The sequence below is a fragment of the Sminthopsis crassicaudata genome, chromosome 4 (assembly GCF_048593235.1).
Source record: "Sminthopsis crassicaudata isolate SCR6 chromosome 4, ASM4859323v1, whole genome shotgun sequence".
Classification (NCBI taxonomy): domain Eukaryota; kingdom Metazoa; phylum Chordata; class Mammalia; order Dasyuromorphia; family Dasyuridae; genus Sminthopsis; species Sminthopsis crassicaudata.
The window spans coordinates 299,545,334-299,689,512 of record NC_133620.1 but is presented as its reverse complement, the minus strand read 5'-3'; the positions used below and the strand labels follow the sequence as shown (position 1 = coordinate 299,689,512).

The following is a 144,179-nucleotide window of genomic DNA, read 5'->3' as shown; positions in this document are numbered from 1 at the left end:
AGGAGATAAAAGAGCAGAGGAGAGAGAGTAGAGAGGAGCAGGGAGAGGAGCAAAAGAGGAGAGAGTAAGAGTGGAAGAGACCCCTTTATAAGCTGCACATTGACACATAAGGTGAGGTCTTGTTTCCTGTTCCTCAGGAGGTAAGAGGCTTTATGGTAACTTTTTGGTGGGAGTGGGGATACCAGAAAATGTGTAGAAGGAGGAATGGGGGAGTTTGTATCTCTGGGGAGGCGTCTGTTTTTCTGGAAGTACATTCTCTCTAGAGATCAATGTGAGAGACACTTGTTATGCCCGCACTAGGAGATGGAAAGGCTCCTTCTCTTTTCCCTCCTCAATGGGAAAAGAGCTGAGATACCATTCATATCTCCTCTCCTCTAGACTTTGGGGAGATTAACACAAAGCCCCAAGACAAAATGGATTTTTCTTTTATCCCTCATCAGCTCCTATATTCTCTTATATCCAAGTAAATCCTGTACAGCCTTTGGAGAAATGCATCTGCAAGTTAGGATGATCTGAAGTTCAATGAGTGTCCCTGAGACAAAGTCACTTCACCTGTTTGCTCCCAGGATTGTTATGAGGATTAAATGACAGGTGTCCTTAAAGGCCATTTAGCACGGTGCAGAGTTCAAAGTTGGTATTTCTTCTCATTTTCTCCTTCTTGATGCCAATCTGAGGCTGCCTCCAGGTCCTAATGGCACAGAATGAGCTTCCAAGCAACACCCCAGGCCCAGCCCACCCAGTTTGTGGATCAAGCTGAACCCCAGGACACTTGTGGAAACAGTTCTGATCTTTTTTCTGACAAGTGACCTTCTGACAACTGGGGGAGCCTATCTGACCTTTCTTCAAACCATATTTTTAATTCATCACAAATAATTCTCCGCAATCTCAACATTTTCATATATTTCATTGCTTTCTTAAATTGGACGGGTGGGCACAGTTGTTCATCCTATGAGTAGATATGAAATGTAGGCATGAAAAATCTGTTTCTCACAGCAATGGGGTCCCCCAGGAGTCATTTCTTCTTCAGAGAGCTGGTTTGCTTCAAGGCACTGAAAGAGTTAAGGCAGGCTTATTCAGGGCACAACTATAGGTTAGCACTTTCAAGTCCCTCCTTCTGGCCCTTCTGACCCACACTCTCCCCACTACTAGGATCCAGTCTCTTGTGGATTTGAGAATACAAGTAGGAGAGAATTCTTTGTGCAGGATGGGAACCAATGAGCTAATGAACTCAACAGGTCCATCGGTGGTTGTGAAATCAAAGACTATTGGAACTACCCCCAAAATTTTGTGATTTGAGAAGTCTGGAAAGAGCTGCCCACTTTCCATTAGCAAAATGCCACCTGAAATCACAGCCAAGAAATGAACTTGACCTTGAGAGATTCATCCTTTTTTTGACTAACAGACACTTGGCTATAATGTTTCATCCTTTTAGTTTTCCTGTGGTCATACAAGGGAGTCTCTCAGTTGCCTCACTTCCGGATCCTTTAATGATGAGGAGAGAGGCAAAATGGATTGGAGAAGGGGGGAAATCAGGAAAGGAACCTGAAAGAATTGATCACTTTCATGCATCGTGTTAAGGCTGCCTTACTTACTGCCCAAGCAGAGTAAACACAGCAAAGCAAGCTCTGGGCTGTGCTACCTTAGCTATCAGGGCCTTGAGGGCCTGCTCCTCCTTTAGTTGGGTGGATGGGGTAGTGGTGGCAATAAAAGTTTGTAGGACTTATTTCTTGACTCTTTTTTCCCCCAGGAAACATCTGAAGCGGTATGGGGAAAAGATATAGAATCGTCCCTATTGGTGAGAATCAGTCAACCAGCAATTAGCAATACTTGTTCAAGATACAAAAGCTTCACAAATACAAAAAACCTAAACTAGAACATACCAGATCAATACAGAGTACAGAGACAGTCACATGAGAATGCATAATCCTAATAGAACAGCTGGAGTCCTGTAGGAAAGAGGTGTACAGGGTCATGAGGTTGATGGCAAGGAGACTAAAGGAAAGCAAGCCTCTGGGGTTGGAGAGTTGTAGAGGAAGGGCTTAGAACCTGCAGAACCTAATGGATGAAATGTGGGCAAAGTAAGAGAAAAGGGTAGGGGATGACTGATCCTGCAAAGCTGGGTGCCCGGAGTAGAGAATTTCAGACAAGGGGAGAGTTTGGGGGACCAAGATTATGCAATGTGCTTTGGACACATGGATTTTCAGCTGCAAATTGGCTCAGATTCAACATGGGCAACAGAATTATATGGGAATTGGGGAGCACAGCTGAGGAGGTAGACTCCAGCCCCATCAACATAGCTGGGAGTGTTTTGCTTAGAGATGACAATTGGGCCTCATCAGTTTCCAGGACATAGATGACTGGTGACACAGGCATAAAGGGGTCCTCCCCAGGGTCCATGACATGAATAAAGATCCAGTCAAAGAGCCAAGCAGGACACACAAGTCAGTAAAAAACCCAGAGATGGCAGAATCGGGAAAACTCTGAAAAGAGAGGGAGAAGAAAAGGCAGTCACTCCCAAAAATGCTGCCAGAGAGATGCTGAAGGAGGAGAATTAGACAGGGCTCTTTCAGCTTTTGCACTACAGAAGTTATCAGTCACTGCATTTCAATGAGTAAAACTCATCTGAATGAGGAGGAGAGAAGCCAGAGTGCACAGAGTTTAGGAGAAAGAATAACAAAAAACATTGATTTTCTACTGTGGTGAGATACAAAAGCCTGGGGTACCTCCCAGTCTCCATGGAAATAAATCTGCACCAATCAGTGGTTGACTAGGAAAACTGAAAGTGTGAGGAGTAAGATATGGTGAAGAAGTTACAGACTAAGCACATATTGATCAGAGACTGCTAGCTAATGTAAACCAGACCTATAGGCCCCATTCACATGAAGGCCTAGGCTGCATTCCATTGTCCAAAGAAGAAGAGACTGGAAATAACCTCCTTGGCTGCATTCCACTGACCAATTGGGGGGGGGGGGGAAGGAGCATATTTGCATGACCAATCACAACCTGTGGAGGGTGGGATTTTGGAGGTTCTTTGTCTGAAATGTATAAAGGTTGTGAACATTTTCAAGGGAGCAGCTCTGTCCTGTTCTAAATCTGGCTCACACACCAGGATGGGGTCCGCTTCTCCAGATTCTAATAATTGTGCTTTTCTATGAGGGATCTCAGAGTAGTCATTTTTGGAAAGGATTTTCTACCCCTGACAAAAGTAAGGAAGTTGTCCCTTGGGCTTCCCTAAGTGAGAAAGGTGGGACAGCACAAGCAACAGCCAGTTGGAGAAGGGTCCAGCTGAAAGCCAAAGGCCAGGTATCTGTGTCCATCTCTGCTCCCTGTACTGCTGCTGTCTTTGCCAGCCTCCCTCTTGTCTTCTGATTCCTTCCCCTTTGCTCATATTTTGCCTTTTTCATCCACAGACTTGGCCCCACCATCAGATGGCCGAAGCCCCTCCCCACAGGGACCCTTATGCCCTAGGGGAATGCCCCCTATGGTGGAACGGGATCCACCAAACACTAGGGAAAACAGTCCTACCCAAGAGTTAACGTCCCTCAATAACAACTGCTTCTGCCAAGGGGCGAAGTCTGCCATGGGCATCCCATCAAACCAGATTGTGCCCATATGGGAGCAGGACGCAACAAAATCCAGGGCAGCCAGTCCGGGAAAGAGAGCCCCCTTGAAGCATCTGGCTCCTCTGGAGAGAAGAAGTTTCTGCAAAAGGGCCAAGACACACTTCTTAAGCAGGCCTTCTGGCAAAATCTTGCCACTGGACAAAGACAAACATCTTGGCTCCATAGAGAGCCAGGATCCAAATTCATTGTCTGCCCTGCAATGCCAGGGGAAACAGGGAGCCCCCCCTCCTCTCTCTAGCTTCCTTTACCCTCCCCTGCCTGCTATTCCCACAAAAAATCCAACAAAGGCCTCAGAGCCAAGACACTCACCCTGCCCATCTCCCAATTGAAGAAACCACAGTTTGTGGGGCAGAGCCAAGATGGAAGAGAAGACACAGGTTTCCTGGAAGCCCAGTACTTCAGAAGAGAAGTCAAAAAACAAGTCCTCCCCAAAGGTAAATAGTGAATCCCCAAATGACAGAATCTCATGCCACCAGGCCATGCCCACACAGTACCCAGCAGTTAGGAAATACTGATCCTGTGCAGCTGCTGACACTTGCAGAGGAAGTTTGGACAAACCCCCCCTTACTGGTTAAACAGATCTCAACTTTCTTTTTTTTTTAAATTTTATTTATAATTTTTTGACAGTATATATGCATGAGTAATTTTTTTAAAACATTATCCCTTGTATTCATTTTTCCAAATTATCCCCTCCCTCCCTCTACTCCTTCCCCTTGATGACAGGCAATCCCATACATTTTACATATGTTATAGTATAACCTAGATGCAATATATTTGTGTAAATACCATTTTCTTGTTGCACATTAAGTATTAGATTCCGAAGGTATAAGTAACCAGGGTACATAGACAGTAGTGCTAACAGTTTACATACAATTCCCAGTGTTCCTTCTCTGGGTGTAGTTGTTTCTGTCCATCATTGCAGATCTCAACTTTCAAAAACAAAATGAATAAAAAAACAGTAAGAACTTTGACTTGGAATAGCTTTTCTGGAAAAAAAGAACAGATTTCAAACATTTTTTACTAATTGTCAAAGTAATTGACCTGGAAAAATAAATCTTGGAGAGAGAGTCTAAGATTATTGGACTTTCTGAAAACCATGATAGATAAAGAGCCCAGACACTATTTTTCAGGAAATCAGAATCAGAAGGTAAAATGAAAGAATTCACCAAACATCTCCTGAAACAGACCCCCAAAGGAAAACTCCAAGGAATCTCCTGGCTACATTTTAGAACGATCAGGAAAAAATAACACAAACAGCCGGGGAAAAAAAAAAACAAAATTAAAATACCAAAGAACCACAATAAGGATTATACCCAGGACCTCAAAGCTTCCCCCTTAAAGGATAGAAGGACCTGGAATCTGATATTCTGAAAGGTAAAGGAACTTGGAATGCAGCCAAGAATAAATTACTCCTCTAAACTGAACATTTTCTTTCAGGGAAGAAGATGCAAATTCAGTGAAATAGGTGACTTACTTTCATTGCGGATGAAAAGATCAAAGCTAAACAAGAAATTTGAACTCCAAATATTGAAATCAGGAGAAGCATAAAAAGGTAAACAGCACTTGAGAAGTATAATTCTGTTATGTGTATACATAGAGAGTGCATGTATAATTTCATATTAGTGTTCCAATATTAAAAAAAAAAAAAACTAGAGGTGGGAAGGGCATTATACTGGAAAAAGAGGAAAGTGGAGGGAAAATGAGGGAAATTACATTTCAAGAAGAGGCAAGAAAACCTATTATAATTGAGGGAAAGCCGGGGAGGGGATGAATATTGTGTGAATCTTACTCTGGTCAGATTTGGCTCAAAGAGAAAATATTAGAAATATTTGGTTTCCCTGAGAAACTTCTCTCACCTTACAGCAAAGTGGGGTAGGGGAAAAGCAAAAAGGGAAAGGGGGAAACTAAATAGAAAGGGAAACAGAAATACTAAGGGAAAGGTAGAAGACAGGGGGAGGGACTCTAAAGGAAGAGGGCTGGCTGAGGCAAGTGGTGCTCATAAGAAAAATACTGGGGAAGGAGGGAAAGGGGAAAAGGAAAGAGAAAAGTATAATTTGGGGAATAAGATGGCAAGGAAATAGTTTTAACCATAAATGTGAATGGGGCGAACTCTCTCAATAAAAGGTAAGTGGCTAGCAGACTGGATCCTACAATACATTGTTTAAAAGAAACACATTTAAAGCAGAATGATACATACAGAGGAACAGTAAAAGGCTAGAGCAGAATCTATTATGCTTCAGGTGAAGTACAAAAAAGCAGGGGTAACCATGCTGACTTCATATCAAGCAAAAGGAAAAATATATCTAATTAAAAGGAATAAGGAAGGGCACTATATCTTGCTAAAGGGTACCATAGATGATGAAGCAATACCAATACTAAACATATATGTATATATATATATATATATATATATATATATATATATATATATATATATATACACATATATATATATATATATATATATATATATATATGTATGTATATACCAAGCGGTATACCATTTAAATTCCTATAAGAGAAATTAAGAGAACTGCAAGAAGAAATAGACAGCAAAACTATAATGTGGGAAATCTCAACCTTGCTCTCTCAGAACTAGATAAATCAACCACAAAATAAGAAGTTAAAGAGATAAATAGAATACTAGAAAAGTTAGGTACGATAGATCTTTTGAGAAAATTGAATGGAGACAAAATGAGTGCATGTATAATTCCATATTACTACTCTTCCAATATAAAAAGAAAACAAAATAAAACAAAACAAAACAAATCTAGAGGTGGGAAGGGGATTTTACTGGAAAAAGAGGAAACTTTTCTGCCTTTCTTCTCTGCAGTTTATGAAACCTAAACTAAAATTCATTATATATTAGGACATTAAAAACATCAAAACGAACACAGAAAGGCAGAAAGAGTAAATGCAAATTTCTTTTCAGATCATGATGCCATAAAAATTTTATTCAATAAAAGGCCAGGAGAAAGGCAAACAAATTATAGCAAATGAAATAATCTCATCCTATCAAGTGAATGGATGAAAAAGCAAATCTTAGACGCAATCAACAATTTCACCCAAGAGAATGACAACAGTGAGACAACATACCAAAATTTGTGGGATACAGACAAAGCAGTAATAAAAAGGAAATTTGTCTCTCTAGATGCTTGCTTGTATAAAATAGAGAAAGAGATGTTTAGTGAATTGGGCTTGCAACTAAAAACTAGAAAAAGAACAAATTGAAAACTCCATCATTGATCAATTGGAATTCGATTAGCTCTTCTCTATGTTGAAGGATATCCACTTCCATCAAAATACATCTTGATACAGTATCATTGTTGAAGTGTATAATGATCTCCTCATTCTGCTCGTTTCACTCAGCATCAGTTGATGTAATCTCTCCAAGCCTCTCTGTATTCCTCCTTTTTGGTCATTTCTTATAGAACAATAAGATTCCATAACATTCATATACCATAATTTACCCAACCATTCTCCAATTGATGGGCATCCATTCATTTTCCAATTTCTAGCCTCTACAAAAAGGGCTGCCACAAACATTTTGGCACATCCAGGTCCCTTTCCCTTCTTTAGTATTTCTTTGGGATATAAGCCCAGTAGTAGCACTGCCGGGTCAAAGGATATGCACATTTTGATAACTTTTTGGACATAATTCCAGATTGCTCTCCAGAATAGTTGGATTCTTTCACAACTCCACCAACAATGCATCAGAGTCCCAGTTTTCCCACAGCCCCTCCAACATTCATCATTATTTGTTCCTGTCATCTTAGCCAATCTGACAGGTGTGTAGTGGTATCTCAGAGTTGTCTTAATTTGCATTTCCTCATCAATAGTGATTTGGAACACTCTTTCATATGAGTAGAAATAGTTTTAATTTCATCATCTGAAACTTGTCTGTTCATATCCTTTGACCATTTATCAATTGGAGAATGGCTTGATTTCTTATAAATTAAAGTCAATTCTCTGTCTGTTTTGGAGATGAGGCCTTTATCAGAACCTTTAACTGTAAAAATTTTTTTCCCAATTTGTTACTTCTCTTCTAATCTAATCTAATACATTTAATAAAAAGCCAGGGGAAAATAGACCAAAACTTAATTGGAAACGAAATAATTTCATACTAAAGAATGACTGGGTAAAAGAGCAAATCATAGACATAATTCATAACTTCCCCCAAGAAAATGACAATAATGAGACATCATACCAAAATATGTGGGATACAGCCAATGAGGGTAAGTTTTATATCTCTAGAGGCCTACTTGCATAAAATAGAGAAAGAGAGGGTCAACGAATTGGGCTTACAACTAAAATTGCTAGCAAAGGAACAAATTAAAATCCCCCCCACACGAAACTTGAAATTCTAAAAAGAAAAGGTGAGATTAATAAAATTGAAAGTAAAAAAAACGATTGAATTAATTAAAATAAAACTAAGAGTAGGTTCGTTGAAAAAACCAACAAAATAGACAAACCCTTAGTAAATCTGATTCAAAAAAAGGAAAGAGTAAAAGTAAATTGTTAGTCTTGAAAATGAAAAGGGAGAACTCACCACTATTGAAGAGGAAATTAGAACTTTGCTCAACTTTATGAACCAATAAATTCGATAACTTAAACGAAATGGAAGAATACCTTCAAAAATATAGCTTGCCCAGATTAACTGAGGAAGAAGGATGTAGTCTAAATAGTCCCATTTCAGAAAAAGAAATAGAACAAGCTATTAAGCAACTCCCTAAGAAAAAATCCCCAGGACCAGATGGATTTACATGTGAATTCTACCAAACATTTAAAGAACACCTAACTCCAATGCTATATAAACTATTGGAAAAAATAGGGATGGAAGGAGTCCTACCAAATTCCTTTTATGACACAGGCATGGTACTGATACCTAAACCAGGTAGATTGAAAACTGAGAAAGAAAACTATAGACCAATCTCCTTAATGAATATTGAAAATCATCCCCAGGATAATACACTATGATCAAGTAGGATTTATTCCAGGAATGCAGGGCTGGTTTAACATTAGGAAAACTATTGGTATAATTGACCATATTAATAATCAAATTAATAAAAAACCATATGATCATCTCAACAGATGCAGAAACAGCATTTGATAAAATCCAACTTCCATTCCTATTAAAAACACTTGAGAGTATAGGAATAAATGGACTATTCCTTAAAATAATAAGGAGCATATATTTACAACCGTCAGTAACCATCATATGCAATGGCGATAAACTGGAACCTTTCCCTGTAAGATCAGGAGTGAAACAAGGTTGCCCACTATCCCCATTCCTATTCAATATAGTACTAGAAACGCTAGCCTCAGCAATAAGAGCCAAGAAAGAGATTCAAGGAATTAGAGTAGGACGTGAGAAAATCAAATTATCACTCTTTGCAGATGACATGATGGTATACTTAGAGAACCCCAAAGACTCTGCTAAAAAGGTATTACAAATAATTCCGAACTTTAGCAAAGTTGCAGTATACAAAATAAATCCACATAAATCCTCAGCATTTTTATATACCACCAACAAAATGCAACAGCAAGAAATACACAGAGAAATTCCATTTCAAACAAATGTTGAGTGTATAAAATATTTGGGAATGCATCTACCAAAGAATAGTCAGGAATTATATGAGAAAAATTACAAAACACTTGCCACAAAAATAAAGTCATATTTAAATAATTGGAAAGACATTCAGTGCTCTTTGATAGGCCGAGCGGATATCATAAAGATGACAATACTCCCCAAACTAATCTATTTATTTAGTGCTATACCAATCAGATTCACAAGAAACTATTTCAATGACCTAGAAAAAGAAAAAAATAACAACAAAATTCATATGGAAGAATAAAAGGTCGAGAATTGCAAGGGAACTAATGAAAAAAAACTCAGAGGAAGGTGGTCTAAGTGTACCTGATCTAAAGCTATATTATATAGCAGCAGTCACCAAAACCATTTGGTATTGGCTAAGAAATAGACCGGTAGATCAGTGGAACAGATTAGATACAAAGGACAAAGAAGGGGACATCTATAGCAATCTAATCTTTGACAAACCCAAAGATACCAACATTAGGGATAAAAATTCATTATTTGGAAAAAAACTGTTGGGAAAACTGGAAATTAATATGGCAGAAATTAGATATGGATTCACACTTAACACCATATACCAAATCATAGATCAAAGATCAAAATGGGTCCATGATTTAGGCATAAAGAATGAGATAATAAATAGATTAGAGGAACAGAGGATAGTCTACCTCTCAGACTTGTGGAGGAGGAAGGAATTTATGACCAGAGGAGAACTAGAGATCATTATTGATCACAAAATAGAAGATTTTGATTACATCAATCTAAAAAGTTTTCTGTATAAACAATACTAATGCAAACAAGATTAGAGGGGAAGTAACAAATTGGGAAAATATTTTTAAAAGCAAAGGTTCTGACAAAGTTCTCATTTCCAAAATATATAGAGAACTGAACCTAATTTATAAGAAAATGAACCATTCTCCAATTGATCAATGGTCAAAGGATATGAACAGACAATTCTCAGATGAAGAAATTGAAACTATATGCACTCATATGAAAGAGTGTTCCAAATCACTACTGATCAGGGAAATGCAAATGAAGACAAATCTGAGATACCACTACACACCTGTCAGATTAGCTAAGATGACAGGAACAAATAATGATGAATGTTGGAGGGGACGTGGGAAAACTGGGACACTAATACATTGCTGGTGGAGTTGTGAAAGAATCCAGCCATTCTGGAGAGCAATTTGGAACTATGCCCCAAAAGTTATCAAACTGTGCATACCCTTTGACCCAGCAGTGCTACTACTGGGCTTATATCCCAAAGAAATACTAAAGAGCGGAAAGAGACCTATATGTGCCAAAATGTTTGTGGCAGCTCTTTTTGTTGTAGATAGAAACTGGAAGATGAATGGATGTCCATCAGTTGGAGAATGGTTGGGCAAATTATGGTATAGGAAGGTTATGGAATATTATTGCTCTGTAAGAAATGACCAGCAGGAGGAATACAGAGAGGCTTGGAGAGACTTACATCAACTGATGCTGAGTGAAATGAGCAGAACCAGAAGATCACTATACACTTCAACAACAATACTGTATGAGGATGTATTCTGATGGAAGTGGAAATCTTCAACATAAAGAAGAGCCAACTCAATTCCAGTTGATCAATGATGGACAGGGGTAGCTACACCCAGAGAAGAAACACTGGGAAATGAATGTAAATTGTTAGCACTAATATCTGTCTGCCCAGGTTACATGTACCTTCAGAATCTAATGCTTATTGTGCAACAAGAAAATGGTATTTACACACATGTATTGTATCTAGGTTATATTGTAACACATGTAAAATGTATGGGATTGTCTGTCATCGGGGGGAGAGACTAGAGGGAGGGGGGATAATTTGGAAAAATGAATACAAGGGATAATATTACAAAAATATATAAAAAAAAAGTTTAAAAAAAAAAAAACAAAATCAGATTTAAATAATTGGACAGAATCAGCTACACCCTGAAAAGGAACATTGGGAAATGAGTGTAAACTATAAGCATTTTTGTTGTTGTTGTTGTTGTTGTTGTTGTTTTTCTTCTCAGATTATTTTTACCTTCTGAATACAATTCTTCCTTTGCAACAACAACAACAACGACAACAAAATTCGGTTCTGCACATATATATTGTACCTGGGATATACTATAAGATATTTAATATGTATGGGACTGCCTGAGATGTAAGGGAGGGGATGGAGGGAAGGAGGGGGAAAAATTCTGAATAGAGGGAGTACAAGGAATAATGTAGTAAAAAAAATTACCTATGCATATGTACTGCCAAAAAAAACCCTTAATTATAAAATTAATTCAAAAAAGAAAACTCCAAATACCAAATTTGAAAGTGTAAAAAATAAAAGAGATAAATAAAACTAAGAGTTGGTTTTATGAAAAAAAATCGACCTTTAGTTACTTTGATTATTTTTAGTGTCAAAGATGAAAAGAACTTTCCACCAATGAAGAGACAATTAGAGTGATAATTAGTAGTTATTTTGCCCAAAAGCGCAAAGGAGGAATATGTCCAAAAATATAGAATGCCCAGATTAACAGAAGAGTAAATAAGTTACTTAAATAATGGCATTTTAGAAAGAGAAATAGAACAAGCTGTTAATCAACTCTCTATGCAAAATCCCAGGACCAGATGGATTTTCAAGAATACAACTCCAATACTAAAGTATTTGAAAACTAGGCAATGAAGGACTCCTACCAAAATTCTTTGATGACACAGCCATAGTACTGATACCTCAACTAGGGAGGACGAAAACAGAAAAAAAAATATAGACCACTCTATATAATGAATATTGATGCAAAAATCTTAAGTTAAATATGAGACATTAATTCCCAGGATAATATACTATGACCAAGTAGGATTTTATACCTGAATATAGGTCTGGTTCAATATTAGGAACCATGATTGACAATAGCAATAACCAAATTAAAACCATATGATTATCGCAACAGATAATAAAATCTAACATCCATTCCTCATAAAAACACTTGAGAGCACAGGAATAATTGGACATTTCCTAAAAATAGTCAGTAGCATCTATTTAAAACCATCAGCAAGCCTCATATGTAATGAGGATAAACTGGTACCATTCCCAGTAACATCAGGGGTGAAACAAGTTTTCCCCCTCTATCACCATTACTATTTAATATTGTATTCAAAATGCTAGCTTTGGCAATAAGAGAGGACAGAGGTTATTTAATGAGGAAACCAAATGATCACTCTTTGCAGATGATATGATGATATAGAGAACTCTAGAGAATCTAGTCTAAAGCTATTAGAAATATTCCACCACTATAGCAATGTTGCAGGATACAAAATAAATCCACATAAATCATCAGCATTTTTATACATCACTGATAAAATCCAACAATAGGAGATACAAAGATAAATTCCATTTATCTGAAAATCTTATCTGCCAAAAGAGAGTCAGGAACTATATGAACAGTACTACAAAACTGATCTAACCAATTGGAAAAATATAAAATGCTATTGGATAGGGGCAGCAAAAATAATAAAGATGACAAAACTACCCAAGACTGGGTCCCCAAATACACCTATTTTATTTAGCGCCATACCAAACTCTCAAACTATTTTACTGACCCCCCCCCAAAAAAAAATTAACAAAATTCATCTGTAAGAGCAAAAGGTCAAGAATTTTAAGGGAATTTATTTAAAAAAAATGAAGGTGACCGCTGCTTTATAATGTAGCTTTAGATGTCATACAGCTAGGCCATCCAAACCATTTGGTGCTAGATAGGAAAAAGAGCAGTGATCAATGGAATAGGTAAAGTTTATAGGACAAAATAGTTAATGACTATAGCAATGTAGTGTTTGACAGAGATCTGGTATAGCTAGACCATCAAAACTATTTGGTACTAGATTGGAAAAAGATCCATTGATCAGTGGAATAAGTTAGATTCACAGAACAAAATAGTCAATTACTATAGCAATCTAGTGTTTGACCCCAGCATTTGGGATAAGAATTCACTATTTGACAAAAACTGCTAGGAAAATGGAAAACGAGGATGGCAGAAACTCTTCATTGACCCACACCTAACACCATATACCAAGTTAAGGTCCAAATGGGTTCATGATCTGGAAATAAGAATGTTATAATAAACAAATTTGGAAGAGCATAGGAGAATTTACCTCTCAGTACTGTGCACGAGGAAGGAATTTATGACCAAAGAAGAACTAGAAATCATTATTGATCACAAAATAATTTTCATTAGATTAAGTTAAAAAGTTTTTGTACAAACAAAACAAATGTGGACAAGATTAGAAAAGAAGCAATAAATGGGGAAAACATTTTTACGTTCAAAGGATCTGATAAACGCCTCATTTCTCAAATATATAGAGAATGGATTCAACTTCATAAGAAGTTAAGCCATTCTCCAATTGATAAATGTGAAAGGATATGGACAGACATTTTTCAGATGAAGATATTGAAACGATTTGTAGTCATATGAAAAGATGCTCCAAATCACTTGGAACAGAGAAATGCAAATAAAGAGAAATTCTGAGCTACCCCTATACAGCTGTCAGATTGACAAGAAACGATAATGATGAATGTTGGAGGGGATGTGGGAAAACTGGGATGCGGATGCATTGCTGGTGGAATAGTGAACACATCCAAATATTCTGAAGAACACTTTGGAACTATGCTCAAAAAGTTATCAAACTGCATACCCTTTGACCTAGCAGTGTTTCTACTGTGTTTATATCCCAAAGAGATCTCAGCAGAGGAAAAGAGACCCCACATGTGCAAAAATGTTTGTGGCAGCCCTTTTTGTAGTGGCAAGAAACTGGAAACTGAATGGATGCCAATGATTTGGAGAGTGGCTGAATAATTTATTTCAGAGAGGCCTGGAGAGACTAAGCTAAGTGAAAAGATCAGAACCAGGAGATCATTATAACATGCCACAGGACTAGAGGATGATCAATTCTGTTGGATAGAATCTCTCTTCAACAATGATTATGATTCAAACCAATTAAAATTTTTCAGTGATGTAGAGAGCCATCTACCCTCACAGAGAGGACCATGGGAACTGAGTGTGGACCATAACATAGCATTCTTACTCTTTCTGTTTGCTTGCATTTTGTTGTCTTTCGGGTTTTTCTCCTTCTGAGTCTGATTTTTTCTTGTACAACAAGCTAACTGTTTAACTATATATATTTTAAGCTTTTCAACATGTATTAGAGTACCTGCCACCTAAGGGAAGGAGTGGGGGGGGGAAAGGGGATAATTTGGTACATAACACTTTGTTGAAAAATTACCCAAGCATATGTTTAATAAACAGAAAGTTTTAATTATTTTTTAAAGATAAAGCCAGATAAAGCCAGCCTTGGTCCCTGAGTCTCTGGTTCTCTGACCCTCTGGCTCTCTGGTTGATTGGTTGCCAAGGGTATTGGCGGCCAAAAGTATTGGCCTTGCGATTGTTGGGTAATTTCTTTACAACATTATTCCTTGCACTCACTTCTGTTCTGACTTTTGCCTTCCCTCTCTCCACCCCCTCCCCTACAAGGCAGGCAGGTTTATACAGGTTTACTATGTTATAGTATATTGCAGAACCGTACAGTTCTCTTGTTGCACAAGAAGAATTGGATTCAGAAGGTAAAAATAACCTGGGAAGAAAAACAAGAAATGAAAATAGGTCACACTCATTTCCCCGTGTTCCTTCTCTGGGTATAGCCGATTCTGTCCATCATGGATGAAGTGGAACTGAATGAGATCTTCTCTTTGTCAAGATATCCACTTCCATCAGAATACATCCTCCTAAGTATTGTTGTTGAAGTATATAATGAGCTAGTGGTTGTGCTCATTTCACTTAGCATCAGTTCCTGTAAGTCTTTCCAAGCCTCTCTGTATTCTTCCTGCTGGTCATTTCTTACAGAATCATAATATTCCATAATATTCACAAACCATAATTTACCCAACCATTCTCCGAATCTTGGACATCCATTCCATTTCCAGTCTCTGGCCACTAGAAAAAGGGCTGCCACAAACATTTTGGCACAAATATGACCTTCCTGTTGTTGTCGTATATTGTCCTATATTGTTCTCCTACCTTGAAAGTCCTATTATTTGGACAATAAAATAGAATTTTCATTTGATGGGGGGGGTTAATAAATGTATTAATTTAGAATACATTTTGCTTTATGAATCGTGTTTGGAGAGAAAAAAACAAAGCAAATGTAATAACCATGGAAGAGAGAGGGAGAGAGAAAAAGTGAACAAAGTACATGGTGTGTTACATTTTCTTCTCATTTTTTTTTTAATTCAGAGGGCATTTTCTGTCAAGTCTTATTAGGATTGCTTTGGATCACTAAAGCGCTAAGAAGAACCAATTCTCTCCTATCTGTCACAAATTCTTGCTGTTATTTCCTACAAAGTATTCTTCCTATTTTTGCCACCCACATCCTTCTCTGTTTCTTAATTCCTTCCCCTTTGCTCATATGTTGCCTCCTTCATCCACAGACTTGGACGTACCACTTGGCAGAAGGCTCTGCCAACGGGCCCTGGAGGACCTCACCCCGAGTTGACCTCCCCACATAGCCCATGGTGTGGAAAAGAAAACTAAATTAACTCAACCACCAGTCTAAATATCTACCCTCCACAGAATCGGTCCCACTGCCTGGCAGAAGCTTCCACCAGTGGGTCAAAGGCGTTCCTCTTCAATCGACTTCAACTCATCATCACATATTGGGTAAAACAAAACAAAAACAAAAACAACAAAAACAAAAACAAAAACAAAAACAAAAACCAGACAAGCTGACCCACCTTAACCCGTCCTAGGATGAATGTGTGCCCTCCAGAGACTTCACCCCAACACCTAGAAGAATACCAACAGGGCGAATGGAAGGCATTGTGCTATCTTTGCAAAGAGACGCTCCCCCCCCAAAAGACACCAATCACCCTCAACATCCAGTCTGAATGTGTGACCTCTGCAGATGTGGTTCCACCACCTGGCAATAATGCTCCACAGATGGGTCAGGGCACTCCTCTTCCCCAATTGATCTCCCCCCATTTCCCTTGAAAACCTGAGGGAACAGATGCCCAACATAAACCTCCAGGATTCACTGTGATGCCAGCAGCTAGGCCGGCCTTGGCAATCCCGACCCCTGGAAGAAGCCGGTCTCTGGGCTGACCAATGACCACCCCACCCCTCCTAGCCCCCTCTTCCCTCAGGCTGCAGCACCTGCCTGCCACAGGCTTTAGGCACTCCAGCCAAAGGTCCCAGGAAAAGGCTCAGCCAACTATAAAGGAAAATTGCGAACACCAGTCCAGGGTCCTGTTCACAAAGATGATATATTGAGAATCAATAATTACTAATTGTACATGTAGTTTCAGTCAGACTTGGTCCCCAGGTCTCTGGCTCATTGGATGCCCTAAACAGCATAGTTATTGGCTGTCCTGTATTATACATTAAATATTGAATAAAATTTTAATTTTAAATTTTTGTAGTGTTTAGTAAATTTACTTTTAATAAGCATTGCTTTTATGAATCATGTTGGGAAAGACAAATCAGAGCAAAAGGGAATAATCATGAGAGAGAGAGAGAGAGTGAAAGAAAAACATAGCATATGGTGTTTTACATTCTTTTTCTGTAGTTCTTTTTGTGAATGCGGATGGCATTTGCAGTTCAAAGTCTATTGGGATTCCTTGGATCACCAAAGCACTGAGAAGAAGCAATTTTTTCCTAGCTGATCAATACAAATTCTTGCTGTTATTTTGTACAAAGTATTCTTCCTTCTGATTGTTCCACACAGCATCAGTTTGTGTGAGTCTTTCCAGGCCTTTCTAAAATGAGCTTGTTCATGATTTCTTATATAATGCTAACATTCATATACCGTCATTCATATAATGATAACCTTCATATACCGTCACATCTTGTTCAGCCATTCTCCAATTGATGGGCATCTACCAAATTTCCAGTTTCTATCATAAAAAGAACAATTACAAACAACTTGGCACAGGGTCCTTTTCCCTCCCCTATAATTTTTTTGGAATACAGACCCTGTAAGGCAATTGCCATTTCTATAGGTATGTGCAGTTTGATAGCCTTTTCTGCAAGGATCCAAATTGCTCTCCAGAATGGTTGAATCGAATGCTAAAAAATGAGTGGATGAAACAACAAATTACAGAAACATTCCATAATTCCACCAAGAGAATGACAATCATGAAACAATGTATGAAAACCTATGAGATAATGCTGCCAAAATAGTGAATTCTTAAAGCAAATTTTTTTCTCTTCAAATAAGTATGTGAAAAAATTAAAGAGGACATCAATGACATGGACATGCAACTAGGCAAGCGAGGAAAAAAAAAAAGAAAAGAAATTAAAAGTCCCAATTAAATATCAAATTAGAAATCCCAAGGAGAGATTAATAAATGTGAAAATAAGAAAACTAATGAACTAATGAGTAAAGCTAAGTAAATGAGTAATTAACCAAAATAAGTAAATGAACTAATGAGTAAAGCTAAGAGGGAAAAAGCGACAAAACAGATAAAACTTTGGTTAATTTGACAAGAAAAAGCAAAGAAAAAGCAAATCACCAACATTGAAAATAAAAGGGCATAGAGAGCAATTGGGAGTGATGCCCAAAGGGCTGTCAAATTGTGCATACCCTTTGATTCAGCCTGGTTTGTTCTGGGCTTCTATGTCCTAGAGATCCTAAAAGAGGGAAAGGGACCCATATGTGCAACAATGTTTGGTATTTGCAAGAAACTGGACACTGAGTGGCTGCCCCTTCGTTACAGAACGCCCAGATATGTTACGGTATATGAATTGTATGGAATATTAATGTTCCATAAGAAGCCATCAGCAGGATGATTTCAGAGAAGCCTGGAGAGAGTCACATGAACTGATGCTAAGTGAAATGAATAGAACCAGGAGATCATTGTACATGGCAACAGCAAGACTATACAATGATCAATTCTGATGGACATGGCACTTCACAATAAGATGATTCAGAGGATTTCCAGTGACTTTGTGTTGAAGAGAACCATCTATGCCCAGAGAGAGCATTGTGGAAACTGAGTGCAGATCACAACATAGCATTCTCGCTCTCCTTGTTGTTTGCATTTTATTTCTCATTTGTTTCTTTTTGATTTCATTTTGCTTGTGCAGCAAGATAATTGCATGATATGTATGCCTATATTGGATTTAATGTATATTGGATTATTATCTACAGGAAGAGGTGGGGACAAGGGGGAATAATTGGAACACAGGCTTTTGCAAGGGTTAATGCTGAAAAATTATCAATGTATATCTTTTGAAAATTAAAAAGCTTTAATAAAAAATAATGAAAGGGGGGAATTCACCACCCATGACAAAGAAACTAAAGCAATGATTAGGAGCTATTTACCCAACCTTCTGGCAGGAAGTCTGGTGATGTAAGCGAGATGGAGGAATATTGAGAAAATTGTAATTTTATCTTTTTTCCCCCTTTCTTCCCCTATATATCTGCCATGCAGGTTTTCAGTTCAGCACATATATTTTTATGTACACACAATATGTTTCTGGATATAACACATTCATGAACCCATGTATGTATATAGAAAATGATCATATGCATATTATATATACATACATATGTACACATGTGTTCATATAGACATTCACAACAATGACATCTAAAACAATTTTATATACCCAAGTATAATGTAGATTTCTCTCTTACTTGAATCATTTCAACTTAGATGACTTTACTTCTCACTTACCTAAGCAACCAAATTCTGCTGAATCCTTTCTTTTTTCATTAATTTTATAATTATTATATATTTGACAGTATTATATGCATGGGTCATTTTTTACACCATTTTCACTTGCACTCCCTTCTGTTTCGAATTTTCCCCTCCTTCCCTCCAGCACCTCCCCTAGATGGCAGGCATTCCCATACATATTACATATGTTATAGTATATCCTAGATACAATATATGTGTGCAGAACCGAATTTTTTGTTGTTGTTGCAAAGAAAGAATTGGATTCAGAAGGTAAAAGTAACCTGGGGGAAAAAAATGCAAACACTTTACACTCATTTCCCAGTGTTCCTTCTCCGTGTGTCGCGGATTCTCTCCATCATTGGTCAATTGGATCTGAGTTAGATCTTCTCTTTGTCGAGGATATCCACTTCCATCAGAACACATCCTCCTACAGTATTGCTGTTAAAGTGTATAATGATCTCCCAGTTTTGCTCATTTCACTCAGCATCAGTTGATGTAAGTCTCTCCAAGGCTCTCTGTATTCATCCTGCTGGTCATTTCTTACACAACAATAATATTCCATAACATTCATGAATCATAATTCACCCAACCAATCTCCAATTGATGGGCATCTATTCATTTTCCACTTTCTAGTCACTACCAAAAAAGCCGCCACAAACATTTTGGCACATCCAGGTCCCTTTTCCTTCTTTAGTATTTCCTTGGGATATAAGCCCAGTAGTAGCACTGCTGGGTCAACTGGTATGCACATTTTGATAACTTTTTGGGTATAATTCCAGATTGCTCTCCAGAATGGCTGGATGTATTCACAACTCCACCAACAAGGCATCAGTGACGCCGTTTTCCCACATCCTCTCCAACATTGGGCATTATCTCTCCCTGTCATTCTCGCCAATCTGAGAGGTATATAGTGGTATCTCAGAATTGTCTTCATTTGCATTTCTGTGATGAATAATAACTTGGAGCATCTTTTCATATTGCTAGAAATAGATTCAATTTCTTCATCTGAGAGTTGTCTATTCATATCTGACCATTTATCGATTGGAGAATGGCTTGATTTCTTGTAAACTAGAGTCCATTCTCTCTACATTTTAGAGATGAGGCCTTTATCAGAACTTTTGACTGTAAAAATGTTTTCCCGGTTCCTTGCTTCCCTTATAATCTTGTTTGCATTAGTTTTGTTTGTACAAAGACTTTTTTAGTTGGATGTCATCAACATTTTCTATTTTGTGTTCAATAATGATCTCTCCTTCTCGTTTGGTCACAAATTCCTTCCTCCTCCACAAGTCTGAGAGTTAAATTATACTATGTTCCTCTAATTTATTGATGATCTCATTCTTTCTGCCTAAATCATGGACCCATTTTGATCTTCTCTTAGTATGTGGTGTTAAGTGTGGGTCCATGCCTAGTTTCTGCAGTATGGCAGAATGGAAAGTTATGGAAGTATGGAAATTAGTATGAATTTCCACTCAAATCACTCAAGGTCAAGCACAGTTATTAAGCCATAAGGCGGGGAACAATGGGGAACAAGGAGGAAGGTTAGACCTTTTATGGAAAAGGTGTCCTAACTATGCTAATTGGGAATGTCATAAGTCAACTGGTCTTCAAGGCTTTCTGCTTCCCATAAGATAGCCTCGGGAAGTCAATGTCTGTAGCTGAACCCTCAGATTGTATAAGGTAGCAGTAGAATTCAGTACAGGATAGCTCTGTCTCTACAAGATCATTCTGCAGGGTCAGCTTGCTCCTCACTGGGGTGCATACTGATACTGGGTTGCTGCCAGGGACATTTTTTTCACTTCCTCCATTCACTCCATCTCTTAATGTTTTGTTCCTAGGATAGCTAACATTGGGGAAGAACTATACTCATTTGCCTCTTTGCAGTTTCCATTTCTTCATGCACAAATGAGGAGGAAACATCGAACGTTGAGTTGCAAAATTATTTGTCTTTATCTTTCCAAAGTTTGGGAAATTTCAATCTCTAACCATTTTCCTTCTCAGACTAATCTACTCTGATCTGGCACTTTACAAAGAGCTAAATGTTAGTGGCAAAATCAGAGTAGATTCTTGGAGAGAGCCACATGGGCAAAGAGCCACGCCCCCAATATCCTGGCTAGACTTACCAGAATCATAAAAGAAATCTAGATTAAGCCTTGAAGTCCTAATCAAATACAGCAAACTCAGAAAATAAGACAAAAGGAATTTATTAATACTTCAAGATAATATACACTGAATTCAATCTGTGCTCTGCTTTTTAGGGAAAGGCTGAGCAATGTCCACCTAAAAGACCACTTTGTATACTTCACATTTCAAATGAGGAGATGGGGGGTTAGTCCTGCTTCATTTATTGATTAATTCAGATTTTCAATGAAGAAAGCCAATTAGTGAGCATGTGCCATCACCATCTGATATAGGCTACCTGGCTCATATTCAAAGTTAAAAGCAAAGTTTTTAAAAAGGAGTCTCCCCTGTTTGACTCAGCACAAATAGCTGACTTTGGATGATAGTTTCATGGCTTTTTGTTTTTGTGTATATCAATCCATCCATATGTCTATCTACATGCGTGTATGTATGTATACCCACACACACACACAGATATACATATTAATGGATATTGAAATTTAGAATGGAACTGGGAAAGAAAAAGGAGAACAAGTGGGAAAAACCATGGGAGGGAAAAGAAACAGAAAAAAGAAGTGAACTTTCTATCCCAAGTTTATTGAGATTGCTTTGAAAGATAGAAAGTTTTGTTTTGGAAGGCATGACTTGATGATAGAAGAGATTCTAAGCCAATGCAAAGCAGATGTTACAGTTCCTATGTGAGAACAAAAAGGACAGTTTGACAATCATAGAGTACAGAATGGAATGGAAAAGTTTGGAAAAGGAGGTTAGGGACCTGTTGTGAAGGACCAAGAATATGAAGATAATCTGAGTTTCCTTATTGGTCAAAAGAGATAATTCTAAGAACTCATAAAAGAAACCCGATTTTAAATGTCCATTGTCCAAACTACAATATTTAGTTGAATGAACTGTCATTCATTAATACCTAAGAAAGGCTCTACAATAATAAGATAATGACTTAGTCTCTAAATCAGGGAAACACCCACAATGTGTATGGTTCTAGTCTGAGGGGCCTGGAGCTTTGGTATGATGCAATAAATCGTAGATGGACAGACCCCATGACAGTGGCGGAGCGATAGGGTGCTGCATTAGTCAGAAAGAGAGAGAACTTCTGTGTTTTCTCCTTCATCCTTCAAAGCTCTGCCATAAGTAATGAGTAAGTCTATCTCTGGACTTCCTATGAGAAATGCTATTTTTAATACCAGTCTCCTGAAAGTATGTAAAAGTTGTTATGGGAAAAATGATTACAAGGGAAAATGATATAAAAATAAATTATTCATGCATGTATACTGTCAAAAAATTTCTAATTATAAAATAACAAATAAAAGTTGTTATGGGTTATTTTTGCTTATGGTTTTTTTTTTGGCTTTTAACAGGTTTTTGTGTGCAAGGAATTAGTCGACACTTGAAAATTTTTCTCTGTCTTCTCTTTGGGAGAACACAACCATAAGCCAGACTTAATTTTTACATGATTCTCTCTGGGACTCTGGAACAAAGATGGGAAGTTAAAGTTAATTCATAAAAAAGAATCTAATCTCTCTTTTCAGAAGCCAGACTCCCCTATTACTGCACCTACTTGATGGGTTTCTGGATCTAGAGGAGAGAGAGGCCTTAGCAGAAAAGACAGAGAATCATTACACTACAGCTGACCTGGGCCCTGGAGCAATTTTGAGTATATTGTTACACAATGATGACCTAAATATAAAAAGTAAGATAAGAGATGTCATAGAGAGAGTTTATGATTTGGAGGAGTGGTAGTCAAATCATGTCATTAGGGCTGCAATGAAATTCAAAAAACCTGATTTTTGTTTTGTATTATTGCTTTCCACTCGATCTAATATCCCTATTGTAGTTACGTAAGAGACGGTGAAAAAAATTAGGACACAAGGATTGTGGCGGTGAATGTCAAGAATTGGTACTCCCATAAAGGTATACAGAGTCAGCCAATTTGTTTGGGCAAGCCTTGCAAAGGATATTGGAGGGACTTTGAATATTCTTAGCAGGGAATTAAAATATTACAGTATGTGGATGATTTGTTCATAACTGGGAGAAAGAGAGACACAAACGACCATTGACCTGCTTAATTTTCTGGACCAGAAGGGGTTGAGAGTATCCCAAGAAAAATTCCAATATGTAGAACGGGAACTTTAGTATTTAGGACACTGATGATAAGTGAGCTACAGAAGAGATTGGATACGATCCAGATTGAGGGAATGCTGCAGATGACCAGACCCAGGATGAAAAAGGAATTTAGGAAATTCCTGGGATTGGTAGGATGTTGTAGGATTTGGATTAATGAATATGCATTGTTATCTAAATCTTTATATTTATAAGAAAAAACCTCATCAAATAGAATGGAATCTTACAGGAAACACAGGAAAGGTTTGGGAGTTTGAGGAAGGCTTTACTATCAGCCCCTGTGTTAATATTGCCATCTCTAAAGAAACGCTTCCATCTATTAATACTGAACAAGGAGTGGCCTTAGGAGTTTTAGCACAAATAAGGGGGGCAGAGATATCCTGCAGCTTTTCTGTCAAATTGTTAGATCCTGTGGCAAGAGGTTGGCGCACATGCCTACAGGCAGTAGCTGAACAGTTGTACTAGTGGAAGAGAACAGAAAACTGACCTTTGGGGAAAGTCTTATAGTGAATTTTCCTCATCAGGTTCAATCCATTTTAAATCAGAGGGCAGGAAGATGGTTAACTGATTCGAGAATACTAAAATATGAAGCAATCTTATTAGAAAAAAGATGATTTAGTATTATCGCAATATTTGAATCCAAACCCAGCTAGTTTCCTTTCTGCCTCCCCCAGAGAGGATATGCAGTTAGAGCCCGATTGTCTTAATGTGGTGGACTTACAAACAAAAGTCAGGGAGCACTGCTAACAGGAGCCTGATGGTTCATAGATGGATCCTCCAGAGTGGTGGAGGGAAGAAGACACAATGTTTGGGCTATTGTTGATGGGGATGGGTTATGGGTCATTAAATCAGGGGTCTTACCTAATAACTTGTCAGCCCAGACTTGTGAATTGTTTATTCTCCATCATGCATTAAAGAATCGGGTGAAAGGAGTCGAACTAACTACACTGACTCCAAGTATGCCTGGGGAACGGTACACATTTTTGGAAGCACCTGGGAAGAACAAGGCATGGTCAAGAGCAAAGATAAGGGACTGGCACATGAAGCCTTGGTGACTGAGGTACTGACTAATCTGATGACACCTAAATTTTTAGCTGTTGTTCAAGTGATAAAACACTGAGCAGGAAATTCCTTCAAAGCCAAGGGAAACGGTTTGGTGATGGAAGAAGCCAAGTTAGCTGGGGAAGGAGATTCTGTTACTCCTGAGGAAATGATGGTGTTAATACCGGCCCTGCCTCAACATTTACCTCCACCATCCTATACCCCGGAGGAGAAACAGAGACTCCAGGCTTCAGGGACCCAGGAGGTTCAAAGGGACGTTGGTTTCTCCCCAGTGGAAGAGAGGTACTGACCAAAGCAGTCATGAGACAGGTGATCCAATACCTGCACCTAGGCAGTCCAGAATAAGTGTGATACTATATGCACTATGTTTGTCGACCCTGGATTATACACATTGGCTCTTCAGGTAACGGATGGCTGCATTGTCTGTCGAAGGACAAACAGAGCGGCCCTTCAGTGAGCCCCATTGAGCGGAAGAAGCCCTGGCATTAGACCTTTTCAGAGTATACAAATGGACTTCACCGAACTGCCCCCTGTGGGACGTCTCAGATGTCTGCTGGTCATAGCGGACCATCTGACCTCTTGGGTGGAGGCTTTTCCCCTCTGTCAGGCTACGGCCCCTACTGTAGTGAAGGTCCTCCTTGAACAAATAATTTCAAGATATGAGATGGTGGAAAGCACTGATTCAGACCGGGGTACACACTTTACAGCCAAACTGCTACAAGCTTTAGTTAAGGCCTTAAAATATCTTGGCAGTTTCATACTCCATGACACTATCCTTCCTAAGGAAAAGTGGAAAGGATGAATCAGGAAATAAAAAAAAAAAAAAAAAAAAAAAACAACTTACAGGGTTAACATTAGAAACTCAGTTACCTTGGACTAAGTGCCTTCCTCTTGCTTTGCTGAGAATTAGGACAAAGCCTCATAAGACATTGGTCTGTGCCCTTATGAATTATTGTTTGGCCATGCTTACCCTGGGCTAATGACCCCAGAGCAATCAGACCCAATTTTTGAGACTAAAGAGCTATTCCTTAGGAAATATGTTAAGATCTGACAGAACTTCTCAAAGCATTGCAATTGAAGGTCTCATTAGTCGGGCTCCCCCCTTAAGATTTGTGATGCACCCATTTAAAGCAGGAGATTGGGTCCTGATTGGCTCCTGGAAAGGGGACAAGCTGATTCCAAGTGGGGACGGGCCTTTCCAGATCCTCTTGACTTCAGCTATGGTGATACGCACCAAAGAGCAATGTTGGGCACATCACACTTGAGTCAAAGGTCCCGTGGAGGCGCCAAAGAAGTGTGCAGTAGAGACTGATCCAGGAACGCCGAAAGTGTGGCTGAAATTACAGCTTAGCAAAGACTGATGAATTGTGCATGTAAAATTTTTCTGACTTGTCTCATTTGGGGAACTCTTTTGGGACTTTTCTTGTTTGTATTAGATATTATATTTTGTTGGACTGTATTGTTAGGGATTAGGGATATTATATACTATCAGGAAGAATGGGGTGTGAACCAAACCCAAAGGCTTGGAGACTGTGCCTTGTATATGCATGTGTAATTTTATGTGGGTACACCCTTTGTACTGGTACCTCGGGACCATTAGGGCATGAAAATACCTTTCAAACCCTGATCCAAACAATAGCCACTAGCTTTAGATTGACTGGCTGTTGGATATGTGGGGGACGTGATCAACTTACACGGTGACCCTGGCTTCCTGTTCCCCTGTCTCCGGCCTGGGATCTTGAACAACAGGTCAGTAATATACAATGGAACAGGTTTCTGGTCAGGAGAAGAAAAGCATCACTGGACCCTGTGGGAATATTGCTCAAATCAGAGTGGTACAGGGCCATGGATGGGAGAAAGTGAATGCCCATGGACATTTACCCACAGGCTGGAGAAGGGAGCTATCACAGATTGCATAGCTATGTGAATAGATGGAACTTGTTATGACGGATCAGTAGTTCGTGCTCTGTATCCAATGTTCTGATAGTAGTGAAGGATGTGTGAGGAAAATGGCACCTGCCTGTTCAATCCCTGACCCAGAGGGGCCCCAGATATGGATATGTATAACCTTCAATAGCATAGCAGCTGGTTCAACTCACACTTCAATGGAATGGCAGTGGGAGAATAGAGAAACACTGTTAGGAAAAGGTTTAATAATTTCTGGAGCCATCAGGATCTAACTGCGGAAAATGGTTGCATCTGCCAATGGGGAGTTGAAAGTCATCTTTGGATAGGCCCTTAGGTCACTGGCATGTCAGGTATTTTCCAGGTTCAAGCAGACCTTTTATATTTTGTAATGAAGATAATCCTGCCCTGAAGGGGCATTACTGGATGTGTGGGCAGACAGCTTATACTCATTTTTCCAAAAATGGCACTGGGGCTGGTTATGTAGGTGTAATTAGACCTCATTTTCCTTTCTCTCATCAAGCGTTGGCAGGCAATGGGAGATATGGTTATGTGAAAATTTGGAAAGGGAAAAACGAAGTGCGGACTGCTCCCTAACCCACATTCACACTTCTTTGACCCAGACAAATGATGCCAACGGGTGGGGAGATGCCTGGCCTCCAGAGAGAAATTATAAAAGCATATTGACCGGCAACATGGGCCCAGGATGGTAGTTGGGGGTACCAAATGCTGACCTATGTGTTAAATTGGTTGATGAGACTACATCCAGTGCTAGAGGTAATAGCTAACTAAACTGCTCAAGCCTTAGACTCACTGGCTGATCAGGCAACTCAGACTAGGGAAGCAGTGTTACAACATTGGCTAGTCTTAGACGATTTACTAGCCCAGGAAGGTGGGGTCTGTGGGAAACTGAATTTGTCCACCTGCTGTATGCAGATTGATGATAATGGGCAAATCTATCTATCAGTCCTGAGCTAATTTTGAGACTTAATTTATCTAATTGGTTGTGAGGGAGTGAGGATGTTCACTGAGTCGTGTGTTTCTTCTCCGCCATCTTGGCTCCGCCCAGCTTCCTGAGATTCTAATAAATTCTTTCTCTATATCATTTGGAGCAACTCCTGAAAAGTCAATTTTTGTAGGTGTAATAATCCCAAATACGCTGATTAAGAATGCTATTGTTTTGTCAATGATTGTAAAAGTCTTCTGGCCTGCAAAGATAATAATATTTCTTAACTAAACTTTAGGGAAGATATATTAGTGATCCTGAGACTCTGTAACTATTGTTCTGACCATCTCGTATGCCCGCTACAGACTTATTGCCACTGACCAGCAGAAGCCTCTGCCAGTGGGCCAAGGCAGCCTCTTCCCCAGTTAAAATCACTGCATGGTACCATTTTTGGATAAAGCTCCCGGAAACACCCTGACCCACCTCCACCACGAGGCTGAATGTCTGCCCTGCACAGACTTGGCTCCCACCTGGCAGAACTCTGCACTAAGGGCCAGGGCGCTCCTCTTCACCAGTCGATCTCTCATCATTTCCCCTGAAAACTTGGGGGAACAGATGCCTCTCAAAAATCTCCAGCTTTGACCATGGTGCCAGCAGCTGTTCCGGACTGGGTCCTCCCTACCCTTGGAAGAGGCCAGTCCTGGGCTGACGAATGACCTCCCCCCTTACTGCCATGAGAGGTCAAAGAAGAAGCCACCACATCCCTGTCAGTCTCTTCTCCCCTCAGGCTGCAGCGCCTGTCTGCCACAGGCTTTAGGGACTCCTGCCAAAGGCCCCAGGAAGAAGTGCCTCAGCCACTCATACAGAGGAAAATTGTGAACAATAATCCACCCTGTTTACCAGGTAGATGAAGATTGCAAATTGAGAAGCAAGAATGGCCAATTGAACGTGAAGTTCCAGCCAACCTTGGTCCTCAGGTCTCTGGATCACTGGATGCCCTAAATAGAAAATGTATTGGCTGTCCTGGTTGGACTGTGTCTTAAAAATTAAAAATTGAATTAAATTTAAATTATTTTCAATGTTTCATAAATTATTTAATAAGCATTGCTTTATGAATCATGTTGAGACAAGAAAATCAGAGCAAAAGGGAATAACCATGGGACAGAGAAAAAAAAAAAAAGAACAAGTGCACATGGCATATGTTGCTTTACATTCTTTTTCCTTTGTTCTTTTTTTGAATGCAGATGGCATTTTCTGTCCAAAGTCTATCTGGACTGCTGTTGATCACTAAAGGACTGAGACAAACCAATTTTTTCCTAGCTGATCATCACAAATTCTTGCTGTTATTTTGTGTACACTATTCTTCCTTCTGCTTGTTCCACTCAGCATCAGTTTGTGTAAATCTTTCCAGGCTTTTCTAAAATCAGCTTGTTCACCAATTTTGTCTAATCCTAATATTCTCTCACCTTCATAGACCACCACATCTTTTTCAATCATTCCCCATCTAATGCACATCTACTGATTTTCCAGTTCTTTGCTACCACAAAAAGGAGCTGCTATAAACAATTTTGCACGTGTGGGTCCTTTAGCCTCCTCTCTGATTACCTTGGGGTACAGAACAGTTGGGTCAAAGGGTATGTAAAGTTTTAGAGCCTTTCTGCCTAGTTCCAAATTGCTCTCCAGAATCTTTAAATCCAATTCTAAAAAATGGGTGGGTCAAACAACAAATCAGAGTAATGTGGATTTCATCCAAGAGAATTACCATAATGAAACAACATCCTAAAACCTGTGAAACATGCATCCAAAGCTGGGAGTTCTTAGGCCATACTTTATGTCTCTAAATAGCTGTGTGAATCAAATAAAGAGGAGATCAATGACTTGGGTATACAACTAAAGAAGCTAGGAAGAGAACAAGAAAAGAAGAAATTAAAACCCACAATTCAATGTCAAATTAGACATTCTGAAACTCCAGGGAGAGATTAATAAAAATGAAACTCAGGAAGCTATTGAACTAATAAAACTAAGAGTTAATTTTATGAAAAAACCTAATGAATTAGATACACCTTTGTGTAAGGGTCCTTTAAATGGGCCAGCATGGCGCAACAGGAGGTTTGAGTGGTCCAGAAGCAATTTTCTGTGGCTAGGAGCTGTCCCATGGGTAGGCTTCCTAACAGCAGATGGCTCCCTCTCTGATTGGCTGTGTTGGAGACGGCACAGAACCTTTTTAAGACCATTCTAGCAATGGGTCAATCTCTTCAGTCTCTTTATTCTGGGGGTAGTTGAGCCAAGCTGATGAATAGGCAAGAGAGGTAAGGAGCTTGACAGTGAACACGTGGTTCACTCACAGACCACACATTCACTTGGGAGTTAACAGGTCAGGGCATTATGTGAGCAAGGATAATAAAGACTTTGAGTTTGCACATGGCTGTTCCTTGAGCAAGCTACCGGATATTAAACTAGGATTCAAAAAATTGTACCTAGAGATCTCTGAAAGCCGCAGAGGAGGCAGCCAGGTAATTAGTGGTTACTGCAAAGGTCTGTGGCCTGAGGCTTTCTGACGTCCTGGGAATTAGGAGAGACTGGCGATGTGAAATATTGAGTAACGCTAGAGCAGGCCAGAAGCAGCCCCCTGAGGACATTTATGCTGCCCACGGGGTTATGGCAACTGGGCTGAGGGGCGGAGACAGAGTGTGAACTTTTGATTTTACTATAGTCCGGCCCTCCCACAGTCTCAGGGACAGTGAACTGGCCCCCCTCAGTTTGAGGACCACTGTCCTAGAATGTTCTGAAACCCATGGGCAGTTTTCCAAATGGTTTATAACTGTTGGTCAGTAACTGTTTCTAACTACTGTCCAAAACTGTCCAAGCTTTCCCCACAGCGAGGTCTGGGGAATTTGTGGCCCTGTGGCTACCTTGTGCAGCTTCTGGAGCAGCCTAAGTAATTACACTCATGTTGAGGACAGTGGTCCCTTCAGGAGGAGAGGTGTCCAGGTAGGTGTATTTCTTTTCAATTCATTAACTTCACTTCCAAATTAAAAACAAAACAAACAAACAAACAAAAAAAAACTTAACTGGAAAGCAGAAAAACCATTGAAATAACAAAAAATATTGTCAAATCCCACCAGAATAACAGGGAGAATTCAAAAGACATAACAATTAATTTCCTTTTCAAGAAAATATTTAATAACAGAATTTTGCTTTTTGTTCTTTGTTTTCACAACATCCTGTGCATCTCTCAGGCTCATTAGTGCATCAGTTCTCATCCCAGCCTTGAGAATAATCTCTTTTATTCTCTAATCCTTGTTGCAGTATTAAAGTATACATGTTATTGCCTGTTGTAAGTCAAAGAATATCTCAACTACATTCACATTTTGTGATTGAAGCTATGTGAGAGAAACTACCCATCCTATATTTTAAAAATGCCACCTGAAATCACAGCCAATAAGTGGATTTTACCTTTGGAGATAAATTCTTTTGACATACAGACACTTTGCCATAATCATTCATCCTCTGTAATTATTCCTGTGGTTACACAAGGAGTCTCTCAGTTGCCTTCCTTCCATTTATTTTAATGATGAGTATGGAGGCAAAATGAAAAGGAGAAAGGAGGAAATTGGGAAACAATCTGAAAGAATTGATCACTATCATCCATTGTGTTGGAGAGGGTTCTGCTTACTGCTTGAAAAGCAGTGCCTGGGCTGTGCTATGTTAGGGACTTATGGGACAGCTACTTCTTTAGTTGGGTGGATGGGATAGTTGTTGTAATAAGGAATTATAGCAGTTTGGTTGACATCTTTTCCCTCAATGAAATCTGCAACTGAACAGGGAAAGAAACAGGACAATTCCCAAGGCTGAGAATCAATCAACAAAGATTTAGCAATACTTGTTTAAGATGCACAAATTCCATTTTAAATGGGAGGAACATAAACTAGAATCCACCAAAAAAATACAGAGTACAGAGACAGTCACATGAGAATGCATAATCCTAATAGAACAGCTGGAGTCCTGTAGGAAAGAGGTGTACAGGGTCATGAGGTTGATGGCAAGGAGACTAAAGGAAAGCAAGCCTCTGGGGGAGGAGAGTCGTAGAGGAAGGGCCTAGAACCTGCAGAACCTAATGGATGAAATGTGGGCAAAGTAAGAGAAAAGGGTAGGGGATGACTGATCCTGCAAAGCTGGGTGCCCGGAGTAGAGAATTTCAGACAAGGGGAGAGTTTGGGTGACCAAGATTATGCAATGTGCTTTGGACACATGGATTTTCAGCTGCAAATTGGCTCAGATTCAACATGGGCAACAGAAATATATGGGAATTGGGGAGCACAGCTGAGGAGGTAGACTCCAGCCTCATCAACATACCTGGGAGTGTTTTGCTTAGAGATGACAATTGGGCCTCATCAGTTTCCAGGACATAGATGACTGGTGACACAGGCATAAGGGGGTCCTCCCCAGGGTCCATGACATAAATAAAGATCCAGTCAAAGAGCCAAGCAGGACACACAAGTCAGTAAAAAACCCAGAGATGGCAGAATCTGGAAAACTCTGAAAAGAGAGGGAGAAGAAAAGGCAGTCACTCCCAAAAATGCTGCCAGAGAGATGCTGAAGGAGGAGAATTAGACAGGGCTCTTTCAGCTTTTGCACTACAGAGGTTATCAGTCACTGCATTTCAATGAGTAAAACTCATCTGAATGAGGAGGAGAGAAGCCAGAGTGCACAGAGTTTAGGAGAAAGAATAACAAAAAACATTGATTTTCTACTGTGGTGAGATACAAAAGCCTGGGGTACCTCCCAGTCTCCATGGAAATAAATCTGCACCAATCAGTGGTTGACTAGGAAAACTGAAAGTGTGAGGAGTAAGATATGGTGAAGAAGTTACAGACTAAGCACATATTGATCAGAGACTGCTAGCTAATGTAAACCAGACCTATAGGCCCCATTCACATGAAGGCCTAGGCTGCATTCCATTGTCCAAAGAAGAAGAGACTGGAAATCACCTCCTTGGCTGCATTCCACTGACCAATTGGGGGGGGGGGGAAGGAGCATATTTGCATGACCAATCACAACCTGTGGAGGGTGGGATTTTGGAGGTTCTTTGTCTGAAATGTATAAAGGTTGTGAACATTTTCAAGGGAGCAGCTCTGTCCTGTTCTAAATCTGGCTCACACACCAGGATGGGGTCCGCTTCTCCAGATTCTAATAATTGTGCTTTTCTATGAGGGATCTCAGAGTAGTCATTTTTGGAAAGGATTTTCTACCCCTGACAAAAGTAAGGAAGTTGTCCCTTGGGCTTCCCTAAGTGAGAAAGGTGGGACAGCACAAGCAACAGCCAGTTGGAGAAGGGTCCAGCTGAAAGCCAAAGGCCAGGTATCTGTGTCCATCTCTGCTCCCTGTACTGCTGCTGTCTTTGCCAGCCTCCCTCTTGTCTTCTGATTCCTTCCCCTTTGCTCATATTTTGCCTTTTTCATCCACAGACTTGGCCCCACCATCAGATGGCCGAAGCCCCTCCCCACAGGGACCCTTATGCCCTAGGGGAATGCCCCCTATGGTGGAACGGGATCCACCAAACACTAGGGAAAACAGTCCTACCCAAGAGTTAACGTCCCTCAATAACAACTGCTTCTGCCAAGGGGCGAAGTCTGCCATGGGCATCCCATCAAACCAGATTGTGCCCATATGGGAGCAGGACGCAACAAAATCCAGGGCAGCCAGTCCGGGAAAGAGAGCCCCCTTGAAGCATCTGGCTCCTCTGGAGAGAAGAAGTTTCTGCAAAAGGGCCAAGACACACTTCTTAAGCAGGCCTTCTGGCAAAATCTTGCCACTGGACAAAGACAAACATCTTGGCTCCATAGAGAGCCAGGATCCAAATTCATTGTCTGCCCTGCAATGCCAGGGGAAACAGGGAGCCCCCCCTCCTCTCTCTAGCTTCCTTTACCCTCCCCTGCCTGCTATTCCCACAAAAAATCCAACAAAGGCCTCAGAGCCAAGACACTCACCCTGCCCATCTCCCAATTGAAGAAACCACAGTTTGTGGGGCAGAGCCAAGATGGAAGAGAAGACACAGGTTTCCTGGAAGCCCAGTACTTCAGAAGAGAAGTCAAAAAACAAGTCCTCCCCAAAGGTAAATAGTGAATCCCCAAATGACAGAATCTCATGCCACCAGGCCATGCCCACACAGTACCCAGCAGTTAGGAAATACTGATCCTGTGCAGCTGCTGACACTTGCAGAGGAAGTTTGGACAAACCCCCCCTTACTGGTTAAACAGATCTCAACTTTCTTTTTTTTTTAAATTTTATTTATAATTTTTTGACAGTATATATGCATGAGTAATTTTTTTAAAACATTATCCCTTGTATTCATTTTTCCAAATTATCCCCTCCCTCCCTCTACTCCTTCCCCTTGATGACAGGCAATCCCATACATTTTACATATGTTATAGTATAACCTAGATGCAATATATTTGTGTAAATACCATTTTCTTGTTGCACATTAAGTATTAGATTCCGAAGGTATAAGTAACCAGGGTACATAGACAGTAGTGCTAACAGTTTACATACAATTCCCAGTGTTCCTTCTCTGGGTGTAGTTGTTTCTGTCCATCATTGCAGATCTCAACTTTCAAAAACAAAATGAATAAAAAAACAGTAAGAACTTTGACTTGGAATAGCTTTTCTGGAAAAAAAGAACAGATTTCAAACATTTTTTACTAATTGTCAAAGTAATTGACCTGGAAAAATAAATCTTGGAGAGAGAGTCTAAGATTATTGGACTTTCTGAAAACCATGATAGATAAAGAGCCCAGACACTATTTTTCAGGAAATCAGAATCAGAAGGTAAAATGAAAGAATTCACCAAACATCTCCTGAAACAGACCCCCAAAGGAAAACTCCAAGGAATCTCCTGGCTACATTTTAGAATGATCAGGAAAAAATAACACAAGCAGCCGGGGAAAAAAAAAACCAAAATTAAAATACCAAAGAACCACAATAAGGATTATACCCAGGACCTCAAAGCTTCCCCCTTAAAGGATAGAAGGACCTGGAATCTGATATTCTGAAAGGTAAAGGAACTTGGAATGCAGCCAAGAATAAATTACTCCTCTAAACTGAACATTTTCTTTCAGGGAAGAAGATGCAAATTCAGTGAAATAGGTGACTTACTTTCATTGCGGATGAAAAGATCAAAGCTAAACAAGAAATTTGAACTCCAAATATTGAAATCAGGAGAAGCATAAAAAGGTAAACAGCACTTGAGAAGTATAATTCTGTTATGTGTATACATAGAGAGTGCATGTATAATTTCATATTAGTGTTCCAATATTAAAAAAAAAAAAAAACTAGAGGTGGGAAGGGCATTATACTGGAAAAAGAGGAAAGTGGAGGGAAAATGAGGGAAATTACATTTCAAGAAGAGGCAAGAAAACCTATTATAATTGAGGGAAAGCCGGGGAGGGGATGAATATTGTGTGAATCTTACTCTGGTCAGATTTGGCTCAAAGAGAAAATATTAGAAATATTTGGTTTCCCTGAGAAACTTCTCTCACCTTACAGCAAAGTGGGGTAGGGGAAAAGCAAAAAGGGAAAGGGGGAAACTAAATAGAAAGGGAAACAGAAATACTAAGGGAAAGGTAGAAGACAGGGGGAGGGACTCTAAAGGAAGAGGGCTGGCTGAGGCAAGTGGTGCTCATAAGAAAAATACTGGGGAAGGAGGGAAAGGGGAAAAGGAAAGAGAAAAGTATAATTTGGGGAATAAGATGGCAAGGAAATAGTTTTAACCATAAATGTGAATGGGGCGAACTCTCTCAATAAAAGGTAAGTGGCTAGCAGACTGGATCCTACAATACATTGTTTAAAAGAAACACATTTAAAGCAGAATGATACATACAGAGGAACAGTAAAAGGCTAGAGCAGAATCTATTATGCTTCAGGTGAAGTACAAAAAAGCAGGGGTAACCATGCTGACTTCATATCAAGCAAAAGGAAAAATATATCTAATTAAAAGGAATAAGGAAGGGCACTATATCTTGCTAAAGGGTACCATAGATGATGAAGCAATACCAATACTAAACATATATGTATATATATATATATATATATATATATATATACATATATATATATATATATATATATATATATATACACATATATATATATATATATGTATGTATATACCAAGCGGTATACCATTTAAATTCCTATAAGAGAAATTAAGAGAACTGCAAGAAGAAATAGACAGCAAAACTATAATGTGGGAAATCTCAACCTTGCTCTCTCAGAACTACATAAATCAACCACAAAATAAGAAGTTAAAGAGATAAATAGAATACTAGAAAAGTTAGGTACGATAGATCTTTTGAGAAAATTGAATGGAGACAAAATGAGTGCATGTATAATTCCATATTACTACTCTTCCAATATAAAAAGAAAACAAAATAAAACAAAACAAAACAAATCTAGAGGTGGGAAGGGGATTTTACTGGAAAAAGAGGAAACTTTTCTGCCTTTCTTCTCTGCAGTTTATGAAACCTAAACTAAAATTCATTATATATTAGGACATTAAAAACATCAAAACGAACACAGAAAGGCAGAAAGAGTAAATGCAAATTTCTTTTCAGATCATGATGCCATAAAAATTTTATTCAATAAAAGGCCAGGAGAAAGGCAAACAAATTATAGCAAATGAAATAATCTCATCCTATCAAGTGAATGGATGAAAAAGCAAATCTTAGACGCAATCAACAATTTCACCCAAGAGAATGACAACAGTGAGACAACATACCAAAATTTGTGGGATACAGACAAAGCAGTAATAAAAAGGAAATTTGTCTCTCTAGATGCTTGCTTGTATAAAATAGAGAAAGAGATGTTTAGTGAATTGGGCTTGCAACTAAAAACTAGAAAAAGAACAAATTGAAAACTCCATCATTGATCAATTGGAATTCGATTAGCTCTTCTCTATGTTGAAGGATATCCACTTCCATCAAAATACATCTTGATACAGTATCATTGTTGAAGTGTATAATGATCTCCTCATTCTGCTCGTTTCACTCAGCATCAGTTGATGTAATCTCTCCAAGCCTCTCTGTATTCCTCCTTTTTGGTCATTTCTTATAGAACAATAAGATTCCATAACATTCATATACCATAATTTACCCAACCATTCTCCAATTGATGGGCATCCATTCATTTTCCAATTTCTAGCCTCTACAAAAAGGGCTGCCACAAACATTTTGGCACATCCAGGTCCCTTTCCCTTCTTTAGTATTTCTTTGGGATATAAGCCCAGTAGTAGCACTGCCGGGTCAAAGGATATGCACATTTTGATAACTTTTTGGACATAATTCCAGATTGCTCTCCAGAATAGTTGGATTCTTTCACAACTCCACCAACAATGCATCAGAGTCCCAGTTTTCCCACAGCCCCTCCAACATTCATCATTATTTGTTCCTGTCATCTTAGCCAATCTGACAGGTGTGTAGTGGTATCTCAGAGTTGTCTTAATTTGCATTTCCTCATCAATAGTGATTTGGAACACTCTTTCATATGAGTAGAAATAGTTTTAATTTCATCATCTGAAACTTGTCTGTTCATATCCTTTGACCATTTATCAATTGGAGAATGGCTTGATTTCTTATAAATTAAAGTCAATTCTCTGTCTGTTTTGGAGATGAGGCCTTTATCAGAACCTTTAACTGTAAAAATTTTTTTCCCAATTTGTTACTTCTCTTCTAATCTAATCTAATACATTTAATAAAAAGCCAGGGGAAAATAGACCAAAACTTAATTGGAAACGAAATAATCTCATACTAAAGAATGACTGGGTAAAAGAGCAAATCATAGACATAATTTATAACTTCCCCCAAGAAAATGACAATAATGAGACATCATACCAAAATATGTGGGATACAGCCAATGAGGGTAAGTTTTATATCTCTAGAGGCCTACTTGCATAAAATAGAGAAAGAGAGGGTCAACGAATTGGGCTTACAACTAAAATTGCTAGCAAAGGAACAAATTAAAATCCCCCACACACGAAACTTGAAAATCTAAAAAGAAAAGGTGAGATTAATAAAATTGAAAGTAAAAAAACGATTGAATTAATTAAAATAAAACTAAGAGTAGGTTCGTTGAAAAAACCAACAAAATAGACAAACCCTTAGTAAATCTGATTCAAAAAAAGGAAAGAGTAAAAGTAAATTGTTAGTCTTGAAAATGAAAAGGGAGAACTCACCACTATTGAAGAGGAAATTAGAACTTTGCTCAACTTTATGAACCAATAAATTCGATAACTTAAACGAAATGGAAGAATACCTTCAAAAATATAGCTTGCCCAGATTAACTGAGGAAGAAGGATGTAGTCTAAATAGTCCCATTTCAGAAAAAGAAATAGAACAAGCTATTAAGCAACTCCCTAAGAAAAAATCCCCAGGACCAGATGGATTTACATGTGAATTCTACCAAACATTTAAAGAACACCTAACTCCAATGCTATATAAACTATTGGAAAAAATAGGGATGGAAGGAGTCCTACCAAATTCCTTTTATGACACAGGCACGGTACTGATACCTAAACCAGGTAGATTGAAAACTGAGAAAGAAAACTATAGACCAATCTCCTTAATGAATATTGAAAATCATCCCCAGGATAATACACTATGATCAAGTAGGATTTATTCCAGGAATGCAGGGCTGGTTTAATATTAGGAAAACTATTGGTATAATTGACCATATTAATAATCAAATTAATAAAAAACCATATGATCATCTCAACAGATGCAGAAACAGCATTTGATAAAATCCAACTTCCATTCCTATTAAAAACACTTGAGAGTATAGGAATAAATGGACTATTCCTTAAAATAATAAGGAGCATATATTTACAACCGTCAGTAACCATCATATGCAATGGCGATAAACTGGAACCTTTCCCTGTAAGATCAGGAGTGAAACAAGGTTGCCCACTATCCCCATTCCTATTCAATATAGTACTAGAAACGCTAGCCTCAGCAATAAGAGCCAAGAAAGAGATTCAAGGAATTAGAATAGGACGTGAGAAAATCAAATTATCACTCTTTGCAGATGACATGATGGTATACTTAGAGAACCCCAAAGACTCTGCTAAAAAGGTATTACAAATAATTCCGAACTTTAGCAAAGTTGCAGTATACAAAATAAATCCACATAAATCCTCAGCATTTTTATATACCACCAACAAAATGCAACAGCAAGAAATACACAGAGAAATTCCATTTCAAACAAATGTTGAGTGTATAAAATATTTGGGAATGCATCTACCAAAGAATAGTCAGGAATTATATGAGAAAAATTACAAAACACTTGCCACAAAAATAAAGTCATATTTAAATAATTGGAAAGACATTCAGTGCTCTTTGATAGGCCGAGCGGATATCATAAAGATGACAATACTCCCCAAACTAATCTATTTATTTAGTGCTATACCAATCAGATTCACAAGAAACTATTTCAATGACCTAGAAAAAGAAAAAAATAACAACAAAATTCATATGGAAGAATAAAAGGTCGAGAATTGCAAGGGAACTAATGAAAAAAAACTCAGAGGAAGGTGGTCTAAGTGTACCTGATCTAAAGCTATATTATATAGCAGCAGTCACCAAAACCATTTGGTATTGGCTAAGAAATAGACCGGTAGATCAGTGGAACAGATTAGATACAAAGGACAAAGAAGGGGACATCTATAGCAATCTAATCTTTGACAAACCCAAAGATACCAACATTAGGGATAAAAATTCATTATTTGGAAAAAACTGTTGGGAAAACTGGAAATTAATATGGCAGAAATTAGATATGGATTCACACTTAACACCATATACCAAATCATAGATCAAAGATCAAAATGGGTCCATGATTTAGGCATAAAGAATGAGATAATAAATAGATTAGAGGAACAGAGGATAGTCTACCTCTCAGACTTGTGGAGGAGGAAGGAATTTATGACCAGAGGAGAACTAGAGATCATTATTGATCACAAAATAGAAGATTTTGATTACATCAATCTAAAAAGTTTTCTGTATAAACAATACTAATGCAAACAAGATTAGAGGGGAAGTAACAAATTGGGAAAATATTTTTAAAAGCAAAGGTTCTGACAAAGGTCTCATTTCCAAAATATATAGAGAACTGAACCTAATTTATAAGAAAATGAACCATTCTCCAATTGATCAATGGTCAAAGGATATGAACAGACAATTCTCAGATGAAGAAATTGAAACTATATGCACTCATATGAAAGAGTGTTCCAAATCACTACTGATCAGGGAAATGCAAATGAAGACAAATCTGAGATACCACTACACACCTGTCAGATTAGCTAAGATGACAGGAACAAATAATGATGAATGTTGGAGGGGACGTGGGAAAACTGGGACACTAATACATTGCTGGTGGAGTTGTGAAAGAATCCAGCCATTCTGGAGAGCAATTTGGAACTATGCCCCAAAAGTTATCAAACTGTGCATACCCTTTGACCCAGCAGTGCTACTACTGGGCTTATATCCCAAAGAAATACTAAAGAGCGGAAAGAGACCTATATGTGCCAAAATGTTTGTGGCAGCTCTTTTTGTTGTAGATAGAAACTGGAAGATGAATGGATGTCCATCAGTTGGAGAATGGTTGGGCAAATTATGGTATAGGAAGGTTATGGAATATTATTGCTCTGTAAGAAATGACCAGCAGGAGGAATACAGAGAGGCTTGGAGAGACTTACATCAACTGATGCTGAGTGAAATGAGCAGAACCAGAAGATCACTATACACTTCAACAACAATACTGTATGAGGATGTATTCTGATGGAAGTGGAAATCTTCAACATAAAGAAGAGCCAACTCAATTCCAGTTGATCAATGATGGACAGGGGTAGCTACACCCAGAGAAGAAACACTGGGAAATGAATGTAAATTGTTAGCACTAATATCTGTCTGCCCAGGTTACATGTACCTTCAGAATCTAATGCTTATTGTGCAACAAGAAAATGGTATTTACACACATGTATTGTATCTAGGTTATATTGTAACACATGTAAAATGTATGGGATTGTCTGTCATCGGGGGGAGAGACTAGAGGGAGGGGGGATAATTTGGAAAAATGAATACAAGGGATAATATTACAAAAATATATAAAAAAAAAGTTTAAAAAAAAAAAAACAAAATCAGATTTAAATAATTGGACAGAATCAGCTACACCCTGAAAAGGAACATTGGGAAATGAGTGTAAACTATAAGCATTTTTGTTGTTGTTGTTGTTGTTGTTGTTGTTTTTCTTCTCAGATTATTTTTACCTTCTGAATACAATTCTTCCTTTGCAACAACAACAACAACGACAACAAAATTCGGTTCTGCACATATATATTGTACCTGGGATATACTATAAGATATTTAATATGTATGGGACTGCCTGAGATGTAAGGGAGGGGATGGAGGGAAGGAGGGGGAAAAATTCTGAATAGAGGGAGTACAAGGAATAATGTAGTAAAAAAAATTACCTATGCATATGTACTGCCAAAAAAAACCCTTAATTATAAAATTAATTCAAAAAAGAAAACTCCAAATACCAAATTTGAAAGTGTAAAAAATAAAAGAGATAAATAAAACTAAGAGTTGGTTTTATGAAAAAAAATCGACCTTTAGTTACTTTGATTATTTTTAGTGTCAAAGATGAAAAGAACTTTCCACCAATGAAGAGACAATTAGAGTGATAATTAGTAGTTATTTTGCCCAAAAGCGCAAAGGAGGAATATGTCCAAAAATATAGAATGCCCAGATTAACAGAAGAGTAAATAAGTTACTTAAATAATGGCATTTTAGAAAGAGAAATAGAACAAGCTGTTAATCAACTCTCTATGCAAAATCCCAGGACCAGATGGATTTTCAAGAATACAACTCCAATACTAAAGTATTTGAAAACTAGGCAATGAAGGACTCCTACCAAAATTCTTTGATGACACAGCCATAGTACTGATACCTCAACTAGGGAGGACGAAAACAGAAAAAAAAAATATAGACCACTCTATCTAATGAATATTGATGCAAAAATCTTAAGTTAAATATGAGACATTAATTCCCAGGATAATATACTATGACCAAGTAGGATTTTATACCTGAATATAGGTCTGGTTCAATATTAGGAACCATGATTGACAATAGCAATAACCAAATTAAAACCATATGATTATCGCAACAGATAATAAAATCTAACATCCATTCCTCATAAAAACACTTGAGAGCACAGGAATAATTGGACATTTCCTAAAAATAGTCAGTAGCATCTATTTAAAACCATCAGCAAGCCTCATATGTAATGAGGATAAACTGGTACCATTCCCAGTAACATCAGGGGTGAAACAAGTTTTCCCCCTCTATCACCATTACTATTTAATATTGTATTCAAAATGCTAGCTTTGGCAATAAGAGAGGACAGAGGTTATTTAATGAGGAAACCAAATGATCACTCTTTGCAGATGATATGATGATATAGAGAACTCTAGAGAATCTAGTCTAAAGCTATTAGAAATATTCCACCACTATAGCAATGTTGCAGGATACAAAATAAATCCACATAAATCATCAGCATTTTTATACATCACTGATAAAATCCAACAATAGGAGATACAAAGATAAATTCCATTTATCTGAAAATCTTATCTGCCAAAAGAGAGTCAGGAACTATATGAACAGTACTACAAAACTGATCTAACCAATTGGAAAAATATAAAATGCTATTGGATAGGGGCAGCAAAAATAATAAAGATGACAAAACTACCCAAGACTGGGTCCCCAAATACACCTATTTTATTTAGCGCCATACCAAACTCTCAAACTATTTTACTGACCCCCCCCAAAAAAAAAATTAACAAAATTCATCTGTAAGAGCAAAAGGTCAAGAATTTTAAGGGAATCTATTTAAAAAAAATGAAGGTGACCGCTGCTTTATAATGTAGCTTTAGATGTCATACAGCTAGGCCATCCAAACCATTTGGTGCTAGATAGGAAAAAGAGCAGTGATCAATGGAATAGGTAAAGTTTATAGGACAAAATAGTTAATGACTATAGCAATGTAGTGTTTGACAGAGATCTGGTATAGCTAGACCATCAAAACTATTTGGTACTAGATTGGAAAAAGATCCATTGATCAGTGGAATAAGTTAGATTCACAGAACAAAATAGTCAATTACTATAGCAATCTAGTGTTTGACCCCAGCATTTGGGATAAGAATTCACTATTTGACAAAAACTGCTAGGAAAATGGAAAACGAGGATGGCAGAAACTCTTCATTGACCCACACCTAACACCATATACCAAGTTAAGGTCCAAATGGGTTCATGATCTGGAAATAAGAATGTTATAATAAACAAATTTGGAAGAGCATAGGAGAATTTACCTCTCAGTACTGTGCACGAGGAAGGAATTTATGACCAAAGAAGAACTAGAAATCATTATTGATCACAAAATAAATAATTTTCATTAGATTAAGTTAAAAAGTTTTTGTACAAACAAAACAAATGTGGACAAGATTAGAAAAGAAGCAATAAATGGGGAAAACATTTTTACGTTCAAAGGATCTGATAAACGCCTCATTTCTCAAATATATAGAGAATGGATTCAACTTCATAAGAAGTTAAGCCATTCTCCAATTGATAAATGTGAAAGGATATGGACAGACATTTTTCAGATGAAGATATTGAAACGATTTGTAGTCATATGAAAAGATGCTCCAAATCACTTGGAACAGAGAAATGCAAATAAAGAGAAATTCTGAGCTACCCGTATACAGCTGTCAGATTGACAAGAAACGATAATGATGAATGTTGGAGGGGATGTGGGAAAACTGGGATGCGGATGCATTGCTGGTGGAATAGTGAACACATCCAAATATTCTGAAGAACACTTTGGAACTATGCTCAAAAAGTTATCAAACTGCATACCCTTTGACCTAGCAGTGTTTCTACTGTGTTTATATCCCAAAGAGATCTCAGCAGAGGAAAAGAGACCCCACATGTGCAAAAATGTTTGTGGCAGCCCTTTTTGTAGTGGCAAGAAACTGGAAACTGAATGGATGCCAATGATTTGGAGAGTGGCTGAATAATTTATTTCAGAGAGGCCTGGAGAGACTAAGCTAAGTGAAAAGAGCAGAACCAGGAGATCATTATAACATGCCACAGGACTAGAGGATGATCAATTCTGTTGGATAGAATCTCTCTTCAACAATGATTATGATTCAAACCAATTAAAATTTTTCAGTGATGTAGAGAGCCATCTACCCTCACAGAGAGGACCATGGGAACTGAGTGTGGACCATAACATAGCATTCTTACTCTTTCTGTTTGCTTGCATTTTGTTGTCTTTCGGGTTTTTCTCCTTCTGAGTCTGATTTTTTCTTGTACAACAAGCTAACTGTTTAACTATATATATTTTAAGCTTTTCAACATGTATTAGAGTACCTGCCACCTAAGGGAAGGAGTGGGGGGGGGAAAGGGGATAATTTGGTACATAACACTTTGTTGAAAAATTACCCAAGCATATGTTTAATAAACAGAAAGTTTTAATTATTTTTTAAAGATAAAGCCAGATAAAGCCAGCCTTGGTCCCTGAGTCTCTGGTTCTCTGACCCTCTGGCTCTCTGGTTGATTGGTTGCCAAGGGTATTGGCGGCCAAAAGTATTGGCCTTGCGATTGTTGGGTAATTTCTTTACAACATTATTCCTTGCACTCACTTCTGTTCTGACTTTTGCCTTCCCTCTCTCCACCCCCTCCCCTACAAGGCAGGCAGGTTTATACAGGTTTACTATGTTATAGTATATTGCAGAACCGTACAGTTCTCTTGTTGCACAAGAAGAATTGGATTCAGAAGGTAAAAATAACCTGGGAAGAAAAACAAGAAATGAAAATAGGTCACACTCATTTCCCCGTGTTCCTTCTCTGGGTATAGCCGATTCTGTCCATCATGGATGAAGTGGAACTGAATGAGATCTTCTCTTTGTCAAGATATCCACTTCCATCAGAATACATCCTCCTAAGTATTGTTGTTGAAGTATATTATGAGCTAGTGGTTGTGCTCATTTCACTTAGCATCAGTTCCTGTAAGTCTTTCCAAGCCTCTCTGTATTCTTCCTGCTGGTCATTTCTTACAGAATCATAATATTCCATAATATTCACAAACCATAATTTACCCAACCATTCTCCGAATCTTGGACATCCATTCCATTTCCAGTCTCTGGCCACTAGAAAAAGGGCTGCCACAAACATTTTGGCACAAATATGACCTTCCTGTTGTTGTCGTATATTGTCCTATATTGTTCTCCTACCTTGAAAGTCCTATTATTTGGACAATAAAATAGAATTTTCATTTGATGGGGGGGGTTAATAAATGTATTAATTTAGAATACATTTTGCTTTATGAATCGTGTTTGGAGAGAAAAAAACAAAGCAAATGTAATAACCATGGAAGAGAGAGGGAGAGAGAAAAAGTGAACAAAGTACATGGTGTGTTACATTTTCTTCTCATTTTTTTTTTAATTCAGAGGGCATTTTCTGTCAAGTCTTATTAGGATTGCTTTGGATCACTAAAGAGCTAAGAAGAACCAATTCTCTCCTATCTGTCACAAATTCTTGCTGTTATTTCCTACAAAGTATTCTTCCTATTTTTGCCACCCACATCCTTCTCTGTTTCTTAATTCCTTCCCCTTTGCTCATATGTTGCCTCCTTCATCCACAGACTTGGACGTACCACTTGGCAGAAGGCTCTGCCAACGGGCCCTGGAGGACCTCACCCCGAGTTGACCTCCCCACATAGCCCATGGTGTGGAAAAGAAAACTAAATTAACTCAACCACCAGTCTAAATATCTACCCTCCACAGAATCGGTCCCACTGCCTGGCAGAAGCTGCCACCAGTGGGTCAAAGGCGTTCCTCTTCAATCGACCTCAACTCATCATCACATATTGGGTAAAACAAAACAAAACAAAACAAAACAAAAACAAAAACAAAAACAAAAACAAAAACAAAAACCAGACAAGCTGACCCACCTTAACCCGTCCTAGGATGAATGTGTGCCCTCCAGAGACTTCACCCCAACACCTAGAAGAATACCAACAGGGCGAATGGAAGGCATTGTGCCATCTTTGCAAAGAGACGCTCCCCCCCCAAAAGACACCAATCACCCTCAACATCCAGTCTGAATGTGTGACCTCTGCAGATGTGGTTCCACCACCTGGCAAGAATGCTCCACAGATGGGTCAGGACACTCCTCTTCCCCAATTGATCTCCCCCCATTTCCCTTGAAAACCTGAGGGAACAGATGCCCAACATAAACCTCCAGGATTCACTGTGATGCCAGCAGCTAGGCCGGCCTTGGCAATCCCGACCCCTGGAAGAAGCCGGTCTCTGGGCTGACCAATGACCACCCCACCCCTCCTAGCCCCCTCTTCCCTCAGGCTGCAGCACCTGCCTGCCACAGGCTTTAGGCACTCCAGCCAAAGGTCCCAGGAAAAGGCTCAGCCAACTATAAAGGAAAATTGCGAACACCAGTCCAGGGTCCTGTTCACAAAGATGATATATTGAGAATCAATAATTACTAATTGTACATGTAGTTTCAGTCAGACTTGGTCCCCAGGTCTCTGGCTCATTGGATGCCCTAAACAGCATAGTTATTGGCTGTCCTGTATTATACATTAAATATTGAATAAAATTTTAATTTTAAATTTTTGTAGTGTTTAGTAAATTTACTTTTAATAAGCATTGCTTTTATGAATCATGTTGGGAAAGACAAATCAGAGCAAAAGGGAATAATCATGAGAGAGAGAGAGAGAGTGAAAGAAAAACATAGCATATGGTGTTTTACATTCTTTTTCTGTAGTTCTTTTTGTGAATGCGGATGGCATTTGCAGTTCAAAGTCTATTGGGATTCCTTGGATCACCAAAGCACTGAGAAGAAGCAATTTTTTCCTAGCTGATCAATACAAATTCTTGCTGTTATTTTGTACAAAGTATTCTTCCTTCTGATTGTTCCACACAGCATCAGTTTGTGTGAGTCTTTCCAGGCCTTTCTAAAATGAGCTTGTTCATGATTTCTTATATAATGCTAACATTCATATACCGTCATTCATATAATGATAACCTTCATATACCGTCACATCTTGTTCAGCCATTCTCCAATTGATGGGCATCTACCAAATTTCCAGTTTCTATCATAAAAAGAACAATTACAAACAACTTGGCACAGGGTCCTTTTCCCTCCCCTATAATTTTTTTGGAATACAGACCCTGTAAGGCAATTGCCATTTCTATAGGTATGTGCAGTTTGATAGCCTTTTCTGCAAGGATCCAAATTGCTCTCCAGAATGGTTGAATCGAATGCTAAAAAATGAGTGGATGAAACAACAAATTACAGAAACATTCCATAATTCCACCAAGAGAATGACAATCATGAAACAATGTATGAAAACCTATGAGATAATGCTGCCAAAATAGTGAATTCTTAAAGCAAATTGTTTTCTCTTCAAATAAGTATGTGAAAAAATTAAAGAGGACATCAATGACATGGACATGCAACTAGGCAAGCGAGGAAAAAAAAAAGAAAAGAAATTAAAAGTCCCAATTAAATATCAAATTAGAAATCCCAAGGAGAGATTAATAAATGTGAAAATAAGAAAACTAATGAACTAATGAGTAAAGCTAAGTAAATGAGTAATTAACCAAAATAAGTAAATGAACTAATGAGTAAAGCTAAGAGGGAAAAAGCGACAAAACAGATAAAACTTTGGTTAATTTGACAAGAAAAAGGAAAGAAAAAGCAAATCACCAACATTGAAAATAAAAGGGCATAGAGAGCAATTGGGAGTGATGCCCAAAGGGCTGTCAAATTGTGCATACCCTTTGATTCAGCCTGGTTTGTTCTGGGCTTCTATGTCCTAGAGATCCTAAAAGAGGGAAAGGGACCCATATGTGCAACAATGTTTGGTATTTGCAAGAAACTGGACACTGAGTGGCTGCCCCTTCGTTACAGAACGCCCAGATATGTTACGGTATATGAATTGTATGGAATATTAATGTTCCATAAGAAGCCATCAGCAGGATGATTTCAGAGAAGCCTGGAGAGAGTCACATGAACTGATGCTAAGTGAAATGAATAGAACCAGGAGATCATTGTACATGGCAACAGCAAGACTATACAATGATCAATTCTGATGGACATGGCACTTCACAATAAGATGATTCAGAGGATTTCCAGTGACTTTGTGTTGAAGAGAACCATCTATGCCCAGAGAGAGCATTGTGGAAACTGAGTGCAGATCACAACATAGCATTCTCGCTCTCCTTGTTGTTTGCATTTTATTTCTCATTTGTTTCTTTTTGATTTCATTTTTCTTGTGCAGCAAGATAATTGCATGATATGTATGCATATATTGGATTTAATGTATATTGGATTATTATCTACAGGAAGAGGTGGGGACAAGGGGGAATAATTGGAACACAGGCTTTTGCAAGGGTTAATGCTGAAAAATTATCAATGTATATCTTTTGAAAATTAAAAAGCTTTAATAAAAAATAATGAAAGGGGGGAATTCACCACCCATGACAAAGAAACTAAAGCAATGATTAGGAGCTATTTACCCAACCTTCTGGCAGGAAGTCTGGTGATGTAAGCGAGATGGAGGAATATTGAGAAAATTGTAATTTTATCTTTTTTCCCCCTTTCTTCCCCTATATATCTGCCATGCAGGTTTTCAGTTCAGCACATATATTTTTATGTACACACAATATGTTTCTGGATATAACACATTCATGAACCCATGTATGTATATAGAAAATGATCATATGCATATTATATATACATACATATGTACACATGTGTTCATATAGACATTCACAACAATGACATCTAAAACAATTTTATATACCCAAGTATAATGTAGATTTCTCTCTTACTTGAATCATTTCAACTTAGATGACTTTACTTCTCACTTACCTAAGCAACCAAATTCTGCTGAATCCTTTCTTTTTTCATTAATTTTATAATTATTATATATTTGACAGTATTATATGAATGGGTCATTTTTACAACATTTTCACTTGCACTCCCTTCTGTTTCGAATTTTCCCCTCCTTCCCTCCAGCACCTCCCCTAGATGGCAGGCATTCCCATACATATTACATATGTTATAATATATCCTAGATACAATATATGTGTGCAGAACCGAATTTTTTGTTGTTGTTGCAAAGAAAGAATTGGATTCAGAAGGTAAAAGTAACCTGGGGGAAAAAAATGCAAACACTTTACACTCATTTCCCAGTGTTCCTTCTCCGTGTGTCGCGGATTCTCTCCATCATTGGTCAATTGGATCTGAGTTAGATCTTCTCTTTGTCGAGGATATCCACTTCCATCAGAACATATCCTCCTACAGTATTGCTGTTAAAGTGTATAATGATCTCCCAGTTTTGCTCATTTCACTCAGCATCAGTTGATGTAAGTCTCTCCAAGGCTCTCTGTATTCATCCTGCTGGTCATTTCTTACACAACAATAATATTCCATAACATTCATGAATCATAATTCACCCAACCAATCTCCAATTGATGGGCATCTATTCATTTTCCACTTTCTAGTCACTACCAAAAAAGCCGCCACAAACATTTTGGCACATCCAGGTCCCTTTTCCTTCTTTAGTATTTCCTTGGGATATAAGCCCAGTAGTAGCACTGCTGGGTCAACTGGTATGCACATTTTGATAACTTTTTGGGTATAATTCCAGATTGCTCTCCAGAATGGCTGGATGTATTCACAACTCCACCAACAAGGCATCAGTGACGCCGTTTTCCCACATCCTCTCCAACATTGGGCATTATCTCTCCCTGTCATTCTCGCCAATCTGAGAGGTATATAGTGGTATCTCAGAATTGTCTTCATTTGCATTTCTGTGATGAATAATAACTTGGAGCATCTTTTCATATTGCTAGAAATAGATTCAATTTCTTCATCTGAGAGTTGTCTATTCATATCTGACCATTTATCGATTGGAGAATGGCTTGATTTCTTGTAAACTAGAGTCCATTCTCTCTACATTTTAGAGATGAGGCCTTTATCAGAACTTTTGACTGTAAAAATGTTTTCCCGGTTCCTTGCTTCCCTTATAATCTTGTTTGCATTAGTTTTGTTTGTACAAAGACTTTTTTAGTTGGATGTCATCAACATTTTCTATTTTGTGTTCAATAATGATCTCTCCTTCTCGTTTGGTCACAAATTCCTTCCTCCTCCACAAGTCTGAGAGTTAAATTATACTATGTTCCTCTAATTTATTGATGATCTCATTCTTTCTGCCTAAATCATGGACCCATTTTGATCTTCTCTTAGTATGTGGTGTTAAGTGTGGGTCCATGCCTAGTTTCTGCAGTATGGCAGAATGGAAAGTTATGGAAGTATGGAAATTAGTATGAATTTCCACTCAAATCACTCAAGGTCAAGCACAGTTATTAAGCCATAAGGCGGGGAACAATGGGGAACAAGGAGGAAGGTTAGACCTTTTATGGAAAAGGTGTCCTAACTATGCTAATTGGGAATGTCATAAGTCAACTGGTCTTCAAGGCTTTCTGCTTCCCATAAGATAGCCTCGGGAAGTCAATGTCTGTAGCTGAACCCTCAGATTGTATAAGGTAGCAGTAGAATTCAGTACAGGATAGCTCTGTCTCTACAAGATCATTCTGCAGGGTCAGCTTGCTCCTCACTGGGGTGCATACTGATACTGGGTTGCTGCCAGGGACATTTTTTTCACTTCCTCCATTCACTCCATCTCTTAATGTTTTGTTCCTAGGATAGCTAACATTGGGGAAGAACTATACTCATTTGCCTCTTTGCAGTTTCCATTTCTTCATGCACAAATGAGGAGGAAACATCGAACGTTGAGTTGCAAAATTATTTGTCTTTATCTTTCCAAAGTTTGGGAAATTTCAATCTCTAACCATTTTCCTTCTCAGACTAATCTACTCTGATCTGGCACTTTACAAAGAGCTAAATGTTAGTGGCAAAATCAGAGTAGATTCTTGGAGAGAGCCACATGGGCAAAGAGCCACGCCCCCAATATCCTGGCTAGACTTACCAGAATCATAAAAGAAATCTAGATTAAGCCTTGAAGTCCTAATCAAATACAGCAAACTCAGAAAATAAGACAAAAGGAATTTATTAATACTTCAAGATAATATACACTGAATTCAATCTGTGCTCTGCTTTTTAGGGAAAGGCTGAGCAATGTCCACCTAAAAGACCACTTTGTATACTTCACATTTCAAATGAGGAGATGGGGGGTTAGTCCTGCTTCATTTATTGATTAATTCAGATTTTCAATGAAGAAAGCCAATTAGTGAGCATGTGCCATCACCATCTGATATAGGCTACCTGGCTCATATTCAAAGTTAAAAGCAAAGTTTTTAAAAAGGAGTCTCCCCTGTTTGACTCAGCACAAATAGCTGACTTTGGATGATAGTTTCATGGCTTTTTGTTTTTGTGTATATCAATCCATCCATATGTCTATCTACATGCGTGTATGTATGTATACCCACACACACACACAGATATACATATTAATGGATATTGAAATTTAGAATGGAACTGGGAAAGAAAAAGGAGAACAAGTGGGAAAAACCATGGGAGGGAAAAGAAACAGAAAAAAGAAGTGAACTTTCTATCCCAAGTTTATTGAGATTGCTTTGAAAGATAGAAAGTTTTGTTTTGGAAGGCATGACTTGATGATAGAAGAGATTCTAAGCCAATGCAAAGCAGATGTTAGAGTTCCTATGTGAGAACAAAAAGGACAGTTTGACAATCATAGAGTACAGAATGGAATGGAAAAGTTTGGAAAAGGAGGTTAGGGACCTGTTGTGAAGGACCAAGAATATGAAGATAATCTGAGTTTCCTTATTGGTCAAAAGAGATAATTCTAAGAACTCATAAAAGAAACCCGATTTTAAATGTCCATTGTCCAAACTACAATATTTAGTTGAATGAACTGTCATTCATTAATACCTAAGAAAGGCTCTACAATAATAAGATAATGACTTAGTCTCTAAATCAGGGAAACACCCACAATGTGTATGGTTCTAGTCTGAGGGGCCTGGAGCTTTGGTATGATGCAATAAATCGTAGATGGACAGACCCCATGACAGTGGCGGAGCGATAGGGTGCTGCATTAGTCAGAAAGAGAGAGAACTTCTGTGTTTTCTCCTTCATCCTTCAAAGCTCTGCCATAAGTAATGAGTAAGTCTATCTCTGGACTTCCTATGAGAAATGCTATTTTTAATACCAGTCTCCTGAAAGTATGTAAAAGTTGTTATGGGAAAAATGATTACAAGGGAAAATGATATAAAAATAAATTATTCATGCATGTATACTGTCAAAAAATTTCTAATTATAAAATAACAAATAAAAGTTGTTATGGGTTATTTTTGCTTATGGTTTTTTTTTTGGCTTTTAACAGGTTTTTGTGTGCAAGGAATTAGTCGACACTTGAAAATTTTTCTCTGTCTTCTCTTTGGGAGAACACAACCATAAGCCAGACTTAATTTTTACATGATTCTCTCTGGGACTCTGGAACAAAGATGGGAAGTTAAAGTTAATTCATAAAAAAGAATCTAATCTCTCTTTTCAGAAGCCAGACTCCCCTATTACTGCACCTACTTGATGGGTTTCTGGATCTAGAGGAGAGAGAGGCCTTAGCAGAAAAGACAGAGAATCATTACACTACAGCTGACCTGGGCCCTGGAGCAATTTTGAGTATATTGTTACACAATGATGACCTAAATATAAAAAGTAAGATAAGAGATGTCATAGAGAGAGTTTATGATTTGGAGGAGTGGTAGTCAAATCATGTCATTAGGGCTGCAATGAAATTCAAAAAACCTGATTTTTGTTTTGTATTATTGCTTTCCACTCGATCTAATATCCCTATTGTAGTTACGTAAGAGACGGTGAAAAAAATTAGGACACAAGGATTGTGGCGGTGAATGTCAAGAATTGGTACTCCCATAAAGGTATACAGAGTCAGCCAATTTGTTTGGGCAAGCCTTGCAAAGGATATTGGAGGGACTTTGAATATTCTTAGCAGGGAATTAAAATATTACAGTATGTGGATGATTTGTTCATAACTGGGAGAAAGAGAGACACAAACGACCATTGACCTGCTTAATTTTCTGGACCAGAAGGGGTTGAGAGTATCCCAAGAAAAATTCCAATATGTAGAACGGGAACTTTAGTATTTAGGACACTGATGATAAGTGAGCTACAGAAGAGATTGGATACGATCCAGATTGAGGGAATGCTGCAGATGACCAGACCCAGGATGAAAAAGGAATTTAGGAAATTCCTGGGATTGGTAGGATGTTGTAGGATTTGGATTAATGAATATGCATTGTTATCTAAATCTTTATATTTATAAGAAAAAACCTCATCAAATAGAATGGAATCTTACAGGAAACACAGGAAAGGTTTGGGAGTTTGAGGAAGGCTTTACTATCAGCCCCTGTGTTAATATTGCCATCTCTAAAGAAACGCTTCCATCTATTAATACTGAACAAGGAGTGGCCTTAGGAGTTTTAGCACAAATAAGGGGGGCAGAGATATCCTGCAGCTTTTCTGTCAAATTGTTAGATCCTGTGGCAAGAGGTTGGCGCACATGCCTACAGGCAGTAGCTGAACAGTTGTACTAGTGGAAGAGAACAGAAAACTGACCTTTGGGGAAAGTCTTATAGTGAATTTTCCTCATCAGGTTCAATCCATTTTAAATCAGAGGGCAGGAAGATGGTTAACTGATTCGAGAATACTAAAATATGAAGCAATCTTATTAGAAAAAAGATGATTTAGTATTATCGCAATATTTGAATCCAAACCCAGCTAGTTTCCTTTCTGCCTCCCCCAGAGAGGATATGCAGTTAGAGCCCGATTGTCTTAATGTGGTGGACTTACAAACAAAAGTCAGGGAGCACTGCTAACAGGAGCCTGATGGTTCATAGATGGATCCTCCAGAGTGGTGGAGGGAAGAAGACACAATGTTTGGGCTATTGTTGATGGGGATGGGTTATGGGTCATTAAATCAGGGGTCTTACCTAATAACTTGTCAGCCCAGACTTGTGAATTGTTTATTCTCCATCATGCATTAAAGAATCGGGTGAAAGGAGTCGAACTAACTACACTGACTCCAAGTATGCCTGGGGAACGGTACACATTTTTGGAAGCACCTGGGAAGAACAAGGCATGGTCAAGAGCAAAGATAAGGGACTGGCACATGAAGCCTTGGTGACTGAGGTACTGACTAATCTGATGACACCTAAATTTTTAGCTGTTGTTCAAGTGATAAAACACTGAGCAGGAAATTCCTTCAAAGCCAAGGGAAACGGTTTGGTGATGGAAGAAGCCAAGTTAGCTGGGGAAGGAGATTCTGTTACTCCTGAGGAAATGATGGTGTTAATACCGGCCCTGCCTCAACATTTACCTCCACCATCCTATACCCCGGAGGAGAAACAGAGACTCCAGGCTTCAGGGACCCAGGAGGTTCAAAGGGACGTTGGTTTCTCCCCAGTGGAAGAGAGGTACTGACCAAAGCAGTCATGAGACAGGTGATCCAATACCTGCACCTAGGCAGTCCAGAATAAGTGTGATACTATATGCACTATGTTTGTCGACCCTGGATTATACACATTGGCTCTTCAGGTAACGGATGGCTGCATTGTCTGTCGAAGGACAAACAGAGCGGCCCTTCAGTGAGCCCCATTGAGCGGAAGAAGCCCTGGCATTAGACCTTTTCAGAGTATACAAATGGACTTCACCGAACTGCCCCCTGTGGGACGTCTCAGATGTCTGCTGGTCATAGCGGACCATCTGACCTCTTGGGTGGAGGCTTTTCCCCTCTGTCAGGCTACGGCCCCTACTGTAGTGAAGGTCCTCCTTGAACAAATAATTTCAAGATATGAGATGGTGGAAAGCACTGATTCAGACCGGGGTACACACTTTACAGCCAAACTGCTACAAGCTTTAGTTAAGGCCTTAAAATATCTTGGCAGTTTCATACTCCATGACACTATCCTTCCTAAGGAAAAGTGGAAAGGATGAATCAGGAAATAAAAAAAAAAAAAAAAAAAAAAACAACTTACAGGGTTAACATTAGAAACTCAGTTACCTTGGACTAAGTGCCTTCCTCTTGCTTTGCTGAGAATTAGGACAAAGCCTCATAAGACATTGGTCTGTGCCCTTATGAATTATTGTTTGGCCATGCTTACCCTGGGCTAATGACCCCAGAGCAATCAGACCCAATTTTTGAGACTAAAGAGCTATTCCTTAGGAAATATGTTAAGATCTGACAGAACTTCTCAAAGCATTGCAATTGAAGGTCTCATTAGTCGGGCTCCCCCCTTAAGATTTGTGATGCACCCATTTAAAGCAGGAGATTGGGTCCTGATTGGCTCCTGGAAAGGGGACAAGCTGATTCCAAGTGGGGACGGGCCTTTCCAGATCCTCTTGACTTCAGCTATGGTGATACGCACCAAAGAGCAATGTTGGGCACATCACACTTGAGTCAAAGGTCCCGTGGAGGCGCCAAAGAAGTGTGCAGTAGAGACTGATCCAGGAACGCCGAAAGTGTGGCTGAAATTACAGCTTAGCAAAGACTGATGAATTGTGCATGTAAAATTTTTCTGACTTGTCTCATTTGGGGAACTCTTTTGGGACTTTTCTTGTTTGTATTAGATATTATATTTTGTTGGACTGTATTGTTAGGGATTAGGGATATTATATACTATCAGGAAGAATGGGGTGTGAACCAAACCCAAAGGCTTGGAGACTGTGCCTTGTATATGCATGTGTAATTTTATGTGGGTACACCCTTTGTACTGGTACCTCGGGACCATTAGGGCATGAAAATACCTTTCAAACCCTGATCCAAACAATAGCCACTAGCTTTAGATTGACTGGCTGTTGGATATGTGGGGGACGTGATCAACTTACACGGTGACCCTGGCTTCCTGTTCCCCTGTCTCCGGCCTGGGATCTTGAACAACAGGTCAGTAATATACAATGGAACAGGTTTCTGGTCAGGAGAAGAAAAGCATCACTGGACCCTGTGGGAATATTGCTCAAATCAGAGTGGTACAGGGCCATGGATGGGAGAAAGTGAATGCCCATGGACATTTACCCACAGGCTGGAGAAGGGAGCTATCACAGATTGCATAGCTATGTGAATAGATGGAACTTGTTATGACGGATCAGTAGTTCGTGCTCTGTATCCAATGTTCTGATAGTAGTGAAGGATGTGTGATGAAAATGGCACCTGCCTGTTCAATCCCTGACCCAGAGGGACCCCAGATATGGACATGGATAACCTTCAATAGCATAGCAGCTGGTTCAACTCACACTTCAATGGAATGGCAGTGGGAGAATAGAGAAACACTGTTAGGAAAAGGTTTAATAATTTCTGGAGCCATCAGGATCTAACTGCGGAAAATGGTTGCATCTGCCAATGGGGAGTTGAAAGTCATCTTTGGATAGGCCCTTAGGTCACTGGCATGTCAGGTATTTTCCAGGTTCAAGCAGACCTTTTATATTTTGTAATGAAGATAATCCTGCCCTGAAGGGGCATTACTGGATGTGTGGGCAGACAGCTTATACTCATTTTTCCAAAAATGGCACTGGGGCTGGTTATGTAGGTGTAATTAGACCTCATTTTCCTTTCTCTCATCAAGCGTTGGCAGGCAATGGGAGATATGGTTATGTGAAAATTTGGAAAGGGAAAAACGAAGTGCGGACTGCTCCCTAACCCACATTCACACTTCTTTGACCCAGACAAATGATGCCAACGGGTGGGGAGATGCCTGGCCTCCAGAGAGAAATTATAAAAGCATATTGACCGGCAACATGGGCCCAGGATGGTAGTTGGGGGTACCAAATGCTGACATATGTGTTAAATTGGTTGATGAGACTACATCCAGTGCTAGAGGTAATAGCTAACTAAACTGCTCAAGCCTTAGACTCACTGGCTGATCAGGCAACTCAGACAAGGGAAGCAGTGTTACAACATTGGCTAGTCTTAGACGATTTACTAGCCCAGGAAGGTGGGGTCTGTGGGAAACTGAATTTGTCCACCTGCTGTATGCAGATTGATGATAATGGGCAAATTGTTAAGGAGATCATGAAAACCATCCCTAAGATTGCACATGTGCCTGTGAGGGTTTGGAAATCTCCCTTTGGTACTGGCTGGGGGTCGTGGTTCAGTGGAAGCTGGAGGAAACATCTGTTGGGATATGGATTAATACCTATAAGTGGAATCATCCTGTGGCCACTGTGTTTGCCTTGCATAATTCAGTTGGGAACAAGAATAGTTCGGAGATCACTGGCAAGAATCTTACCCAAAGAGGATGCCATTAAAATGATGATTTTACAGAAAGAGGGATGGAAGGCCATAGCAGCAGATGATCCACAGGAAGAGATGAACAAGCAATGTGTAGAGATGTTAATTGAATTTGACCACAAAGTAAGCTCTTCATGAGGAAATATATACATATATCTTTATGAATGACAAGGGGGATTGAGTGGGAGAAAAGATGAAGAACTTATAGATTAAGCACATATTGATCAGGGACTGTTATCTAAAGCCTTAAAGGGCTCAGGTTATGAAGCATGTGATTTTAGATAAGGTCCTCAGGATGATCTGTTATTCAAAGAAGTACACTGGTGAGAAAGCTATACATCTACTGCATTCCACTGACCAAATAGGGGAATAAAGATTTATGTGACCCTCCACAGAGGATGGGATTTGGGGGGGTTCTTTTTCTGACAGTATAAAAGTTGTGAATACTATCAGTGGAATGGCTCTCCAAGGGGGCACCTTTACTGTCCTTTTGGGGCCACAGCATAGGATAGTGTGCTTCCTGAGATTCTAATAAATTCTTTCTCTATATCATTTGGAGCAACTCCTGAAAAGTCAATTTTTGTAGGTGTAATAATCCCAAATACGCTGATTAAGAATGCTATTGTTTTGTCAATGATTGTAAAAGTCTTCTGGCCTGCAAAGATAATAATATTTCTTAACTAAACTTTAGGGAAGATATATTAGTGATCCTGAGACTCTGTAACTATTGTTCTGACCATCTCGTATGCCCGCTACAGACTTATTGCCACTGACCAGCAGAAGCCTCTGCCAGTGGGCCAAGGCAGCCTCTTCCCCAGTTAAAATCACTGCATGGTACCATTTTTGGATAAAGCTCCCGGAAACACCCTGACCCACCTCCACCACGAGGCTGAATGTCTGCCCTGCACAGACTTGGCTCCCACCTGGCAGAACTCTGCACTAAGGGCCAGGGCGCTCCTCTTCACCAGTCGATCTCTCATCATTTCCCCTGAAAACTTGGGGGAACAGATGCCTCTCAAAAATCTCCAGCATTGACCATGGTGCCAGCAGCTGTTCCGGACTGGGTCCTCCCTACCCTTGGAAGAGGCCAGACCTGGGCTGACGAATGACCTCCCCCCTTACTGCCATGAGAGGTCAAAGAAGAAGCCACCACATCCCTGTCAGTCTCTTCTCCCCTCAGGCTGCAGCGCCTGTCTGCCACAGGCTTTAGGGACTCCTGCCAAAGGCCCCAGGAAGAAATGCCTCAGCCGCTCATACAGAGGAAAATTGTGAACAATAGTCCACCCTGTTTACCAGGTAGATGAAGATTGCAAATTGAGAAGCAAGAATTGCCAATTGAACGTGAAGTTCCAGCCAACCTTGGTCCTCAGGTCTCTGGATCACTGGATGCCCTAAATAGAAAATGTATTGGCTGTCCTGGTTGGACTGTGTCTTAAAAATTAAAAATTGAATTAAATTTAAATTATTTTCAATGTTTCATAAATTATTTAATAAGCATTGCTTTATGAATCATGTTGAGACAAGAAAATCAGAGCAAAAGGGAATAACCATGGGACAGAGAAAAAAAAAAAAAAAGAACAAGTGCACATGGCATATGTTGCTTTACATTCTTTTTCCTTTGTTCTTTTTTTGAATGCAGATGGCATTTTCTGTCCAAAGTCTATCTGGACTGCTGTTGATCACTAAAGGACTGAGACAAACCAATTTTTTCCTAGCTGATCATCACAAATTCTTGCTGTTATTTTGTGTACACTATTCTTCCTTCTGCTTGTTCCACTCAGCATCAGTTTGTGTAAATCTTTCCAGGCTTTTCTAAAATCAGCTTGTTCACCAATTTGTCTAATCCTAATATTCTCTCACCTTCATAGACCACCACATCTTTTTCAATCATTCCCCATCTAATGCACATCTACTGATTTTCCAGTTCTTTGCTACCACAAAAAGGAGCTGCTATAAACAATTTTGCACGTGTGGGTCCTTTAGCCTCCTCTCTGATTACCTTGGGGTACAGAACAGTTGGGTCAAAGGGTATGTAAAGTTTTAGAGCCTTTCTGCCTAGTTCCAAATTGCTCTCCAGAATCTTTAAATCCAATTCTAAAAAATGGGTGGGTCAAACAACAAATCAGAGTAATGTGGATTTCATCCAAGAGAATTACCATAATGAAACAACATCCTAAAACCTGTGAAATATGCATCCAAAGCTGGGAGTTCTTAGGCCATACTTTATGTCTCTAAATAGCTGTGTGAATCAAATAAAGAGGAGATCAATGACTTGGGTTATACAACTAAAGAAGCTAGGAAGAGAACAAGAAAAGAAGAAATTAAAACCCACAATTCAATGTCAAATTAGACATTCTGAAACTCCAGGGAGAGATTAATAAAAATGAAACTCAGGAAGCTATTGAACTAATAAAACTAAGAGTTAATTTTATGAAAAAACCTAACGAATTAGATACACCTTTGTGTAAGGGTCCTTTAAATGGGCCAGCATGGCGCAACAGGAGGTTTGAGTGGTCCAGAAGCAATTTTTTGTGGCTAGGAGCTGTCCCATGGGTAGGCTTCCTAACAGCAGATGGCTCCCTCTCTGATTGGCTGTGTGGGAGACGGCACAGAACCTTTTTAAGACCATTCTAGCAATGGGTCAATCTCTTCAGTCTCTTTATTCTGGGGGTAGTTGAGCCAAGCTGATGAATAGGCAAGAGAGGTAAGGAGCTTGACAGTGAACACGTGGTTCTCTCACAGACCACACATTCACTTGGGAGTTAACAGGTCAGGGCATTATGTGAGCAAGGATAATAAAGACTTTGAGTTTGCACATGGCTGTTCCTTGAGCAAGCTACCGGATATTAAACTAGGATTCAAAAAATTGTACCTAGAGATCTCTGAAAGCCGCAGAGGAGGCAGCCAGGTAATTAGTTGTTACTGCAAAGGTCTGTGGCCTGAGGCTTTCTGACGTCCTGGGAATTAGGAGAGACTGGCGATGTGAAATATTGAGTAACGCTAGAGCAGGCCAGAAGCAGCCCCCTGAGGACATTTATGCTGCCCACGGGGTTGTGGCAACTGGGCTGAGTGGCGGAGACAGAGTGTGAGCTTTTGTTTTTACTATAGTCCGGCCCTCCCACAGTCTCAGGGACAGTGAACTGGCCCCCCTCAGTTTGAGGACCACTGTCCTAGAATGTTCTGAAACCCATGGGCAGTTTTCCAAATGGTTCATAACTGTTGGTCAGTAACTGTTTCTAACTACTGTCCAAAACTGTCCAAGCTTTCCCCACAGCGAGGTCTGGGGAATTTGTGGCCCTGTGGCTACCTTGTGCAGCTTCTGGAGCAGCCTAAGTAATTACACTCATGTTGAGGACAGTGGTCCCTTCAGGAGGAGAGGTGTCCAGGTAGGTGTATTTCTTTTCAATTCATTAACTTCACTTCCAAAATAAAAACAACAACAACAAAAAAACTTAACTGGAAAGCAGAAAAACCATTGAAATAACAAAAAATATTGTCAAATCCCACCAGAATAACAGGGAGAATTCAAAAGACATAACAATTAATTTCCTTTTCAAGAAAATATTTAATAACAGAATTTTGCTTTTTGTTCTTTGTTTTCACAACATCCTGTGCATCTCTCAGGCTCATTAGTGCATCGGTTCTCATCCCAGCCTTGAGAATAATCTCTTTTATTCTCTAATCCTTGTTGCAGTATTAAAGTATACATGTTATTGCCTGTTGTAAGTCAAAGAATATCTCAACTACATTCACATTTTGTGATTGGAGCTATGTGAGAGAAACTACCCATCCTATATTTTAAAAATGCCACCTGAAATCACAGCCAATAAGTGGATTTTACCTTTGGAGATAAATTCTTTTGACATACAGACACTTTGCCATAATCATTCATCCTCTGTAATTATTCCTGTGGTTACACAAGGAGTGTCTCAGTTGCCTTCCTTCCATTTATTTTAATGATGAGTATGGAGGCAAAATGAAAAGGAGAAAGGAGGAAATTGGGAAACAATCTGAAAGAATTGATCACTATCATCCATTGTGTTGGAGAGGGTTCTGCTTACTGCTTGAAAAGCAGTGCCTGGGCTGTGCTATGTTAGGGACTTATGGGACAGCTACTTCTTTAGTTGGGTGGATGGGATAGTTGTTGTAATAAGGAATTATAGCAGTTTGGTTGACATCTTTTCCCTCAATGAAATCTGCAACTGAACAGGGAAAGAAACAGGACAATTCCCAAGGCTGAGAATCAATCAACAAAGATTTAGCAATACTTGTTTAAGATGCACAAATTCCATTTTAAATGGGAGGAACATAAACTAGAATCCACCAAAAAAATACAGAGTACAGAGACAGTCACATGAGAATGCATAATCCTAATAGAACAGCTGGAGTCCTGTAGGAAAGAGGTGTACAGGGTCATGAGGTTGATGGCAAGGAGACTAAAGGAAAGCAAGCCTCTGGGGGAGGAGAGTTGTAGAGGAAGGGCTTAGAACCTGCAGAACCTAATGGATGAAATGTGGGCAAAGTAAGAGAAAAGGATAGGGGATGACTGATCCTGCAAAGCTGGGTGCCCGGAGTAGAGAATTTCAGACAAGGGGAGAGTTTGGGGGACCAAGATTATGCAATGTGCTTTGGACACATGGATTTTCAGCTGCAAATTGGCTCAGATTCAACATGGGAAACAGAAATATATGGGAATTGGGGAGCACAGCTGAGGAGGTAGACTCCAGCCTCATCAACATACCTGGGAGTGTTTTGCTTAGAGATGACAATTGGGCTTCATCAGTTTCCAGGACATAGATGACTGGTGACACAGGCATAAGGGGGTCCTCCCCAGGGTCCATGACATAAATAAAGATCCAGTCAAAGAGCCAAGCAGGACACACAAGTCAGTAAAAAACCCAGAGATGGCAGAATCTGGAAAACTCTGAAAAGAGAGGGAGAAGAAAAGGCAGTCACTCCCAAAAATGCTGCCAGAGAGATGCTGAAGGAGGAGAATTAGACAGGGCTCTTTCAGCTTTTGCACTACAGAGGTTATCAGTCACTGCATTTCAATGAGTAAAACTCATCTGAATGAGGAGGAGAGAAGCCAGAATGCACAGAGTTTAGGAGAAAGAATAAGAAAAAACATTGATTTTCTACTGTGGTGAGACCCTGGACTAAGCCCTGGGGGTGGGGTGGATACAAAAACCTGGGGGACCTCCCAGTCTCCATGGAAACAAATCTGCACCAATCAGTGGTTTACAAGGAAAACTGAGAGTGTTTGGAGTAAGATATGATGAACTGAAGAACCACAATAAGGATTATACCGAGGACCTAAAGGCTTCCCCCTTAAAGGATAGAAGGACCTGGGATCTGATATTCTGAAAGGTAAAGGTAAATGGAATGCAGCCAAGAATAAATTACTCCTCTAAACTGAGATTTTCTTTCAGAGAATAGATGGACATTCAGTGAATCAGGGTGACTTGCATTCATTGCTGATGAAAAGACCAGAGCTAAAGAAATATTGAAAATCCAAATATTGAAATCAGAAGAAGCATAAAAAGGTAAGCAGAGCACTTAAAAAGTATAATTCTGTTATGGGTATACATAGAGAGTATATGTATAATTTCATATTACTGTTCCAATAAAAAAAATAAAAAAAAAACTAGAGGTGAGAAGGGCATTATACTTGGAAAAAAGAGAAAAGTGGAGGGAAAATGAGGGAAATTAAATCTCAAGACGAAGCAACGAAAACCTTTTATAAATGAGGGAAAGCAGGGAAGGGGATGAATGTTTTGTGAATCTTACTCTGGACAGATTTGGCTCAAAGAGAAAATATTACAAATATTTGGTTTCCCCGAGAAACTTCTCTCACCTTACAGCAAAGTGGGGTAGGGGAAAAGCAAAAGGGGAAAGGGGGAAACTAAATAGAAGGGGAAACAGAAATACTAAGCAAAGGTGTAAGAAAGGGGGAGGGACTCTAAAGGAAGATGGCTGGTTGAGGCAAGTAGTGCTCCTAAGAAAAATACTGGGGAAGGAGGGAAAGGGGAAAAGGAAAGAGAAAAGTATAATTTTGGGAATAAGATGGCAAGGAAATACAGTTTTAACCATAAATGTGAATGGGGTGAACTCTCTCAATAAAAGGTAAATGGATAGCAGACTGGCTTCTATAATACATTGTTTAAAAGAAACACATTTAAAGCAGAATGATACATACAGAGGAAAAGTAAAAGGCTGGAGCAGAATCTATTATGCTTCAGGTGAAGTACAAAAAAGCAGGGGTAACCATCCTGACTTCAGATCAAGCAAAAGTAAAAATATGTCTAATTAAAAGGAATAAGGAAGGGCATTATATATCTATATCTATATCTATATCTATATCTATATCTATATCTATATATCTATATCTATATCTATATCTATATCTATCTATCTATATATATCTATGCATATATCTATCTATCTATCTATCTATCTATCTATCTATATTGGAAAAATATAAAGGGCTATTGGATAGGGGCAGCAAAAGTAATAAAGGTGACAAGACTACCCAAGACTGGGTACCCAAATACACCTATTTATTTAGTGCTATGACAAACTCTCAACCTATTTTACTGACCCCTGCCCAAAAAAAAATTAATCTGTAAGAGCAAAAGGTCAATTTCAAGGGAATCAATTAAAAAAAATTGAAGGTGACCTCTGCTTTATAATGTAGCTTTAGATGTCATATAGCTAGGCCATTCAAACCATTTGGTACTAGATAGGAAAAAGAGCAGTTATCAACGGAATAGGTTAAGTTCACAGAACAAATTAGTTAATGACTATAGCAATCTAGTGTTTGACACAGATCTGGAACAGCTAGACCATCAAAACCATTTCGTACTAGATAGGAAAAAGAGTCATTGATCAGTGGAATAAATTAGGTTCACAGAACAAAATAGTCAACTACTATAGCAATCTAGTGTTTGACCCCAGCTTTTGGGATAAGAATTCACTATTTGACAAAAACTGCGGGGAAAATTGGAAACTAGGATGGCAGAAACTAGTCATTGACCCACACCTAACACCATATACCAAGCTAAGGTCCTAATGGGTTCATGATCTGGAAATAAGAATGATATAAACAAATTTGGAACAGCATAGGATAATTTACCTCTCAGAACTATGCATGAGGAAGGAATTTATGACCAAAAAAAAAAAAAACTAGAGATCATTATTGATCACAAAATAATTTTAATTAGATTAGAAAAATTACCCAAGCATATGTTTTGTAAATAAAAAGCTATATGATAAATTTTTTTTAAAAGATAAAGCCAGCCTTGGTCCCTGAATCTCTGGCTCTCTGGCTCTCTGGTTGATTGGATGCCAAGCATATTGGCGGCAAAAAGTATTGACCTTGCTATTGTTTTTTTACAACATTATCCCTTGCACTTGCTTCTGTTCTGACTTTTCCCTTCCCTCCCTCCACCCCCTCCCCTAGAAGGCAGGCAGTTTTGTACAGGTTTACTATGTTATATTATATCGCAGATACAATGTATGTGAGCAGAACCGTACAGTTCTCTTGTTGCACAAGAAGAATTGGATGCAGAAGGTAAAAATAACCTGGGAAGAAAAACAAAAAAATGTAAACAGGTTACACTCATTTCCCAGTGTTCCTTCTCTGGGTGTAGCTGATTCTGTCCATCATTGATGAATTGGAACTGAATTAGATCTTCTCTTTGTCCAAGATAGCCACTTCCATCAGAATACATCCTCCTACAGAATTATTGTTGAAGGGTATAATGGTCTTCTAGTTCTGCTCACTTCACTTAGGATCAGTTTATGTAAGTCTTTCAAAGCCTCTCTGTATTCATGCTGCTGGTCATTTCTTATAGAACTATAATATTCCATAATATTCATAAACCATAATTTATCCAACCATACTCCGATTGTTGGACATCCATTCAATTTCCATTTTCTGACCACTACAAAAAGGGGCTGCCCCAATCATTTTGGCAGAAGCATGACCTTTCTATTGTTGCCTTATATTGTCCTATATTGTTATACTACTTTGATTGTCCTATTTTTTGCTCAATAAAATAGAATTTTCATTTGGTGGGAGGGTTAATAAATGTATTGATTTAGAATATACTTTGCTTTATGAATCGTGTTTGGAGAGAAAAAGCAAAGCAAAAGGAACAACCATGGAAGAGAGAAAAAAAAAGTGACCACAATACATGGTGTTACATTTTTTTTCTCATTTTTTTTTAATGCAGAGGGCATTTTCTGTCCAAAGACTATTAGGATTGCTTTGGATCACTAAAGCACTAGGAAGAGCCAATTCTCTCCTATCTGTCCCAAATTCTTGTTATTTCGTACAAAGTATTCTTCCTATTTTTGCCACTCACATCCTTCCCTGTTTCCTAATTCCTTCTCCTTTGCTCATATGTTGCCTCCTTCATCCACAGACTTGAACCTGCCACTTGGTAGAAGGCTCTGCCAACAGACCCTGGAGGACCTCACTGGTATTTGACCTGCCCACATAGCTCGTGGTGTGAAAAAAAACTAAATTAACTCGACCACCAGGCTAAATGTCTACCCTCCACAGGATGGGCCCCACTGCCTGGCAGAAGCTACCACCAATGGGCCAAGGCGTTCCTCTTCCTCAATCGACCTCAACTCTTCATCACGTATTGGGTAAAAAAAAAAAAATTAAAAACGACAACAAAAAAACAGACAAGGTGACCCACCTTAACCCCTCCTAGGATGAATGTGTGTCCTCCAGAGACTTCACCCCAAAACCTAGAAGAATGCCAACAGGCCGAATGGAAGGCATTGTGCCATCTTTGGAAAAAGATCCTCCCCCCAAAAAAGACACCAATCACCCTCAAAATGTAGTCTGAATGTGTGACCTCTGCAGATGTGGTTCTCCACCTGGCAAGAAAGTTCCACAGATGGGCCAGGGCGCTCCTCTTCCCCAGTTGATCTCCCCCCATTTCCCTTGAAAACCTGAGAGAACAGATGCCCGACATAAAGCTCCAGCATTCACTGTGATGCCAGCAGGTGGGCTGGCCTTGGCAGTCCCAACCCTGGAAGAAGCCAGTCTCTGAGCTGACCAATGACCACCCCACCCCTCTCAGCCTTCTCTTGCCTCAGGCTGCAGCACTTGCCTGCACAGGCTTTAGGCACTCCAGCCAAAGACCCAGGAAGAGGCTCAGCCCCTTATAAAGGAAAATTGCGAACACCAGTCCAGGATCCTGTTCACAAAGATGGTAAATTGAGAATCAAGAATTGCTAATTGTACATGTAGTTTCAGTCAGACTTTTTCCCCAGGTCTCTGGCTCACTGGATGCCCTAAACAGCATAGGTATTGGCTGTCCTGTTTGGACAATGATCTTATACATTAAAAATTGAATAAAATTTTAATTTTAAATTTTTTGTAGTGTTTAGTAAATTTACTTTTTATAAGCATTGCTTTTATGAATCATGTTGGGAAAGACAAATCAGAGCAAAAGGGAATAATCATGAGAGAGAGAGTGAGTGAAAGAAAAACATAGCATATGGAGTTTTACATTCTTTCTCTGTAGTTCTTTTTGTGAAAGACTTTGGACAGCAAATGCCATCTTCAATCGGGATTGCTTGGATCACTAAAGCACTGAGAAGCAATTCTTTCCTAGCTGATCAATACAAATTCTTGCTGTTATTTTGTACAAAGTATTCTTCCTTCTGATTGTTCCACTCAGCATCAGTTTGTGTGAATCTTTCCAGGCCTTTCTGAAATGAGCTTTTTCATCATTTCTTATGTAATGCTAACATTCCTTTACCTTCATATATTGTCACATCTTGTTCAGCCACTCTCCAATTGATGGGCATCTACCGATTTTCCAGTTTCTATCATAAAAAAGAACAACTACAACTTGGCACAGGGTCCTTTTCCCTCCCCTATAATTTCTTTGGGATACAGACTCCCCACCCCCCCGTAAGGCAATTGCCATTTCTCAAGGTATGTGCAATTTGATAGCCCTTTCTGCAAGGATCCAAATTGCTCTCCAGAATGGTTGAATCTAATGCTAAATGAGTGGATGAAACAACAAATTACAGAAACATTCCATAATTCCACCAAGAGAATTACAATTTGCAGCCAAAATAGTGAATTCTTAAGGCATATTTTTTTCTCTCCAAATAGGTATGTGAAAAAAATAGAGGACATCAATGACATGGACATGCAACTAAGCAAGTAAGGAAAAAAAGTAAAAGTCCCAATTAAATATCAAATTAGAAATCTCAAGGAGAGCTTAATGTGAAAATTAGAAAACTAATGAACTAATTAATGAGTAAAGCTAAGAGTTGGCTTTATGGGAAAAAGCAACAAAACAGATAAAACTTTGGCTAATTTGACAAGAAAAAGGAAAGAAAAAAATCAACATCAAAAATAAAAGGGCATAGAGAGCAATTTGGATCTATGCAAAAAATTGTGTATACCCTTTGATTCAGAAGGTTTTGTTCTGGGCTTCTATGTCCTAGAGATCCTAAAAGAGGGAAAGGGACCCATATGTGCAACAATGTTTTGTATTTGCAAGAAACTGGACATTGAGTGGCTGCCCCTAAGTTACAGAACGCCCAGATATGTTACGGTATATGAATTGTATGGAATATTAATGTTCCATAAGAAGCCATCAGCAGGTTGATTTCAGAAAGGCCTGGAGAGAGTTACATGAACTGATGCTAAGTGAAATGAACAGAACCAGGAGATCATTGTACATGGCAACAGCAAGAGATTACAATGATCAATTCTGATGGACATGGCACTTCACAATTATGAGGTGATTCAGAGCATTTCCAGTGACTTTGTGTTGAAGAGAACCATCTATGCCCAGAGAGAGCATTGTGGAAACTGAGTGCAGATCACAACATAGCATTCTCACTCTCCTTGTTGTTTGCATTTTATTTCTCATTTGTTTCTTTTTGATTTCATTTTTTTTTTGTGCAGCAAGATAATTGCATAATATGTATGCCTATATTGGATTAAATGTATATTGGATTATTATCTAAAGGAAGAGGTGGGGACAAGGGGGAATAATTGGAACACAGGCTTTTGCAAGGGTTAATGTTGAAAAATTATCAATGTATATCTTTTGAAAATTAAAAAGGTTTAATTAAAAAAATGAAAGGGGGGAATTCACCACCCATGACAAAGAAATTAAAGCAATGATTAGGAGGTATTTACCCAAACTTCTGGCAGGAAGTATGGTGATGTAAGCAAAATGGATGAATATTGAGAAAATTGTAATTTTATCTTTTTTCCCCCTTTCTTCCCCTATATATCTTCCAGGCAGGTTTCAGTTAAGCACATATATTTTTATGTACACACAATGTGTTTCTGGATATAACACATTCATGAGCCCATGTATGTATACAGAAAATGATCAGATGCATATACTTACATACATATGTACACATGTGTTCATATAGACAATCATAACAATGACCTCTAAAACAATTTTATATACCTAAGTATAATGTAGATTTCTCTTTTAATTGAATCATTTTTTAAGTTTGACATTGTGTGAGATGAAGGATTAGTACCCCTGATTTATTTTGTCTTTTTTTGTTTGTTTTGCTGAGGCAATTGGGATTAAGGGACTTGGTCAGGGTCACACAGCTAAGAAGTATCAAGTGTCTGAGGCCAGATTTGAAATCAGATCTTCCTGCCTTCAGAAACTATATTTTATCCACTGCCCCACCTAGCTGCCCCCACCCTTAATTGTTTTTCTCAAAAATCCTCCTCCCTACCCCAATTGGCATCAGAGGTGCTCAGGGCAGAAAAGCAAAAACAATTCATTATGATCTCAGGAGACAGAGCTCCAGAAGACTGCTGTGTCAGTACAGCAGGGGAAAGCACAAGCTGCAAACACTGGATTATTATAGACCCTAACTGGGAAGTCCCCACTCACTTCTGACCTTTTCTCCCCTTAGCTGGGTGAGTTCAGGCTTCCATCCTAATGCAGAAATCTAATCTATCTCCTTTTCCCCAAGATTTTGCTTTCCTTTTGCCCTTTCCCTCCTTCCCAGTGTTTTCATTCTGATCACCACTTTCCTCAATCAGCTCTCCCCTTTAATAGCCCCTTCCCCACTTCTAAACCCTTTGCCCTTCTACTTCTCTTTTTCCTTCTATTACCCCTCACCCCCCACACTCTTTTTTCTCTTTTCCATTTCTCTCCTATTTCTCTATAGGGTGAGACAAGTTTCTTTGTGATGCATAATATGTATGATATTCTCTCTTTGAGTCAAATAGATGAGACTAAGATTCACAGAATGCTCATCCCCCTCCCTTCTTTCCCTCAATTGTAATAGATCTTTTGGGCCTCTTCATGTCATGTTGTTTACACCATTTTACTTGCTGAACAGTTGATTTTTAGCAGCAAACCAAGTTCTTTTTCATTTCAGAATATTTTATTTGCTGATTTTGTTTCCTCGATAATTGAATTATTTCTTTCTAGCTACTTGCAGTATTTTCTTCTTAATCAGATAATTCTAGAATTTAAGTACAGTCTTCCTTGGAGTTTTCATTTTAGAGTCTCTTTTAGGAGGGGATAGGTGGATTCTTTCTATCACTATTTTACCCTCTGGTTCAAGGACTTCAGGGTAGATTTCCTTGATGATTTCCAGAAAGATGCTGTCTAAGCTCTTTTCTTTAACATGGTTTTCAGGTAGTCCAATAATTCTTAGATTGTCTCTCCTGGATCTTTTTTCTAGGTCAGTTGTTTTTCAGATGAGGGATTATACATTTCCTTCTTTTTTTTTTGGTGTTGTTTGATGGTTTCTTTGTGTCTCGTTGAGGCACTCACATTTGTTAAATTTTAATTTTTAGTCACTTATTTTCTTGGTTTAGCATTTTTTTCCACCTTGTTTTGCATTTGGTCAATAAAAGTTTTAAGGGAGTTGTTTTATTCATTGGATTTTTTTCCCATTTCACCAATTCTATTTTGGGGGAATTGTTCTCGGTTTTCATTTCACCAATTCTGTTTTTCAAGGAGTTGCTTTCTTTTTCCATTTCACCAAATTTATTTTTTAATGAGTGATTTGCTTCAGACAATTTTTGCATTTCCTTTTCCCTAGCTTTCAATCCCTTTCCCTATTTTTCTATTTTCTTCTAGTATCCTTTTTGAATTCTTCCAAGAGAGCCTTTTGAATCAGAGAGCAACTTATTTCACCCTTTGAGGCTCCAAGTGGAGTTCTTTTGCGTTTAGGGGCTGGTGTTGCCAGCTTCCTTCCCATGCTGGGTAGACGTGGCCAAGTCCCATTTCTTATTCTGGGCCTCAGGGGCTCACTATTTCCTTTCTGTGGTTGTGTTGGACATTTCATAGCTAGCCTGCTAAAAACAGAAGAAAATGTCAAGGATATAATAGAAAATAATGACTTGAAAAATAGATTTTAGAAGAAACCAAAGCTTCAGAGTAGTGAAATGCCATGAGAAAAAAAAAAAAAAAACAGACAGAAAAAGGAGTCTAGACAGACCATGTCCACATACCATCAAAAGAAAAATGTCCAGATCTCGTAGAACCAAAGGGTAAATAAAGTAGAAAAAGAAAGAATCCACTGATCACATCATCAAAGAAATCCCCTCAACTTAAAACTTTCAGGAACATCATTGCCAAAGGTCAGAGAGTCCAGGTGCAAGAGAAAAACACTTCAAATAGAAGATTTCCAGTGGGGATCATAACTGTACTGGTGCTTATTGCTTCTATTGTCAAAGAGAATAAGTGAACATCTTTGCAAGCAAGAAGAATGGGGAACAAGTGACACTTCAACCTCATTCTCCTCCAAAATGCTCAAAGGAAGGAAAATTCACACATATGCAACTAGGTACAGAATTCCATTTCACTTAACAAGGCAACATGAAGAAAAGTGGGGACAAGAGGAAGTTAAAGAAAAGGCAGATTAAGGTATTGTGGTACTGCTCATAGTGTTCAGTCCTTTCGATCTTTGGTGACTCTTTGTGATCCCTGAAATATGTTGTGGGAACACAAACCTGAGTTCTTAGGAACCCTTCCCTTTATGGGCATGTTCTATCTATACTGGCTAACTTGCTGTTCCTTGAACAGCCGAGCCCTGTTAACAGGAAAACTGTTCTCATGGGACACTACGTGGTGAAGTGAAGAGGGTAGCACACCTGAAATCAGGAGGACCTGGGTTCAGATCTGACCTAAGATACTTGCTAGCAAGTCGTTCTACCCTGATTGCCTCCAAGAACCCAAAACTTCTCATGTTTGACAAAATGGAGTTCTTACTCAGTAGACTTAGTTCCTGAAGATCAGCTATAAACTCCTGTTCTAACAGTCCTTAACCCTTCAAACACTTGCAGTCTTTCTTGTCCTCTTTCAAATTACTCTTCTTTCTCTACCTTTATCCTCTGGGCGTCCTGGCTCCGTGCTTCCTTTCATAAAGAAAGTCCAGATCTGGAAAGATGTGCATGAACTGATTTTGAGTGAAACATGCAGAACCAGGAACACATTATATATACAATACCAGCAACAATGTTCAATGATCAACTACGAAAGACTTGGTTCGTCCCAGAGTTTCAGTGATCCCAAGAAATCCCAATGGTCTTTGAAGAGGAGATATCATCTGCATCCAGAAAAAGAACTAAGGAGACTGAATGTAAACAACAGCTCTATTCACTTCTTTATTCTCTTTTATTTTTTTTCTCTCTCCCATGGTTGTTCCCTTTGGCTCTGATTTTTTTTCTCCCAATATGATTCACAAAACTATATGGGTTAAAAATAAAAGGGCATGATTTAACTGTTCTACTTTCCTCCAGTCTAGGATATTTATTTCTGTACCATTGGAAAGCACATATAACACAAAAGCAGCTTTACTTTGGTGCTCTGGAATAGATAATAACAGCATGGAATTATATTGTATTTAATTGATACTTTAACATATTAAACATATATTGGTCTACCTGCCATCTGGGAGAGAGAATGGCGGTTAAGAGGGGCAAAATTGGAACAAAAGGTTTGGCAGTTATCAATTCTGTAAAATTACCCATGCATATATCTGGTAAATAAAAAGTATAATTTTTAAAAAAATAACAGCATGCAATTTCTTTCCTGGTGCAAGACAATAGGTTATTGTAAAATTAGTTATTTCTGTGGGTGAGCATCATTCTGACACACACACACACACACACACACACACAGAGAGAGAGAGAGAGAGAGAAAATTCCATCTTTTATCTCTGAACCTTGTCAATAATTATCTCCTTTTCGTGGAACATCCTCTCTTCTAACCTCCATCTCTTTTAATTCCTGACTCACTTTAAATCTAGGCAAAAATATCAGTTTATGGAAGAATTCCTATGTTTACCCTGCCAGATGCTAATGGTTTCTTCTTTAAGATTATCTGAAAATAAATATTTTTCAGTAGGTTCAATCAGGTCCAATTCTTTATGATTCCATTTGACTTGGATGTGTTTTTTGGAAAAGATATGGGAGTGGTTTGCCATTTCCTTCTCCAGGTCTTTTGACAGATGGGGACACTGAGGTAAACAGTATTATGTAATCTGTCCAGGGTAGAACTAGTAAGTATCTGAGGCTGGATTTGAATTCAAGCTATCTCAATTCCAAGCCTACTTCTCTGCACCACCTAGCTGCCTTTTCTTAAATTTATTTATTGTTTATGTGCCTTTTGGCATATACATTGTCTTCCTTTTTTTTTTTTTTGCATGAGTAATTTTTTTAATAATATTATCCCTTGTATACATTTTTCCAATTATCCCCCCTCCCTCTACTCCCTCCCCTTGATGACAGGCAATCCCGTACATTTTACATATGTTATAATATGACTTAGATACAATATATGTGTGTAAATACCATATTCTTGTTGCACATTAAGTATTAGATTCTGAAGGTATAAGTAACCTGGGTAGATAGACAGTAGTGCTAACAATTTACATCCACTTCCCAGTGTTCCTTCTCTGGGTGTAGTTATTTCTGTCCATCATTGATCAACTGGAAGTGAGTTGGATCTTCTTTATGTGGAAGATATCCACTTCCATTAGAATACATCTTCATACAACATTGAAGTGTACAGAGATCTTCTGGTTCTATTCATTTCACTCAGCATCAGTTGATGTAAGTCTCTCCAAGCCTCTCTGTATTCCTCCTGCTGGTCATTTCTTACAGAGCAATAATATTCCATAACCTTCCTATACCATAATTTACCCAACCATTCTCCAATTGATGGACATCCATTCATCTTCCAGTTTCTAGCTACTACAAAAAGAGCTGCCACAAACATTTTGGCACATATAGGTCCCTTTCCGCTCTTAAGCATTTCTTTGGGATATAAGCCTAATAACATTGCTGGGTCAAAGAGTATGCAGAGTTTGATAACTTTTTGGGCATAGTTCCAAATTGCTCTCCAGAATGGCTGGATTCTTTCACAGTTGTGAAACCAACAATGTATTAGTGTCCCAGTTTTCCCACATCCTCTCCAACATTCATCATTATTTGTTCCTGTCATCTTACCCAATCTGACAGGTGTGTAGTGGTATCTCAGAGTTGTCTTAATTTGCATTTCTCTGATCAATAGTGATTTGGAACACTCTTTCATATGAGTGGATATAGTTTCAATTTCATCATCTGAGAATTGTCTGTTCATATCCTTTGACCATTTATCAATTGGAGAATGGTTTGATTTCTTATAAATTAGGGTCAGTTCTCTATATTTTGGAAATGAGACCTTTGTCAGAACCTTTAAATTTAAAAATATTTTCCCAATTTATTACTTCCCTTCTAATCTTGTTTGCTTTAGTATTGTTTGTACAGAAACTTTTTAGTTTGATGTAATCAAAATCTTCTATTTTGTGATTAACAATGATCTCTAGTTCTCCTCTGGTCATAAATTCCTTCCTCCTCCATAGGTCTGAGAGGTAGACTATTTTCTCTTTCTCTAATCTATTTATTATCTCATTCTTTATGCCGAAATCATGGACCCATTTTGATCTTATCTTGGTATATGGTGTTAAGTGTGAATCCATATCCAATTTCTGCCATATTAATTTCCAGTTTTCTCAACAGTTTTTTGCAAATAATGAATTTTTATACCTAATGTTGGTATCTTTGGGTTTGTCAAAGATTAGATTGCTATAGATGTACCCTTTTTTGTTTTTTGTATCTAATCTGTTCCACTGATCTACTGGTCTATTTCTTAGCCAATACCAAATACTTTTGGTGACTGCTGCTATATATTATAGCTTTAGTTCAGGTACACTTAGACCGCCTTCCTCTGACTTTTTTTTCATTAGCTCCCTTGCAATTCTTGACCTTTTATTCTTTCATATGAATTTTGTTGTTATTTTTTATACGTCATTAAAATAGTTTCTTAGTAGTCTGATTAGTATAGCACTAAACAAATAGATTAGTTTGGGGAGTATTGTCATCTTTATTATATTCGCTCGGCCTATCCAAGAGCACTGAATGTCTTTCCAATTATCTAAATCGACTTTATTTTTGTGGCAAGTGTTTTGTAATTTTTCTCTTATAATTCCTGACTATTCTTTGGTAGATGGATTCCCAAATACTTTATACTCTCAACATTTGTTTGGAATGGAATTTCTCTTTGTATCTCTTGCTGTTGCATTTTGTTGGTGATATATAAAAATGCTGAGGATTTATGTGGATTTATTTTGTATCCTGCCACTTTGCTGAAATTCTGAATTATTTGTAATAGCTTTTTAGCAGAGTCTTTGGGGTTCTCTAAGTATACCATCATGTCACCTGCAAAGAGTGATAGTATGATTTCCTCATTTCCTTCTCTAATTCCTTGAATCTCTTTCTTGGCTCTTATTGCTGAGGCTAGCGTTTCTAGTACTATATTGAATAGCAATGGTGATAGTGGGCAAACTTGTTTCACTCCTGATTTTACTGGGAAAGGTTCCAGTTTATTTCTATTGCATATTATGCTGACTGACTATCGTAAATGTATGCTCCTGATTATTCTAAGGAATAGTCCATTTATTCCTATACTCTCAAGCGTTTATAACAGGAATGGATGTTGGATTTTGTCAAATGCTTTTTCTGCATCTATTGAGATGATCATATGGTTTTTATTAATTTGATTATTAATATGGTCAATTATACTAATAGTTTTCCTAATATTAAACCAGCCCTGCATTCCTGGAATAAATCTAACTTGATCATAGTGTATTATCCTGGGGATGATTTTCTGAAGTCTTTTTGCTAATATCTGATTTAAGATCTTAGCATCAATATTCATTAAGGAAATTGGTCTATAATTTTCTTTCTCAGTTTTCAATCTACCTGGATTAGGTATCAGTACCATGTCTGTGTCATAAAAGGAGTTTGGTAGGACTCCTTCATCCCCTATTTTTCAAATAGTTTATATAGCATTGGGGCTAATTGTTCTTTAAATATTTGGTAGAATTCACATATAAATCCATCTGGTCCTGGGGATTTTTTCCTGGGAGCTGATTAATAGCTTGTTCTATTGCTTTTTCTGAAATGGGACTATTTAAGCAATTTGTCTCCTCCTCTGTTAATCTAGGAAGCCTATATTTTTGGAGAAAGTCATCCATTTCACTTAAGTTATCAAATTTATTGGCATTAAGTTGGGCAAAGTAACTCATTATTTCTCTAATTTCCTCTTCATTGGTGGAAAGATCCCCCTTTTCATTTGTAAGACTAACAATTTGATTTTCCTCTTTCCTTTTTCTGATCAGATTTATCAAAGGTTAATCTGTTTTATTGGCTTTTTCATAAAACCAACCCTTGGTTTTATTTATTAATTCAATAGTTTTTTTTTACTTTCAATATTATTGATTTCTCCTTTTAATTTTTGTATTTCAAGTTTAATTTTTGGTTGGGGGTTTTTAATTTGGTCTTTTTCTAGCCTTTTAAGTTGCAAGCCCAATTCGTTAATCTTCTCTTTATTTTCTTCAAATAACCTCTAAAGATATAAAATTTCTCCTTATTACTGCTTTAGCTGCATCCCATAGATTTTGGTATGATGTCTCATCATTGTCATTATTTTGGGTGAAATTATTAATTGTTTCTATAATTTGCTCTTTCACCCAGTCATTCTTTTAGATGAGATTATTCAGTTTCCAATTACTTTTTGGTCTATTTACCCCTAACTTCTTACCGAATGTAGTTTTTATTGCATTGTGATCTGAGAAGAAGGCATTTATTATTTCTGCCTTCCAATATTTAATTTTGAGATCTTTATGTCCTGATATATGGTCAATTTTTGTATAGGATCCATGAACTGCTGAGAAGAAAGTATATTCCTTTTTATTGCCATTCAGTTTTCTCCCAAGGTCTATCATACCTAGTTTTTCTAATGTTCTATTTACTTTTTTAATTTCTTTCTCATTTGTTTTGTGGTTTGATTTGTCTAAATCTGAGAGTGCAAGGTTGAGATCTCCCACTATTATAGTTTTACTGTCTATTTATTCTTGCAGTTCTCTTAACTTTTCCTTTAGAAAGTGAGATGCTATACCACTTGGTGCATATATGTTTAGTATTGATATGGCTTCATTATTTATGCTACCTTTTAGCAGGATATAGTTTCCTTTCTTATCTCTTTTAATTAGATCAACTTCTGCTTTTGCTTGATCTGAGATAAGGATAGCTACCCCTGCTTTTTTGGCTTTACCTGAAGTCTAATAGATTCTGCTCCAACCTTTTATCTTTACTCTGTATGTATCTCCCTGTTTAAGTGTGTTTCCTATAAACAAGATATTGTAGGGTTCTGATTTTTGATACAGTCTGCTATCCGTCTCCGTTTGATGGGAGCGTTCATCCCATTCACATTTACAGTTAAAATTTCTAATTCTGTATTTCCTGCCATCATATTATCCCCAGATTATGCTTTTTCCCTTGACCCCCCTGAATCCTTTCCACTATATTTTCCTTTTCCTTTTCCCTTTTCATCTCCCCCCTTTTAATGAGGTGAGAGAGAATTCTCGGAAAAACAAATATATCAATTATTTACTCTTTGAGCCTCTTCTGATGAGAGTCAGATTCACACAATGTTTCTCCCCCTCTATAAATTTCCTGAGATATGGTATATTTTCTATGCTTCTTCCTGAGATGTAGTTTCCCTATTTTTATCACTCCTTCCCCTTTTTCTGATACTACCCCCTTCCCTTTACTACACCCCCCTTTTTATATCAGTAAAATCAAATTATCCCTGCGGACTTTCTATATATCTACAACAGAGACACAGTTCTCAAGGGTTCTGTGTACCTTTTTCTGTTTCTCTTCAGTCTTGTGGATGTAGATCAAATTTTTTGTTTAAGTCTGGTTTTTTTCTTAGAAGCATATAGAATTCCTCTATTTCATTGAATGACCATCTTCTTCCATGGAAAAAAATGCTAAACTTAGCTGGGTAGTTTATTCTTGGTTGCAATCCTTGATCTTTTGCCTTTTGGAATTATCAGGTTCCCGGCCCTGCGATCTTTTAATGTGGAGGCAGCCAGATCTTGAGTGACCCTTATTGTGGCACCTTGGTATTTAAATTGTTTTTTTCTAGCTGCTTGCAAGTTTTTCTCCTTTTTGTGGTAATTCTGCAGCTTAGCCACAATATTGCGTGGTGTTCTTTTTTTAGGGTCTATTTCAGAAGGAGTTTGATGAATGCTTTCGACGTCTATTTTCCCTTCTATTTCTATTATCTCTGGTCAGTTTTCTTTAATGATTTCCTGTAAAATACAATCTAGGCTCTTTTTTTGGTCATAGTTTTCGGGAAGTCCAATGATCCTCAGATTATCTCTCCTAGATCTCTTTTCCAGGTCTATAGGTTTTCCCAGTAAGTATTTGACGTTATTCTCCAGCTTTTCTTCTTTTCTTTTTTTTTTTTTTTTTTTGTTTTGTTTTGTTTTGTTTAACTGATTCTTGGGTTCTCAATGAATCATTCATTTCTATTTGTTCTGTCCTGAATTTTAAGGAGATATTTTCTTCATTCACAGTTTTTAGTCCTTTTTGTAAATGCCCAATTTTTTTTTCTTATTATATATATATATTTTATAATATTATCCCTTGTGTTCATTTTTCCAAATTACCCCCCCCTCCCTCTATTCCCTCCCCCCGACGACAGGCAAAACCATACATTTTACATGTGTTACAATATAGTCTAAGTACAATACATGTGTGTGAATATCATTTTCTTGTTGCACAATAAACATTAGAATCCGAAGGTACATGCAACCTGGGCAGACAGATATTAGTGCTAACAATTTACATTCCCCTCCCAGTGTTTCTTCTCTGGGTGTAGCTACCTCTGTCCATCATTGATCAACTGGAAGTGAGTTGGATCTTCTTTATGTTGAAGATTTCCACTTCCATCAGAATACATCCTCATACAGTATTGTTGTTGAAGTATACAGTGATCTTCTGGTTCTGCTCATTTCACTCAGCATCAGTTGATTTAAGTCTCTCCAACCCTCTCTGTATTCCTCCTGCTGGTCATTTCTTACAGAGCAATAATATTCCATAACTTTCATATACCACAATTTACCCAACCATTCTCCAACTGATGGACTTCCATTCATCTTCCAGTTTCTAGCTACAACAAAAAGAGCTGCCACAAACATTTTGGCACATATATGTCTCTTTCCGCTCTTTAGTATTTCTTTGGGATATAAGCCCAGTAGTAGCACTGCTGGGTCAAAGGGTATGCACAGTTTGATAACTTTTTGGGCATAATTCCAGATTGCTCTCCAGAATGGCTGGATTCTTTCACAACTCCACCAGCAATGTATTAGTGTCCCAATTTCCCCACATCCCCTCCAACATTTGTCATTATTTGTTCCTGTCATCTTAGCCAATCTGACAGGTGTGTAGTGGTATCTCAGAGTGGTCTTAATTTGCATTTCTCTGATCAGTAGTGATTTGGAACACTCTTTCATGTGAGTGGATATAGTTTCAATTTCTTCCTCTGAGAATTGTCTGTTCATATCCTTTGACCATTTATCAATTGGAGAATGGTTCGGTTTCTTATAAATTATGGTCAGTTCTCTATATATTTTGGAAATGAGACCTTTGTCAGTACCTTTGTTTTTAAAAATATTTTCCCAATTTGTTACTTCCCTTCTAATCTTGTTTGCATTAGTATTATTTGTACAGAAACTTTTTAGTTTGATATAATCAAAATCTTCTATTTTGTGATCAATAATGATCTCTAGTTCTCCTCTGGTCATAAATTCCTTCCTCCTCCACAAGTCTGAGAGGTAGATTATCCTCTGTTCCTCTAATCTATTTATTATCTCCCTCTTTATGCCTAAATCATGGACCCATTTTGATCTTATCTTGGTATATGGTGTTAAGTGTGGATCCATATCTAATTTCTGCCATACTAATTTCCAGTTTTCCCAACAGTTTTTTCCGAATAATGAATTTTTATCCCTAATGTTGGAATCTTTGGGTTTGTCAAAGATTAGATTGCTATAGATGTACCCTTTTTTGTCCTTTGTATCTAATCTGTTCCACTGATCTACCGGTCTATTTCTTAGCCAATACCAAATGGTTTTGGTGACTGCTGCTATATAATATAGCTTTAGATCAGGTACACTTAGACCACCTTCCTCTGAGTTTTTTTTCATTAGTTCCCTTGCAATTCTTGACCTTTTATTATTCCATATGAATTTTGTTGTTATTTTTTCTAGGTCATTAAAATAGTTTCTTGGGAGTCTGATTGGTATAGCACTAAATAAATAGATTAGTTTGGGGAGTATTGTCATCTTTATTATATTCGCTCGGCCTATCCAAGAGCACTGAATGTCTTTCCAATTATTTAAATCTGATTTTATTTTTGTGGCAAGTGTTTTGTAATTTTTCTCATATAATTCCTGACTTTTCTTTGGTAGATGGATTCCCAAATATTTTATACTCTCAACATTTGTTTGGAATGGAATTTCTCTTTGTATCTCTTGCTGTTGCATTTTGTTAGTGATATATAAAAATGCCGAGGATTTATGTGGATTTATTTTGTATCCTGCCACTTTGCTGAAATTTTGAATTATTTCTAGTAGCTTTTTAGCAGAGTCTTTGGGGTTCTCTAAGTATACCATCATGTCATCTGCAAAAAGTGATAGTTTAATTTCCTCATTTCCTACTCTAATTCCTTGAATCTCTTTCTCGGCTCTTATTGCCGAGGCTAGCGTTTCTAGTACTATATTGAATAGTAATGGTGATAGTGGGCAACCTTGTTTCACTCCTGATCTTACTGGGAAAGGTTGCAGTTTATTTGTATTGCATATTATGCTTACTGACGGTCTTAAATATATACTCCTGATTATTCTAAGGAATAATCCATTTATTCCTATACTCTCAAGAGTTTTTAGTAGGAATGGATGTTGGATTTTGTCAAATGCTTTTTCTGCATCTATTGAGATGATCATATGATTCTTATTAATTTGATTATTAATATGGTCAATTATATTAATAGTTTTCCTAATATTAAACCAGCCCTGCATTCCTGGAATAAATCCTACTTGATCATAGTGTATTATCTTGGAGATGATTTTCTGAAGTCTTTTTGCTAATATCTTATTTAAGATTTTAGCATCAATATTCATTAAGGAGATTGGTCTATAATTTTCTTTCTCAGTTTTCGATCTACCAGGTTTAGGTATCAGTACCATGTCTGTGTCATAAAAGGAATTTGGTAGGACTCCTTCATCCCCTATTTTTTCAAATAATTTATATTACATTGGGGCTAATTGTTCTTTAAATGTTTGTTAGAATTCACATGTGAATCCATCTGGCCCTGGGGATTTTTTCCTGGGGAGTTGATTAATAGCTTGTTCTATTTCTTTTTCTGAAATGGGACTATTTAAGCAATTTATCTCCTCCTCTGTTAATCTAGGGAGCCTATATTTTTGGAGGAAGTCATCCATTTCACTTAAGTTATCAAATTTATTTTTTCTTTTATATCAGTAAAATCAAATTATCCTCGAGTATTTTTTATATATCCACAACAGAGTTACAATTCTCAAGGGTTCTGTGTACCTTTTTCTGTTTCTCTTCAGTCTTGTGGATGTTGATCAAATTTTTTGTTTAAGTCTAGTTTTTTTCTTAGAAACATATAGAATTCCTCTATTTCATTGAATGACCATCTTCTTCCATGGAAAAAGATGCTAAACTTAGCTGGGTAGTTCATTCTTGGTTGCAGTCCTTGATCTTTTGCCTTACGGAATATCAGGTTCCAGGCCCTTCTATCTTTTAATGTGGAGGCAGCCAGATCTTGGGTGACCCTTATTGTGGCACCTTGGTATTTAAATTGTTTTTTTCTAGCTGCTTGCAGGATTTTCTCCTTTGTGTGGTAATTCTGCAGCTTAGCCACAATATTCCGTGGTGTTCTTTTTTTAGGGTCTATTTCAGAAGGAGTTCGATGAATTCTTTCCACATCTACTTTCCCTTCTGTTTCTATTATCTCTGGACAGTTCTCTTTGATAATTTCCTGTAAAATAGAATCTAGGCTCTTTTTTTGGTCATAGTTTTCTGGAAGTCCAATAATCCTCAGATTATCTCTCCTAGATCTATTTTCCAGGTCTATAGATTTTCCCAGTAAGTATTTGACGTTGTTCTCCAGCTTCTCATTTTTTTTGTTTTGTTTGACTGATTCTTGGGTTCTCTGTGAATCATTCATTTCTATTTGTTCCATCCTGACTTTTAAGGAGTTATTTTCTTCTTTCACAGTTTTTAGTTCTTTTTGTAAATGCCCAATTTCGTTTTTAAATGAATTATTTTGCTCTATTGAATTTTTTTCCATTTCCCTAATTTTTTTTTGAGAATTATTTTCTTTTTCCAATTCAGAAATTCTATTTTCTTGAGACTTTTTTATCTTTTCCAATTCAGAAATCCTACTTTCCTGTGTTTTTTTAACCTTTTCTAATTCACTAATTTTGTTTCCCTGCATCTCCTGTGAATTCTTTATTTTTTCCAACTCCAATTTCAGGACGTTGTTATTCTCTATCATAACTTCCCTTTCTTTTCCCCATTTTTCTTCGATCTCCCTCAATTTTTTAAGAGCTTCTTCTAGGAGAGAGTTATGTGATGGGGGGCAGGAATCGTTCCCCTTTAGGTTGTTATCTTCTGAATCTTTGCTGTTAACTTCCTCTGGGTTGGACACCCGCTCTTTCTCTGTATAGAAGGAATCTATAGTTTTTCTAGCTTTTTTGCTCATACTTAAAAAATGTTTTGGGGTCTGTCCCTGGGGTAGGAAATTATTTACTTCTTTACCAGCTTCCTCCCAGACCGGATGGATGCAGCGGCTCCTGAGCCTGAGCTAAGATAGAGCTCTGGGAGAGAGTTCCCAACCCCCTCCCTGGAAGTGCCTCAGAGGTGATTAGCACTGCTGTGCTTCGAGGGCTTAGAATAGTGAAGACAGCACGAAGCCCAGCCTATGTGTCCGGGTGGGGAGTGGATGTCTGCAGCAGGTGACGTGAAAAGCCCCTGCGCTCAAACTGGAAGTGTCTGCCCAGAAACCACGGTCCCTATTTCAAAGGGTCAGCTTCTCTGGGACTTCCATGGCTGAGTTCCACAGCCTCCAGCCGAGCAAGGCACTATGAGTTACCACTGGCTTTTCAATCTCTTAACTACCCCGAGGTGAGGCCACAGACAGCCTACGTCGGCCACACCCACAGTGCCAAGATCTATTGAGTCACTTCCAGATTGGGGTGGTTCTAGTATCTGGCTTTACGTTTTAAAGTGGCTTGATTTCTCTTCTGAACTGCTGTTTTATAAGTAGAGAAGAGCGAAAAGCCTGTGCCAGATTCTTCTATCTCAGTGGCTTCTCTGGTTCCAGAGCCCTCCCCAGCTAGATCAGCTCAGTGTGCTACCTTCCAACCATCTGTGCTGGCCTCTTCTTTTTTTTTTCCTCCCCTGGGAACTGACCTTTTCTGTTGAAAATCCAGATTCTCTTCAGCTGGTAAGTCTTGCTTCCAGTCCTTGTGGTTTCTATCAGTCCAGCGTTATTTTTGAGGCTGATTTGACTAATTGGTAATGAGGGAAGAAGGGAGCTTATAAAATCTCCTGTATCTTCTCCACCATCTTGGCTCTGCCCCCTGTCTTCCCTTTTTTAAAAAAAATAAGTTCTTTGAAGGTAGGGATTCTTGCTGCTTTTTCTTTATATCTCTGGTTCTTAACTTGTAGTACATTTTATTTTATTTTTTTTCTTATTTATTTAATTTAATTTAATTTTATAATTATAACTTTTTTTTTTGACAGTACATATGCATGGGTAATTTTTTACAGCATTATCCCTTGCACTTACTTGTATTCAGATTTTTTCCCTTCCTCACCCAACCCCCTCCCCCAGATGGCAGGCAGTCTTATACATGTTAAATATATTACAGTATATTCTAGATACAATATATGTGTGTAGAACCGAATTTCTTGTTGCACAGGAAGAATTGGATTCAGAAGGTAAAAATAACAGTTTACACTCATTTCCCAGTGTTCCTTTTCTGGAAGCAGCTGATTCTGGCCATCATTAATCAATTGGAATTGGATTAGCTCTTCTCTATTTTGAAGATATCCACTTCTGTCAGCATACTGAAAGGGACCCTAAAATCAAAACACCAAGAAATACAGTGGCCAAGTTCAAAAACCATCAGACGAAGGAAAAAATATTGGAAGCTGCAAGCAAAAAGCAATTCAGATATAGGGGAGCCACAATAAGGATAACCCAGGATCTCACAGCGTCCACATTAAAAGAACGAAAAGCCTTGAACATCATGTTCCACAAGGCTAAGGAACTTAGTATGCAGCCAAGAATACCTTACCCAGTAAAAATGAGCATCATTTTCCTGGGAAGAAGATGGAATTTTAAAGAAATAAATGAATTCCATCTACTCTTGATGAAAAAACCAGACCTACATAAAATGTTTGATCTTCCAATACAGAACTCAAGAGATTTCTAAAAAGGTAAAAAGAAATCTTGAGAACTATATGTCACTATGTAAAAAATATGTAAAGAACATATGTATAATTTGTCCTTGAAACTAGAGGTGGAAAGGAAATTATGTCATAAAAAAGTATAAAGTGGTGGTACTACATCTCATGAAGAGGCAAAGCTAACCTATTATATCTGAGAGAAAGAAAGGAGGGAGATGAATATAGTGTGTATCAATAGGCATATTTGATTTATAGTGAAACTTCTTCCACTTCATTGAAAAGTGAGAGGGAAGGAGTAAGCTAAGAGGAAGGGAATACAGAAATTGTGAGGAATAGGGTTAAAATAAGGGGAGGAACTTTAAGGTGGGGGAGGGATACTAAAAAGGGAGGGCTGTGAAAAGCAAGTGGTGTTCATAAGTTTAATACTGGGTAGAGCGGTAAGAGGGAAGGAAAGGAGAAAAGCATAAGCAGGGGTTAACAGCATGGCAAGCAATACAGTATTAGCCATTCTAATATCACACATATACGCACCAAGTGGTGCAGTTCAATAAAATTTAAAGGAAAAACCCCAACAAAATACATAAACCTTTAGTTAATTTGATTTTAAAAAGGAAAGAGGAAAATCCAATAGTTAGTCCAAAAAATGAAAAGGGAGAATGTTCACCAATGAAGAGGAAATTAGAGCAATAATTAGGAGTTACTTTGTCCAACTTCATGCCAATGAATTTGACAACCTAAAGGAAATGGACGAATATCTACAAAATTACACACTGTGAGATGAACAGAAGAAGAAATAAATTAGTTGCCCACTTAAAAAGACAAAATTTACAAATATAATACTTTTTGACATCATAAATCAGACATTAAGAATATACCCTGAAAGTGTTACAAAACACACGTGTGCACACACACACACACACACACACGCAAACACACACACACACGCAAACACACACACACACACACACAAACGCACACACACACGTGAAGCCTTTCAAGGCTACTTTATGCTGTCTTTTCTTGTTGAGTCATTTCAGGTTTCCCCGCCTCTTTGTGACCTCACTTGGAGCTTTCTTATAGTACTGAAGCAGTTTACCATTTTTTGCCAGTTTCTTTTATAAGTGAGATAACTGAGGCAAATAGAATTAAATCACTTGCACAGGGTCACACAGCTAGTACATGTTTGAGGCCAGATTTGAATTGGGCAAAGTCACTTTTCCTGACTCCCAGCTCAGTATTCTAATCCTTTTTAGCACCTAGCAAGCAGACATTGAGAAAAGATATTGAAGCAAACTAATTGTCTACTGGTAGGAAACTAGGAAAATTATTGATGGTACATGAATGGAATGGGATATTATAATGTATAATTAAGAACAGCAAGTATGAGAAATATAGTGAAATGTGAAAGAAACCGCAGTTCTCCAAAGAAGAAAATTCTCCAGTAGAAACCTTTTCCCACCCCTTAATGCCTTTTTCTTTGATGTGATCACATCAGAGTCCATTCACAATCCCATCCCCAGTCCCTGTGATGCTCCCCTCTATCTGTCCCAGTGTCAGATACAGTTTGCAAGAGTTACAGATATAGCTCTTCCATTTAGGGATGTAAACAGTTTAACTTTTAAATATATATATTTCCCCCTGTTAACCTTCCTTTAGTTCTCTTGAGTTCTGTGTTTGCAGGTTAAATTTCCTGTTTCATTCTAGTTTTTTCAGTAGAAAGGACTGAAAGTCTTGACTTCAGTGAAGATCCACCTCCCCCCCTGAAAGATGATGCTGAGTCTCCTCGTTAATCCTGGATTGTAAGCCCAGCTCCTTTGCTTTCCGGAATATGGTATTGCAGGTCCTCTGATCCTTTATTGTACAAGCTACCAGGTCCTGGGTAATCCTGACTGTTTCTCCTTGCTTGCAGTATTTTTGCCTTTAGATTGGATTTTTGCAGCAATGCTCCTTGGGATTTTCCTTGTAGGATCTCTTTCCAGAGGTGATTGATGAATTCTTTCAGGGAGTATTTCCCCCTGCATTTCTGGAATACCAGGCAAGTTTTCCTTAAGGATCTCTTGTAGAATGCTATCCAGGCTCTCTTCTTTTCTTGGCCTTCAGGTAGGCCAATACTTTTTACATTGTCTCTTCTGGATCTCTTTTCCAGGTCAGCTATTTTGTGAATAAGGTATTTCACATTTTCTTCCATGTTTTCATTCTTTTTAATTAGTTTGATTGATTGTGGCTGTCTCACAAAGTCATTAGCTTCCATTTGCCTGGTTTGAGTTTGTACTGTTTTACTCTCTTTTTTCTGATCCTGTGTATCTTTTTTTTAATCCTCCTTTTGAAGGAGTTGTTTTATTGATTTTTGTTCTTATGTGACCCTAACCTAATCCACTGATCAGCTTCTCTGTTTCTTAGCCAGTACCAAATGGTTTTGGTGATTGCTGCTTAATAATATCATGTTAGATCTGGAAAGCTAGGTCACCTTCATTTTCATTTTTTTTCCCATCAATTCCCTTGAAATTCCTGACCTTTTGTTCTTCCAGAGGAACGTTTGTTATTATTTTTCTAGCTCGATATTTTGTTGGAATTTTGATTGGTAGAGTATAATAACAGAATGAGTAGGTGAATTTAGATGGAATTCTTTTTATTGTATTAGCTCAGCCTACCCATGAGCACTTGATATTCTTCCAATTGTTTCGATCTGACTTTCTGTGTATGGTAAGTGCTTTGTCATTGCGTTCATATAGTTCCTGACTTGGACTTGGGAGGTGAACTCCCAAATATTTTATATGATCTACAGTGATCTTCAGTGAAATTTCTTTTTGAATATTTTGGTGCTAGACTTTGTTGCTGACATATAGAAATGCTGATAATTTATGTGGAGTTATTTTGTATCTTGCAACTTTCCTAAAGCTGTTCATTGGTCCTAGTATTTTTAGGTTATTCTCTTGGATTCTCAAGTATACCATCATCTGAAGACAGTGATACTTTTGTTTTTTCATTAACTACTCTAATTCCTTTAACATGCCCCAAACTCAAACTATAAGGTTACTTCACAAAACTTCCCACCTTATAAACTTTCCTAGTACTGTTGAGGATGCCACTGATCCTGCTAGGTAACCAGACTCAAAGCCTCCATGGCAGTGTTGAATCCTCACTCTCTCTCCACCCTCACATCCCCCACACCATCAGTTTTTAGCACTGGAACATTTCCATTATAGACATCCTTGTGGCATCTATGATTGTTACTACCATAGGGCAAATACTCATCATCTCTTATAACTATAGCTGTTTCTCCTCATAGCAGTCCTTCCTCCACTCAACTGTGCAGTTAATCTTCCCAAAACACAGATCCATGTCCCTTCCCTCAACCCCCAATTCAATAATCTTCAGAGACCGGACCATGCCCTGTATGATCAAAGAGAGAATTTTGTGTAGCATTCCAAGGCCTTCACCAATGACCACCCTCCCCTTTCCAGTCTCCTTAACCTTTATTCCCTTCCATTTACTATGGAATCCAGGGAAAGGGAACTCCCTGCTTTGCAGTACCTGCAAAGGGCATAGATCTAGGAAGTGGCAGAAATAGAACTAGGGTCTATCAGATCACATTGCCCACAATAACCCCCAAAGCCCACCCAAACTAGCCCATCCGCATCCTATCCTCTTTCCAGGCTCTTTGCACCTTCTATCCCATCTCACCATCCTCAGTGATTGAGTGACACTAGGCTCCTTGCTGCTTTTCAAATGAAACCCTCCCTCTCCTTTATCCTGTGCATTGGCCCTGGTTGTCCCTCATCCCTGAAAGACTGTCCTTCCTCAACTCTTCCTCCTGAATTCCTGTCTTCCTTCAAGGCCCTGCTGAAATGCCACCTTGACCTGTTACTCCTTCTTTTGAATGCCTTCTTTCATGGGTGATCTCCAATGCACTTCTAGACAGCTAGGGGAAGAAAGGACCAGGGGAAATCTTAGGCTGACTGGGAGGAAGGTCAAAAGGACTCTGACTATGTCACAACGAATAGGAATGTTGCCTTCAGTCAGAGAGGCTCAAAAAGATGAAAAGGACCAATGCAGGAGCTGCTCCCCACCAAAGAGATTATTCTGCTCCTTCCAAATTCTCCATGAGATTAGTTAATGAACTCTCTCCTTCTATTGGGAGATTTTCAGGAGATAACAAGCTGCTTGGGTTGGATTGCAACCCACTTGATGGAAGTGCAGATGGAAATTAAGGGAGCAAAAGCTCTAAGCCTTTCATAATCACTTCCTATGTATCAGGCATGATACTAAATGTTTTACAAGGACTTCTCATTGAATTCTCACAAATCTAGGGCACTTTGGATTTGAAGAAGCGGAGGCAGGCTGAGATGAGGAGGATTTCCTAAGGATCACACAGCTAGTCAAATAGGAGCATGGACTTGATCTGAGGACTTCCTGATTTCTGAGCTCTGTACAACAACTCCAGCCCTGTGCCTAATAATCAGAGTCAAGGGTGTGACTGAATAGGAAGAAAAAAGGGTTAGGGAAGACAGAGAAGAGGAAAAGGAGGAAGGTGGCAATTTTGTTGCCCGATCAATAAAGATAGCCACATTATCTGTCCTTGATTGGATATGTATCCGAGAGGAAAACAGCTGAATCAAAAAATTTCTACAGAAGCATATGAATTTCCCCTTATCTCTCTACCCTGGACACAAAAATATTATTCCTTATTAATGAATGGGCAATCAGACAGAGACCAGCATTTGAAAAGTTTAGCTTTGAGAGATATTTTGAATCTTTGGTAAAGATACTATGTAGGCGTAAGAGTGGCAAAAAATATTTAGTGAGAATGACTGGGAAATATATAGTTTGAAAGCCCATGAAGGGAGAGCATGGCTTGTGTTCAGGATACTAGCAAGCTTTCTCTTTCTGAACAAATGACAGAGGTGACTGGAGGGAGGTGACTGGTATGAAGGAAAAATGGTGACTTGTGATGTCACTTGTACCTCACCCACTCTTACCAAGATAAAAGGCCAGGAGAGTCACCAGTCCTGTTGAATGACTGCGAGAGTGAGTGAGAGTGTGAGCGGTTGAGCGACAGAGAGAGGGAGAGAGACAAACCGATTCAGAAAAAGAGAAGACAGAGTAGAGAGGAGAGGAGAGGCGGAGGAGGAAGTGGTGGAGGAGGAGGGGGGGAGGAGGGGGGGAGATAGAACATCGGAGGAGGGAGGAGGACAAAGAGGAGGAGGAGGAGGAGAGGGAGATAGAACATCACTAGAACATCGGAGGAGGAGAGGGAGATAGAACATTTATAGAACATCGGAGGAGGAGAGGGAGATAGAACATTTATAGAACATCGGAGGAGGAGAGGGAGATAGAACATTTATAGAACATCGGAGGAGGAGAGGGAGATAGAACATTTATAGAACATCGGAGGAGGAGAGGGAGATAGAACATTTATAGAACATCGGAGGAGGAGAGGGAGATAGAACATCTATAGAACATCGGAGGAGGGAGGCAGGAGGAGATAAAAGAGCAGAGGAGAGAGAGTAGAGAGGAGCAAGGAGAGGAGCAAAAGAGGAGAGAGTGAGAGTGGAAGAGACCCCTTTATAAGCTGCACATTGACACATAAGGTGAGGTCTTGTTTCCTGTTCCTCAGGAGGTAAGAGGCTTTATGGTAACTTTTTGGTGGGAGTGGGGATACCAGAAAATGTGTAGAAGGAGGAATGGGGGAGTTTGTATCTCTGGGGAGGCGTCTGTTTTTCTGGAAGTACATTCTCTCTAGAGATCAATGTGAGAGACACTTGTTATGCCCGCACTAGGAGATGGAAAGGCTCCTTCTCTTTTCCCTCCTCAATGGGAGAAGAGCTGAGATACCATTCATATCTCCTCTCCTCTAGACTTTGGGGAGATTAACACAAAGCCCCAAGACAAAATGGATTTTTGTTTTATCCCTCATCAGCTCCTATATTCCCTTATATCCAAGTAAATCCTGTACAGCCTTTGGAGAAATGCATCTGCAAGTTAGGATGATCTGAAGTTCAATGAGTGTCCCTGAGACAAAGTCACTTCACCTGTTTGCTCCCAGGATTGTTGTGAGGATTAAATGACAGGTGTCCTTAAAGGCCATTTAGCACGGTGCAGAGGACAAAGTTGGTATTTCATCTTATTTTCTCCTTCTTGATGCCAATCTGAGGCTGCCTCCAGGTCCTAATGGCACAGAATGAGCTTCCAAGCAACACCCCAGCCCCAGCCCCACCCAGTTTGTGGATCAAGCTGAACCCCAGGACACTTGTGGAAACAGTTCTGATCTTTTTTTTGACAAGTGACCTTCTGACAACTGGGGGAGCCTATCTGACCTTTCTTCAAACCATATTTTTAATTCATCACAAATAATTCTCCGCAATCTCAACATTTTCATATATTTCATTACTTTCTTAAATTGGACGGGTGGGCACAGTTGTTCATCCTATGAGTAGATATGAAATGTAGGCATGAAAAATCTGTTTCTCACAGCAATGGGGTCCCCCAGGAGTCATTTCTTCTTCAGAGAGCTGGTTTGCTTCAAGGCACTGAAAGAGTTAAGGCAGGCTTATTCAGGGCACAACTATAGGTTAGCACTTTCAAGTCCCTCCTTCTGGCCCTTCTGACCCACACTCTCCCCACTACTAGGATCCAGTCTCTTGTGGATTTGAGAATACAAGTAGGAGAGAATTCTTTGTGCAGGATGGGAACCAATGAGCTAATGAACTCAACAGGTCCATCGGTGGTTGTGAAATCAAAGACTATTGGAACTACCCCCAAAATTTTGTGATTTGAGAAGTCTGGAAAGAGCTGCCCACTTTCCATTAGCAAAATGCCACCTGAAATCACAACCAAGAAATGAACTTGACCTTGAGAGATTCATCCTTTTTTTGACTAACAGACACTTGGCTATAATGTTTCATCCTTTTAGTTTTCCTGTGGTCATACAAGGGAGTCTCTCAGTTGCCTCACTTCCGGATCCTTTAATGATGAGGAGAGAGGCAAAATGGATTGGAGAAGGGGGGAAATCAGGAAAGGAACCTGAAAGAATTGATCACTTTCATGCATCGTGTTAAGGCTGCCTTACTTACTGCCCAAGCAGAGTAAACACAGCAAAGCAAGCTCTGGGCTGTGCTACCTTAGCTATCAGGGCCTAGTGGGTCTGCTCCTCCTTTAGTTGGGTGGATGGGGTAGTGATGGCAATAAAAGTTTGTAGGACTTATTTCTTGACTCCTTTTTCCCCCAGGAAACATCTGAAGCGTTATGGGGAAAAGATATAGAATCGTCCCTATTGGTGAGAATCAGTCAACCAGCAATTAGCAATACTTGTTCAAGATACAAAAGCTTCACAAATACAAAAAACCTAAACTAGAACATACCAGATCAATACAGAGTACAGAGACAGTCACATGAGAATGCATAATCCTAATAGAACAGCTGGAGTCCTGTGGGAAAGAGGTGTACAGGGTCATGAGGTTGATGGCAAGGAGACTAAAGGAAAGCAAGCCTCTGGGGTTGGAGAGTCGTAGAGGAAGGGCTTAGAACTTGCAGAACCTAATGGATGAAATGTGGGCAAAGTAAGAGAAAAGGGTAGGGGATGACTGATCCTGCAAAGCTGGGTGCCCGGAGTAGAGAATTTCAGACAAGGGGAGAGTTTGGGGGACCAAGATTATGCAATGTGCTTTGGACACATGGATTTTCAGCTGCAAATTGGCTCAGATTCAACATGGGCAACAGAATTATATGGGAATTGGGGAGCACAGCTGAGGAGGTAGACTCCAGCCCCATCAACATAGCTGGGAGTGTTTTGCTTAGAGATGACAATTGGGTCTCATCAGTTTCCAGGACATAGATGACTGGTGACACAGGCATAAAGGGGTCCTCCCCGGGTCCATGACATGAATAAAGATCCAGTCAAAGAGCCAAGCAGGACACACAAGTCAGTAAAAAACCCAGAGATGGCAGAATCTGGAAAACTCTGAAAAGAGAGGGAGAAGAAAAGGCAGTCACTCCCAAAAATGCTGCCAGAGAGATGCTGAAGGAGGAGAATTAGACAGGGCTCTTTCAGCTTTTGCACTACAGAAGTTATCAGTCACTGCATTTCAATGAGTAAAACTCATCTGAATGAGGAGGAGAGAAGCCAGAGTGCACAGAGTTTAGGAGAAAGAATAACAAAAAACATTGATTTTCTACTGTGGTGAGATACAAAAGCCTGGGGTACCTCCCAGTCTCCATGGAAATAAATCTGCACCAATCAGTGGTTGACTAGGAAAACTGAAAGTGTGAGGAGTAAGATATGGTGAAGAAGTTACAGACTAAGCACATATTGATCAGAGACTGCTAGCTAATGTAAACCAGACCTATAGGCCCCATTCACATGAAGGCCTAGGCTGCCTTCCATTGTCCAAAGAAGAAGAGACTGGAAATAACCTCCTTGGCTGCATTCCACTGACCAATTGGGGGGGGGGGGGAAGGAGCATATTTGCATGACCAATCACAACCTGTGGAGGGTGGGATTTTGGAGGTTCTTTATCTGAAATGTATAAAGGTTGTGAACATTTTCAAGGGAGCAGCTCTGTCCTGTTCTAAATCTGGCTCACACACCAGGATGGGGTCCGCTTCTCCAGATTCTAATAATTGTGCTTTTCTATGAGGGATCTCAGAGTAGTCATTTTTGGAAAGGATTTTCTACCCCTGACAAAAGTAAGGAAGTTGTCCCTTGGGCTTCCCTAAGTGAGAAAGGTGGGACAGCACAAGCAACAGCCAGTTGGAGAAGGGTCCAGCTGAAAGCCAAAGGCCAGGTATCTGTGTCCATCTCTGCTCCCTGTACTGCTGCTGTCTTTGCCAGCCTCCCTCTTGTCTTCTGATTCCTTCCCCTTTGCTCATATTTTGCCTTTTTCATCCACAGACTTGGCCCCACCATCAGATGGCCGAAGCCCCTCCCCACAGGGACCCTTATGCCCTAGGGGAATGCCCCCTATGGTGGAACGGGATCCACCAAACACTAGGGAAAACAGTCCTACCCAAGAGTTAACGTCCCTCAATAACAACTGCTTCTGCCAAGGGGCGAAGTCTGCCATGGGCATCCCATCAAACCAGATTGTGCCCATATGGGAGCAGGACGCAACAAAATCCAGGGCAGCCAGTCCGGGAAAGAGAGCCCCCTTGAAGCATCTGGCTCCTCTGGAGAGAAGAAGTTTCTGCAAAAGGGCCAAGACACACTTCTTAAGCAGGCCTTCTGGCAAAATCTTGCCACTGGACAAAGACAAACATCTTGGCTCCATAGAGAGCCAGGATCCAAATTCATTGTCTGCCCTGCAATGCCAGGGGAAACAGGGAGCCCCCCCTCCTCTCTCTAGCTTCCTTTACCCTCCCCTGCCTGCTATTCCCACAAAAAATCCAACAAAGGCCTCAGAGACAAGACACTCACCCTGCCCATCTCCCAATTGAAGAAACCACAGTTTGTGGGGCAGAGCCAAGATGGAAGAGAAGACACAGGTTTCCTGGAAGCCCAGTACTTCAGAAGAGAAGTCAAAAAACAAGTCCTCCCCAAAGGTAAATAGTGAATCCCCAAATGACAGAATCTCATGCCACCAGGCCATGCCCACACAGTACCCAGCAGTTAGGAAATACTGATCCTGTGCAGCTGCTGACACTTGCAGAGGAAGTTTGGACAAACCCCCCCTTACTGGTTAAACAGATCTCAACTTTCTTTTTTTTTAAATTTTATTTATAATTTTTTGACAGTATATATGCATGAGTAATTTTTTTTAAACATTATCCCTTGTATTCATTTTTCCAAATTATCCCCTCCCTCCCTCTACTCCTTCCCCTTGATGACAGGCAATCCCATACATTTTACATATGTTATAGTATAACCTAGATGCAATATATTTGTGTAAATACCATTTTCTTGTTGCACATTAAGTATTAGATCCCGAAGGTATAAGTAACCAGGGTACATAGACAGTAGTGCTAACAGTTTACATACAATTCCCAGTGTTCCTTCTCTGGGTGTAGTTGTTTCTGTCCATCATTGCAGATCTCAACTTTCAAAAACAAAATGAATAAAAAAACAGTAAGAACTTTGACTTGGAATAGCTTTTCTGGAAAAAAAGAACAGATTTCAAACATTTTTTACTAATTGTCAAAGTAATTGACCTGGAAAAATAAATCTTGGAGAGAGAGTCTAAGATTATTGGACTTTCTGAAAACCATGATAGATAAAGAGCCCAGACACTATTTTTCAGGAAATCAGAATCAGAAGGTAAAATGAAAGAATTCACCAAACATCTCCTGAAACAGACCCCCAAAGGAAAACTCCAAGGAATCTCCTGGCTACATTTTAGAACGATCAGGAAAAAATAACACAAACAGCCGGGGAAAAAAAAAAACAAAATTAAAATACCAAAGAACCACAATAAGGATTATACCCAGGACCTCAAAGCTTCCCCCTTAAAGGATAGAAGGACCTGGAATCTGATATTCTGAAAGGTAAAGGAACTTGGAATGCAGCCAAGAATAAATTACTCCTCTAAACTGAACATTTTCTTTCAGGGAAGAAGATGCAAATTCAGTGAAATAGGTGACTTACTTTCATTGCGGATGAAAAGACCAAAGCTAAACAAGAAATTTGAACTCCAAATATTGAAATCAGGAGAAGCATAAAAAGGTAAACAGCACTTGAGAAGTATAATTCTGTTATGTGTATACATAGAGAGTGCATGTATAATTTCATATTAGTGTTCCAATATTAAAAAAAAAAAACTAGAGTTGGGAAGGGCATTATACTGGAAAAAGAGGAAAGTGGAGGGAAAATGAGGGAAATTACATTTCAAGAAGAGGCAAGAAAACCTATTATAATTGAGGGAAAGCCGGGGAGGGGATGAATATTGTGTGAATCTTACTCTGGTCAGATTTGGCTCAAAGAGAAAATATTAGAAATATTTGGTTTCCCCGAGAAACTTCTCTCACCTTACAGCAAAGTGGGGTAGGGGAAAAGCAAAAAGGGAAAGGGGGAAACTAAATAGAAAGGGAAACAGAAATACTAAGGGAAAGGTAGAAGACAGGGGGAGGGACTCTAAAGGAAGAGGGCTGGCTGAGGCAAGTGGTGCTCATAAGAAAAATACTGGGGAAGGAGGGAAAGGGGAAAAGGAAAGAGAAAAGTATAATTTGGGGAATAAGATGGCAAGGAAATAGTTTTAACCATAAATGTGAATGGGGTGAACTCTCTCAATAAAAGGTAAGTGGCTAGCAGACTGGATCCTACAATACATTGTTTAAAAGAAACACATTTAAAGCAGAATGATACATACAGAGGAACAGTAAAAGGCTAGAGCAGAATCTATTATGCTTCAGGTGAAGTACAAAAAAGCAGGGGTAACCATGCTGACTTCATATCAAGTAAAAGGAAAAATATATCTAATTAAAAGGAATAAGGAAGGGCACTATATCTTGCTAAAGGGTACCATAGATGATGAAGCAATACCAATACTAAACATATATGTATATATATATATATATATATATATATATATATGTATGTATATACCAAGCAGTATACCATTTAAATTCCTATAAGAGAAATTAAGAGAACTGCAAGAAGAAATAGACAGCAAAACTATAATGTGGGAAATCTCAACCTTGCTCTCTCAGAACTAGATAAATCAACCACAAAATAAGAAGTTAAAGAGATAAATAGAATACTAGAAAAGTTAGGTACGATAGATCTTTTGAGAAAATTGAATGGAGACAAAATGAGTGCATGTATAATTCCATATTACTACTATTCCAATATAAAAACAAAACAAAATAAAACAAAAAAATCTAGAGGTGGGAAGGGGATTTTACTGGAAAAAGAGGAAACTTTTCTTCCTTTCTTCTCTGCAGTTTATGAAACCTAAACTAAAATTCATTATATATTAGGACATTAAAAACATCAAAACGAACACAGAAAGGCAGAAAGAGTAAATGCAAATTTCTTTTCAGATCATGATGCCATAAAAATTTTATTCAATAAAAGGCCAGGAGAAAGGCAAACAAATTATAGCAAACGAAATAATCTCATCCTATCAAGTGAATGGATGAAAAAGCAAATCTTAGACGCAATCAACAATTTCACCCAAGAGAATGACAGCAGTGAGACAACATACCAAAATTTGTGGGATACAGCCAAAGCAGTAATAAAAAGGAAATTTGTCTCTCTAGATGCTTGCTTGTATAAAATAGAGAAAGAGATGATTAGTGAATTGGGCTTGCAACTAAAAACTAGAAAAAGAACAAATTGAAAACTCCATCATTGATCAATTGGAATTCAATTAGCTCTTCTCTATGTTGAAGGATATCCACTTCGATCAAAATACATCTTGATACAGTATCATTGTTGAAGTGTATAATGATCTCCTCATTCTGCTCGTTTCACTCAGCATCAGTTGATGTAAGTCTCTCCAAGCCTCTCTGTATTCCTCCTTTTTGGTCATTTCTTATAGAACAATAAGATTCCATAACATTCATATACCATAATTTACCCAACCATTCTCCAATTGATGGGCATCCATTCATTTTCCAATTTCTAGCCTCTACAAAAAGGGCTGCCACAAACATTTTGGCACATCCAGGTCCCTTTCCCTTCTTTAGTATTTCTTTGGGATATAAGCCCAGTAGTAGCACTGCCGGGTCAAAGGATATGCACATTTTGATAACTTTTTGGACATAATTCCAGATTGCTCTCCAGAATAGTTGGATTCTTTCACAACTCCACCAACAATGCATCAGAGTCCCAGTTTTCCCACAGCCCCTCCAACATTCATCATTATTTGTTCCTGTCATCTTAGCCAATCTGACAGGTGTGTAGTGGTATCTCAGAGTTGTCTTAATTTGCATTTCCTCATCAATAGTGATTTGGAACACTCTTTCATATGAGTAGAAATAGTTTTAATTTCATCATCTGAAACTTGTCTGTTCATATCCTTTGACCATTTATCAATTGGAGAATGGCTTGATTTCTTATAAATTAAAGTCAATTCTCTGTCTGTTTTGGAGATGAGGCCTTTATCAGAACCTTTAACTGTAAAAATTTTTTTCCCAATTTGTTACTTCTCTTCTAATCTAATCTAATACATTTAATAAAAAGCCAGGGGAAAATAGACCAAAACTTAATTGGAAACGAAATAATCTCATATTAAAGAATGACTGGGTAAAAGAGCAAATCATAGACATAATTCATAACTTCCCCCAAGAAAATGACAATCATGAGACATCATACCAAAATATGTGGGATACAGCCAATGAGGGTAAGTTTTATATCTCTAGAGGCCTACTTGCATAAAATAGAGAAAGAGAGGGTCAACGAATTGGGCTTACAACTAAAATTGCTAGCAAAGGAACAAATTAAAATCCCCCCCACACGAAACTTGAAATTCTAAAAAGAAAAGGTGAGATTAATAAAATTGAAAGTAAAAAAACGATTGAATTAATTAAAATAAAACTAAGAGTAGGTTCGTTGAAAAAACCAACAAAATAGACAAACCCTTAGTAAATCTGATTCAAAAAAAGGAAAGAGTAAAAGTAAATTGTTAGTCTTGAAAATGAAAAGGGAGAACTCACCACTATTGAAGAGGAAATTAGAACTTTGCTCAACTTTATGAACCAATAAATTCGATAACTTAAACGAAATGGAAGAATACCTTCAAAAATATAGCTTGCCCAGATTAACTGAGGAAGAAGGATGTAGTCTAAATAGTCCCATTTCAGAAAAAGAAATAGAACAAGCTATTAAGCAACTCCCTAAGAAAAAATCCCCAGGACCAGATGGATTTACATGTGAATTCTACCAAACATTTAAAGAACACCTAACTCCAATGCTATATAAACTATTGGAAAAAATAGGGATGGAAGGAGTCCTACCAAATTCCTTTTATGACACAGGCACGCTACTGATACCTAAACCAGGTAGATTGAAAACTGAGAAAGAAAACTATAGACCAATCTCCTTAATGAATATTGAAAATCATCCCCAGGATAATACACTATGATCAAGTAGGATTTATTCCAGGAATGCAGGGCTGGTTTAATATTAGGAAAACTATTGGTATAATTGACCATATTAATAATCAAATTAATAAAAAACCATATGATCATCTCAACAGATGCAGAAACAGCATTTGATAAAATCCAACTTCCATTCCTATTAAAAACACTTGAGAGTATAGGAATAAATGGACTATTCCTTAAAATAATAAGGAGCATATATTTACAACCGTCAGTAACCATCATATGCAATGGCGATAAACTGGAACCTTTCCCTGTAAGATCAGGAGTGAAACAAGGTTGCCCACTATCCCCATTCCTATTCAATATAGTACTAGAAACGCTAGCCTCAGCAATAAGAGCCAAGAAAGAGATTCAAGGAATTAGAGTAGGACGTGAGAAAATCAAATTATCACTCTTTGCAGATGACATGATGGTATACTTAGAGAACCCCAAAGACTCTGCTAAAAAGCTATTACAAATAATTCCGAACTTTAGCAAAGTTGCAGTATACAAAATAAATCCACATAAATCCTCAGCATTTTTATATACCACCAACAAAATGCAACAGCAAGAAATACACAGAGAAATTCCATTTCAAACAAATGTTGAGTGTATAAAATATTTGGGAATGCATCTACCAAAGAATAGTCAGGAATTATATGAGAAAAATTACAATACACTTGCCACAAAAATAGTCATATTTAAATAATTGGAAAGACATTCAGTGCTCTTGGATAGGCCGAGCGGATATCATAAAGATGACAATACTCCCCAAACTAATCTATTTATTTAGTGCTATACCAATCAGATTCACAAGAAACTATTTCAATGACCTAGAAAAAGAAAAAATAACAACAAAATTCATATGGAAGAATAAAAGGTCGAGAATTGCAAGGGAACTAATGAAAAAAAACTCAGAGGAAGGTGGTCTAAGTGTACCTGATCTAAAGCTATATTATATAGCAGCAGTCACCAAAACCATTTGGTATTGGCTAAGAAATAGACCGGTAGATCAGTGGAACAGATTAGATACAAAGGACAAAGAAGGGGACATCTATAGCAATCTAATCTTTGACAAACCCAAAGATACCAACATTAGGGATAAAAATTCATTATTTGGAAAAAACTGTTGGGAAAACTGGAAATTAATATGGCAGAAATTAGATATGGATTCACACTTAACACCATATACCAAGATAAGATCAAAATGGGTCCATGATTTAGGCATAAAGAATGAGATAATAAATAGATTAGAGGAACAGAGGATAGTCTACCTCTCAGACTTGTGGAGGAGCAAGGAATTTATGACCAGAGGAGAACTAGAGATCATTATTGATCACAAAATAGAAGATTTTGATTACATCAATCTAAAAAGTTTTCTGTATAAACAATACTAATGTAAACAAGATTAGAGGGGAAGTAACAAATTGGGAAAATATTTTTAAAAGCAAAGCTTCTGACAAAGGTCTCATTTTCAAAATATATAGAGAACTGAACCTAATTTATAAGAAAATGAACCATTCTCCAATTGATCAATGGTCAAAGGATATGAACAGACAATTCTCAGAAGAAGAAATTGAAACTATATGCACTCATATGAAAGAGTGTTCCAAATCACTACTGATCAGGGAAATGCAAATGAAGACAAATCTGAGATACCACTACACACCTGTCAGATTAGCTAAGATGACAGGAACAAATAATGATGAATGTTGGAGGGGACGTGGGAAAACTGGGACACTAATACATTGCTGGTGGAGTTGTGAAAGAATCCAGCCATTCTGGAGAGCAATTTGGAACTATGCCCCAAAAGTTATCAAACTGTGCATACCCTTTGACCCAGCAGTGCTACTACTGGGCTTATATCCCAAAGAAATACTAAAGAGCGGAAAGAGACCTATATGTGCCAAAATGTTTGTGGCAGCTCTTTTTGTTGTAGATAGAAACTGGAAGATGAATGGATGTCCATCAGTTGGAGAATGGTTGGGCAAATTATGGTATAGGAAGGTTATGGAATATTATTGCTCTGTAAGAAATGACCAGCAGGAGGAATACAGAGAGGCTTGGAGAGACTTACATCAACTGATGCTGAGTGAAATGAGCAGAACCAGAAGATCATTATACACTTCAACAACAATACTGTATGAGGATGTATTCTGATGGAAGTGGAAATCTTCAACATAAAGAAGATCCAACTCACTTCCAGTTGATCAATGATGGACAGAGGTAGCTACACCCAGAGAAGAAACACTGGGAAATGAATGTAAATTGTTAGCACTAATATCTGTCTGCCCAGGTTACATGTACCTTCAGAATCTAATGCTTATTGTGCAACAAGAAAATGGTATTTACACACATGTATTGTATCTAGGTTATATTGTAACACATGTAAAATGTATGGGATTGTCTGTCATCGGGGGGAGAGACTAGAGGGAGGGGGGATAATTTGGAAAAATGAATACAAGGGATAATATTACAAAAATATATAATAAAAAAAGTTTAAAAAAAAAAACAAAATCAGATTTAAATAATTGGACAGAATCAGCTACACCCTGAAAAGGAACATTGGGAAATGAGTGTAAACTATAAGCATTTTTGTTGTTGTTGTTGTTGTTGTTGTTGTTTTTCTTCTCAGATTATTTTTACCTTCTGAATACAATTCTTCCTTTGCAACAACAACAACAACGACAACAAAATTCGGTTCTGCACATATATATTGTACCTGGGATATACTGTAAGATATTTAATATGTATGGGACTGCCTGAGATGTAAGGGAGGGGATGGAGGGAAGGAGGGGAAAAATTCTGAATAGAGGGAGTACAAGGAATAATGTAGTAAAAAAATTACCTATGCATATGTACTGCCAAAAAAAACCTTAATTATAAAATTAATTCAAAAAAGAAAACTCCAAATACCAAATTTGAAAGTGTAAAAAATAAAAGAGATAAATAAAACTAAGAGTTGGTTTTATGAAAAAAAATTGACCTTTAGTTACTTTGATTATTTTTAGTGTCAAAGATGAAAAAAACTTTCCACCAATGAAGAGACAATTAGAGTGATAATTAGTAGTTATTTTGCCCAAAAGCGCAAAGGAGAAATATGTCCAAAAATATAGAATGCCCAGATTAACAGAAGAGTAAATAAGTTACTTAAATAATGGCATTTTAGAAAGAGAAATAGAACAAGCTGTTAATCAACTCTCTACGCAAAATCCCAGGACCAGATGGATTTTCAAGAATACAACTCCAATACTAAAGTATTTGAAAACTAGGCAATGAAGGACTCCTACCAAAATTCTTTGATGACACAGCCATAGTACTGATACCTCAACTAGGGAGGACGAAAACAGAAAAAAAAAATATAGACCACTCTATCTAATGAATATTGATGCAAAAATCTTAAGTCAAATATGAGACATTAATTCCCAGGATAATATACTATGACCAAGTAGGATTTTATACCTGAATATAGGTCTGGTTCAATATTAGGAACCATGATTGACAATAGCAAAAACCAAATTAAAACCATATGATTATCGCAACAGATAATAAAATCTAACATCCATTCCTCATAAAAACACTTGAGAGCACAGGAATAATTGGACATTTCCTAAAAATAGTCAGTAGCATCGATTTAAAACCATCAGCAAGCCTCATATGTAATGAGGATAAACTGGTACCATTCCCAGTAACATCAGGGGTGAAACAAGTTTTCCCCCTCTATCACCATTACTATTTAATATTGTATTCAAAATGCTAGCTTTGGCAATAAGAGAGGACAGAGGTTATTTAATGAGGAAACCAAATGATCACTCTTTGCAGATGATATGATGATATAGAGAACTCTAGAGAATCTAGTATAAAGCTATTAGAAATATTCCACCACTATAGCAATGTTGCAGGATACAAAATAAATCCACATAAATCATCAGCACTTTTATACATCACTGATAAAATCCAACAATGGGAGATACAAAGATAAATTCCATTTATCTGAAAATCTTATCTGCCAAAAGACAGTCAGGAACTATATGAACAGTACTACAAAACTGATCTAACCAATTGGAAAAATATATAATGCTATTGGATAGGGGCAGCAAAAATAATAAAGATGACAAAACTACCCAAGACTGGGTCCCCAAATACACCTATTTTATTTAGCACTATACCAAACTCTCAAACTATTTTACTGACCCCCCCCAAAAAAAAATTAACAAAATTCATCTGTAAGAGCAAAAGGTCAAGAATTTTAAAGGAATTTATTTAAAAAAAATGAAGGTGACCTCTGCTTTATAATGTAGCTTTAGATGTCATACAGCTAGGCCATCCAAACCATTTGGTGCTAGATAGGAAAAAGAGCAGTGATCAATGGAATAGGTAAAGTTTATAGGACAAAATAGTTAATGACTATAGCAATGTAGTGTTTGACAGAGATCTGGTACAGCTAGACCATCAAAACCATTTGGTACTAGATAGGAAAAAGATCCATTGATCAGTGGAATAAGTTAGATTCACAGAACAAAATAGTCAATTACTATAGCAATCTAGTGTTTGACCCCAGCATTTGGGATAAGAATTCACTATTTGACAAAAACTGCTAGGAAAATGGAAAACGAGGATGGCAGAAACTCTTCATTGACCCACACCTAACACCATATACCAAGTTAAGGTCCAAATGGGTTCATGATCTGGAAATAAGAATGATATAATAAACAAATTTGGAAGAGCATAGGAGAATTTACCTCTCAGTACTGTGCACGAGGAAGGAATTTATGAGCAAAGAAGAACTAGAAATCATTATTGATCACAAAACAAATAATTTTCATTAGATTAAGTTAAAAAGTTTTTGTACAAACAAAACAAATGTGGACAAGATTAGAAAAGAAGCAATAAATGGGGAAAACATTTTTACGTTCAAAGGATCTGATAAACGCCTCATTTCTCAAATATATAGAGAATGGATTCAACTTCATAAGAAGTTAAGCCATTCTCCAATTGATAAATGTGAAAGGATATGGACAGACATTTTTCAGATGAAGATATTGAAACGATTTGTAGTCATATGAAAAGATGCTCCAAATCACTTGGAACAGAGAAATGCAAATAAAGAGAAATTCTGAGCTACCCCTATACAGCTGTCAGATTGACAAGAAATGATAATGATGAATGTTGGAGGGGATGTGGGAAAACTGGGATGCGGATGCATTGCTGGTGGAATAGTGAACACATCCAAATATTCTGAAGAGCAGTTTGGAACTATGCTCAAAAAGTTATCAAACTGCATACCCTTTGACCTAGCAGTGTTTCTACTGTGTTTATATCCCAAAGAGATCTCAGCAGAGGAAAAGAGACCCCACATGTGCAAAAATGTTTGTGGCAGCCCTTTTTGTAGTGGCAAGAAACTGGAAACTGAATGGATGCCAATGATTTGGAGAGTGGCTGAATAATTTATTTCAGAGAGGCCTGGAGAGACTAAGCTAAGTGAAAAGAGCAGAACCAGGAGATCATTATAACATGCCACAGGACTAGAGGATGATCAATTCTGTTGGATAGAATCTCTCTTCAACAATGATTATGATTCAAACCAATTAAAATTTTTCAGTGATGTAGAGAGCCATCTACCCCCACAGAGAGGACCATGGGAACTGAGTGTGGACCATAACATAGCATTCTTACTCTTTCTGTTTGCTTGCATTTTGTTGTCTTTCGGGTTTTTCTCCTTCTGAGTCTGATTTTTTCTTGTACAACAAGCTAACTGTTTAACTATATATATTTTAAGCTTTTCAACATGTATTAGAGTACCTGCCACCTAAGGGAAGGAGTGGGGGGGGAAAGGGGATAATTTGGTACATAACACTTTGTTGAAAAATTACCCAAGCATATGTTTAATAAACAGAAAGTTTTAATTATTTTTTAAAGATAAAGCCAGATAAAGCCAGCCTTGGTCCCTGAGTCTCTGGTTCTCTGACCCTCTGGCTCTCTGGTTGATTGGTTGCCAAGGGTATTGGTGGCCAAAAGTATTGGCCTTGCGATTGTTGGGTAATTTCTTTACAACATTATTCCTAGCACTCACTTCTGTTCTGACTTTTGCCTTCCCTCTCTCCACCCCCTCCCCTACAAGGCAGGCAGGTTTATACAGGTTTACTATGTTATAGTATATTGCAGAACCGTACAGTTCTCTTGTTGCACAAGAAGAATTGGATTCAGAAGGTAAAAATAACCTGGGAAGAAAAACAAGAAATGAAAATAGGTCACACTCATTTCCCCGTGTTCCTTCTCTGGGTATAGCCGATTCTGTCCATCATGGATGAAGTGGAACTGAATGAGATCTTCTCTTTGTCAAGATATCCACGTCCATCAGAATACATCCTCCTAAGTATTGTTGTTGAAGTATATAATGAGCTAGTGGTTGTGCTCATTTCACTTAGCATCAGTTCCTGTAAGTCTTTCCAAGCCTCTCTGTATTCTTCCTGCTGGTCATTTCTTACAGAATCATAATATTCCATAATATTCACAAACCATAATTTACCCAACCATTCTCCGAATCTTGGACATCCATTCCATTTCCAGTCTCTGGCCACTAGAAAAAGGGCTGCCACAAACATTTTGGCACAAATATGACCTTCCTGTTGTTGTCGTATATTGTCCTATATTGTTCTCCTACCTTGAAAGTCCTATTATTTGGACAATAAAATAGAATTTTCATTTGATGGGGGGGGTTAATAAATGTATTAATTTAGAATACATTTTGCTTTCAGAATCGTGTTTGGAGAGAAAAAAACAAAGCAAATGTAATAACCATGGAAGAGAGAGGGAGAGAGAAAAAGTGAACAAAGTACATGGTGTGTTACATTTTCTTCTCTTTTTTTTTTTAATTCAGAGGGCATTTTCTGTCAAGTCTTATTAGGATTGCTTTGGATCACTAAAGCGCTAGGAAGAACCAATTCTCTCCTATCTGTCACAAATTCTTGCTGTTATTTCCTACAAAGTATTCTTCCTATTTTTGCCACCCACATCCTTCTCTGTTTCTTAATTCCTTCCCCTTTGCTCATATGTTGCCTCCTTCATCCACAGACTTGGACGTACCACTTGGCAGAAGGCTCTGCCAACGGGCCCTGGAGGACCTCACCCCGAGTTGACCTCCCCACATAGCCCATGGTGTGGAAAAGAAAACTAAATTAACTCAACCACCAGTCTAAATGTCTACCCTCCACAGAATCGGTCCCACTGCCTGGCAGAAGCTTCCACCAGTGGGTCAAAGGCGTTCCTCTTCAATCGACCTCAACTCATCATCACATATTGGGTAAAACAAAACAAAACAAAACAAAAACAAAAACAAAAACAAAAACAAAAAACAGACAAGCTGACCCACCTTAACCCGTCCTAGGATGAATGTGTGCCCTCCAGAGACTTCACCCCAACACCTAGAAGAATACCAACAGGGCGAATGGAAGGCATTGTGCCATCTTTGCAAAGAGACGCTCCCCCCCCAAAAGACACCAATCACCCTCAACATCCAGTCTGAATGTGTGACCTCTGCAGATGTGGTTCCACCACCTGGCAAGAATGCTCCACAGATGGGTCAGGGTACTCCTCTTCCCCAATTGATCTCCCCCCATTTCCCTTGAAAACCTGAGGGAACAGATGCCCAACATAAACCTCCAGGATTCACTGTGATGCCAGCAGCTAGGCCGGCCTTGGCAATCCCGACCCCTGGAAGAAGCCGGTCTCTGGGCTGACCAATGACCACCCCACCCCTCCTAGCCCCCTCTTCCCTCAGGCTGCAGCACCTGCCTGCCACAGGCTTTAGGCACTCCAGCCAAAGGTCCCAGGAAAAGGCTCAGCCAACTATAAAGGAAAATTGCGAACACCAGTCCAGGGTGTCCTGTCCACAAAGATGATATATTGAGAATCAATAATTACTAATTGTACATGTAGTTTCAGTCAGACTTGGTCCCCAGGTCTCTGGCTCATTGGATGCCCTAAACAGCATAGTTATTGGCTGTCCTGTATTATACATTAAATATTGAATAAAATTTTAATTTTAAATTTTTGTAGTGTTTAGTAAATTTACTTTTAAAAAGCATTGCTTTTATGAATCATGTTGGGAAAGACAAATCAGAGCAAAAGGGAATAATCATGAGAGAGAGAGAGAGAGTGAAAGAAAAACATAGCATATGGTGTTTTACATTCTTTTTCTGTAGTTCTTTTTGTGAATGCGGATGGCATTTGCAGTTCAAAGTCTATTGGGATTCCTTGGTTCACCAAAGCACTGAGAAGAAGCAATTTTTTCCTAGCTGGTCAATACAAATTCTTGCTGTTATTTTGTACAAAGTATTCTTCCTTCTGATTGTTCCACACAGCATCAGTTTGTGTGAGTCTTTCCAGGCCTTTCTAAAATGAGCTTGTTCATGATTTCTTATATAATGCTAACATTCATATACCGTCATTCATATAATGATAACCTTCATATACCGTCACATCTTGTTCAGCCATTCTCCAATTGATGGGCATCTACCAAATTTCCAGTTTCTATCATAAAAAGAACAATTACAAACAACTTGGCACAGGGTCCTTTTCCCTCCCCTATAATTTTTTTGGAATACAGACCCTGTAAGGCAATTGCCATTTCTAAAGGTATGTGCAGTTTGATAGCCCTTTCTGCAAGGATCCAAATTGCTCTCCAGAATGGTTGAATCGAATGCTAAAAAATGAGTGGATGAAACAACAAATTACAGAAACATTCCATAATTCTACCAAGAGAATGACAATCATGAAACAATGTATGAAAACCTATGAGATAATGCAGCCAAAATAGTGAATTCTTAAAGCAAATTTTTTTCTCTTCAAATAAGTATGTGAAAAAATTAAAGAGGACATCAATGACATGGACATGCAACTAGGCAAGCGAGGAAAAAAAAAAGAAAAGAAATTAAAGTCCCAATTAAATATCAAATTAGAAATCCCAAGGAGAGATTAATAAATGTGAAAATAAGAAAACTAATGAACTTATGAGTAAAGCTAAGTAAATGAGTAATTAACCAAAATAAGTAAATGAACTAATGAGTAAAGCTAAGAGGGAAAAAGCGACAAAACAGATAAAACTTTGGTTAATTTGACAAGAAAAAGGAAAGAAAAAGCAAATCACCAACACTGAAAATAAAAGGGCAGAGAGAGCAATTGGGAGAGATGCCCAAAGGGCTGTCAAATTGTGCATACCCTTTGATTCAGCCTGGTTTGTTCTGGGCTTCTATGTCCTAGAGATCCTAAAAGAGGGAAAGGGACCCATATGTGCAACAATGTTTTGTTATTTGCAAGAAACTGGACACTGAGTGGCTGCCCCTTCGTTACAGAATGCCCAGATATGTTACGGTATATGAATTGTATGGAATATTAATGTTCCATAAGAAGCCATCAGCAGGATGATTTCAGAGAAGCCTGGAGAGAGTCACATGAACTGATGCTAAGTGAAATGAATAGAACCAGGAGATCATTGTACATGGCAACAGCAAGAGTATACAATGATCAATTCTGATGGACATGGCACTTCACAATAAGATGATTCAGAGGATTTCCAGTGACTTTGTGTTGAAGAGAACCATCTATGCCCAGAGAGAGCATTGTGGAAACTGAGTGCAGATCACAACATAGCATTCTCGCTCTCCTTGTTGTTTGCATTTTATTTCTCATTTGTTTCTTTTTGATTTCATTTTGCTTGTGCAGCAAGATAATTGCATGATATGTATGCCTATATTGGATTTAATGTATATTGGATTATTATCTAAAGGAAGAGGTGGGGACAAGGGGGAATAATTGGAACACAGGCTTTTGCAAGGGTTAATGCTGAAAAATTATCAATGTATATCTTTTGAAAATTAAAAAGCTTTAATAAAAAATAATGAAAGGGGGGAATTCACCACCCATGACAAAGAAACTAAAGCAATGATTAGGAGCTATTTACCCAACCTTCTGGCAGGAAGTCTGGTGATGTAAGCGAGATGGAGGAATATTGAGAAAATTGTAATTTTATCTTTTTTCCCCCTTTCTTCCCCTATATATCTGCCATGCAGGTTTTCAGTTCAGCACATATATTTTTATGTACACACAATATGTTTCGGGATATAACACATTCATGAACCCATGTATGTATATAGAAAATGATCATATGCATCTATATATACATACATATGTACACATGTGTTCATATAGACATTCACAACAATGACATCTAAAACAATTTTATATACCCAAGTATAATGTAGATTTCTCTCTTACTTGAATCATTTCAACTTAGGTGACTTTGCTTCTCACTTACCTAAGCAACCAAATTCTGCTGAATCCTTTCTTTTTTCATTAATTTTATAATTATAATATATTTGACAGTATTATATGCATGGGTCATTTTTTACAACATTTTCACTTGCACTCCCTTCTGTTTCGAATTTTCCCCTCCTTCCCCCAGCACCTCCCCTAGATGGCAGGCATTCCCATACATATTACATATGTTATAGTATATCCTAGATACAATATATGTGTGCAGAACCGAATTTTTTGTTGTTGTTGCAAAGAAAGAATTGGATTCAGAAGGTAAAAGTAACCTGGGGGAAAAAAATGCAAACACTTTACACTCATTTCCCAATGTTCCTTCTCCGTGTGTAGCGGATTCTCTCCATCATTGGTCAATTGGATCTGAGTTAGATCTTCTCTTTGTCGAGGATATCCACTTCCATCAGAACACATCCTCCTACAGTATTGTTGTTAAAGTGTATAATGATCTCCCAGTTCTGCTCATTTCACTCAGCATCAGTTGATGTAAGTCTCTCCAAGGCTCTCTGTATTCATCCTGCTGGTCATTTCTTACACAACAATAATATTCCATAACATTCATGAATCATAATTCACCCAACCAATCTCCAATTGATGGGCATCTATTCATTTTCCACTTTCTAGTCACTACCAAAAAAGCCGCCACAAACACTTTGGCACATCCAGGTCCCTTTTCCTTCTTTAGTATTTCCTTGGGATATAAGCCCAGTAGTAGCACTGCTGGGTCAACTGGTATGCACATTTTGATAACTTTTTGGGTATAATTCCAGATTGCTCTCCAGAATGGCTGGATGTATTCACAACTCCACCAACAATGCATCAGTGACGCCGTTTTCCCACATCCTCTCCAACATTGGGCATTATCTCTCCCTGTCATTCTCGCCAATCTGAGAGGTATATAGTGGTATCTCAGAATTGTCTTCATTTGCATTTCTGTGATGAATAATAACTTGGAGCTTCTTTTCATATTGCTATAAATAGATTCAATTTCTTCATCTGAGAGTTGTCTATTCATATCTGACCATTTATCGATTGGAGAATGGCTTGATTTCTTATAAACTAGAGTCCATTCTCTCTACATTTTAGAGATGAGGCCTTTATCAGAACTTTTGACTGTAAAAATGTTTTCCCGGTTCCTTGCTTCCCTTATAATCTTGTTTGCATTAGTTTTGTTTGTACAAAGACTTTTTTAGTTGGATGTCATCAACATTTTCTATTTTATGTTCAATAATGATCTCTACTTCTCGTTTGGTCACAAATTCCTTCCTCCTCCACAAGTCTGAGAGTTAAATTATACTATGTTCCTCTAATTTATTGATGATCTCATTCTTTCTGCCTAAATCATGGACCCATTTTGATCTTCTCTTAGTATGTGGTGTTAAGTGTGGGTCCATGCCTAGTTTCTGCAGTATGGCAGAATGGAAAGTTATGGAAGTATGGAATTTAGTATGAATTTCCACTCAAATCACTCAAGGTCAAGCACAGTTATTAAGCCATAAGGCGGGGAACAATGGGGAACAAGGAGGAAGGTTACACCTTTTATGGAAATGGTGTCCTAACTATGCTAATTGGGAATGTCATAAGTCAACTGGTCTTCAAGGCTTTCTGCTTCCCATAAGATAGCCTCGGGAAGTCAATGTCTGTAGCTGAACCCTCAGATTGTATAAGGTAGCAGTAGAATTCAGTACAGGATAGCTCTGTCTCTACAAGATCATTCTGCAGGGTCAGCTTGCTCCTCACTGGGGTGCATACTGATACTGGGTTGCTGCCAGGGACATTTTTTTCACTTCCTCCATTCACTCCATCTCTTAATGTTTTGTTCCTAGGATAGCTAACATTGGGGAAGAACTATACTCATTTACCTCTTTGCAGTTTCCATTTCTTCATGCACAAATGAGGAGGAAACATCGAACGTTGAGTTGCAAAATTATTTGTCTTTATCTTTCCAAAGTTTGGGAAATTTCAATCTCTAACCATTTTCCTTCTCAGACTAATCTACTCTGATCTGGCACTTTACAAAGAGCTAAATGTTTGTGGCAAAATCAGAGTAGATTCTTGGAGAGAGCCACATGGGCAAAGAGCCACGCCCCCAATATCCTGGCTAGACTTACCAGAATCATGAAAGAAATCTAGATTAAGCCTTGAAGTCCTAATCAAATACAGCAAACTCAGAAAATAAGACAAAAGGAATTTATTAATACTTCAAGATAATATACACTGAATTCAATCTGTGCTCTGCTTTTTAGGGAAAGGCTGAGCAATGTCCACCTAAAAGACCACTTTGTATACTTCACATTTCAAATGAGGAGATGGGGGGTTAGTCCTGCTTCATTTATTGATTAATTCAGATTTTCAATGAAGAAAGCCAATTAGTGAGCATGTGCCATCACCATCTGATATAGGCTACCTGGCTCATATTCAAAGTTAAAAGCAGAGTTTTTAAAAAGGAGTCTCCCCTGTTTGACTCAGCACAAATAGCTGACTTTGGATGATAGTTTCATGGCTTTTTGTTTTTGTGTATATCAATCCATCCATATGTCTATCTACATGCGTGTATGTATGTATACCCACACACACACACACACAGATATACATATTAATGGATGTTGAAATTTAGAATGGAACTGGGAAAGAAAAAGGAGAACAAGTGGGAAAAACCATGGGAGGGAAAAGAAACAGAAAAAAGAAGTGAACTTTCTATCCCAAGTTTATTGAGATTGCTTTGAAAGATAGAAAGTTTTGTTTTGGAAGGCATGACTTGATGATAGAAGAGATTCTAAGCCAATGCAAAGCAGATGTTACAGTTCCTATGTGAGAACAAAAAGGACAGTTTGACAATCATAGAGTACAGAATGGAATGGAAAAGTTTGGAAAAGGAGGTTAGGGACCTGTTGTGAAGGACCAAGAATATGAAGATAATCTGAGTTTCCTTATTGGTCAAAAGAGATAATTCTAAGAACTCATAAAAGAAACCCGATTTTAAATGTCCATTGTCCAAACTACAATATTTAGTTGAATGAACTGTCATTCATTAATACCTAAGAAAGGCTCTACAATAATAAGATAATGACTTAGTCTCTAAATCAAGGAAACACCCACAATGTGTATGGTTCTAGTCTGAGGGGCCTGGAGCTTTGGTATGATGCAATAAATCGTAGATGGACAGACCCCATGACAGTGGCAGAGCGATAGGGTGCTGCATTAGTCAGAAAGAGAGAGAACTTCTGTGTTTTCTCCTTCATCCTTCAAAGCTCTGCCATAAGTAATGAGTAAGTCTATCTCTGGACTTCCTATGAGAAATGCTATTTTTAATACCAGTCTCCTGAAAGTATGTAAAAGTTGTTATGGGAAAAATGATTACAAGGGAAAATGATATAAAAATAAATTATTCATGCATGTATACTGTCAAAAAATTTCTAATTATAAAATAACAAATAAAAGTTGTTATGGGTTATTTTTGCTTATGTCTTGTTTTTTGGCTTTTAACAGGTTTTTGTGTGCAAGGAATTAGTCGACACTTGAAAATTTTTCTCTGTCTTCTCTTTGGGAGAACACAACCATAAGCCAGACTTAATTTTTACATGATTCTCTCTGGGACTCTGGAACAAAGATGGGAAGTTAAAGTTAATTCATAAAAAAGAATCTAATCTCTCTTTCCAGAAGCCAGACTCCCCTATTACTGCACCTAATTGATGGGTTTCTGGATCTAGAGGAGAGACAGGCCTTAGCAGAAAAGAAAGAGAATCATTACACTACAGCTGACCTGGGCCCTGGAGCAATTTTGAGTATATTGTTACACAATGATGACCTAAATATAAAAAGTTAGATAAGAGATGTCATAGAGAGAGTTTATGATTTGGAGGAGTGGTAGTCAAATCATGTCATTAGGGCTGCAATGAAATTCAAAAAACCTCATTTTTGTTTTGTATTATTGCTTTCCACTCAATCTAATATCCCTATTGTAGTTACGTAAGAGACGGTGAAAAAAATTAGGACACAAGGATTGTGGCGGTGAATGTCAAGAATTGGTACTCCCATAAAGGTATACAGAGTCAGCCAATTTGTTTGGGCAAGCCTTGCAAAGGATATTGGAGGGACTTTGAATATTCTTAGCAGGGAATTAAAATATTACAGTATGTGGATGATTTGTTCATAACTGGGAGAAAGAGAGACACAAACGACCATTGACCTGCTTAATTTTCTGGACCAGAAGGGGTTGAAAGTATCCCAAGAAAAATTCCAATATGTAGAACGGGAACTTTAGTATTTAGGACACTGATGATAAGTGAGCTACAGAAGAGATTGGATACGATCCAGATTGAGGGAATGCTGCAGATGACCAGACCCAGGATGAAAAAGGAATTTAGGAAATTCCTGGGATTGGTAGGATGTTGTAGGATTTAGATTAATGAATATGCATTGTTATCTAAATCTTTATATTTATAAGAAAAAACCTAATCAAATAGAATGGAATCTTACAGGAAACACAGGAAAGGTTTGGGAGTTTGAGGAAGGCTTTACTATCAGCCCCTGTGTTAATATTGCCATCTCTAAAGAAACGCTTCCATCTATTAATACTGAACAAGGAGTGGCCTTAGGAGTTTTAGCACAAATAAGGAGGGCAGAGATATCCTGCAGCTTTTCTGTCAAATTGTTAGACCCTGTGGCAAGAGGTTGGCCCACATGCTTACAGGCAGTAGCTGAACAGTTGTACTAGTGGAAGAGAACAGAAAACTGACATTTGGGGAAAGTCTTATAGTGAATTTTCCTCATCAGGTTCAATCCATTTTAAATCAGAGGGCAGGAAGATGGTTAACTGATTCGAGAATACTAAAATATGAAGCAATCTTATTAGAAAAAAGATGATTTAGTATTATCGCAATATTTGAATCCAAACCCAGCTAGTTTCCTTTCTGCCTCCCCCAGAGAGGATATGCAGTTAGAGCCCGATTGTCTTAATGTGGTGGACTTACAAACAAAAGTCAGGGAGCACTGCTAACAGGGGCCTGATGGTTCATAGATGGATCCTCCAGAGTGGTGGAGGGAAGAAGACACAATGTTTGGGCTATTGTTGATGGGGATGGGTTATGGGTCATTAAATCAGGAGTCTTACCTAATAACTTGTCAGCCCAGACTTGTGAATTGTTTATTCTCCATCATGCATTAAAGAATCGGGTGAAAGGAGTGGAACTAACTACACTGACTCCAAGTATGCCTGGGGAGCGGTACACATTTTTGGAAGCACCTGGGAAGAACAAGGCATGGTCAAGAGCAAACATAAGGGACTGGCACATGAAGCCTTGGTGACTGAGGTACTGACTAATCTGATGACACCTAAATTTTTAGCTGTTGTTCAAGTGATAAAACACTGAGCAGGAAATTCCTTCAAAGCCAAGGGAAACTGTTGGGATTACTAGGTGAGAACTGGGGTTGTCTGGATGGTGACAAGGTGAGAATTCAGGTTTTCTGGACAATTACAAGGTGAGAACTCAGGTTGACTTGATAGAGGGGGCAAGCTCATTTGCTGGGGTGGTTCTTCCCAGAAGCCCTTGCATTATCCCACGCCCATTCTCTGGGAGGATAAAAAGAGACAGCACTGGGCGCACAGAGCAGATCGGCCTGAAGAAGGATAAGAGTTGGAGGAGATTCAGAGCCAGGATTCAAGAGAAAGACTCTCTGCATTACATCAGGCCTGACGGGGCTCTCTGCAGGAAGGGAAGTCACTTCTAAGGACAAGAGTTAACAGCAACTGCCTGGAGACAACGGTTCACTACAGGAAGAAGAATCTGTCTTAAAGATTTGAGTAGACACAGCAGATCTCTTCCCAGAGAGCGATCCGGCAGCTTCTAGAGACGACAGCTCGCTACAATTGGCGTCCACACGTGGGGCAAGGACTTTTACTTATCCTGACAAGAGGAGCTAGACCAGACCTTTGCAGTTTGGCGCCTGAACAGGGACAGACACAGTCCTGATTCCAGTGGAAAAGCTTCCAATCTAGATCTCAGTCTCTCTGACCCAGAACCGTGAGTAACGAGGAAACTTTGTTAAAGATTAAGTGAGGGTGCTAATAGATAAATAAGGAACTTAACTTGTTAAGGGCTAAACCAGGAATCTCTTATAGCTGAAATGGGGCAGATGTTAGCTATATTCAATCCCTGGACCTCAGCCGACTCAACCTCAGCCCCAGACGCAACCTCAGCTCCATTCAGGAGTGGTACTATAGAGAGTATAATCAAGATAATTGAGGAGCAGAGTTTACTTGTAACCTGGGTACAGATTGCTAAACTCTTGGCTGCATTAAGACGCACATCCCCTTGGTTCTTAGAGGAAGAAAAGATAGATGTAGATAAATGGAAGCTAGTGGGATATGAAATGAAAGAATTTCAAGCAAAAAATGGGCCTCGTTCAATTTCTGCAGAAGTATTTTATATCTACAACATAGTTCAATTAGCCTTAAACTATCAAGCAAGTTGTAGGAGAAGGAAAAGTTCTAAAAATGAACAGAGGAGGAAGTGTGAGGAAAAAAGGAAAGATCAAGATCTTTCCCTAGAGCAAGAGGATTTAAATGAGGAATTATGGTATGATTCTCTTGAAGAAGCTTCAACCCTGCCTAGAGAACAGATTATTGACAGGCCCGCATCAACCCCACCTTCAGAGATGGAGGAAGAAAGAGGGGAAGAGGCAGAAACACAAACAGAATTGCCTGTGAAGAAGCCTAAGCCTATGACAAGATTAGAAAAAGCATTGGTTAAAGCTAAGAGAGAAGGACAGGATATAAGTGATTTTATACATGCATATCCTGTGATTGAAAATACTGACTCTGTAGGTAAAAAAAGGAGAAGATATGCACCTTTAGATTTGAATAAAATTAAGGATTTGAAAAAAGGTTGTACCCTTTATGGGGCTACATCAGCTTATGTCAAAATGTTACTAGATGGTTTGTCTTATGAAGTCCTAACCCCGAATGATTGGAAATCCATAGCAAGGACATGTCTGGAACCTGGAGAAAATTTATTATGGCTTGCGGAATTTCATGAATTATGTAAAATTCAAGTCAGATGCAATTTGGAAATAGGAGTTAACACACAATTCACTTTTGAGCACTTAGCTGGTGAAGGTCAGTATGGAGAGAATTCGGAACAGATTAATTATACCATGACAATATATGAGCAAATTGCTAAGGCTGCAATAAAAGCTTGGGGTGTCCTTCCTGGACAGAAAGATCGTGGAGAGACTTTCACTAAAATACAGCAAGGTCCCAATGAACCTTTTGCAGATTTTGTGGGACGTTTGCAAACTGCTGTCAAAAGAACTATTGGAGAAAATTCAGCTACAGAAATAATGACCAGACATCTGGCTAAGGAAAATGCCAATGAGATTTGCAAAAGAATTATATGGGGATTAGACAAAGATGCTCCTTTAGAGGAGATCATAAGACGTTGTGCTACAGTGGGAACAAATGCTTTTTACACCCGGACAATGATGAATGTGGAAAGACAGGGTCCCTCCTGGCAAGGGACTTCTAGAGAAACTCGGCGATGTTTTCAATGTGGAAAAATTCGACATCTAAGAGCTCAGTGTAGGTATGGAGATACAGTGAGAAGACAGGGTGAAAGAAGACCTAAAACACCATGTCCAAAATGCAATAGAGGACTCCATTGGGCATCAGAGTGTAGATTATTTCAGGGAAACAGGATGAGGGGCCCAGGTCCAGCGCCCCAGGCAAAAAAGACTTGGGGCATGATGGCAGCTGATGTTACACCCAAAGAACCTTTAGAAGGCCAGGACTCTGATTTAATCAATCAGCAGAAAAGCAATCACATGGCAGAAAGGGATTGCCTGATAAGTGAGTCAAAAGGCAATCAGATTGCAAAAATGGATTACACTTGGGGAGAATACAGGCCTTTTAAACCAACAGGGCTGTGTCCAGTGCAAACAATTCCAATGTAATTGCCAGATGATGAGAAGAGCTTTAGAAAGTGGTAAATAGAAGGTAATTAGATAGATTAACTGCCTGGGGGAGAGGGTTTGCTTGTATTTCTTCAGCAGGAGAAGGAATCAGATGGGTGTCAACGAGTCATATTCGCCTTGTCCATCAGAGAGAGACAGAAAAAGAGAAAGACCTCAAAATAAAGGAGAAGATCTAAGAAACATCTGACACTGAAAGAGCATGGATAATAAGAAGACTGTTAAAGAACTTAAAAACCAGCAGGAATCATTGGACTTCCTCACACAAGATGAGAATAATGGACAATGGACTTATGGACATTTATAAATTTTCAATTTATGATTATGATTATGTTATATACTTCTAGCATGTGTTATGTTACTATGTTACTATGTGCTTATGTAATTTATGTAATTATCTGTAATACTTCCCATATTGATGGATTTATGTTTCAAGGTCATGACTGTCCTATGTTCTAAATCAAAAGAAAGGGGGAGATGTTGGGATTACTAGGTGAGAACTGGGGTTGTCTGGATGGTGACAAGGTGAGAATTCAGGTTTTCTGGACAATTACAAGGTGAGAACTCAGGTTGACTTGATAGAGGGGGCAAGCTCATTGGCTGGGGTGGTTCTTCCCAGAAGCCCTTGCATTATCCCACGCCCATTCTCTGGGAGGATAAAAAGAGACAGCACTGGGCGCACAGAGCAGATCGGCCTGAAGAAGGATAAGAGTTGGAGGAGATTCAGAGCCAGGATTCAAGAGAAAGACTCTCTGCATTACATCAGGCCTGACGGGGCTCTCTGCAGGAAGGGAAGTCACTTCTAAGGACAAGAGTTAACAGCAACTGCCTGGAGACAACGGTTCACTACAGGAAGAAGAATCTGTCTTAAAGATTTGAGTAGACACAGCAGATCTCTTCTTCCCAGAGAGCGATCCGGCAGCTTCTAGAGACAACAGCTCGCTACAGGAAACGGTTTGGTGATGGAAGAAGCCAAGTTAGCTGGGGAAGGAGATTCTGTTACTCCTGAGGAAATGATGGTGTTAATACCGGCCCTGCCTCAACATTTACCTCCACCATCCTATACCCCGGAGGAGAAACAGAGACTCCAGGCTTCAGGGACCCAGGAGGTTCAAAGGGACGTTGGTTTCTCCCCAGTGGAAGAGAGGTACTGACCAAAGCAGTCATGAGACAGGTGATCCAATACCTGCACCTAGGCAGTCCAGAATAAGTGTGATACTATATGCACTATGTTTGTCGACCCTGGATTATACACATTGGCTCTTCAGGTAACGGATGGCTGCATTGTCTGTCGAAGGACAAACAGAGCGGCCCTTCAGTGAGCCCCATTGAGCGGAAGAAGCCCTGGCATTAGACCTTTTCAGAGTATACAAATGGACTTCACCGAACTGCCCCCTGTGGGACGTCTCAGATGTCTGCTGGTCATAGCGGACCATCTGACCTCTTGGGTGGAGGCTTTTCCCCTCTGTCAGGCTACGGCCCCTACTGTAGTGAAGGTCCTCCTTGAACAAATAATTTCAAGATATGAGATGGTGGAACACACTGATTCAGACCGGGGTACACACTTTACAGCCAAACTGCTACAAGCTTTAGTTAAGGCCTTAAAATATCTTGGCAGTTTCATACTCCATGACACTATCCTTCCTAAGGAAAAGTGGAAAGGATGAATCAGGAAATAAAAAAACAAACAAAAAAAAAACCCCAACTTACAGGGTTAACATTAGAAACTCAGTTACCTTGGACTAAGTGCCTTCCTCTTGCTTTGCTGAGAATTAGGACAAAGCCTCATAGGACATTGGTCTGTGTCCTTATGAATTATTGTTTGGCCATGCTTACCCTGGGCTAATGACCCCAGAGCAATCAGACCCAATTTTTGAGACTAAAGAGCTATTCCTTAGGAAATATGTTAAGATCTGACAGAACAAAATCCTGAGGATTTATGAGGATTTATTTTGTATCCTGCGACTTTGCTAAAATTCTGAATTATTTCTAATAGCTTTTTTAGCAGAGTCTTTGGGGTTCTCTAAGTATACCATCATGTCATCTGCGAAAAGTGACAATTTGATTTCTTCATTTCCTACTCTAATTCCTTGAATCTCTTTCTCGGCTCTTATTGCCAAGGCTAGAGTTTCTAGTACTATATTGAATAGTAATGGTGATAGTGGGCAACCTTGTTTCACTCCTGATCTTACTGGGAAAGGTTCCAGTTTATTTCTATTGCAGTGATCTCTGGATCACTGGATGCCCTAAATGGAAAATGTATTGGCTGTCCTGGTTGGACTGTGTCTTAAAAATTAAAAATTGAATTAAATTTAAATTATTTTCAATGTTTCATAAATTATTTAATAAGCATTGCTTTATGAATCATGTTGAGACAAGAAAATCAGAGCAAAAGGGAATAACCATGGGACAGAGAAAAAAAAAAAAGAACAAGTGCACATGGCATATGTTGCTTTACATTCTTTTTCCTTTGTTCTTTTTTTGAATGCAGATGGCATTTTCTGTCCAAAGTCTATCTGGACTGCTGTTGATCACTAAAGGACTGAGACAAACCAATTTTTTCCTAGCTGATCATCACAAATTCTTGCTGTTATTTTGTGTACACTATTCTTCCTTCTGCTTGTTCCACTCAGCATCAGTTTGTGTAAATCTTTCCAGGCTTTTCTAAAATCAGCTTGTTCACCAATTTTGTCTAATCCTAATATTCTCTCACTTTCATAGACCACCACATCTTTTTCAATCATTCCCCATCTAATGCACATCTACTGATTTTCCAGTTCTTTGCTACCACAAAAAGGAGCTGCTATAAACAATTTTGCACGTGTGGGTCCTTTAGCCTCCTCTCTGATTACCTTGGGGTACAGAACAGTTGGGTCAAAGGGTATGTAAAGTTTTAGAGCCTTTCTGCCTAGTTCCAAATTGCTCTCCAGAATGTTTAAATCCAATTCTAAAAAATGGGTGGGTCAAACAACAAATCAGAGTAATGTGGATTTCATCCAAGAGAATTACCATAATGAAACAACATCCTAAAACCTGTGAAATATGCATCCAAAGCTGGGAGTTCTTAGGCCATACTTTATGTCTCTAAATAGCTGTGTGAATCAAATAAAGAGGAGATCAATGACTTGGGTATGCAACTAAAGAAGCTAGGAAGAGAACAAGAAAAGAAGAAATTAAAACCCACAATTCAATGTCAAATTAGACATTCTGAAACTCCAGGGAGAGATTAATAAAAATGAAACTCAGGAAGCTATTGAACTAATAAAACTAAGAGTTAATTTTATGAAAAAACCTAACGAATTAGATACACCTTTGTGTAAGGGTCCTTTAAATGGGCCAGCATGGCGCAACAGGAGGTTTGAGTGGTCCAGAAGCAATTTTCTGTGGCTAGGAGCTGTCCCATGGGTAGGCTTCCTAACAGCAGATGGCTCCCTCTCTGATTGGCTGTGTTGGAGACGGCACAGAACCTTTTTAAGACCATTCTAGCAATGGGTCAATCTCTTCAGTCTCTTTATTCTGGGGGTAGTTGAGCCAAGCTGATGAATAGGCAAGAGAGGTAAGGAGCTTGACAGTGAACACGTGGTTCTCTCACAGACCACACATTCACTTGGGAGTTAACAGGTCAGGGCATTATGTGAGCAAGGATAATAAAGACTTTGAGTTTGCACATGGCTGTTCCTTGAGCAAGCTACCGGATATTAAACTAGGATTCAAAAAATTGTACCTAGAGATCTCTGAAAGCCGCAGAGGAGGCAGCCAGGTAATTAGTTGTTACTGCAAAGGTCTGTGGCCTGAGGCTTTCTGACGTCCTGGGAATTAGGAGAGACTGGCGATGTGAAATATTGAGTAACGCTAGAGCAGGCCAGAAGCAGCCCCCTGAGGACATTTATGCTGCCCACGGGGTTATGGCAACTGGGCTGAGTGGCGGAGACAGAGTGTGAGCTTTTGTTTTTACTATAGTCCGGCCCTCCCACAGTCTCAGGGACAGTGAACTGGCCCCCCTCAGTTTGAGGACCACTGTCCTAGAATGTTCTGAAACCCATGGGCAGTTTTCCAAATGGTTCATAACTGTTGGTCAGTAACTGTTTCTAACTACTGTCCAAAACTGTCCAAGCTTTCCCCACAGCGAGGTCTGGGGAATTTGTGGCCCTGTGGCTACCTTGTGCAGCTTCTGGAGCAGCCTAAGTAATTACACTCATGTTGAGGACAGTGGTCCCTTCAGGAGGAGAGGTGTCCAGGTAGGTGTATTTCTTTTCAATTCATTAACTTCACTTCCAAATTAAAAACAAAACAAACAAACAAAAAAAAAAAAACTTAACTGGAAAGCAGAAAAACCATTGAAATAACAAAAAATATTGTCAAATCCCACCAGAATAACAGGGAGAATTCAAAAGACATAACAATTTCCTTTTCAAGAAAATATTTAATAACAGAATTTTGCTTTTTGTTCTTTGTTTTCACAACATCCTGTGCATCTCTCAGGCTCATTAGTGCATCGGTTCTCATCCCAGCCTTGAGAATAATCTCTTTTATTCTCTAATCCTTGTTGCAGTATTAAAGTATACATGTTATTGCCTGTTGTAAGTCAAAGAATATCTCAACTACATTCACATTTTGTGATTGGAGCTATGTGAGAGAAACTACCCATCCTATATTTTAAAAATGCCACCTGAAATCACAGCCAATAAGTGGATTTTACCTTTGGAGATAAATTCTTTTGACATACAGACACTTTGCCATAATCATTCATCCTCTGTAATTATTCCTGTGGTTACACAAGGAGTCTCTCAGTTGCCTTCCTTCCATTTATTTTAATGATGAGTATGGAGGCAAAATGAAAAGGAGAAAGGAGGAAATTGGGAAACAATCTGAAAGAATTGATCACTATCATCCATTGTGTTGGAGAGGGTTCTGCTTACTGCTTGAAAAGCAGTGCCTGGGCTGTGCTACGTTAGGGCCTTATGGGACAGCTACTTCTTTAGTTGGGTGGATGGGATAGTGGTTGTAAAAAGAAATTATAGCAGTTTGGTTGACATCTTTTCCCTCAATGAAATCTGCAACTGAACAGGGAAAGAAACAGGACAATTCCCAAGGGTGAGAATCAATCAATGAAGATTTAGCAATACTTGTTTAAGATGCCCAAACTTCATTTTAAATGGGAGGACAACAAATACATAAACTAGAATCCACCAAAAAAATACAGAGTATATAGACAGTCACATGAGAATGCATAATCCTAATAGAACAGCTGGAGTCCTGTAGGAAAGAGGTTTACAGGGTCATGAGGTTGATGGCAAGGAGACTAAAGGAAAGCAAGCCTCTGGGGGAGGAGAGTCGTAGAAGAAGGGCTTAGAACCTGCAGAACCTAATGGATGAAATGTGGGCAAAGTAAGAGAAAAGGGTAGGGGATGACTGATCCTGCAAAGCTGGGTGCCCGGAGTAGAGAATTTCAGACAAGGGGAGAGTTTGGGGGACCAAGATTATGCAATGTGCTTTGGACACATGGATTTTCAGCTGCAAATTGGCTCAGATTCAACATGGGCAACAGAAATATATGGGAATTGGGGAGCACAGCTGAGAAGGTAGACTCCAGCCCCATCAACATAGCTGGGAGTGTTTTGCTTAGAGATGACAATTGGGCCTCATCAGTTTCCAGGACATAGATGACTGGTGACACAGGCATAAGGGGGGTCCTCCCCGGGTCCATGACATGAATAAAGATCCAGTCAAAGAGCCAAGCAGGACACACAAGTCAGTAAAATACCCAGAGATGGCAGAATCGGGAAAACTCTGAAAAGAGAGGGAGAAGAAAAGGCAGTCACTCCCAAAAATTCTGCCAGAGAGATGCTGAAGGAGGAGAATTAGACAGGGCTCTTTCAGCTTTTGCACTACAGAGGTTATCAGTCACTGCATTTCAATGAGTAAAACTCATCTGAATGAGGAGGAGAGAAGCCAGAGTGCACAGAGTTTAGGAGAAAGAATAACAAAAAACATTCATTTTCTACTGTGGTGAGACCCTGGACTAAACCCTGGGGGTGGGGTGGATACAAAAGCCTGGGGTACCTCCCAGTCTCCATGGAAACAAATCTGCACCAATCAGTGGTTGACTAGGAAAACTGAAAGTGTGAGGAGTAAGATATGGTGAAGAAGTTACAGACTAAGCACATATTGATCACAGACTGCTAGCTAATGTAAACCAGACCTATAGGCCCCATTCACATGAAGGCCTAGGCTGCATTCCATTGTCCAAAGAAGAAGAGGCTGGAAATCACCTCCTTGGCTGCATTCCACTGACCAAATTTGGGGGGGGGGGGAAGGAGCATATTTGCATGACCAATCACAACCTGTGGAGGGTGGGATTTTGGAGGTTCTTTGTCTGAAATGTATAAAGGTTGTGAACATTTTCAAGGGAGCGGCTCTGTCCTGCTGTGAATCTGGCTCACACACCAGGATGGGGTCCGCTTCTCCAGATTCTAATAATTCTGCTTTTCTATGAGGGATCTCAGAGTAGTCATTTTTGGAAAGGATTTTCTACCCCTGACAAAAGTAAGGAAGTTGTCCCTTGGCCTTCCCTAAGTGAGAAAGGTGGGACAGCACAAGCAACAGCCAGTTGGAGAAGGGTCTAGCTCAAAGCCAAAGGCCAGGTATCTGTGTCCATCTCTGCTCCCTGTACTGCTGCTGTCTTTGCCAGCCTCCCTCTTGTCTTCTGATTCCTTCCCCTTTGCTCATATTTTGCCTTTTTCATCCACAGACTTGGCCCCTCCATCAGATGGCCGAAGCCCCTCCCCACAGGGACCCTTATTCCCTAGGTTAATACCCCCTGTGGTGGAACAAGATCCACCAAGCACAAGGGAAAACAGTCCTACCCAAGATTTAACATCCCTCAGTAACAACTGCTTCTGCCAAGGGGCCAAGTCTGCAATGGGCATCACATCTAACCAGATTGTGCCCATATGGTAGCAGGACGCAACAAAACCCAGGGCAGGCAGTCCAGTAAAGAGAGCCGCCCTCAAGGAGCTGGCTCCTCTGGAGATGAGAAGTTTCTACAAAAGGGCCAAGACACACCTCTTAAGCAGGCCTTCTGGCAAAATCTTGCCACTGGACAAGGAAAAACATGTTGGCTCCATAGAGAGCCAGGATCCGAAATCATTGTCTGCCCTGCAAGGCCAGGGGAAACAGGGAGCCCCCCCTCCTCTCTCTAGCTTCCTTTACCCTCCCCTGCCTGCTGTTCCCACAAAAAACTCCTCCAAGTCCTCAGAGCCTAGAGACTCACCCTGCCCACCTCCCAATTGAAGCCAGCCCTGCTTGCATGGCAGAGCCAAGATGGAGGACAAAACACAGGTTTCCTGGACCCCAGTACTTCAGGAGAGAAGTCAGAAAACAATTCCTCACCAAAGGTAAATACTGAAGCCCCAAATGCCAGAATGTCATGCCACCAGGCCATGCCCACCCAGTACCCAACAGTTAGAAAATAATGATCCTCTGCAGCTGCTGGCACTTGCAGACAAAGTTTGGACAAACTCCCCCTTACTGGTAAAACAGACCTCAACTTTAAAAAACAAAATAAATAAAAAAAACAGTAAGAACTTTGACTGAAAATGGCTTTTCTGTAAAAAGGGAACAGATTTCAAACGCTTTTTCCTAATTGGGAAAGCAACTGACCTGGAAAAATAAATCTTGGAGAGAGAGTCTAAGATTATTGGACTTTCTAAAAACCATGATGGATAAAGAGCCCAGACACTATTTTTCAGGAAATCAGAATCAGAAGGTAAAATAGACATTGAAAGAATTCACCAAACATCTCCTGAAAAAGAACCCCAAAGGAAAACTTCAAGGAATATCTTGGCTACATTTTAGAACAATCAGGAAAATATAACACAAGCAGCGAGAAAAAAAATACCGAAGAACCACAATAAGGATTATACCGAGGACCTAAAGGCTTCCCCCTTAAAGGATAGAAGGACCTGGGATCTGATATTCTGAAAGGTAAAGGTAAATGGAATGCAGCCAAGAATAAATTACTCCTCTAAACTGAGATTTTCTTTCAGGGAAGAGATGGACATTCAGTGAATCAGGGTGACTTGCATTCATTGCTGATGAAAAGACCAGAGCTAAACAAATATTGAAAATCCAATTATTGAAATTAGAAGAAGCATAAAAAGGTAAGCAGAGCACTTAAAAAGTATAATTCTGTTATGGGTATACATAGAGAGCATATGTATAATTTCATATTACTGTTCCAATAAAAAAAATAAAAAAAAAACTAGAGGTGAGAAGGGCATTATACTTGGAAAAAAGAGAAAAGTGGAGGGAAAATGATGGAAATTAAATCTCAAGACGAAGCAGCGAAAACCTATTATAAATGAGGGAAAGCAGGGAAGGGGATGAATGTTTTGTGAATCTTACTCTGGACAGATTTGGCTCAAAGAGAAAATATTACAAATATTTGGTTTCCCGAGAAACTTCTCTCACAATACAGCAAAGTGGGGTAGGGGAAAAGCAAAAGGGGAAAGGGGGAAACTAAATAGAAGGGGAAACAGAAATACTAAGCAAAGGTATAAGAAAGGGGGAGGGACTCTAAAGGAAGATGGCTGGTTGAGGCAAGTAGTGCTCCTAAGAAAAATACTGGGGAAGGAGGGAAAGGGGAAAAGGAAAGAGAAAAGTATAATTTGGGGAATAAGATGGCAAGGAAATACAGTTTTAACCATAAATGTGAATGGGGTGAACTCTCTCAATAAAAGGTAAATGGATAGCAGACTGGCTTCTATAATACATTGTTTAAAAGAAACACATTTAAAGCAGAATGATACATACAGCAGAAAAGTAAAAGGCTGGAGCAGAATCTATTATGCTTCAGGTGAAGTACAAAAAAGCAGGGGTAACCATCCTGACTTCAGATCAAGCAAAAGTAAAAATATGTCTAATTAAAAGGAATAAGGAAGGGCACTATCTATCTATATGTATCTATCTATCTATCTATCTATCTATCTATCTATCTATGGATATAGATATCTATCTATCTATCTATCTATATTGGAAAAATATAAAGGGCTATTGGATAGGGGCAGCAAAAGTAATAAAGGTGACAAGACTACCCAAGACTGGGTACCCAAATACACCTATTTATTTAGTGCTATGACAAATTCTCAACCTATTTTACTGACCCCTGCCCAAAAAAAAATTAATCTGTAAGAGCAAAAGGTCAATTTCAAGGGAATCAATTAAAAAATAATTGAAGGTGACCTCTGCTTTATAATGTAGCTTTAGATGTCATACAGCTAGGCCATTCAAACCATTTGGTACTAGATAGGAAAAAGAGCAGTTATCAACGGAATAGGTTAAGTTCACAGAACAAATTAGTTAATGACTATAGCAATCTAGTGTTTGACAAAGATCTGGAACAGCTAGACCATCAATACCATTTCGTACTAGATAGGAAAAAGAGTCATTGATCAGTGGAAAAAATTAGGTTCACAGAACAAAATAGTCAACTACTATAGCAATCTTGTGTTTGACCCCAGCTTTTGGGATAAGAATTCACTATATGAAAAAAACTGCGGGGAAAATTGGAAACTAGGATGGCAGAAACTAGTCATTGACCCACACCTAACACCATATACCAAGCTAAGGTCCTAATGGGTTCATGATCTGGAAATAAGAATGATATAAACAAATTTGGAACAGCATAGGATAATTTACCTCTCAGAACTATGCACAAGGAAGGAATTTATGACCAAAAAAAAAAAAAAACTAGAGATCATTATTGATCACAAAATAATTTTAATTAGATTAGAAAAATTACCCAAGCATATGTTTTGTAAATAAAAAGCTATATGATAAATTTTTTTAAAAGATAAAGCCAGCCTTGGTCCCTGAATCTCTGGCTCTCTGGCTCTCTGGTTGATTGGATGCCAAGCATATTGGTGGCAAAAAGTATTGACCTTGCTATTGTTTTTTTACAACATTATCCCTTGCACTCGCTTCTGTTCTGACTTTTCCCTTCCCTCCCTCCACCCCCTCCCCTAGAAGGCAGGCGGTTTTGTACAGGTTTACTATGTTATACTATATCGCAGATACAATGTATGTGAGCAGAACCGTACAGTTCTCTTGTTGCACAAGAATTGGATGCAGAAGGTAAAAATAACTTGGGAAGAAAAACAAAAAAATGTAAACAGGTTACACTCATTTCCCAGTGTTCCTTCTCTGGGTGTAGCTGATTCTGTCCATCATTGATGAATTGGAAATGAATTAGATCTTCTCTTTGTCCAAGATAGCCACTTCCATCAGAATACATCCTCCTACAGAATTATTGTTGAAGGGTATAATGGTCTTCTAGTTCTGCTCACTTTACTTAGGATCAGTTTATGTAAGTCTTTGAAAGCCTCTCTGTATTCATGCTGCTGGTCATTTCTTATAGAACTATAATATTCCATAATATTCATAAACCATAATTTATCCAACCATTCTCTGATTGTTGGACATCCATTCAATTTCCATTTTCTGACCACTAAAAAAGGGCTGCCCCAATCATTTTGGCACAAACATGACCTTTCTATTGTTGCCTTATATTGTCCTATATTGTTATACTACTTTGATTGTCCTATTTTTTGCTCAATAAAATAGAATTTTCATTTGGTGGGAGGGTTAATAAATGTATTGATTTAGAATATACTTTGCTTTATGAATCGTGTTTGGAGAGAAAAAGCAAAGCAAAAGGAACAACCATGGAAGAGAGAAAAAAAAAAAACAAAGTGACCACAATCCATGGTGTTACATTTTTTTTCTCATTTTTTTTTAATGCAGAGGGCATTTTCTGTCCAAAGACTATTAGGATTGCTTTGGATCACTAAAGCACTAGGAAGAACAAATTCTCTCCTATCTGTCACAAATTCTTGTTATTTCGTACAAAGTATTCTTCCTATTTTTGCCATTCACATCCTTCCTTGTTTCCTAATTCCTTCTCCTTTGCTCATATGTTGCCTCCTTCATCCACAGACTTGGACCTGCCACTTGGTAGAACGCTCTGCCAACAGACCCTGGAGGACCTCACTGGTATTTGACTTGCTCACATAGCCCGTGGTGTGAAAAAAAACTAAATTAACTCGACCACCAGGCTAAATGTCTACCCTCCACAGAATGGGCCCCACTGCCTGGCAGAAGCTACTACCAATGGGCCAAGGCGTTCCTCTTCCTCAATCGACCTCAACTCTTCATCACGTATTGGGTAAAAAAGAAAAAAATTAACAACAACAACAAAAAAACAGACAAGGTGACCCACCTTAACCCCTCCTAGGATGAATGTGTGTCCTCCAGAGACTTCACCCCAAAACCTAGAAGAATGCCAACATGCCGAATGGAAGGCATTGTGCCATCTTTGGAAAAAGATCCTCCCCCCAAAAAAGGCAACAATCACCCTCAAAATGTAGTCTGAATGTGTGACCTCTGCAGATGTGGTTCCACCACCTGGCAAGAAAGTTCCACAGATGGGCCAGGGCGCTCCTCTTCCCCAGTTGATCTCCCCCCATTTCCCTTGAAAACCTGAGAGAACAGATGCCCAACATAAAGCTCCAGCATTCACTGTGATGCCAGCAGGTGGGCTGGCCTTGGCAGTCCCAACCCTGGAAGAAGCCAGTCTCTGAGCTGACCAATGACCACCCCACCCCTCTCAGCCTTCTCTTGCCTCAGGCTGCAGCACTTGCCTGCACAGGCTTTAGGCACTCCAGCCAAAGACCCAGGAAGAGGCTCAGCCCCTTATAAAGGAAAATTGCGAACACCAGTCCAGGATCCTGTTCACAAAGATGGTAAATTGAGAATCAAGAATTGCTAATTGGACATGTAGTTTCAGTCAGACTTGGTCCCCAGGTCTCTGGCTCACTGGATGCCCTAAACAGCATAGGTATTGGCTGTCCTGTTTGGACAATGATCTTATACATTAAAAATTGAATAAAATTTTAATTTTAAATTTTTTGTAGTGTTTAGTAAATTTACTTTTTATAAGCATTGCTTTTATGAATCATTTTGGGAAAGACAAATCAGAGCAAAAGGGAATAATCATGAGAGAGAGAGTGAAACAAAAACATAGCATATGGAGTTTTACATTCTTTCTCTGTAGTTCTTTTTGTGAAAGACTTTGGACAGCAAATGCCATCTTCAATCGGGATTGCTTGGATCACTAAAGCACTGAGAAGCAATTCTTTCCTAGCTGATCAATACAAATTCTTGCTGTTATTTTGTACAAAGTATTCTTCCTTCTGATTGTTCCACTCAGCAGCAGTTTGTGTGAATCTTTCCAGGCCTTTCTGAAATGAGCTTTTTCATCATTTCTTATGTAATGCTAACATTCCTTTACCTTCATATATTGTCACATCTTGTTCAGCCACTCTCCAATTGATGGGCATCTACCGATTTTCCAGTTTCTATTATAAAAAAGAACAACTACAACTTGGCACAGGGTCCTTTTCCCTCCCCTAAAATTTCTTTGGCATACAGACTCCCCACCCCCCCGTAAGGCAATTGCCATTTCTCAAGGTATGTGCAATTTGATAGCCCTTTCTGCAAGGATCCAAATTGCTCTCCAGAATGGTTGAATCTAATGCTAAATGAGTGGATGAAACAACAAATTACAGAAACATTCCATAATTCCACCAAGAGAATTACAATCTGCAGCCAAAATAGTGAGTTCTTAAGGCAAATTTTTTTCTCTCCAAATAGGTATGTGAACAAAATAGAGGACATCAATGACATGGACATGCAACTAAGCAAGTGAGGAAAAAAAGTAAAAGTCCCAATTAAATATCAAATTAGAAATCTCAAGGAGAGCTTAATGTGAAAATTAGAAAACAAATGAACTAATTAATGAGTAAAGCTAAGAGTTGGCTTTATGGGAAAAAGCAACAAAACAGATAAAACTTTGGCTAATTTGACAAGAAAAAGGAAAGAAAAAAATCAACATCAAAAATAAAAGGGCATAGAGAGCAATTTGGATCTATACAAAAAATTGTGTATACCCTTTGATTCAGAAGGTTTTGTTCTGGGCTTCTATGTCCTAGAGATCCTAAAAGAGGGAAAGGGACCCATATGTGCAACAATGTTTTGTATTTGCAAGAAACTGGACATTGAGTGGCTGCCCCTAAGTTACAGAACGCCCAGATATGTTACGGTATATGAATTGTATGGAATATTAATGTTCCATAAGAAGCCATCAGCAGGTTGATTTCAGAAAGGCCTGGAGAGAGTTACATGAACTGATGCTAAGTGAAATGAACAGAACCAGGAGATCATTGTACATGGCAACAGCAAGAGTATACAATGATGAATTCTGATGGACATGGCACTTCACAATTATGAGGTGATTCAGAGCATTTCCAGTGACTTTGTGTTGAAGAGAACCATCTATGCCCAGAGAGAGCATTGTGGAAACTGAGTGCAGATCACAACATAGCATTCTCACTCTCCTTGTTGTTTGCATTTTATTTCTCATTTGTTTCTTTTTGATTTCATTTTTTTTTTGTGCAGCAAGATAATTGCATAATATGTATGCCTATATTGGATTTAATGTATATTGGATTATTATCTAAAGGAAGAGGTGGGGACAAGGGGGAAAATTGGAACACAGGCTTTTTCAAGGGTTAATGTTGAAAAATTATCAATGTATATCTTTTGAAAATTAAAAAGGTTTAATTAAAAAAATGAAAGGGGGGAATTCACCACCCATGACAAAGAAATTAAAGCAATGATTAGGAGGTATTTACCCAAACTTCTGGCAGGAAGTATGGTGATGTAAGCAAGATGGAGGAATATTGAGAAAATTGTAATTTTATCTTTTTTCCCCTTTCTTCCCCTATATATCTTCCAGGCAGGTTTCAGTTAAGCACATATATTTTTATGTACACACAATGTGTTTCTGGATATAACACATTCATGAACCCATGTATGTATACAGAAAATGATCAGATGCATATACTTACATACATATGTACACATGTGTACATATAGACATTCATAACAATGACCTCTAAAACAATTTTATATACCTAAGTATAATGTAGATTTCTCTTTTAATTGAATCATTTTTTAAGTTTGACATTGTGTGAGATGGATTAGTACCCCTAATTTATTTTGTCTTTTTTTGTTTGTTTTGCTGAGGCAATTGGGATTAAAGGACTTGGTCAGGGTCACACAGCTAAGAAGTATCAAGTGTCTGAGGCCAGATTTGAAATCAGATCTTCCTGCCTTCAGAAACTATATTTTATCCACTGCCCCACCTAGCTGCCCCCACCCTTAATTGTTTTTCTCAAAAATCCTCCTCCCTACCCCAATTGGCATCAGAGGTGCTCAGGGCAGAAAAGCAAAAACAATTCATTATGATCTCAGGAGACAGAGCTCCAGAAGACTGCTGTGTCAGTACAGCAGGGGAAAGCACAAGCTGCAAACACTGGATTATTATAGACCCTAACTGGGAAGTCCCCACTCACTTCTGACCTTTTCTCCCCTTAGCTGGGTGAGTTCAGGCTTCCATCCTAATGCAGAAATCTAATCTATCTCCTTTTCCCCAAGATTTTGCTTTCCTTTTGCCCTTTCCCTCCTCCCCAGTGTTTTCATTCTGATCACCACTTTCCTCAATCAGCTCTCCCCTTTAATAGCCCCTTCCCCACTTCTAAACCCTTTCCCCTTCTACTTCTGTTTTTCCTTCTATTACCCCTCACCCCCCACACTCTTTTTTCTCTTTTCCATTTCTCTCCTATTTCCCTATAGGATGAGACAAGTTTCTTTGTGATGCATAATATGTATGATATTCTCTCTTTGAGTCAAATAGATGAGACTAAGATTCACAGAATGCTCATCCCCCTCCCTTCTTTCCCTCAATTGTAATAGATCTTTTGGGCCTCTTCATGACATGTTGTTTACACCATTTTACTTGCTGAACAGTTGATTTTTAGCAGCAAACCAAGTTCTTTTTCATTTCAGAATATTTTATTTGCTGATTTTGTTTCCTCGATAATTGAATTATTTCTTTCTAGCTACTTGCAGTATTTTCTTCTTAATCAGATAATTCTAGAATTTAAGTACAGTCTTCCTTGGAGTTTTCATTTTAGAGTCTCTTTTAGGAGGGGATAGGTGGATTCTTTCTATCACTATTTTACCCTCTGGTTCAAGGACTTCAGGGTAGATTTCCTTGATGATTTCCAGAAAGATGCTGTCTAAGCTCTTTTCTTTAACATGGTTTTCAGGTAGTCCAATAATTCTTAGATTGTCTCTCCTGGATCTTTTTTCTAGGTCAGTTGTTTTTCAGATGAGGGATTATACATTTCCTTCTTTTTTTTTGGTGTTGTTTGATGGTTTCTTTGTGTCTCGTTGAGGCACTCACATTTGTTAAATTTTAATTTTTAGTCACTTATTTTCTTGGTTTAGCATTTTTTTCCACCTTGTTTTGCATTTGGTCAATAAAAGTTTTAAGGGAGATGTTTTATTCATTGGATTTTTTTCCCATTTCACCAATTCTATTTTGGGGGAATTGTTCTCGGTTTTCATTTCACCAATTCTGTTTTTCAAGGAGTTGCTTTCTTTTTCCATTTTACCAAATTTATTTTTTAATGAGTGATTTGCTTCAGACAATTTTTGCATTTCCTTTTCCCTAGCTTTCAATCCCTTTCCCTATTTTTCTATTTTCTTCTAGTATCCTTTTTGAATTCTTCCAAGAGAGCCTTTTGAATCAGAGAGCAACTTATTTCACCCTTTGAGTCTCCAAGTGGAGTTCTTTTGCGTTTAGGGGCTGGTGTTGCCAGCTTCCTTCCCATGCTGGGTAGACGTGGCCAAGTCCCATTTCTTATTCTGGGCCTCAGGGGCTCACTATTTCCTTTCTGTGGTTGTGTTGGACATTTCATAGCTAGCCGGCTAAAAACAGAAGAAAATGTCAAGGATATAATAGAAAATAATGACTTGGAAAATAGATTTTAGAAGAAACCAAAGCTTCAGAGTAGTGAAATGCCATGAGAAAAAAAAAACAGACAGAAAAAGGAGTCTAGACAGACCATGTCCACATACCATCAAAAGAAAAATGTCCAGATCTCATAGAACCAAAGGGTAAATAAAGTAGAAAAAGAAAGAATCCACTGATCACATCATCAAAGAAATCCCCTCAACTTAAAACTTTCAGGAACATCATTGCCAAAGGTCAGAGAGTCCAGGTGCAAGAGAAAAACACTTCAAATAGAAGATTTCCAGTGGGGATCATAACTGTACTGGTGCTTATTGCTTCTATTGTCAAAGAGAATAAGTGAACATCTTTGCAAGCAAGAAGAATGGGGAACAAGTGACACTTCAACCTCATTCTCCTCCAAAATGCTCAAAGGAAGGAAAATTCACACATATGCAACTAGGTACAGAATTCCATTTCACTTAACAAGGAAACAGGAAGAAAAGTGGGGACAAGAGGAAGTTAAAGAAAAGGCAGATTAAGGTATTGTGGTACTGCTCATAGTGTTCAGTCCTTTCAATCTTTGGTGACTCTTTGTGATCCCTGAAATATGTTGTGGGAACACAAACCTGAGTTCTTAGGAACCCTTCCCTTTATGGGCATGTTCTATCTATACTGGCTAACTTGCTGTTCCTTGAACAGCCGAGCCCTGTTAACAGGAAAACTGTTCTCATGGGACACTACGTGGTGAAGTGAAGAGGGTAGCACACCTGAAATCAGGAGGACCTGGGTTCAGATCTGACCTAAGATACTTGCTAGCAAGTCGTTCTACCCTGATTGCCTCCAAGAACCCAAAACTTCTCATGTTTGACAAAATGGAGTTCTTACTCAGTAGACTTAGTTCCTGAAGATCAGCTATAAACTCCTGTTCTAACAGTCCTTAACCCTTCAAACACTTGCAGTCTTTCTTGTCCTCTTTCAAATTACTTTTCTTTCTCTACCTTTATCCTCTGGGCGTCCTGGCTCCGTGCTTCCTTTCATAAAGAAAGTCCAGATCTGGAAAGATGTGCATGAACTGATTTTGAGTGAAACATGCAGAACCAGGAACACATTATATACACAATACCAGCAACAATGTTCAATGATCAACTATGAAAGACTTGGTTCGTCCCAGAGTTTCAGTGATCCCAAGAAATCCCAATGGTCTTTGAAGAGGAGATATCTTCTGCATCCAGAAAAAGAACTAAGGAGACTGAATGTAAACAACAGCTCTATTCACTTCTTTATTCTCTTTTATTTTTTTTCTCTCTCCCATGGTTGTTCCCTTTGGCTCTGATTTTTTTTCTCCCAATATGATTCACAAAACTATATGGGTTAAAAATAAAAGGGCATGATTTAACTGTTCTACTTTCCTCCAGTCTAGGATATTTATTTCTGTACCATTGGAAAGCACATATAACACAAAAGCAGCTTTACTTTGGTGCTCTGGAATAGATAATAACAGCATGGAATTATATTGTATTTAATTGATACTTTAACATATTAAACATATATTGGTCTACCTGCCATCTGGGAGAGAGAATGGCGGTTAAGAGGGGCAAAATTGGAACAAAAGGTTTGGCAGTTATCAATTCTGTAAAATTACCCATGCATATATCTGGTAAATAAAAAGTATAATTTTTAAAAAAATAACAGCATGCAATTTCTCTTCCTGGTGCAAGACAATAGGTTATTGTAAAATTAGTTATTTCTGTGGGTGAGCATCATTCTGACACACACACACACACACACACACACACACACACACACACAGAGAGAGAGAAAATTCCATCTTTTATCTCTGAACCTTGTCAATAATTATCTCCTTTTCGTGGAATATCCTCTCTTCTAACCTCCATCTCTTTTAATTCCTGACTCACTTTAAATCTAAGGCAAAAATATCAGTTTATGGAAGAAGTCCTATGTTTACCCTGCCAGATGCTAATGGTTTCTTCTTTAAGATTATCTGAAAACAAATATTTTTCAGTAGGTTCAATCAGGTCCAATTCTTTATGATTCCATTTGACTTGGATGTGTTTTTTGGAAAAGATATGGGAGTGGTTTGCCATTTCCTTCTCCAGGTCTTTTGACAGATGGGGACACTGAGGTAAACAGTATTATGTAATCTGTCCAGGGTAGAACTAGTAAGTATCTGAGGCTGGATTTGAATTCAAGCTATCTCAATTCCAAGCCTACTTCTCTGCACCACCTAGCTGCCTTTTCTTAAATTTATTTATTGTTTATGTGCCTTTTGGCATATACTTTGTCTTCCTTTTTTTTTTTGCATGAGTAATTTTTTTAATAATATTATCCCTTGTATACATTTTTCCAAATTATCCCCCCTCCCTCTACTCCCTCCCCTTGATGACAGGCAATCCCGTACATTTTACATATGTTATAATATGACTTAGATACAATATATGTGTGTAAATACCATATTCTTGTTGCACATTAAGTATTAGATTCCGAAGGTATAAGTAACCTGGGTAGATAGACAGTAGTGCTAACAATTTACATCCACTTCCCAGTGTTCCTTCTCTGGGTGTAGTTATTTCTGTCCATCATTGATCAACTGGAAGTGAGTTGGATCTTCTTTATGTGGAAGATATCCACTTCCATTAGAATACATCTTCATACAACATTGAAGTGTACAGAGATCTTCTGGTTCTATTCATTTCACTCAGCATCAGTTGATGTAAGTCTCTCCAAGCCTCTCTGTATTCCTCCTGCTGGTCATTTCTTACAGAGCAATAATATTCCATAACCTTCATATACCATAATTTACCCAACCATTCTCCAATTGATGGACATCCATTCATCTTCCAGTTTCTACCTACTACAAAAAGAACTGCCACAAACATTTTGGCACATATAGGTCCCTTTCCGCTCTTAAGCATTTCTTTGGGATATAAGCCTAATAACAACATTGCTGGGTCAAAGAGTATGCAGAGTTTGATAACTTTTTGGGCATAGTTCCAAATTGCTCTCCAGAATGGCTGGATTCTTTCACTGTTGTGAAACCAACAATGTATTAGTGTCCCAGTTTTCCCACATCCTCTCCAACATTCATCATTATTTGTTCCTGTCATCTTACCCAATCTGACAGGTGTGTAGTGGTATCTCAGAGTTGTCTTAATTTGCATTTCTCTGATCAATAGTGATTTGGAACACTCTTTCATATGAGTGGATATAGTTTCAATTTCATCATCTGAGAATTGTCTGTTCATATCCTTTGACCATTTATCAATTGGAGAATGGTTTGATTTCTTATAAATTAGGGTCAGTTCTCTATATTTTGGAAATGAGACCTTTGTCAGAACCTTTAAATTTAAAAATATTTTCCCAATTTATTACTTCCCTTCTAATCTTGTTTGCTTTAGTATTGTTTGTACAGAAACTTTTTAGTTTGATGTAATCAAAATCTTCTATTTTGTGATTAACAATGATCTCTAGTTCTCCTCTGGTCATAAATTCCTTCCTCCTCCATAGGTCTGAGAGGTAGACTATTTTCTCTTTCTCTAATCTATTTATTATCTCATTCTTTATGCCGAAATCATGGACCCATTTTGATCTTATCTTGGTATATGGTGTTAAGTGTGAATCCATATCCAATTTCTGCCATATTAATTTCCAGTTTTCTCAACAGTTTTTTGCAAATAATGCATTTTTATACCTAATGTTGGTATCTTTGGGTTTGTCAAAGATTAGATTGCTATAGATGTACCCTTTTTTGTTTTTTGTATCTAATCTGTTCCACTAATCTACTGGTCTATTTCTTAGCCAATACCAAATGGTTTTGGTGACTGCTGCTATATAATATAGCTTTAGTTCAGGTACACTTAGACCGCATTCCTCTGACTTTTTTTTCATTAGCTCCCTTGCAATTCTCGACCTTTTATTCTTTCATATGAATTTTGTTGTTATTTTTTATACGTCATTAAAATAGTTTCTTAGTAGTCTGATTAGTATAGCACTAAACAAATAGATTAGTTTGGGGAGTATTGTCATCTTTATTATATTCGCTCGGCCTATCCAAGAGCACTGAATGTCTTTCCAATTATTTAAATCGACTTTATTTTTGTGGCAAGTGTTTTGTAATTTTTCTCTTATAATTCCTGACTATTCTTTGGTAGATGGATTCCCAAATACTTTATACTCTCAACATTTGTTTGGAATGGAATTTCTCTTTGTATCTCTTGCTGTTGCATTTTGTTGGTGATATATAAAAATGCTGAGGATTTATGTGGATTTATTTTGTATCCTGCCACTTTGCTGAAATTCTGAATTATTTGTAATAGCTTTTTAGCAGAGTCTTTGGGGTTCTCTAAGTATACCATCATGTCACCTGCAAAGAGTGATAGTATGATTTCCTCATTTCCTTCTCTAATTCCTTGAATCTCTTTCTTGGCTCTTATTGCCGAGGCTAGCGTTTCTAGTACTATATTGAATAGCAATGGTGATAGTGGGCAAACTTGTTTCACTCCTGATTTTACTGGGAAAGGTTCCAGTTTATTTCTATTGCATATTATGCTGACTGACTATCGTAAATGTATGCTCCTGATTATTCTAAGGAATAGTCCATTTATTCCTATACTCTCAAGCGTTTATAACAGGAATGGATGTTGGATTTTGTCAAATGCTTTTTCTGCATCTATTGAGATGATCATATGGTTTTTATTAATTTGATTATTAATATGGTCAATTATACTAATAGTTTTCCTAATATTAAACCAGCCCTGCATTCCTGGAATAAATCTAACTTGATCATAGTGTATTATCCTGGGGATGATTTTCTGAAGTCTTTTTGCTAATATCTAATTTAAGATCTTAGCATCAATATTCATTAAGGAAATTGGTCTATAATTTTCTTTCTCAGTTTTCAATCTACCTGGATTAGGTATCAGTACCATGTCTGTGTCATAAAAGGAGTTTGGTAGGACTCCTTCATCCCCTATTTTTCAAATAGTTTATATAGCATTGGGGCTAATTGTTCTTTAAATATTTGGTAGAATTCACATATAAATCCATCTGGTCCTGGGGATTTTTTCCTGGGAGCTGATTAATAGCTTGTTCTATTGCTTTTTCTGAAATGGGACTATTTAAGCAATTTGTCTCCTCCTCTGTTAATCTAGGAAGCCTATATTTTTGGAGAAAGTCATCCATTTCACTTAATTTATCAAATTTATTGGCATAAAGTTGGGCAAAGTAACTCATTATTTCTCTAATTTCCTCTTCATTGGTGGAAAGATCCCCCTTTTCATTTGTAAGACTAACAATTTGATTTTCCTCTTTCCTTTTTCTGATCAGATTTATCAAAGGTTAATCTGTTTTATTGGCTTTTTCATAAAACCAACTCTTGGTTTTATTTATTAATTCAATAGTTTTTTTTTACTTTCAATATTATTGATTTCTCCTTTTAATTTTTGTATTTCAAGTTTAATTTTTGGTTGGGGGTTTTTAATTTGGTCTTTTTCTAGCCTTTTAAGTTGCAAGCCCAATTCGTTAATCTTCTCTTTCTCTATTTTCTTCAAATAAGCCTCTAAAGATATAAAATTTCCCCTTATTACTGCTTTAGCTGCATCCCATAGATTTTGGTATGATGTCTTATCATTGTCATTATCTTGGGTGAAATTATTAATTGTTTCTATAATTTGCTCTTTCACCCAGTCATTCTTTTAGATGAGATTATTCAGTTTCCAATTACTTTTTGGTCTATTTACCCCTAACTTCTTACCGAATGTAGTTTTTATTGCATTGTGATCTGAGAAGAAGGCATTTATTATTTCTGCCTTCCAATATTTAATTTTGAGATCTTTATGTCCTGATATATGGTCAATTTTTGTATAGGATCCATGAACTGCTGAGAAGAAAGTATATTCCTTCCTATTGCCATTCAGTTTTCTCCCAAGGTCTATCATACCTAGTTTTTCTAATGTTCTATTTACTTTTTAAATTTCTTTCTCATTTGTTTTGTGGTTTGATTTGTCTAAATCTGAGAGTGCAAGGTTGAGATCTCCCACTATTATCGTTTTACTGTCTATTTATTCTTGCAGTTCTCTTAACTTTTCCTTTAGAAAGTGAGATGCTATACCACTTGGTGCATATATGTTTAGTATTGATATGGCATTATTATTTATGCTACCTTTTAGCAGGATATAGTTTCCTTTCTTATCTCTTTTAATTAGATCAACTTCTGCTTTTGCTTGATCTGAGATAAGGATAGCTACCCCTGCTTTTTTGGCTTTACCTGAAGTCTAATAGATTCTGCTCCAACCTTTTATCTTTACTCTGTATGTATCTCCCTGTTTAAGTGTGTTTCCTATAAACAAGATATTGTAGGGTTCTGATTTTTGATACAGTCTGGTATCCGTCTCCGTTTGATGGGAGCGTTCATCCCATTCACATTTACAGTTAAAATTTCTAATTCTGTATTTCCTGCCATCATATTATCCCCAGATTATGCTTTTTCCCTTGACCCCCCTGAATCCTTTCCACTATATTTTCCTTTTCCTTTTCCCTTTTCATCTTCCCCCTTTTAATGAGGTGAGAGAGAATTCTCGGAAAAACAAATATATCAATTATTTACTCTTTGAGCCTCTTCTGATGAGAGTCAGATTCACACAATGTTTCTCCCCCTCTATAAATTTCCTGAGATATGGTATATTTTCTATGCTTCTTCCTGAGATGTAGTTTCCCTATTTTTATCACTCCTTCCCCTTTTTCTGATACTACCCCCTTCCCTTTACTACACCCCCCTTTTTATATCAGTAAAATCAAATTATCCCTGCGGACTTTCTATATATCTACAACAGAGACACAGTTCTCAAGGGTTCTGTGTACCTTTTTCTGTTTCTCTTCAGTCTTGTGGATGTAGATCAAATTTTTTGTTTAAGTCTGGTTTTTTTCTTAGAAGCATATGGAATTCCTCTATTTCATTGAATGACCATCTTTTTCCATGGAAAAAAATGCTAAACTTAGCTGGGTAGTTTATTCTTGGTTGCAATCCTTGATCTTTTGCCTTTTGGAATTATCAGGTTCCCGGCCCTGCGATCTTTTAATGTGGAGGCAGCCAGATCTTGAGTGACCCTTATTGTGGCACCTTGGTATTTAAATTGTTTTTTTCTAGCTGCTTGCAAGTTTTTCTCCTTTTTGTGGTAATTCTTCAGCTTAGCCACAATATTGCGTGGTGTTCTTTTTTTAGGGTCTATTTCAGAAGGAGTTTGATGAATTCTTTCGACGTCTATTTTCCCTTCTATTTCTATTATCTCTGGTCAGTTTTCTTTAATGATTTCCTGTAAAATACAATCTAGGCTCTTTTTTTGGTCATAGTTTTCGGGAAGTCCAATGATCCTCAGATTATCTCTCCTAGATCTCTTTTCCAGGTCTATAGGTTTTCCCAGTAAGTATTTGACGTTATTCTCCAGCTTTTCTTTTTTTTTTTTTTTTGTTTTGTTTTGTTTTGTTTGACTGATTCTTGGGTTCTCAATGAATCATTCATTTCTATTTGTTCTGTCCTGAATTTTAAGGAGATATTTTCTTCATTCACAATTTTTAGTCCTTTTTGTAAATGCCTAATTTTTTTTAAATGAATTATTTTTCTCTATTGAATTTTTTTCATTTCCCTAATTTATTATTTTTAGAGAATTATTTTCTTTTTCTAATTCAGAAATCCTATTTTCTGGAGACTTTTTTTATCTTTTCCAATTCAGAAATCCTACTTTCCTGTGATTTTTTAACCTTTTCTAATTCACAAATTTTGTTTCCCTGAATCTCCTGTGAATTCTTTATTTTTTCCAACTCCAATTTCAGAACGTTGTTATTCTCTATCATAGCTTCTCTGTCCTTTCCCCATTTTTCTTCAAACTCTCTTAATTTTTTAATAGTCTCTTCTAGGATAGAGTTATGCTATGGGGGGCAGGTATCATTGCCCTTTGGAGTGTTATCTGCTGATTCTCTGCTGTTAACTTCCTCGGGGTTGGATACCCGCTCTTTCTCTGTGTAGAAAGAATCGATCATTCTTCTTGGCTTTTTGCTCACAGTTAAAAAATCTTTTGGGGTCTGTCCCTGGGGTAAGAAGTTTATTTATTTATTTCTTTACCAGCTTCCTCCCAGACCAGATGCATGCAGCGGCTCCTGGGCCTGAGCTAAGAGAGAGCTCTGGGAGAGAGTTCCCCTCCCCCTCCCTGGAAGTGCCTCCGAGGTGATTAGCAGGGCTGTGCTTTGAGGGCGCTGTGTGTCCTAGCGACTTTCCTGAGGTTTAAGACTGAGCAGTAAAGGCGACACAAAGCCCTGCCTATGCATCCCGGTGGAGCGTGGATGTCAGCAGCAGGTGACGTGAAAAGCCCCTGCGCTCAAACTGGAAGTGTCTGCCCAGAAACCACGGTCCCTATTTCAAAGGGTCAGCTTCTCTGGGACTTCCATGGCTGAGTTCCACAGCCTCCAGCCGAGCAAGGCACTATGAGTTACCACTGGCTTTTCAATCTCTTAACTACCCCGAGGTGAGGCCCCAGACAGCCTACGTCGGCCACACCCACAGTGCCAAGATCTATTGAGTCACTTCCAGATTGGGGTGGTTCTAGTATCTGGCTTTACGTTTTAAAGTGGCTTGATTTCTCTTCTGAACTGCTGTTTTATAAGTAGAGAAGAGCGAAAAGCCTGTGCCAGATTCTTCTATCTCAGTGGCTTCTCTGGTTCCAGAGCCCTCCCCAGCTAGATCAGCTCAGTGTGCTACCTTCCAACCATCTGTGCTGGCCTCTTCTTTTTTTTTCCTCCCCTGGGAACTGACCTTTTCTGTTGAAAATCCAGATTCTCTTCAGCTGGTAAGTCTTGCTTCCAGTCCTTGTGGTTTCTATCAGTCCAGCGTTATTTTTGAGGCTGATTTGACTAATTGGTAATGAGGGAAGAAGGGAGCTTATAAAATCTCCTGTATCTTCTCCACCATCTTGGCTCTGCCCCCTGTCTTCCCTTTTTTAAAAAAAATAAGTTCTTTGAAGGTAGGGACTCTTGCTGCTTTTTCTTTATATCTCTGGTTCTTAACTTGTAGTACATTTTATTTTATTTTTTTTCTTATTTATTTAATTTAATTTAATTTTATAATTATAACTTTTTTTTTTTTGACAGTACATATGCATGGGTAATTTTTTACAGCATTATCCCTTGCACTTACTTGTATTCAGATTTTTTCCCTTCCTCACCCAACCCCCTCCCCCAGATGGCAGGCAGTCTTATACATGTTAAATATATTACAGTATATTCTAGATACAATATATGTGTGTAGAACCGAATTTCTTGTTGCACAGGAAGAATTGGATTCAGAAGGTAAAAATAACAGTTTACACTCATTTCCCAGTGTTCCTTTTCTGGAAGCAGCTGATTCTGGCCATCATTAATCAATTGGAATTGGATTAGCTCTTCTCTATTTTGAAGATATCCACTTCTGTCAGCATACTGAAAGGGACCCTAAAATCAAAACACCAAGAAATACAGTGGCCAAGTTCAAAAACCATCAGACGAAGGAAAAAATATTGGAAGCTGCAAGCAAAAAGCAATTCAGATATAGGGGAGCCACAATAAGGATAACCCAGGATCTCACAGCGTCCACATTAAAAGAACGAAAAGCCTTGAACATCATGTTCCACAAGGCTAAGGAACTTAGTATGCAGCCAAGAATACCTTACCCAGTAAAAATGAGCATCATTTTCCTGGGAAGAAGATGGAATTTTAAAGAAATAAATGAATTCCATCTACTCTTGATGAAAAAACCAGACCTACATAAAATGTTTGATCTTCCAATACAGAACTCAAGAGATTTCTAAAAAGGGAAAAAGAAATCTTGAGAACTATATGTCACTATGTAAAAAATATGTAAAGAACATATGTATAATTTGTCCTTGAAACTAGAGGTGGAAAGGAAATTATGTCATAAAAAAGTATAAAGTGGTGGTACTACATCTCATGAAGAGGCAAAGCTAACCTATTATATCTGAGAGAAAGAAAGGAGGGAGATGAACATAGTGTGTATCAATAGGCATATTTGATTTATAGTGAAACTTCTTCCACTTCATTGAAAAGTGAGAGGGAAGGAGTAAGCTAAGAGGAAGGGAATACAGAAATTGTGAGGAATAGGGTTAAAATAAGGGGAGGAACTTTAAGGTGGGGGAGGGATACTAAAAAGGGAGGGCTGTGAAAAGCAAGTGGTGTTCATAAGTTTAATACTGGGTAGAGCGGTAAGAGGGAAGGAAAGGAGAAAAGCATAAGCAGGGGTTAACAGCATGGCAAGCAATACAGTATTAGCCATTCTAATATTACACATATACGCACCAAGTGGTGCAGTTCAATAAAATTTAAAGGAAAAACCCCAACAAAATACATAAACTTTTAGTTAATTTGATTTAAAAAAGGAAAGAGGAAAATCCAATAGTTAGTCCAAAAAATGAAAAGGGAGAATGTTCACCAATGAAGAGGAAATTAGAGCAATAATTAGGAGTTACTTTGTCCAACTTCATGCCAATGAATTTGACAACCTAAAGGAAATGGACGAATATCTACAAAATTACACACTGTGAGATGAACAGAAGAAGAAATAAATAAGTTGCTCACTTAAAAAGACAAAATTTACAAATGTAATACTTTTTGACATCATAAATCAGACATTAAGAATATACCCTGAAAGTGTTACAAAACACACGCGCGCGCACACACACACACACACACACACACACACACACATGTAGCCTTTCATGGCTACTTTATGCTGTCTTTTCTTGTTGAGTCATTTCAGGTTTCCCCACCTTTTTGTGACCTCACTTGGAGCTTTCTTATAGTACTGAAGCAGTTTACCATTTTTTGCCAGTTTCTTTTATAAGTGAGATAACTGAGACAAATAGGATTAAATCACTTGCACAGGGTCCCACAGCTAGTACATGTTTGAGGCCAGATTTGAATTGGGCAAAGTCACTTTTCTTGACTGCCAGCTCAGTATTCTAATCCTTTTTAGCACCTAGCAAGCAGACATTGAGAAAAGATATTGAAGCAAACTAATTGTCTACTGATAGGAAACTAGGAAAATTATTGATGGTACATGAATGGAATGGGATATTATAATGTATAATTAAGAACAGCAAGTATGAGAAATATAGTGAAATGTGAAAGAAACCGCAGTTCTCCAAAGAAGAAAGTTCTCCAGTAGAAACCTTTTCCCACCCCTTAATGTCTTTTTCTTTGATGTGATCACATCAGAGTTCATTCACAATCACATCCCCAGTCCCTGTGATGCTCCCCTCTATCTGTCCCAGTGTCAGATACAGTTTGCAAGAGTTACAGATATAGCTCTTCCATTTAGGGATGTAAACAGTTTAACTTTTAAATATACATATTTCCCCCTGTTAAACCTTCCTTTAGTTCTCTTGAGTTCTGTGTTTGCAGGTTAAATTTCCTGTTTCATTCTGGTTTTTTCAGTAGAAAGGACTGAAAGTCTTGACTTCAGTGGAGATCCACCTTCCCCCCTGAAAGATGATGCTGAGTCTCCTCGTTAATCCTGGATTGTAACCCCAGCTCCTTTGCTTTCCGGAATATGGTATTGCAGGTCCTCTGATCCTTTATTGTACAAGCTACCAGGTCCTGGGTAATCCTGACTGTTTCTCCTTGCTTGCAGTATTTTTGCCTTTAGATTGGATTTTTGCAGCAATGCTCCTTGGGATTTTCCTTGTAGGATCTCTTTCCAGAGGTGATTGATGAATTCTTTCAGGGAGTAATAACTGGAACTATTGCCTGCATATTCACTCATTCCACTGTATCGATCCCTGTTAAGAATCCTTTGAATAGCTTTAGATATAAAAATGATGATGGATTTTGCCCAAAATGTTGCACTGAAGCCAATAGGAGAGAATTAACATCAACTCTAAATTTCCATATTGAAGGGGAAACAAGAGGAACACTAGACTCAATAGAATTGGAAATAGAGAGGAACAAGTATCCAAAAAAATAGATTTTCCAAAAGGAAATACCTGGAACTATTTCCTGGTCATTGACTCAGTCCTCTGTATAGGATTCCTGTTAAGAATCCTTTGATCAGCTTTAGATATAAAGAAGATGATGGATTTTACCCAAAATGTTCCATTGAATCCAATAGGAGAGAATTATCATCAAATATAATGTTCCTGAATGCAAAGGAAACAAAGGGAAAACTAGACTCAATAAAATGTTAAATAGAGAGGAACAAGTATCCAAAGGAATGGATTTTCCCAAAGGAAATAACTGGAATTATTGCCTGCACATTCACTCATTCCACTGTTTAGGATTCTTGTAAAGAATCCTTTGATCAGGACTTCTGGCCAAGCTGGTGGCGTGGAGGCAGACACCTGCTTGAGCTCCTCATTTTCTCTCAGAACTTACTTTATGACAAGCCTCTGACTTAATGCTTGACCGAGAAAGAAATCCACAAATTATCACCAAGAGAAGACATCCTTGAAAGTGGCCAGAAACGGTCTGTGTTTGCTCGGGGGAGGGTCAATCAGACTGGGCGCAG

At 38.4% G+C, this 144,179-nt stretch overlaps 1 long non-coding RNA gene across 1 annotated transcript; it reads left to right on the top strand.

Moving 5' to 3' along the window:
* The first annotated feature begins 59,768 nt into the window (after window positions 1-59,768).
* LOC141541297 (uncharacterized) lies at window positions 59,769-104,761 on the top strand. Its single transcript, XR_012481732.1, has 4 exons — window positions 59,769-59,899; window positions 92,282-92,928; window positions 93,931-94,045; window positions 104,479-104,761. It is a non-coding gene; the product is annotated as an uncharacterized LOC141541297 (long non-coding RNA).
* Window positions 104,762-144,179: the final 39,418 nt, after the last annotated feature.